The sequence below is a fragment of the Dipodomys merriami genome, unplaced genomic scaffold (assembly GCF_024711535.1).
Source record: "Dipodomys merriami isolate MVZ:Mamm:240054 unplaced genomic scaffold, mDipMer1.0.p SCAF_38, whole genome shotgun sequence".
Classification (NCBI taxonomy): Eukaryota; Metazoa; Chordata; class Mammalia; order Rodentia; family Heteromyidae; genus Dipodomys; species Dipodomys merriami.
Window position 1 is genome coordinate 12,544,477 of NW_027205381.1, and position 144,179 is coordinate 12,688,655.

Below are 144,179 nucleotides of genomic sequence, written 5' to 3' on the forward strand. Positions count from 1 at the left end.
AGATCTGAGGATCGTGGTTAAAAGCCAGCCAGGGCATGAAAGTCCATGAGACTCTTATCTCCAATAAACCACCAGAAAACCGGAAGTGGTGCTGTGGCTCAACTGGTAGAGCACTAGCCTTGAGCTGAAGAGCTGAGGGACAGCACCCAGGCCCAGAGTTCAGGCCCCACAACCGAATCCCCCCCCAAAAAAAAAGAATTGAAATGAAAAAAATCTAAAAAGTAAAAATTATAAAACACAAAAGATAAAAACTAAGATAGAAAAAATTGAAACATAGAATGTGTGTTCTCGAATTGGAATAACTAGGTTTATTTAAATCACATTGTTCATGGAACAGAATAGAAGATCCAGAAATAAATCCACAGGCCTACAGCCAGCTGATATTCGACAAAGGAGCCAAAGACATACAATGGAAGAAACACAGCCTCTTCAACCGCTGGTGCTGGGAAAACTGGGCAGCCACATGCAGAAAACTAAAAGTGGACCCCAGCCTATCACCATGCACCAACATCAACTCAAAATGGATTAAAGACCTTAACATTAAACCTGAATCTCTGAAACTACTGCAGGACAGAGTAGGAGAGACACTTGAACTAATAGGCACAGGAAGGAACTTCCTGAACAGAGTCCCAGGGTCACAACAAATTGGAGAGAGACTCGACAAATGGGACTACCTTAAAATAAAAAGCTTCTGCACAGATAAAGCTATCACAACCAAGCTAGAAAGACAACCAACTAATTGGGAAAAAATATTTACCAGCAATATATCAGACAAGGGGTTAACATCCTGTATATACAGGGAACTCAAGAAACTAATCCCTCCCAAACCTAACAAACCAATTACTAAATGGGCAAGGGAACTAAAGAGGGACTTCTCAAATGAAGAAATAAAAATGGCAAAGAAACACATGAGGAAATGTTCATCATCCCTGGTGGTGAAGGAAATGCAAATAAAGACAACCCTGAGATACCACCTTACCCCAGTCAGAATGTCCCACATCCACAAATCAGCCAACGACAAATGCTGGAGGGGATGTGGAGAACGAGGAACGCTATTACACTGCTGGTGGGAATGTATACTCATACAACCACTTTGGAAAGCAGTCTGGAGGGTCCTTAGAAAGCTAAATATTGACCTCCCTTACGACCCAGTCATACCACTTCTAGGCATCTACCCTGAACAACAGGAACCAATATACAAGGACACGTGTACCTCCATGTTTATTGCAGCACTGTTCACAATAGCTAGGATATGGAAACAACCTAGATGCCCCACCACAGATGAATGGATCCAAAAATTGTGGTATCTATACACAATGGAATATTATGCAGCCATTAGAAATGACAAAATAATGGCATTTGCAGGGAAATGGATGGAGCTAGAAGGAATCATGTTGAGCGAGGTAAGCCAAGAACGAAGAGACAAATAGTACATGGTCTCCCTGATAAGTGGATGATAAATCCAAAATGTTAGGTGATATGACAAAACTAACAGGACTTAAGAAACAAAGAACTCCCACTCATCTGGTTGAACCACTACTAAATATCCCCATGCTGCTGATCACGTGTATGGTATATAACATATGAACACCGTTATATATTACAGACTGTGATAGACAATTTGCTCCAGGAAAGTTAGAATGAACATGTGACTTTAAATGAGCATCATTATTCCACAATACTGTGAATTTCCGGAAATTAAGTAATCACTTAATCACAATCAAAAAAAAAAAAAAAAAGAACCTTGGGGAAGGGAGGGAGGGAGGGGATGGTAGGGAGAAAACAATGGAGGGGGTAACAATGTTCAAGAGGAAGTGTACTCATTACCCCACTCATGTAACTGTAACCCTCTGTATAGAATCTTTACAATAAAAAAAATTAGAAAAAAATAAAAATAAAAAAATAAATCACATTGTTCAAAGCAGTCTATAAACAGTGTAATTCCTATCAAATTGCCAATGATATTTTTTAACACAAATAGAAGAAATAATCCTAATTTGTTGACACCCAAAGACCATGAATATCGAAAGCACATATGAGAAAGAACAAAATAGGGAAGAAAATCAGGGGACAAGAAAAGAGAAAGAACAAGAATTAGTGAGAATGTAATGAAATTAGGGTGCTTATACACTGTTTTTTTAAAAGCAAACCTTTCCATAAAACCAATTCATATGTTTCTTTTCTTTGCTCTTTCTTCATTGCTCTGACTCCCAGCAGTCAAACTTTCCCAGCTATGCCATGAAAGTAGTTCTGTCAGGGATCATCATTTGGAATATTTATTGCCAAATCCCACTCTTTGACATTAGTTTTCTTATGAATCTTAAGCATCATTTGGAACTGAAGTCTTTCAGTTTCTGTCATATATGGCACCATTTCCCCATTATTAACCAGCTTCCCAACTATGCTAGTCCAGTCTTATATGCTATTCCTTCCACCCTCTCCTCTCTGACTTACTCATACATGAATTGCAGTTACAAAAATGGATGTCCTCATTTTCTTGATCCATTCATCTACTGAGGGGCATCTGGGCTGGTTCCATATCTTAGCTATGGTAAATAATGCTGCAATAAACATAGTTGTGCTGGTAGCTTTAGTGTGGTCTTGTTTGTGGTTATTTGGGTAAATGTCCAAAAGTGGGATTACTGGGTCATAGGGGAGCTCTATGTGGAGTCTTTTGAGGAACCTCCATACTACTTTCCAAAGTGGTTGAACAAGTTTACACTCCCACAAACAATGCAATAAGGTTCCCTTCTGTCCATATCCCCTCCAGCATCTGTTGTTATTAGAGTTCTTTTTTTTCTGTGCATCTGGTTGTCCCAGCTCGCCGGGTTGGTCAACTAGGGCTCGAAGAGGAACTGACCTGAATGAGAGACAAACTAGACTTGAGGAAGGAGACCAAGACAGAGTTCTGATCAAGGTCTGTTTACTGAACTTATACACTATATAAGTTTATTGAGCTTATATACTATAAATGAAAGAGAAAGTGGTTGCAACATATTGGTAACACAGTTTTTTACAAAAAACAGGATGCAGGTGGGTGGGGTAAGTAAAAGATCAGTAACTATCTTTACCATAAATCTAAGCCACAGGAAGGTCTGTTACAAAAATTCCTTAAGCTATAGGTTATAAACTGACAATTGGCTAGGATATCTGGCGTCATGGCTTCATTGGCTTCTGAATCACTGTATGCATCTTCACCATCAACCATCACACGGTAAGGAGTGCTTAGTTCGTCTATTTTCGTTAAACCACAGTCTTTGTCTGCTGGTGAGAAGTTGCCAGGATGTTCATCTCATCCCACCTGAGGTTTTTTTTTTTTTGTTTTTTTTTTTTTTACTTAGCAACTTGTCGGACGTTCGAGCCGGGCTGTTGGGCTGAGGCCACCACCGGGGGCCCGCCAAAGTCTCCTTCTTCAAGATTCCCTTGATGGGCAGGTGTGAGGCGGTGGACGCTGCCATGGCCGGGCGCCCTGGTAGTCGGCTCAGGGTTGCTGCTGCAGCGCGGGGGCAGGAGAATGGGGTCGGGCATAGCACACAGCGACTACCGGCTTCGCTCAAACGACCGTGACGCCACAGCCCACGCGCGGCGGGCAGCCCGGCCGCCAGCTCTTTACCCGCAGCCCACAGAGGAGGCCGGCCCATTGCCCCAGCGCGAGAGCCCGAGCTTGAGTTCTTGATTATAGCCATTCTAACTGGGGTGAGGTGGTATCTCAATGTTGTTTTGATTTGCATTTCTTTTATGGCTAGGGAGGTAGAGCATTTCTTCCTGTGTCTGTTGGCCATCCTTCTTTCCTCTTCAAAGAAGTTTCTCTTTAAGAATTCTAGGCCTCCATCAGAAAGAATGACATTGCCCCATTTGTTAGGAAATGGAAAGCCTTGGAAAAAATTATATTAAGTGAAGTAAGCTAGGCTCAAAGAAACATAGGTCCCATGGTTTCCCTTATTTGCAATAATTAGTATATGTCTGAGACAGAAAAGCTCAACAACTATGTACATATGACCAGATAAGATGATGCTAAGTGAGATGAACCCCAAGATTGGACACAAGAGGTTTTTCTTTGTTGTTGTTTTTAATGTACTATGTGATTTTTCTTTGTTTCTTTTGCATGTTCTTCCACCTATGGTATATCCCTGTTGTCACTATACTTTATTTTGGTAACTTGCATCTTGTATATACATTTATATAATTTAGGGAGGGGAAGGGGTATAACAAAATGCTGAAACAAAGACACAGGATGACCCATTGCAACAATGATACTCACAGGGACACTATGTTGGAAATGAACCTTACAACTTTGTGGAGGGGGGGCGGTGTGGAGGAAGGAAGGGACAGTGGGAGAAAAACAAAGGAGGGGGGTAACAATGTCCAACAAGAAATGTACTCATTACCTTACTGAGGTAACTGTAACCTCTCTGTACAGTACCTTTACAAGAAAATAATTTTTTTTTAATGGATGGCCTATAGCTGGATGCTGGTGATTCATGCCTGTAATCTTAGCTACTTCAGGAAGCTGAGATCTGAGGACCATGGTTCAAAGCCAGCCCAGGCAGGAAAGTCTGTGAGACTCTTATCTCCAATTAACCACCAAAAAACTAGAAGTGGCTCCGTAGCTCAAGTGGTAGAGCACTAGCCTTGATCTAAAGAGCTCAGGGACAGTGCCCAGGCCGAGATTTTAACACAACAAAAACGGATGGCCTCGCTTGTTATCTAATAGGTCATATATTAATATATATTATATAGGTAATACATACTGTAGGTATCATAGAGAGATGTTAGTAGCAGTGGAGATAATCTGGATTACTTTTACTTTAATTCAGGAGTCAGTAGTAAGTTTATCAATTATTCTCAAATATTCTTCAGTTATATTACATATTATTAATTTCCAAGCTCCTCTTTCAATTTTAAAATCTTTTCCCTGAGATGCAGAACTTGGTCCTTCATAGGCAAATTTAGCCTTTCCCAACTGTCCAAACCACCATAATACCGACACTCTATCAATTTCCAAACCATACTATTCCCTAAGCAATTGCTTTGTTCCAAAAAGTACTTTATTCAAAAAACTAGTGCTTTTGGGGTGGCGAAGAGGGCAGGAGGGATTTACATTACAAAATTACAAAATTAAGAAGGAAGAAATGGATAAAAGGAGAAAGTATGCCCTGCTCCACATACAAGAAATTGAAGTTATGACTACTGTTCCAGATATCTTTACAGTTAATAATTCTCAAATGTAAGAGACCCATGAATAATTTGTGTTTCTATTCTTAGTTCCTGTCACACATAGTGCATGAATAAGCTAAGGCAATTAATTGCTCTTCATTCTATATGGTTTATAGTTATTGAAGTGTTTTAATTAGGAAATAGCATGTTTTGATTTTTAAGATTTATCGGAATGCTGCTTAACAATGGGACACATTAGGTGTTTTCCTAGTTTGGACATCACAAAGAATACATCATATGTCTGTGATTCAGATAATCACTTCACATTACCTATCAGAGCAAACAAGAAATACAAGAGGCACCACATGTATGATGCTCCTGCAAACACAAAGCAGCAAACTGTTTTTCAGGAAACTTTCTTATAAGTAGAAGCAATGTTTAAAATAGCAATGAATAGAATAGCAAATAATAAAACTGATGTAGTGTCATTTATTCTTACTATCAGATGTCATGAACTGTAAATAATTGTATTGCTTTATACAATGGCAATATATTTTTTATATCAGCATCTCCACAAACATAGTCATATGCTTCACTATAATGATATTAATCACTAGGGCACAGGAATGCTTTAAGCTTCATTATAACCTCATGGGACTACTCCGTATATATTACCTAAAATACCATTCTGTGAGGCTGACTGTATTCTTTAAGTGGAGAGTTGAAAGCAAGGTGGCAAGTATAAACTACCACAAAATTCTAAGAATTGATGAACCTTGCTGATGAAATGGTACATCTAAGGAAGTGAAAAAGAAAACATAAATCTTCCACCATTTTTATACAGCTTCAATGATGTACATTATTGGGTAAGAATCTAAGATAATCCTTTGCTGCCATCTTGTGGGCAGAATAAGTATTTATATTTTGTATCAATGTTTAAATTTTGTAAAATTTACTAAGTATCTGATTATCTCTAAATTTTTACCCTACCTAAAGAAAATCTAACAGTTAATACCTAACATTGAAAAGTGTTGATGTTTCTTGCAAGATCTGTTCCTGGATGGCAGTCAGACTCCCTCCTCTTCTTGGCCATTTCTGATTTCATTAAATTTATTTAACAATTTACATAAGATTTTTTTTTTGTATGATACTATGGTTTGAACTGGAGTCTTGTGCTGCTAGGCAAGTGCTCCAACACTTTAAACACACCCTCAGTTCCTCAGAAACTTGACTGAACAATTGTTTCATTGATTATAAATATTTCTAAATGAATTTCCTTACTCAAATTTGTGTTGTAAAAATTTGCTTTAAATTCTACAGGCTAAAGAAATATTTCAATGATATTTGTGAATTTACCTGCTAAGTTCTTTTCATATTTAATATTCATAAACTCATTTATTCAACAAATATTGAGTACCTAGCTCATGTGGGCTATTTCTCTAAGCACTCAATATAACAAGTTCTATATATGTGTATATATATATATATATATGTAAAATAATCAAATTCAACATAGAAAATATCCCTGCCTTTGAGAAGTTATATTTTATTTTACTTTATTATTTGTGTATTTATATTTATTTGGCTTGAACTCAAGACATGTGTAGTAGGAAGATCCCTACTCAGGCAGTTGTCCAGAGTGACAGAGCCCACCACAACAAAGTTGTTAATAAAAAAGCAACATTATTGAGAAGGTTCCCACACTGATGGGCCAGGGCCACAGCACAGGCTCGGGAGCTGATACTGTAACCCCCAGAGTCCCCCATTCTTTGGTTTTTAAAGGCAAAATCCATGAGGTAGAGCCTGATCACGCGCAAGTGACCAATGGGATCGTAACACACACAAAGGATTGTGTGTGGCCACACACAGGTGGCCAATAGGAGTTTACCATAAGCACATGCAAATGACAGGGTGGCTTCCCAGTTGGAGCCAGATTACAACCTGTTTTATGGGTCAGTCTTTAACTCATCAATCAAGGTGAGTTAAGTTGTTAAGGGCAGGGGGACCTAGAGGCATTCTTTCCATTCCAGGAACTGGGCTGGTTGTAGCCAAGGCCTAGTTAACCTTGTTTAAAGGTTTTTTTTCCCTAAAATCCCTAAAACAAAGGCAAAGTCTGGAAAGAAGCTATACCATCTTAAGTCTCCTCTCAGGGCCTACTTCACATGAAAACTGTTCTTTAGTTTTTTTTTCTACTCAGGCAGGCATTCTAACATTTGAACCACACTTCCACTTTTTGCTTTTTGGAAGTTAACTGAAGATAAAACAGGTGGACCCATTGCAATAATGAGATGTACAAGTCGTTATGTGGAAAACAAACTTTACAACTTTAGTGGGGGGAGGGGGGTTGGGGGGCAGGGAGAGGATGGGAAGGGATAGGAAGGGGAAAAGGGGAAACAAAGGAGGAGTCTACAATGCTTGATAAGAAATGTACTTATTATCTAGCCCATGTAATTGTAACCCCTTGGTACATTATTTTCACAATAAAAATTTAAAAAAAGAAAAAAAAAAGTGTCTTACAAACTGTTAGGTTTTTAAAAGAGGTAGCCGAGTAAGAACAGCACCAGCACTCATGTGGTATTCAGGTAAGGGGTAGGTTTATTCAGTAGACCTGCTGGGACCAGGCAAGGTTGGCACTCCACGTGGCTGGGAAAGGCCTGGGAATGAGAGAGAGCTGGGAAAGAGAGGAAAGAGCTAGAGCAGAGAGAGAGCAGACAGAGCTAGAAAAGAACAGAGAGAGGTACGAACAGAGAGAGAGCCTGGGCCTGCGCTAGGGTATGGGTGGGGAAAGGTGTGGCCACATCAAATTCAGATGTGACCTCTTCCAGGTATCCCAGTTGCCTAGGTAATGCAGGTACTGGGTGGAGACTTTGCTGCAAGGAGGGTGGAGTCTGCTAGCCATCCAGGAGGGGACCTTACACAAACTGTTGTCTGGGCTGTCTTGATTAGTTAGGATTAGAGGCATTAGCAACCATTGTCCTGCCCAGAAGTTATATTTTAGTATGACTTATAAAGTAGACTTGTAGACTTGTATTACTGTACCTTAAAATCAGATAAAAATCCTGTCACAAATAAAAATAGAAAAGCCACATTTTGAGAAATCGAATTTTGGAGTCTTTATTGGAGTGCTAGCAGTCTGCAGTTTGCCAATTACAAAGACCTGCATCCCCACACAGAGCTTGCACCAAGCTTTTAAAGACAAAGGCCACAAGTTTGGGTGAGACCAAGCTGCAGCAAAGCGTTGTACATAAACACTAGTAGCAGGGCTCCCCTGGGGCTAAACAACATAGTCAATCTACGTATTCCCTAAAGCAGGGCCTCCTGGCTCAACCCATTGAGCCAGGCATCTGCAATTCAAAGTGAAGCAGGATAACTTATTGAAACTGAGGCCTGGTATAGGCAACTAAGAAATATGGTATCTAAACACTTAGAAATGCTATCTTTGCTTCAAAGAAAGGCAACTGCATGCATTCTTTCCTAAGAGATGCATTTCTCACCCAAGAATTCACAACTGTCTGACAGGATGCCCCAAAATGCAGATAGCAGGGTGTCTCCTTGTTTCAAGGATAAGGATCTGTTTAACAGCAGGATGCATTTTTACCTGGAGTACCAGGTGTAGTTAAAGTGAAAAGACAAAGCACCTAGCTTTGTATAATGTAAAGTGTGTCTCTTTGGGTAGCTCCTTGTCTGTGTCTTTGTCTGTGCCTGTGTTTTTGTGTCCCTATGAGAACACTCTGCTAGAGTGTGCCCCTACCCTTCTGTTTGTCTGCTTTTTTGTCTGTTTTCTTGCTTGCTTACTTAATAAAGCTCTGCCAAGTTTTCTTACCATTGTGACTTGTCCAGAAATTCTTATTCTGCAATTGAAGTCAAGAAGAATTCCTATATTTAAAGGGGAGCTTCACTAATCCTCACCTCTGTCTGGTGACAAAAGGATGGCTTTGCTCACCTCTAGGACTTGGAGCTGGGTGGACAGCCCCCATCTCTTGGGTAGGCTCTAGGATGGTTGTCACATTATTTAGACTCAGTTTCCTCACTTCGGTGTGTTCTGACATTCATTTTAAACCTGTTTCCCACTCTGACCAAAAGAATAAGCTCCAATTTTAAAATAAAGAAAAATACAAGAGAAACTATCTCTACATTGGGGTTTTCTTTCATAAGGAATCTGTTCAGAATACTTCAAAATTAGGATAGTCTATATTAAGTTGTACTTTATAACTTTCTCTACTGATGGAATCACAGGAAATTTTAGTAGCATAAATGTCATCAAGGATTTTCAAATTTTACTAGTCTATAAAAATCTGAAAGGTAAAATTATCTAGCATTCATTTGTATAATCTGAAGGGTTAAAGTTTAATGAAAATTGAAAGACATGTTAGACAAAAAGGAATGTATTTTGCACAAGGAAGTTATTATTTCTAATCAACAATAGCTCAATTCCGCAAACTTGTATTTGTTTATTTCTAGAATTTGGGGCTGAACTCAGACTCCCAAACTTGAATTAAGATAAACTTTCACAGTAGTACATGAGCCTAAGGCTAAGGGTTTCATTCTCTGTTTTCTCCCCTGTGCACCAATCAACTCCCTTTAAGATCAAGGGACCAGTGACTGACTATGCCCAGGCACAGCTGCCTAAACCAGTGGCACCAGCCTGCAAAAGCCAGTGTAAACCAGGACTTCAATCAGTATATGTAGAAATTTTGCAGGTAGGGGCTGGGAAGGTGGCTCAGTGGTAGAGCACTTGCCTTGCATGCTCGAGGCACTGGGTTTGATTCCTCAGCACCACATAAGCAAAAAAAGAAAAAAGCCGGAAGTGGTGCTCTGGCTCAAGTGGTAGAGTGCTAGCCTTGAGCTGAAGAGCTGAGGGACAGCACCCAGGCCCAGAGTTCAGGCCCCACGACCGGACCCAAAAAAAAAAAAAAAAAAGAAAAAGAAATTTTGCAGGTAACCAACAGAGGTGCGACAGTCCATACACACTGGGAGATGCCACAGCCTCACTCAGACTCCAGCCTTGCTTCATCACACATGATCAAAAGCCTGCTAACTTAGGGTAAACACAAGCCACTTTAGATATTTGGTTCTGTAAATGTTAACCCCCACAAGTTAGACCATAAGGGGTATATGAGCAAAAGACATAAGTTAATTTCTATACTATTTTGCAATTGGATGTAAATTCCTAAAGGTAACTCAGACTGCAGAAAAATGGCCACTCTTTTCATTCACAGTGCTACCCGCAGAGCAGCCTAGAGGTAAAGAGTGTAGCCCAGCATTTCAATGAGGTATTTAAATGCAAATTAAGTAACTTTACAGAATGGATTATGGCATCCTCTTTGTAAAAATTTGGGAAGTTGTAGGGACTGGCTGGCCTCCCAGACAAAAGTTTAAAAGATAAAATTGTCCTAAAGGTTTATTTTTTTAAAAAAAGATAAATTAGGGTTATTCCAGTTTGCCTTTAAGTTTTTTTGTAATAGTTTCCAGCAGACCCACAGTAAAAGACAGGACAAGTTTGTCAAATGTAACAATAAGTTCCAGGTAAAACCATGCTTATAAAACTACTTGCAATGACCATCTTTGTTGCTTTTAATTGGAGTAAAAGTGACCATTTGTAAAAATTCATTGGTCTGGGAAACTGCAGCTCAAAACCAGCCTGGGCAGACAAAAGTCCCTATGACATTGTCATCTCTAATTTGCCTGCAGTGTGCTCAAAGCCAAGTTGCTTTGGAGCTCAAAGTGGCCAAATACTAGCCCTGAGCTGGAGAGCTGAGGGACAGCACTCAAACCGTGAGTTCAAGTCCAGCGACTGACCAAGGAAAATGCTAAAGGTGCCTTTATCCCAAAAAGCACTCTGGGGACCCGGACAATGTTAAAACATCCAGAGGCAATTACAAACAATTGCTTGGATGACAAAAGTGGTATCGGATTCTGAGTTACTTGAGCCTGGCCCTCCAAAAACAATTGATCAAGCCAGGAGGTCATGGAAAGATAGTTTGTAAACATGCCAGTGCCCATATTGGTCTAACTGGGTAAAACTTGCCAGTCATCTGTGATAGTGGGCAGTAAAAGCTAAGGTGGTAAAATGTAAATCCCAAACTCGCTGTATCTGCTCAAAGTCCTAATTAGCAGTAACTTTTGAGCTGGTTGAATTAATCTGTTGAAAAGCTTGTAGAGCTGAGATTATGTCCCTATTGAGATTTGTCTAAAGGCCTACCCAGGTAGGCATTGTTGGGGCCACTAGAAATCAGGTTCCTCTGCCAGCCAGAAAATGCTTTTATAAACCAGGGTGTTAAACAGGCTATGCTGCTGTAGCCCAAGAAAAGATGTGCATATTTGTTAAAGGTTACGTGTGTCTATAAGCCACTTTAAACAGGCTTCCCAGGGGCAGTGGGTGGTACTTAGAGTGCCAATCAGCCTCAGGTTAAAAATAGCTACTGGGTTTTCTTAAAAAAAAATATGACAAGTAATTGTTAGTCAATTGTTAACAAGTTATAGGTAACCTCTATCACATTGTTCTCCTTGTTGCTTTAATTGGAAATAAAAGGACTTTTGTAACAAAGACTCCTTTTGCCACAGTTCAAAGCCATCCCAGGCACACACACAAAAATCCCTCTAGCCAGGCACCGGTGGCTCACGCCTGTAATCCTAGCTACTCAGGAGGCTGAGATCTGAGGATCGTGGTTCAAAGCCAGCCAGCCCAGGCAGGAAAGTCCGTGAAACTCTTATCTCCAATAAACCACTACAAAACCGGAAGTGGCACTGTAGCTCAAGTGGTAGAGTGCTCACCTTGTGCTGAAGAGCTGAGGGACAGCGCTCAGGCCCAGATTTCAAGCCCCACGACAGACAAAAAAAAAAAAAAACTCTAAAACTCCATCTCCTAGCTAATCAGCAAGGAGCTAACAAGGAGACATGGCTTGAGACTCTCACCTCCAAGAACCCAGCCCAAGGCTGAAAGTGGCATTGTGACTCTAAGTTGTACAGTGCTTGCTTGGAACAGAAGTGATCAGGGACAGTGCCCAAACCTTGAGTTCAAACCATAAATGCCAACTGGGACAAGCTATCCTAGCAATGGATGCTGAGACACTACCAGGACAAAGTCAGTCCTGACAATGGAGAACCATGGAGAGAAGTAAGAGGAGATGACATCCTAAATGGAATTGTTAGACTCGAACTTGAGACCCCCGAGCAACCCCCAGAGACCACGACCAATGCAAACAGCAAAAGAGTCGTTTATTTGCAAGCTGGAGCCTGGACTCACAATCATCACTGACACAGCGGGTCAGAGTTGTGAGCCGCGATCACATGTTCAGTAGGGTTCTTATAGGGTTTCCAGCAAATAGGAGGGGTTGAAGGTTTGCGGGCTTCTACATAATTGGTCAGCAATCAGTCAGCATTTCACGGGCAAATTTCAGGGTAAGCTCATTGGTTAGGGGCATAATCAATTCCAGTAAGGGTAGGGGCTTTCCAACTTAATAGTTACAGGATTGGTTAAATCCTGTATAGCAAGCAGATCATTGGTTGGGATACATAAGACTAAACATAGGAATACAGGCAACAATTGTTAGGTTTTTAAAAGGAGGTAGCCGAGTAAGAACTGCACCACGCACGTGGTATTCAGGTAAGGGGTTTATTCAGTAGACCTGCTGGGACCAGGCAAGGTTGGCACTCCAAGCGGCTGGCAAAGGAAAAAAAAAAGGGCGGTCTGGCGGCGGTTTAGGCCTTATATAGGGTAGGGGGTGGGGAAGGGTGTGTCCAGGTAAAGGGAAGTGGGATCAGGTGGGAGAAAGGTGTGGCCACATCAGGTTAGGATGTGACCTCAGCGGATGCGGATGTGACCTCTTCCAGGTATCCCAGTTGCCTAGGTAACGCAGGTACTGGGCGAGGTCTGTTCGTCGTCCAGGAATGGACCTTACAACAATATATTTTTTTGTTTTTGTTTTTGTTTTTGTCGGTCATGGGGCTTGAACTCTGGGTCTGAGTGCTGTCCCTCAGCTCTTCAGCTCAAGGTGAGCCCTCTACCACTTGAGCTACAGCGCCACTTCCGGTTTTCTGGTGGTTTATTGGAGATAGGAGTCTCACGGTCTTTCCTGCCCGGGCTGGCTTTGAACCACGATCCTCAGATCTCAGCCTCCTGAGTAACTAGGATTATAGGCACGAGCCACCGGCACCCAGCAACAATATATTTTTTTAACTGTTTATGATTCTACAGCTGTTTTTTCCAGGAACTTGACCAACCTGTCCATTTTCCAGTAACGGGTTGTGTTTCTCAACCCTTATTTAACTGGGGTTGCTAGGGGTATTGAAAGACCCCCTCCCTAACCAACCAGGCCCTGAGCCTCCTTTTTTTAGGGGAACAGAGTTTTGTATCTAACCACGCTATTTCTGGCTTCTGTAACATGCTTTGCTAAGAAAATTATATTACCCCCATATTCCCCCTTTTGATAACTAACCTCACCAGTTAATCAATAAGCCCACACCCTACTAACTAACCCCACCCCGCAGTCAGCCCCCTGGTGTGAGCAAACGATTAGGCGTCGACTCGGACAAAGGTCACTTCCTCATACCAAGGGCCGGAGACACACAACTCGGCACGTACACCGAGGGACCCCCTCGAACAGTGATTGGCCAAAACACATGATTTGTTTTAAAAGGATTGGCTGCCTGCGTGCAGACCAGGTTGTAACACTTTAAATTTACTGGCTGAAAAAGCGCGGGCACTCCTGTAACGGACAGAGGGGTCCCATAAAAGGACCATCCCCGGGACTGCTCGGGGTTCCCAGCCACTGACCCGAACTTTGCGGATCTCGAGGTCACGTGCACCTGGGAACCTGGGCATGCCCAAATAAAACCCTCTTGCCTTTTGCATCTGGTGTCGTCTGACTGGTGCTTGGGGCAGGGAGGTCCTGATATGGGGGACACCCGAAGTCGGGGGTCTTTCAGTATAATTGCAGTTTCGATTGTAGGTTTTCTGAGAACTTTTCCAAAAACTGGTTTTTCCAATAACTGTTTTGTCCCTTAAGTTTAACCTGAGGTCAGTTTTACAGATGATGGCTTGCTTTTAGAATGGAGTTCGCTTAGTCCTTCATTGTCACTTTATGCTCGCCCTTTCAAAATTAATCAGAGGGGCTGGGAAGGTGGCTCAGTGGTAGAACGCTTGCCTTGCATGCTTGAGGCCCTGGGTTTGATTCCTCAGCACCACATAAGCAAAAAAGAAAAAAGCCGGAAGTGGCACTGTGACTCAAGTGGTAGAGTGTTAGCCTTGAGTTGAAGAGCTAAGGGACAGCGCCCAGGCCCAGAGTTCAGGCCCCACGACCGGACCCAAAAACAAACAAACAAACAAACAAACAAAATTAATCAGAGCCAGAAGATCAAGAGAAATAGTTACTTGCCCACCTAATGTCCATACCTGTCTACCTTCTAACTGGACAGAAAGTTAACAATCTTGCTTTTGTATTTATAGTAGCTTCTGATTGGTACTCCCAACCAGTCCATTATGCTCTCCCCTACCCAGTTACCCAAAAGACCCTAGACAATTTATTTTTGCCTTCTTGTCCTGAGTCCAGTTATTCCACCTTCCCTGTAATGGGCCACAACTTGCTTTATACTCCAAATAGAACGTTTCTGGCCCATGGCCAATGTGTGTTCTCCTATGTTATTCATGTTAACTGACCTTGTCACCTTGTCAGCTTTTTGCTTGATCTTTCCTAAAGTCTCTTTCAACAGAATAACATCTCCTGCCCAGGATACCACTTGGAAACAAGTCAAGGCCATCCTGTTCCTGCAGGCAACCAGAGACAACACTTACACTGCCCTGCCTTGCCCAGTGCAGACCCAGACCCCTAAAGACCCCAGCTCCAGGGACTCCTTGATGCCCCCAAGCCAGCAGGAAGTAGTCAAAAGAGCCCATGACACCCATTGGCTCTGATACCTTTAAATATTTCTGCTATCTCCTTCTCAGGTTACTGTGATCCTAAAACAGGAAAAGTCTTACTCCCCCTCCTCCAGGATGATGTGAGTCAGGTACCCTGCTATGTCTACAATCTGAGACAGAAAAGGCAATTTCAGGTCTTTGATAGCCCCTTCTGGGAATCAATCCCTCCATGGCATATTCCTCTCTTGGGTTACTAACAACAATTTTTGCATTTTAGTAATTGTGTCTTACATTTTAGATAACTATTGCCATGGAAAAAGGAGGACCTTTGCCAACCAAACTGTCAAACAGATGCTACTTGCACGGTACCCGGCCAAGCAACAAAGCAGAGACCCCTGACTACTTCGTCCCTTGACAGCAGGAAGTAGCTCCAGAAGAAAAGACCTCTACACATTACTCCCTTCCCCCCAGCGTGGTACCCCTATTCTTATTAAACAACAGAGCAGGGAATGTTAGTATTCTGCTCACCTTTGGTCCTCAGCTCCACCCACACCTGGGCCCCCTCCCATTCCTGGAGTTCCCTCCACACACCTGGCCCCTCCCTCTCTCTGCCCAGACCCACCTGAACTCCCATCTACCTCACTTCTGGGAAGTGTTACCTGGATGGTGACGGGGGGGGGGGGGGGGGGGGTATGTGCTCCCTCTTGGGGGAAATATGGCTCCTCTAATAAACCTTATAATGATCTTTCTCCTGTGCCTGCCTGCCTCTGCGTGGTCCCCTGGGATGGATGTGTGGAATTCTCTTACATTGGTGGTGGCCCGTACAGGGAGAAAACAGATAATTAAACCCTTAGCTTTAGTTTACTAGCCATGGTCAGAGGTACAATATTTAACTCTTAGCATAGATGGACATAGGAATGACATAAATCACAGCCAACTTAATTACCAATTTCATTTACTTTGCAAAGGAGAACATCTTTTTTTAACTCCTTTCCAAAAGCCTTTTAAAACTGCCTGTGTTTTCTTTGGCTTAGTCAGATCACAAAGTTTTAAAGCAATTTAGATGAAATCACAGCTTTCATTGACAAAGATCCTTTAATAGGCAGAATACTTAGTAACCTTGAACGCATAACCAGTTACATATAGACAAATAGACACAGACATGTTTGTGTACAGATTATAGAGCGTGCTTAGATTTTAAAATCAGCCGTTTTTGAAATTTTAGCAGTATACTTTTCCTAATTATGATGGAACCATGTAGTTTAAAATGCAAAACTTTGTGAACAAGAAACTTAGTAGAGACAAGACATGAACAGACACGTGGCATAGCATAATGGCGCCACAGGTCAGGTGGGGGAGGGGTGTAGTCACAGAATCAAGTTTAAGTAGGCACAAACCAGCAGCTGAATTACCACAATGCCAAGATGGCACATCCACCACATGCTCAGTGCTAGAGAGTTTACAGAACTTAATACTTTTGGTAATATCCAAACTTATTGACCCTTTTTTGGGGGCGGGGGAGGGTGAGTTTAAACTTAAACATCCATTCGTTTATTTCCAAGAGTATAAACAAGCTATTGCTGGTTACATTCTTCCAGGGCTTAAACAAGGCATTTAGCATATGAAATACTTGTGAATACCTTTAGTAGGAAAAAGGGAGAGGTTTCCAGAAGCTAATTTCAGAACAGCAACCAGCAGAGTCTAAGGGGAGGGGGAGAGAGAGGGAGACTTTTACCTGCCCATGAGCTCACAGAAGTGGAGTTTTAAATTTGGGGCCAAATTTGACTGATGGGGGCTCAGCAGCCCTCTAAGGCCCAGGTGGCCTTAATGTAAAGAAATTTAGTGTCCTTCCTCGGGTAAGTGACCTGAAGCCACGCACCTCCAGTAGAGCATCCTCTACAGTGCAAGTTGGCTCCTAAAAGGGGTGATGGAGAACATCATCACCTTTGTCCACGGGGGTCCTTGGACCACGGTAGGCCCCTTGCAGCTAGGTCTTGACACTTGGCCAAGATTTTGCTCAGACAGTGGGGGTAGGGCTCAGTTAGCCCCCAAAGGCTCAGGTTGCCTTTCCACTGATATCGGAAACTGGGACCTCAGATAAACTGGTCAACCTCAGATAAACTGGTCACTTACCCTGGAGTGGAACTTAACGGTGTTGGATGGGCTGGTAGAGTGCTCAGTCAGGAGAAAGTTACATTGGTGGTCCTCTGGCAACCAGAGTATAGGATCTTGGGATAGGTCCCAGGGCAGCTGGTCAAACCCCCTGCCGAAGTGGAGGGGGGAGCAAATTCACTGGGGAGCCTATCCCCGTACGGGCCACCACCAATGTAAGAGAATTCCACACATCCATCCCAGGGGACCATGCAGAGGCAGGCAGGCACAGGAGAAAGATAATTATAAGGTTTATTAGAGGAGCCATATTTCCCCAAGAGGGAGTACATGGTCCCCATCACCATCCAGGTAGCAGGAGGGGCTGGGAGATGGGAAGTGAGGTAGATGGGAGTTCAGGTGGGTCTGGGCAGAGAGAGGGAGGGGCCAGGTGTGTGGAGGGAACTCCAGGAATGGCAGGGGGCCTAGGTGTGGGTGGAGCTGAGGACCAAAGGTGAGCATAACACTAACAATCTGGACAGCAAACTTCCTGGTTCTGCTTTCCGTGGAGAGAAGATGATGTGCGTTCTACTATCTCCACATTTCTCTGTTGATGAGCTTTTTACTCAGGCTGGCCTGGACCCATGATCCTTCCCATTTCAACCTCCCAAGTAGTTGAGATGAACTTTTAAATTGTGAATTTCATTTATTGATGCTTTAAGTTAAAGGAAAAAGATCTCAGTAAGAATAAGCCATTTCAACATATTTGAATTTGCTTTAATCTGGATTTTCTCCAAAAGCACAGCTGAAAACAAAACTTGTTCATAAATAAGTTGAAAAATTATCTAAAGAATGTTGAAAAACTGGGAGGAGAAATCAAAGAAGAAAACCACAACCTGGTGTACATTATTTAATAAGCACTGTGGTATGTACCCAGGGTTCAGTCTGTCTACATTTTACAGAAATCACATCATGCTTATTGCTCACTTGAGATGCTGAATCAGGCACTTCACTCAGCAGGCCTCATGCTATATTGGATAGGGCTGCATCATTTTTCTTTTCCTTTCTCTTCCTGGTTTGGTGGTAATCAGAAAGGCTGACAGGATCCTGTCAGACATTTTTTTACATACTGACACTGGAGAAGTCTGTGAAGCAGATGATGCATTGAACAGATTATGCACATGTTTCACTCTACATTGAGGGAAGAAAGCAGACTACCTTCCAAGACAATGGAAGGTAGTGTCAGCAGACGGAAGTGAGGTTTAGTGAAGCTTCCCTTTAAATATAGGAACTCTTCACTTAGGGTCCTTGACTTTGATCGCAGAATAAGAATTTCTAGACAAGTCACAATGGTAAGAAAATGTAGCAGAGCTTTATTGAGTAAGTAAACAAGCAGACAAGCAGACACAAAAAGCAGACAAACAGAAGGTCAGGGGCACACTCTAGCACTCTACTGTGGGTGCTTTCATAGGGACACACACACACACACACACACACACACACACACACACACACAGAGACAGACACAGAGAGAGACAGACACAGAGAGAGACAGACACAGAGAGAGACAGACACAGAGAGACAGATAAACCCACAAGAAGACACCCAGAGAGGCACGTAGCTCTTAGAGCTGTTGGGTATTTATAGAGTAAAGGCAGGGAGGGTCTGACTTTAAGTTATGCAAAGCTAGGTGCTTTGTCTTTGCTCTAACCACACCTAGTATTATTCTCTGAGTTTCCAGGTAAAAATGCATCCTGCCATAAAACAGGTCCTTATCCTTGAAACAAGGAGACATCCTGTCAGGCAGTTGTGAAACCTAGGGTGAGAAATGTATCCCTCAGGAAAGAGTGCATTCAGTTGTTTCTCTCTGAAGCAAAGATAGCCTTTCTAAGTTTCTAAATACCATGTTTCTGAATTGCCTTCACCAGGCTTCAGTTTCCTTGAGTTATCCTGCTTCATTTTCCCCTAAATGACTTTATTCCCTTAATCTTAAAGGAAGTACATGAAGGAATATCTCCTGTATTTGCTGTTAGCTGACCGTACTTCATTTTTTTAGTCTATCCAGCTTCATTTCCCCCAAAAAAGCTTGAATCTTTAAATCCCTGGCATCCATTTTCCCTAGGCTATCCTGTCTCATTTTCCCCTAAATAACTTCAGTCTCTGGGAATCCATTTTCAGTAACTGCTTCAAGCTGAGTTGAGGGAGTGGCCTTGCCTAGCCAGGGACCTGAAGTCATACCCTATCTTATTGAGGGGTGACATGGGAAGATCATTTATTGGATCAGATGCTGAAATCAGATATCATTAGGAGCATCCTCTGATTCTGAACTGGAAAGGAATCCAGACAAGAAATTAGGGAGGATAACAAGCCATAGAAACAATACAAGATACAGCAAATTGGTATTCTCCCGCATATTAATACCATCAAGATAAACAACAATTCTTTTCCACCAAGTGACTCCAGAGAACCATGAGGTGAGGAGTGCATTAAAGCTAAGAGCAGAGTCAGATAGAGTATTAATCTAAGTGTGTAGATCCTGAAGGGATGAGAAGACATTGTTTGAGTTGTTTGGAACATATATTTAAAGGATCCTTCATGTCCACCCCAGGGGACCACCCTGAGGCAAGCAGGCACACAAGAAAGATTATTATAAGGTTTAGTAGAGGAGCCATATTTTCCCAAAGTGGGTGAAAGATTAAAAATTAGAGTTACATTTTTACAAATGCTAACTGCTGGTTTTGCTTCTGTAAACTTGCTAGCACTGACCCTTCCCCTCCCTGGAAATATATAAAAAGCTTCGGAGTCTAGGAGTCTAGGTGTCAGCCCTGGGACAAGCTCTGTCGTCGTAAATAAAGAGCTAACAAATAAATTCCCCAAATGGCCAAATGGGACCCAAGATAAGGAACAAAGAGTATGTTCCTCGGTATTCCTGTGCAGAAATTCCCGGTTTAGGGGGCTCAAGATAAGGGCCATCTGGTGGGCTCTGCAGACTAGGCCAAATTGTTAATCACAAACCTGTAACACTGTAAATCTCCTAACCCTTATCTCCCAGAGTGCCTACCTCCGTCTGCACTAATTGTCTTATTACAAAGAGTGTTATAAACTTCCCCGTATAGTAAACTGAGCCAATCCCAGGGAACCTGGGGTCTTATGCTAATCCTGGGGCTTTTGTCTTTAAAAGTGCCTGTAACCGCTGCTGCTGCTCGGGGCTCCCTGTCTGCCCTGGACAGAGAGCCCGTTTGCGCAAACACCAAATAAACTCCTCTTGCTTATTGCAGCTGCTGGTTTGCAGTCTTGGTTCTTGGGGTGCCCTCCCATTGAAGAAAGCACCCCAGGGGGTCTGGGGTCTTTCAGTGGGAACACATGGCATCTGTCCCTATCCAGGTAGTAAGAGGGAATGGGGCAAGAAGTCAGATAGGTGGGTGCTCAGGTGGGTCTGGGCAGAGAAAAGGAGTACCAGCTGTAGGATGGGAATTCCGGGGCAGGGAGCAGCTCAGGTATGGGTAGAGCTGAGGACAAAAGGTGGGCATAGTAGCCGGGTGCTGGTGGCTCACGCCTGTAATCCTAGCTACTCAGGAGCCTGAGATCTGAAGATCACGGTTCAAAGCCAGCCCGGGCAGGAGAGACCATGAGACTCCTATCTCAAATAAACCACCAGAAAACCGGAAGTGGCGCTGTAGCTCAAGTGGTAGAGTGCTCACCTTGAGCTGAAGAGCTGAAGGACAGCGCCCAGGCTCAGAGTTCAAGCCCCACGACCGACAAAAAAAAAAAAAAAGGTGGGCATAGTGCTAACAAATATAACATTTAACCTTTATAATTGGGCAGGTTCCTCCTTGGGCTGCAGTAAAGATGTCTAAAGCCATCCTATTTTGGAGGACCACTTGCCTCATCACTTGTACCTCTGAATTTAGCAAAGAAATTTCTTTAATAGTATCATTAAATACTTGTTGGATATATTTGTTGAAGGATTTTATATGTCATATAATGTTCTCTAGGCCAATAGATGGAATGAAGACAGAGGCCAAGTGATCCAAACAGACCTAGGACACCTGTGTTGTAATACTGGCAAATTTGCAGGCTTTGTTAAAGTTGGAACCCATATCTCCTGCATCCAGGAAAAACCTATAGTACAGCATCCTCTCCATTCTGGGGGCAGCCAGGGCCAGAGTTTGGTCCCACAAGACAATCTGGTGCTTCTTGGAGCTGCCCAGCAGCTCAAGGGCCATTGGTAGCATACCAGTCAGTGGTCTTGAGTGTTATTAGCCAAAAATACCTCCCTTTAAGAATTCTGGGCCCATTGCAAAAATGAATTCATTTTCACTTTAGCTCTGGGAATAATAATCAAAAAGTGCATAACATAGGTTTTTATAGACATTTAAGGAAATGCCCACCAAAGCTTGAGCCTTTTTTCAAACCATTCAGGTGATCTGCTGAAGCCTTCTTTTTCTTGAAGAGACATCTCAGGCCTTCCAGAGGTTTACAGGTAGAGCCATCCTGTGGATCCTTGGGTCTAGATGAATCTGAAACCTAGAACATAGGGTTGAAGAGATAAAGGTTCTATCCACGCAGAAATGCCAAACAATTTTACAATTGATACAGTGTTAAGAACAACCATGTAGGGTCCCTTCCAACTAAGTAGAAGTTGATCTGAAGAAATTTGGGCATAAAAGGGATTAAACCCATTTCCATACTGCAGGCCAGAGAAGCCTGTTCAGTACTCCAGTCTGCAAAGGCATTTCCCTGGTTGATTAGGGAACCTGACCTTTGATGACCCTTACCATGCATAACAGCTACCTGTGAAAGTTCCCAGGCAGTTTTTAGTAGGGACAGGATCTCAGATCCATGATTTATAAACCAAGATGGCATATTTAGAATCTGTATAGACACATAATAGGCCCAAATGGCCAGGTGTCCTTTGAAGCTCCAGAAAAGTGTTTTCATTTACTAACATTCCAGTCTTATCTTCTTTTTTTGGGGGGGGGGTCCAGTGGTGGGGCCTGAACTCTGGGCCTGGGCACTGTCCCTCAGCTCTTCAGCTCAAGACCAGCACTCTACCACTGAGCCACCTCCCCAGCCCCAGCCTTATTTTCTTTTCCTAACCAGATGAACTTATGTAGCCAGTGTTAGATCAAAATTTATAATCAATTAGGGTCCTCAGCAAATGTGGGTTTGGGGATTTTAATTTTAAATTATTCTCCATTTGAACCCTTGCTACTTATTATCCACTATAATAGCTGTCTGATAGGCAAGGGTGTAAGTTTCTGCCCAATTACACAGTTGAGACATGAGCATTAGAAAGGATGCTTATAAACTATTTTCCAATGACCACCAACCTCTGATAACTTTTGAAAGGCCAAGCAGCAGTGACTCCAGGATCTGACATCATCTCTGCCACTTGAGCAGCTCTCTTACTGCCTTCTAGATACTGTGTTGCTTTGTCCCATGGCAGGATAAATGCCTCATTGACATCTTCCTTGGTCAGTCACTAGACTTGAACTCAGGGCCTAAGCCCTGTCCCTCAGCTCTCCAGCTCAAGGCTAGAGAGCCCTTCAGCACCTCCTTCCAGCACTCTGCACTCATGGTCTCACAGGGGCCTTTTTGTGCCCAGACTGGCTTTAGATCAATGAATCTTTGTAAAAGGCCATTACTACAATTAAAAGCAACAAGGTGGTCATTAGAAAAGTAGTCTCCCAAGCATGATTTTACCTGTAGCTTATTAAGGGCCAAAGTTACATCAGACATACTTGTAAAAATCTTTTGTCCTTTTCTAGGCCTGCTGGAAACTTTACAGAAGGTCTGTGAAGACAAAACTCTATAGCAGACATAATGAGAGATGTGAAATGGCAATGGATTAAAAATCATATATTTAAAAAAATGGATATAGCACTTTAAGACATTAATTGAAACCACTGTTACTAAAACAAACATTTTTGATTATGACTGAAATGGCTCTGTATCCAATGCAGCTCACTTCCTTGAGAAAGAGACATAAAGAACTAGACAGGAACTTTGGTTTAGTTACCACTTAGTTTTATCCATTAAAAGCTTGACAAAATTAAGCGGGGCACCAGTGGCTCACGCCTGTAATCCTAGCTATTGAGGAGGCTGAGATCTGAGGAACACAGCACGGGCAGGAAAGTCCATGAGACTCTTATCTCCAATAAACCAATAGAAAACCAGAAGTGGTGCTGTGGCTCAAGCTGTAGAAAGCTCACCTTGAGCTGAAGAGCACAAGGTTAGCACCCAATCCCAGAGTTCAAGCCCCATGACTGACAAAAAAAAAAAAAGTGACAAACTTAATAGTACACAATTACTTTCATAGATGGACATAAACAATGAGATGTTGGTTTTACATCAGTGTACCTCTTGACTTTATTTACCAATTTTACTAGTATTTTATAATAATCTTTATCTTATAAAAATTTAAGACATACACATGCCATCTGTTACCTACTAGAACCTTTTGTGTTTATCTTAATTTTTTTCTTTTTAATAAATATTTAAGACAATTTTTACTTTCTAAATCCTTTTTTTTAACTTATTTTTAATTGCATTTTGAATTAATTCTTAGAAAACATTTTTGTGAGCCAGTATTCCCACTTGGTTTTAAATTACGGACAACGGGAGCATTACATGTAGACTGATTAACACTGAACTAGGAGTAAAAACTTAACAGACTGGAGGAATCTCAGATCATTTTAGACGAAATGTATCTAATTGTAAAATAGTATTGAAATTTAAAGTTTTATTTTACCAGCTTATATTGAGACCAAATTAAATTACATAAAGATATTGACTTCTTTTTAAAGTGTTCCATTTTTTAACTGCATCCCATAATTTCTAATAATACTCTTTTTACTGTCAAGTTAGGTTTTCTCCATCTGTCTGTAAGAAGAAAGAAAGAGATAGAACTTTAAGGACCACACCTCAGACCCTGCTAGTCCTCGGGTCTGGATGAGCTCCATTTTTCAGCTTATCCTTACTCTGCAAAGATGGGGCCACATTGGCCCATACTATGGACCATGCCTTTAATGCTGGTCCCTGGGCTAGATGAACTGTGCCTTTTTGCCTGTTCATCCTCACTCCCTTATTGCCATGCCCTCGCAAGGGGCATCCCCTAGCTCCCAGGGCGGACAATCTCTTCTTCTCAGGTTTCCCGGAGGGCCCCAAAGTGAACCAAGCCTTGGCCAGTTCATCCTTACCCCTTCTAGGTAAGGGATGAACTGCACCTCTTTCCTTGATTCCTTCCCAAGATGAATCAGGCCCTTGTCAGTTTATTCATAGCCCTCCTCAGGCTCAGATGAGATGGCCCTCTTTCCTGATTCCTGAATGAGAGAGAAATTAGGGCAGTTTTAGACAGAGAAGATAGAACAGACAATATCTTTGAAGATGGTGAAAGAAAACCTTTATTACTTAAATTTATGCTACTTAGCCCCAAATTTAACCGTGGAGAGAAATAGATCCTAAGTCCTCCAAAGATTTACATTTTTGCTAACCCAGATAACTCTTATTACAGCATTAATGTTGAACCTTAATTAGATATAAATCCAGTCACAAGAAAATAGAGAAGCCACATTTTGAGACGCCAGATATGACTCCCTAGAGGTCTGTAGGCAGCCAGTTGTCACAAGGACCTGCAGTCCCAAAGGTCAAGAGCCACACATTTGGGTGGAGACCAACCCTCAGAAAAGCATTATACATAGGCACTGGGAGCAAAGCTCTATTGGGGCTAGACAACACAATGTATCCAAATATTCCCCAAAGCTGACCCTCCTGGCTCTACCCACTGAGCCAGGCATCTGCAATTTAAAAGATGGCTAGTGTCACCTCTAGGCTTTGGAGCTGGATGGTCAGCCCCCATCTCTGTGACACATTATTAGACTAAGTTTCCTCACTTCACTAACAGCTGTATGCATTAAAATACCAGATTAACAAACAATATTTCAAAGACACACATACATGTACACACAACACAACACACATTCACACATTTGTGCACAATTTTTTTTGTGTGTGTGTGTGTCACTTGTGGGGCTTGAACTCTGGGCCTGGACGCTGTCCCTCAGCTCTTCAGCTCAAGGCAAGTGCTCTACCACTTGAGCCATAGCGCCACTTCCGACTTTTTTCTTTTTTCTTATGTGGTGCTGAGAAATCGAACGCAGGGCCTCATGCATGCAAGGCAAGCACTCTACCACTGAGCCACCTTCCCAGCCCATGTGCACAATTTTTAAGGCGCACTTAAAGAAAAAATAAACAATCATCCGTTTTAATTCCAGAGGCAAAATGACATTATTTTGCCAAATATGTTGCAAGGAAAAGAAAAAAAATTTTTTCCCAACAAACAATCTCTGACAGATAACCAAGCATAGCCAGGAACAGACTATGTTCTATCAGATGCCTTTGCTGAAGGGAATGAAGGGTTAGAGTACTTGAGGCAGTGACCATTTGTTGCTTGTTTCAGACCAGAGCAACACTTGGTACTAAACCACCTAGTTGTGTGCCTTTATAAGACCTGCAAATCCTTAGCTTGGGGCTCTCCTCCTAGGCTCTGCTGTGTCGGAGTGTAGGACGAGGCCCGATCTGCAGCCCGTTTAAATAAAACCTTAAAACAGCTGTAAAGTCTGACTCTCAGTGGTCTTCTTGGTGGGGGTCCTGTGATCTAGGCATAATATATTAGTGGGGGCTCATCCAGGATTCCCCCAAAGACCCCCGAGACCTCAGACTCCAAAGGTAAAACAGCGCTGTCTTTGTTAATTTGTCTTGTCCTGTCATTTGTTTTACTTTCGTTTTCCTTTGTGAAGGCTGATTCCTAAAGGGTTGTCGAAGGGGACGCGCTTGCCCCTGGAGGAACTGGGAGACGTCTCAGATCCTCTTGTGGGGTGGGGGTCCTTGGAACCCTGCCATGTGGGACGGGGAGGAGGGGGGATCCTTGGAACACCGCCGTGTGGGGCAGAAGTTGGAACCTCGTCGTGTGAATTGTGGGGCGGGGGTCGGTTCAGTGTTGGGCGGAACTGACCAAGAGGGCCTCCTAACTGAGGCCCAACTCTCCCACTGTGGGTCTGCTCCTTCTGCTGTGGGGCATGGGTGTGGAACCCCACCGTAACAGGAGTCAGTGGATCAATTCGGGAGATCTCCACTTCGTAAGCTTTTTTTTTTTGTAACTGTCAGGCCTGCATGTGTTTTGTTTGTACTGTTTATTGTTTTTTGGACTGTGTGACTGACGGACTGGAAACCATGGGCAACACTCCATCTAGCCCCCTAGACCTACAAAAAGAAACGAAGAGGAAAAGAAATTGTACCCTCTGGTTTTTCAGGGAGATAACTTGGAAGAAGAAATGTTTTCTCCCCCATACTCCCCATCCCAGGTTCCTTCTGCAGAGCCTGAAAATGATCCAGAGGAGGAAGGAGCTATAGAACCAGCAGCCGAACCCTCAGCACCTGCCCTTAAAGTTTCTGAGGGGCCAGTCACTCGACGATGCCATGGGATCAGCCCCGCTTCTAGTGCAGCTGTTTTTCCCTTATGCACTGTTGAAAGATTAAAAATTAGAGTTATATTTTTACAAATGCTAACTGCTGGTTTGCTTCTGTAAACTTGCTTGCACTAGCTCTGACCATTCCCCTCTCTGGAAATAAAAAAAGTTTGGGAGCCTAGATGTCGGCCCTGGGACAAGCTCTGTAGTCGTAAATAAAGAACTAACAAGTAAATTCCCCAGGTGGCCAAATGGGACCCAAGATAAGAAACAAAGAGTATGTTCCTCTGCATTCCTGTGTAAAAAATTCTCGGTTTAGGGGGCTCAAGATAAGGACCATCTGGTGAGCCCAACAAATTAGGCCAAATGTTAATTAATCAGAAGTCTGTAACTCCGTAAACTCCCTAACCCTTATCTCCCAGAGTGACTATCTCCATTTGATCATCCGAGCCAATTGTTTTATTACAAAAAGTGTTATAAACTTCCCCGTATAGTAAACTGAGCCAATCCTGGGGAACCTGGGGTCTTATGCTAATCTTGTGGTTTTTGTCTTTAAAAGTGCCTGTAACCGCTGCTCGGGGCTTCCAGTCTTGGAAGGGGAGCCCGTTTGAGCAAACGCCAAATAAACTCCTCTTGCTTATTGCAGCTGCTGGTTTGCAGTCTTGGTTCTTGGGGTGCCCTCCCGTTGAAGAAAGTATCCCAGTGAGGCTGGGGTCTTTCACTGTAGGTCCTGTGGATGCGGATGGTCAACACAACTCCAATATTGGCCATTTTCTACCAGTGATCTATACAATTGGCGCATCCAAAATTCCCCCTTTTCTGAGAAACCCCAGGATTTAATTCGTTTGCTTGAAACTATTCTCTTTACTCATCAGCCCACTTGGGATGATTGTAGTCAGCTTTTATAGGTCCTTTTTACCACGGAAGAGAGAGACTGTATCCGAGAGGTGGCCCGGAAACATATCTCTGGCCCCACAGGAGCGCCCATCATGGATCCTGCCCTGATTGCTGCCCATTTTCTCGAGATCTGACCAACATGGGACTACAATAAGGTTGAAGATAGGGAGCGACTCCTCGTCTACCACCAGGCTCTGTTGGCAGGTCTCAAGGCAGTGGCTCACCAACCTACTAATATGGCCAAGGTTTATGACGTTAGACAGGGAGGAAGTGAAAGTCAGGCAGGTTATCTTGAGTGGCTCATGGAAGCTTTTAGTCAATATAGCCCAAATGATCTTGGGACCCAGGAGTTGGCTCAGATGATTATGTTTGCCTATATACATCAAGCTGCAACAGACATAAAGCAAATGTTGCAGGCTCTAGACAGACTTGGTGAAAAGTCTATTAGGGGTCTAGTAGCTGTGGCAGAAAAGGTTTACAATAAGAAAGAGATGGAGGAGCAAAGACAGGAAAGGAAAGACAGAGAACATGAAGTTGAGCGTGAAAAGAGAGACCAGGCCAAGGAAAAGAGGCCAGACTTGTTGGACTCGCCACTATTGCATGCTGAGCATACCTGGTTCACAGACGGCAGCAGTTTCATTTGAGATGGAAAAAGGTACATGGGTACAGCAGTCACCATGGACACTGAGATAGTGTGGGCAGAAGCACTCCCCCAGGGAACATCTGCACAAAGAGCAGAACTAGTGGCACTAACAAAAGCCCTACAAATGGGAAAAGGGAAGAGACTAAAACATTTACATGGACAGTCGGTATGCTTTTGCCACTGTGCATGTCCATGGAGCCATTTACCAAGATAGGGGGCTGCTGACAGCTGAGGGAAAGACTATTAAAAACAAACAAGAAATTTTAAGCCTCATCTGGGCCATATGGGATCCAGCAAATATTGCCATTATGCACTGGCCTGGCCATCAAAAGGGAACTGATTCTATAACCAAAGGAAATAACTTGGCCGATTAGGCAGCTAAGGAGGTGGCCCTCCAGCCCAGAGCGGAAGTACTCTAGTAGACCCAGGGCCACGAGCTTTGCTTCCTGAGCCTCAGTACTCCCAAGAAGACTTGGAGTGGATAAAGAAAATTCCCATGGCCTATAAACCCCCGGACAGAGAAGGAAACAAAGACTGGTGGAAAACTGGTGAGGGGAAACTTATCTTGCCACAAAGATTGGGCAAAGGGATTCTTAAGAGAATCCATCGGGTCTCTCACATGGGAACCCAAAGAATGCAGGACTTGCTCCAACACTGAGAAGTAAAAGTTAGGCAAGGAAAGCAACTCATTGAGGACATTGTTAAAAATTGTAAAGCCTGTCAGCTCACCAATGCTCCCAATCAACCGGTTACAAAACTCTGTGGAGATAGGCCAGGTGTGTACTGGGAAGTAGACTTCACAGAAATTAAAACTGGAAAATTTGGATATAAATATTTGCTAGTTTTTGTAGACACCTTTTCAGGATGGGTTGAAGCCTACCCAACAAAGCATGAGACCACGAACGTCGTGGCTAAGAAGATCCTGGAAGAAATCCTATCCAGGTATGGCTTCCCATCCACTATCGGGTCGGCCTTCATCTCAAAAGTAAGTCAAGGAATAGCCGCGGCACTGGGGATGCATTCGCACTGTGCTTATAGACCCCAGAGTTCAGGGCAGGTAGAAAGAATGAATTGGACTCTAAAAGAGACCTTAACGAAATTGGCCTTGGAGACTGGAGACTGGCACAGACTGGGTATCGCTCCTTCCTTTTGCCCTGTTTAGAGTAAGAAATTCACCCTATCAGCTTGGCTTTACTCCTTTTGAAATAATGTATGGACACCCTCTACCTATTATCCCTAGCCTTCAGACTGAATTGCTTGCTAATTTGGGTAATACTGAATTTCTGTGTAAGCTTGACTATTTACAGCTGATGCATAAGAGTATGTGGCCCCAGCTTAGAGCATTATGATTCTGCTTCTATTCCTAACCCCCTTTGTTTAAACCAGGGGACTGGGTGTTTGTTTGAAGGCACAACTTGAGATCTCTGGAACCACGGTAGAAGGGACCTTACATGATGCTACTGGCTACACCCATTGCCCTTAAGGTGGATGGCATTACTGCTTGGATCCACTGCTCCCACGCCAGACCAGCTGACCCCTTTGCCCTGGATGACCATGGGGAAACATGGGAAGTCTCTAAAGATCCTACCCAACCACTCCACATACGTCTCAAGAAAAGAAAAATGAACTGATTGTTATTGGTATTGTTGTTTAATAGTATGGCTCAAAGGTCAGAGAGGAACTATACCCGTTCAAGATCGAAAGCTGTTGGAGTTTAGTTTTGGGCCGGAGCCACAAGATTGTGTTTCAAGGCGGGGAATGAAGGGTTAAAGTACTTGAGGCAGTGACCATTTGTTGCTTGTTTCAGACCAGAGCAACACTTGGTACTAAACCACCTGGTTGTGTGCCTTTAGGAGACCTGTAAATCCTTAGCTCGGGGCTCTCCTCCTAGGCTCTATTGTGTCAGAGTGTAGGACGAGGCCCGAGCTGCAGCCCATTTAAATAAAACCTTAAAACAGCTGTAAAGTCTGATTCTTGGTGGTCTTCTTGGTGGGGGTCCTGTGACCTAGGCATAACATTTGCTAGCAAGACAGTTTACTTAATTTGAATCCTTTTTTCTCAAACACATTTAATACTGTTAGGAAACTAAGCTAGTAAAGAGTCTCCATTTCCCTGCTCAATCCAGTAGGAATTCAGACACATCTATTTGATGTGTCCACCTCCAAAAGAAATTTGCTATAATATAACACTTTGACAAGACAGCATCTGTTAAACCCAATTCTCTATTATCTACCATGTGGCCAAGATGGCACCAGTTAGACCAAAATAATAAAGAATCTAGCAGTCCCAATTTATATATCAATAGGTTTATTTAACTTATACAGAACTCCAAAATTTGCTACGAATCAATCTTTTTTTGTTTTTTTTTGTCAGCCATGGGGCTTGAACTCTGGGTCTGGATGCTGTCTCTCAGCTCTTGAGCTCAAGGCTAGCACTGTACCTACTGAGCCACAACACCACTTCTGGTTTTCTTGTGGTTTATTGGAGATAAAAGTCTCCGGACTGTTCCTCCCTGGGCTGACTTTGAACCGAGATCCTCAGATTTCAGCCTTCTGAGTAGCTAGGATTATAGACATGAGCCACCAGTGCCTGGCTTTAGGAATCAATCTTATATCTACCAAATTTCAAATTCCTTTCTACTTCCTTTTTCATACCATCAGTGGCCTTACTCTGCTTTTTACATTTTTTAAAAAATTTTATTGTGAAAATACTGTACAGAGGGGTTACCATGACATAGGCAAGATAATGAGTACATTTCTTATCAAGTATTATAGCCTCCTCCTTTGTTTCCCCTTCCATCCCTTCCCATCCTCTCCCCGCCCCCCCCCTTTTACACGTTTTTAAACCACAGTACTTTACACATCAGTCTTTACCTCTAACTTTTACCAAATAAAGTTCAAAAAAAAACTTTATGTAAAAGCAGTCATGTATCAACCCTTTTAGCATATAAAGAACTAAGCATTATAAACAAGGTTTTACATTGAAGCAAGTATCTAATCAAAGCCAAGACAAATTTAAACACTCTTATCCCTTAAATTAAATCAACACAAATAATCTCTATCACAGGTAAGGCAAATTCCAACATAGATGCAGTTTTCTTACTCCTTAAATGAAACCACAATGGAAAGTAATCTGTATTCAGAAGAAATTATCACTTTTTCCATCTCAACTCTATATAGAAAATAGAAAATCTTAAATTTTTTTACAATATTTTACCAAACCAATACTGAAACAAAATGAAGGCAAATCAAAGAATTTGAGTGGGTTAGTAAAACCGACAAAAAAAAAAAAAAAAAAGCTGGGCACAGGTGGCTCAAGCCTGTAATCCTAGCTACTCCGGAGGCTGAGATCTGAGGATCACGGTTCAAAGCCAGATCCGGCAGGAAGTCCGTGAGACTCACTCTTATCTCCAATAAGCCACTAGAAAACTGGAAGTGCTGCTATGGCTCAGTAGGTACAGTGCTAGCCTTGAGCTGAAGAGTGCAGGGACAGCACCCAAGCCCAGAGTTCAAGCCCCACGACTGTCAAAATAATTTAAAAATAAAAAATGACAAAAGATGCAGGGTACCTGTGCCTCCAGAGGCTGAGACCTAAAGATGGTAATTCGAAGCCTACTTAATTGGAGATAATCTTGGAGATTCTTTGCTTTTTGGTTTTTTTGGGGGGTCCGGTCATGGGGCTTGAACTCTGGGCCTGGGCGCTGTCCCTCAGCTCTTCAGCTCAAGGCTAGAACTCTACCACTTGAACCACAGCGCACTTCTGGCTTCTTTTTTATGCTTATGTGGTGCTGAGGAATCGAACCCAGGGCCTCAAGCATGCAAAGCAAGCACTTTACCACTGAGCTACCTTCCCAGCCCCCAGAATCTTGGAGATTCTTTATCTCCAATTAAGTATCAGATATGCTGGAAGTGGAGCTGTGGCTCAAGTGGTAGAGTGCCAGCCTTGATCAAAAAAAGCTCAGGAACTGAGCTCATGTCCTGAGTTCAAATATTAAGAACTGCACCAAAATAAATAAATACATAAAAGACAAAAGATAATCAATGTTTGTGTGGAGTTGGAGAAATCAGATGCATGTAAATTGGTGGACATGAGAATTTATGAGCCATTGTGGAAAACAGAATATAGATTCCTCAAAGGAATAAAAATGGAACTACCAATGTTCCAGCAATCCCACCTCTGGGCAAATCAATATATCAAGCTGTGCGCTAGTGGCTCACCCCCGTAATCCTAGCTGCTCAGGGTGCTGAGATCTCTGAGGATCAAGGTTCAAAGCCAGCCATGAGACTCCTATCTCCAATAAACCACCAGAAAACTGAAAGTGGCGCTGTGGCTCAAGTGGTAGAGCACTAGCCTTGAGCTCAAGAGCTGAGGGACAGTGCCCAGGCCCAGAGTTCAAGTCCCACAACCAAAATTTAAAATAAATAAATTATATATATATATATATATATATATACATATATATATATATATGTTAGTTCACTGTAGCATGTTCACAACAGTCAAAGTGTGATAACAAATCTAAGGTAAATGCATAAACAAGTTGGGAACACTATACACACATAAACCACACACAATGAAATACTATTTAGTCTTGGAAAAGAAGGAGATTTTATCATTTATGACAACATAAACTATCTTTGAGAATGTTTTGTAAGGGAAATAAAGAAAGCATAGTGAAGATTAATGCTGGGAGTGGTGAGTGGGAGTTCAGTGGTAGAGCATTTTCTTAGAGAAAGACTTACATGAAATCCCTTGCACTGTACAAAACAAACACACACCCAAAAACAAGTGTTGTGTTATCGAACACATGGGAAACATACAGAAAAACTTTTAAAAGCAGAATGTAGGGGGTGCACATTAGGGAATGGGGTGGAAGAAGTGGCAAAATATTAGTCAAACAGTAGAGTTTCAGATATTTCTATGCAATATTAATTTCTAAGGGCTAAGAACAAAGATCAAGTAGCACAAGAGCCTAGCAAATACAAGATTCTAAGTAATTAACACAAAAATATTAATTTCTGCACATCTCATGTACAAAATGACTATATTTAACAATGTCATACTGTATTTTTGAAACTTGTAAAATAATAGATTTTAATTTCTCTCTTTCTCACACACACACACACACACACACACACACACACACAATGTAAAATATGTGACATGATGGGTGTAAGGTCCGCTCGGGGATGGCGAGCAGACTCCATCCTCCTCACAGCAAAGTCTCCACCCAGTATGTGCATTACCTAGGCAACTGGGACACCTGGAAGAGGTCACATCTGCATCTGCTGAGGTCACATCTGAATTTGATGTGGCCACACCTTTCTTGGCCCATACCCTAGATAAGGCCTAGCCCAGGCCCAGAGGCTCTCTCGCTGCTCTTTTCTAGCTCTCTCTGCTCTCTCTGCTCTTTTCTAGCTCTTCTCACACCCTTTCCTCTCTTTCCCAGCTTTCTCTCATTCCCAGGCCTTTCCCAGCCACGTGGAGTGCCAACCTTGCCTGGTCCCAGCAGGTCTACTGAATAAACCTACCCCTTACCTGAATACCATGTGCGAGCTGCTGTTCTTACTTGGCTACCTCTTTTTAAAAACCTAACAATGGGTATTTCAATTATCTTCATTGTAGGAAGTATTTCCCAGTGTACATTTATATCAAAATATTTTGTGAGAGTGATAGTACATGCTTTTAAGCCTAGCACCCAGGAGGCAAAGCAAGGAGAATCTCAAATGTTGGAGACCCGAAACCTGCCTGAGAATGCTCTGGCCTCTTTCAAACACCTAATTGACAAGTAGACGTTCTCGGAAATTCCCAGGTGCACATTTAGATAACTTCCTATAACAAACTACATCTGGCTAGCCATAAAACTTATCTTATCTCCAGCCCTAAGCAAACGGTGCCTGGCCAACCATAAAAGAAATCACAGGAGATACCTTTAAGATGAGCACAATGGCCAAAAGGATAAGCACGACCCATCCCTGACCCCGGGACTCCTCACCCTTGCTTCTGCAAAGTTTTTTTCATTCTTTCCCTTCCCCTGTCCCTTCGGGTATATAAACCCTGCCTCACTTTAATAAAGCAGACCTTGACGCGACTCAGAATGGCTCTGTCTTTCTTTATGCGCTTGGTCTCGATCCTCTCTCGCCCCCCTTGGTTCTTTTAGGAGGTGCCCCCTCGGATCCCCCACAAAATTACCTGGCCTGCTGGATGGGTCACTCAAATTTAAGGCCATCCTGAGGTATACAGTGAGATCTTGTCTCAAAAAACAAAAGCATATTGTTCACTTGGAGATATATAATCTCAACTTGTCTTAATAGTGTCTTAATGCCTTACTAAAGGAGCTACAAGCTCTTACAAAGTAAATTTCAGGCTGACAGGACTTTTCAAGGGAGTTCTAGAAGCCATTTCAGAAAGAAATCAAGCCAGATTTTATAAATTTCTTTGAGATGAATGGGTACTTTTAATTTAATCCATTTCCATCACCGCCCAGCTAGGCAAACCAAAGGCAGTATAAGAAAAAAAAACAATTGGAATCAACATTCCCCATTTATATGAAAATGATAATCCTCTAATACACATAAATAAAACTCAACTTTATTTTTTAAAAAGGTAATATATGATGAAGAAGAGTTTATTCTAATAAAGTAGTATTTAGTATATGTTAGCTCAGAAGCCTCCTCCCTCATGGCTTAACATGCTCTTTCCCTAGGCAACACTAGGCCCATGTAGTAAAGGTAGCAAATGATCAGCCCCTACCCCCTTTCCTTGAGAGAGCACCCTGTTGGGATATCTATGACCATATAAGGCAAAGAGAGCTCCTAAATCCTGGAGGTTACAAAAGCTCATCTGAGGCCATAGCAGGCACTTCTCACTCCCTCTCACCTGGTGAGGGGGCCTTGCTGGTCCCCTTACTGGCAATAAACCTTTCCTTTATTCTTCCTACCTCGATGTCTACATGGTTTTCTAGCTGAGTGTAATTTACTCTAACAGTATATAAAAATTTTGGCACAAAATTGAAAATTCAATCAGTAGGTTTAGAGCCAGGTGTCAGTGGCATATGCTTTCAATCTCAGGAAGTTGAAATCCATAAAGCCAGCCCAGGCAGGTAAGTCCATGAGACTTTTATCTTCAACTTGCTCCCCCAAACTAAGAAATAGAGCGGTGACTGTAGTGGTAGAGAACTAGCCTTGAGCTCAGTGACAAGCTCAGCTACCAGAGACAGTTCAAACCCTAAGACTGGCATGCATATGCATGCATGCATGCACGCGCGCACGCACACACACACACACACACACACACACACACACACACACATTAATCACTAGGTTTCAACATGTAACTCATAAATAAACCACTTGTCTGGCATGTATACCATCCTGGAGTGGATTCCTAATATTGCAATCAAGAGAAAAAAATCTTTCATTAAAAAATCAATGTAATTAACTGGATTCACAAATTAGAAAGGGAAATACATATGATCATCTCAATCTAAACTCAAAAGGAGCTACATAATCCAAAATCTATCCATTGTAAAATCTCTACTTAATAACGACTGAAATGAATCTTCTCAATTTATCAAAGAGTACCTATTGAAAAACTATAGTAAAGATGACAGTGTTTATCAATAATGAAGCAAGTAGATCAGGACTTCCTTTCAACATTATGGTAGGGATTCTAGCCAGGCTCTAACAGTAAAAGAAATAAAAGCCATCCATATTGGGAAAGAAGATTCTCAGTTGTCTCTATTCTAAGATGGCATCCTTGCAAATAAAATAATACCAAGCCAGGTGCCAGTGGCTCACGCCTGTAATCCTAGTTATTCAAGAGGCTGAGATCTGAGCATCACGGTTCAAAGCTATCCCAGGCAGGAAAGTCCATGAGACTCTTATATCCAACAAACCACTAGAAAACCAGCAGTGGAGCTGTGGCTCAACCGGTAGAGCACTTGCCTTGAGTTGAAGAGCCCAGGGATAGAGCCCAGGCCTAGAGTTCAAGCCCCACAACCAACAAAATAAATAAATTAATAAAATAAAATAATATCAATATAACATATAAAAACTATAACGAGTGAAATTGAAGTAAGGAGGCCAGGTCTGCCCGGCACCATATTGGCCACATGGTGGATGGTAGGGTCTGGCATCTTGTCTTCATGCTGGGGGGGAAGGAACCCCTCCATCCTGCCTCCCAGGTAATGGGCGTGCCCGGACCCCTGGAGGCAGGGGCAGGCACTTGGCTGATAGGTTACTGAATCTGTCAGTCTAGTGCCTGGGACTGGGAATTTCCTGAGGATCTGCCCCCTGCGCCCACCTATTTTCCCGACCTATTTTTAAACCCAGATCAGCCTAGCCGCCAGGACTCCATGCCACGTGTGTCTCTGTGATCGTGTCCTGTGTCCTGTCTCCCGGCTCATCTCCAGTCATCATGGCATCCCAATTCAGCTCTCCATTGGAGCTGAATTGCTTATTGGTATTGTTTTTGTTCTTTCTTTCCTCTTTAGCATGTTTCATGGCTGTGTTATGTGTATTTGCATGATGCAGGCCTTGGTAATAGCTGGTGGCCTGCAGCCTGTTGACTGTATAATAAAGACTCCAATATTCTATATTTTAAAATGTGGCTTCTGGGATGATTTACCTTAAAACACAATGATGCTTACAAAAGATACATAAGGTTGTGAATGAAGGTTTACAAATTTTGTGTTTTTTTTTAAATTTCAATCTGTTTTATTGTAAAGGTGATGTACAGAGTGATTACAGTTACATAAATAAGGTGATGAGTACATTGATCAGTTGATCAGTGTTACCCCCTCCCTTGTTTTCTCCCCAATTCCACTCCCCCTGAAAGTAGTAAAGTTCAGTTCCAACATAGTGTCTTATGAGTATCACTATTACAAAAAGGTTTGAAAACTTCAGAGTTGCTAAGAGTAATTAAAGACCAACTAAATAAGTGGAGAACCATACCTCTGCCTGGGTAGGAGATCTCAATGTTGCTATAGTGTTAATTCACTCCAACATGATCCAAGATTGAACCCAACAACGATATCTTAGCAGACTATTTTGTACTCACTGAAAAGCAGATTTTATAATTCATGTAACATAGCAGATATCAAAGATGCATAACTCATTAAAGGACTAACATCTGGGGCTGGGAATGTTGCTCAGTGGTAGAGCACTTGCATTGCATGCCTGAGGCCCTGAGTTCGATTCCTCAGCACCACATAAGCAAAAAGAAAAAAGCTGGAAGTGGCACTGTGGCTCAAGTGGTAGAGCGCTAGCTTTGAGCTGAAGAGCTGAAGAGCTGACAGCCCCCAGGCCCAGAGGTCAGGCCCCATGACTGGGCCCCCCCCCCAAAAAAAGACTAACATCTGCTTTAAATTTTTATTATAATTTACATATTATCAGAATATCTAAAAATTAAATATAAAGAATATATAAGAGTATTGCTAAAAGTGAAGAAAACAAATTACCAGCTCACTTGTTGTAGGTAAATAAAATGGTATGGCATTCTAGAAGATGATGGCACTTTCCTACTTAATTAAACCAATGCTTAACATATGTCCCTGAAGTTGTACAGATTCTGTCTGAAGAAACTCCTTTTCATTAATAGTTTGATATGAATATATTCCTACCAAAGAACAGAACTTGTATTTGCAGGACACAGGCAGCATTTGTTTCAGATGCTATGAATATTATTTCATGGCTTCAAGTACCTCTCATGTTCAGAGTTGATAAGGAGTGATGCTGTGGCTTCATCTTCAAGTTGATTTCCTAAAGCCAAATATTTCTTGAACAGTATTTGTATGCATTTTGGTCCCTTGTGCAGCATATAATAATTTCAGTTGTTCCATATTTCCACCAAGTATATTATTGTAACATTTAATTTTTTTTCTGATCAGATAGTTAAAAGACAAATTAATAAGTTGATGTAATTTTAATTACCCTTGCAAATAAATGAGGTGAAAAAAATTTTTTTGGGGGGGGTCCAATCGTGGGGCCTGAACTCTGGGCCTGGGTGCTATCCCTCAGCTCTTGAGCTCAAGGCTAGTGCTCTACCACTTGAGCCACAGCACCACTTCCAGCTTTTTTTTCTGCATATGTGGCACTGAGGAATTGAATGCAGGGTCTCATGCATGCAAGGCAAGTGATCTACCACTGAGCCACCTTCCCAGTCCTGAGGTGAGAATATTTTTGCTAGGCTACTATTCATTTATAGGTGTATAATATGCTCCAATTTGTTTACTCTCTCCTTTTCCTTCCTGACTCAGAAAGCTTGTCCAGAACCACAGGCTTTACCTTTATTTCTGTTCTCTTGTTTGGCTTTTTATTTTCATGGACTTCATGCTTGTCTTTACTATTCATTTCTCAAAAATCCTTCTCTTGTGTCACTTCCTTATTTTTTCTCCATTTTTTTCACACCTTATAATTTTCTTAAGGCTTAGCTGTGTTTACAAGTACAGGTTTCACTGTTGGACTGTTGGCTTTCTTTTGGAAGGAAGGCAGTACTGGAGATAAACACTGGGTTTTCTGAAGGTCTGGAAAGTACTCTAGCCTTAAGCTCATTTAAAACAGTCCTCAGTGCATCACAATGTAGCTTTCATTTCCCTCCCCCTCTCCTCTTCCCTTTTCTTGTTCTTGAGCTGAGATTCAGAGCCTGGAAACTTTTGGAAATTTTGGTTTTGCTCCAGGCTAGCATTCTACCACTAGTACCACAAGATCCTCCTCCTCCTCCTCCTCCTCCTTCTTCTTTTTTTTTTCTTCTTCTTCTTTTTTTGGGTCCAGTCGTGGGGCCTGAACTCTGGGTCTGGGTGCTGTCCCTCAACTCTTCAGCTCAAGGCTAGCGCTCTACCACTTGAACCACAGTGCCACTTCCGGCTTTTTTTTCTGCTTATGTGGTGCTGAGGAATCGAACGCAGGGCCTCATGCATGCATGGCAAGCGCTCTACCACTGAGCCACCTTCCCAGCCCCTCTTCTTCTTTTTTGATCCACTTCTTTAACTGGAGATAAAAGTCTCCTGAACTTTACTGAGTTGGTTAGTTTCATACAACTCTCAGATCTCAGCCTTCTGAGTAGTTAGGTTAACCAACATGAGCCAACAGTGCCTGGCTTTTCAGTACTTAGTATGTAATTTCTAAGTGTTTATGTTTGTGATTTTTGTTGGGCCTATATGTGTGTGTGGAGTTACCTTTGGAAAGTCTCTCACCAAATTTTGAAATTTTATACCAGAGTTTCAGCTACTTTCCACTTATTTTGTAAGGATATTTTGCTTCATATTCACATTTTTCTTCTCACATTAGTTCTATGGTAAATTTCACCTTGATAATCTGGTCTAATTTTCATACAGAATTACTTTACTAGAATAAGAAAAGGGATATTGGTATAGTAAGTTTTGTTTTGTTGCCTGTACTGAGGCTTGAACTAAGAGCCTGGGCACTGTTCCTGAGCTTTTTCTCCATTCTGTTATTTGAGCCAGACTCATTTAGTAAGTTTTTATAATGCTACTATCCCTCTCATCCCCCTTTCCCCTTCCTCTCCCCTCCCTCCTCCCCCATCCTCCTCCTCCCCCTCCTCCTCTTCCTCCTTCTTGTCCTGGGCCCTGAACTTGACTTGGGTACTGTCCCTGAGCTTTTTTGCTCAAGGCTAAAACTCTACCACTTGAGTTACTGTGCCACTTCCTGCTTTTCCTGTAATTAATTGGAGATGAGTCTCTCAGACTTCCTTGCCTGGGCTGGCTGTGATCCTCTCAGCCTCTTAGCCTCCTGAGTATCTAAGATTCCAAGCATGAGCCACAGGTATTATTTTTCATTAGGTTTCATTGCTGTTGAACAATGAACAATTTGGTTCTGAGAATTCTCATTTTTACCTGTACCATCTTCTTGTATTTTGTCATTTAATTTTTACTCCACTCCAAACAATTCCTCCTCATGTGTGAGCCTGAATTTGGAAGATAGATGAACCTAGGTCAAGGAAGGTGGGGCATTTCAGTTGGGCCCAGAATGGGAAGTCTACAGCTAGGCTTAGGTGGATTGCCCTGCCTTCACTTCAAACAAGATCACACATACCTGAGATTTTGCCTGGTGTCTGTATGGGCCTGGGACTATAGGGTGGGTGTCAATCCTTCATATTCCATCTTTAGATAGGGCCAAGAGGGGAGAGGCAAGTATTTCAACTGGGAGTTTCAACTCTTAAAGGCCTTGTTACAAGTCATCTTTAGGGTTGAGCCACTCACATCAGTTCTAGTTCTTCATTAGCGGCCGTGTATGCATGAGACAGTCTGTGTGTCTTCTGTTCTTTGGTCTCAGCATTGTTACTTCACTGTGAACGGAGGCTTTATAACATGTTTCTAGTGAGTCTTGATGGTTTGACTTCCTGTCATTGTCCTCACTGTAAAGTCCACTCCTGGATGGCGAGCAGATCCCACCCTCCTTGCGGCAAAGTCTCCACCCAGTACCCACATTACTTAGGCAACTGGCACACCTGGAAGAGGTCACATCTGCATCCACTGAGATCACATCTGAATTTGATGTGAACACACCTTTCTCTGCCCATACCCTAGATAAGGCCTAGCCCAGGCCCAGATGCTCTCTTTTCTACCTCTTTTCTAGCTCTCTTTCCCAGCTCTCTCGCTTGCCCAGATGCTCTCTTTCCCAGCTCTCTCTCTTTCCCAGGTCTCTTTCCCAGACCTTTCCTATTCACGCGGAGGGCCAACATGGCCTGGGGCCAGCCAGAACAATGAATAAACCTACCCCTTACCTGAATACCACGTGGGTGGTGCTGTTCTTACTCACCTACCTCTTTTTAAAAACCTAACATAAATGGCGCTGTGACTGGGATAAAGGGTTTAAAGTCAGGATAGGTGGGATTGCTATTTTTTTCCTCTTTTTTCTTTTTTTGTTTGTTCTTCCCTTTTTGCTCTAAGGAATATCCACAGTTCTGACGGCCTTTTGTGAACTGTGTCTACTGCAGACACAGTGCATCGATATTATTGCTGGCCTTCACATCCATGTCCACACCACTTCTCTACTCTGGTGAAACTACTCTCTATAGTTCTCTGTTGCTCAGTCTCTGTCCAGACATGGCACTACACCAGAGAGCTCCTATGGCCTTTAGCTGAAAGGCCGGTCACCTCTGAAGCCAAGGACGCTTGGTTTTGGGGGCTTGGCCATTTCTCTCTAGAGGATTCTGGAGGAAGTCGGGATGCTGCTTCTGCCTGGTCAGCTGTCCTTCACTCACCAGACTGACTCTCCTCCACTTTTAATGGGATGCTGTGAGTCACACCTGAGCCATGAAACCCCTTTGAAATGCCTCCTGAACTCCCTGGAAAGCCAGAGCACCTCATTTTTATGCCATTCTTGGATGTAGACAGTTTTTGCTAGTGCAATGGTAAATGGTTATAAGTCTGTTTACTTTCAGGTTCTCTTTGCTCTCTCTCTGCCATTCATGTCCAACTTTCCCTATCTCTCCCTTTCTCTTTTCTACATTTTGGCTTGTGCCCTGGAGAGTGTGACGCAGGCTGGGTCCCGGGGACCGCCCTCTAGGTTCCCTCTCAAAGGCTAGCCAATGTAGGCTTGATCTATTTGTTCAGGGTTTCTTTGCATTCTTTCAGAAATTCGCCATCTTGAGTTCACCATCTTGGCCACATGGTGGGTTAAGGGTTTGGCCCCATCTGACCCTTAACCTTCCACCAAGCTTACTACTCCATCCAGCTATTCTAAGGTGCCTTGCTAACAAGTTGCTCTTTTCACAGGACCTGGTAACTGAGGCCCAACCATCTGATGTGCTTTGTTAGCAAAGATGTCTACACATTGTTATAAAAAATTTTAGGTTTTAAGTTTTGCCTTTTTTGTTTTGTGTTGTGTATTCTACTACTGACTACGTGGTTCTAATATTCGGGGCCTATCTGTGTTAAAATTCTCATCACATCTAACAAGTTTTGTCATTGTAGAATATTTGTTAGTCAATTCTTGATAAGGACCACGTAAGCTCTATTCTATTTGATCTCCTTGTTGCTTTAATTGGAAAAAATAAAGGGCTTTTGTGGCAAAGATTGCAGTTCAAAGCCAGCCCGGGCTGAAAAATCCCTTAAGACTTCATCTCCCAACTAACCTGCAAAGAGCCAGGCTGGAAGCATGCACTGCAAGTGATACTGTAACTCAACATGGTAGAGCACTAGCGTTGAGCAGAAGTGCTCAGGGACAGTGCCCAGGCCTTGAGTTCAAACCTTCTTGAATACCAACTGGGACAAGCTATCCCAGCAACGAGCACCTACACTCAGCCAGTCAGGGAAACAAGGGACCATGGAGAGAAGTAAGAGGAGATGATGTCACATCAGCAACTTTGTGCCTGCCCTTTCAAAATTAACCAGAGCCAGAGGTCAATAGAAGTAAGTAGCCTGCCCATCTAGTGTCCATACCTGTCTACCTATTAACTGGACAGGAATTTATATTCTTGCCTTTTTTACCTGACTTCTCCTCTACCTAGTCACCAGATGCCAGAAGTAGCTAGGGACATTTCTACCAACATTTTTCAGCCGCAAGTCCTTCCTCTTGCCATTTATTTGCTCTCTAGTATTTTTTTCCAGCCCCTCAATGCCTCATGAGACTTCTCCAGACTTCATCTAAGGACGCACGCCACCAAGGGAAAGCTGCTGCTAGCTGCCTTCTCTGGGAGGGGACCAAATTCCAGCTGTTTGCCCCTATTGTCGACACCCCTTTTCAGCAGGAAGTAGCCAGAGAGAATCCATGCCCTATTTCAGGATTATTAAAAGGTTGGAATGTAAGGTCAGCTCTTGGATGGCGAGCAGACTCCACCCTCCTTGCAGCAAAGACTCCACCCAGTATCTGCGTTACTTAGGCAACTGGCACACCTGGAAGAGGTCACATCTGCATCCACTGAGGTCACATCTGAATTTGATGTGGACACATCTTTCTCTGCCCATACCCTAGATAAGGCCTAGCCCAGGCCCAGATGCTCTCTTTCCCAGCTATCTCTTTCCCAGTTCTCTCTTTTCCAGCTCTAGCTCTTTCCCAGCTCTGTTTCTTTCCCAGCTCTCTTTCCCAGCTTTTTCTCTTTCCCAGCTCCCTCTCTTTCCCAGGCCTTTCCCAGGCCTTTCCCAGCCCATGGAGAGCCAACATGGCCTGGTGCCAGCCAGAATGATGAATAAACCTACTGTAAGGTCCGCTCCTGGATGGCGAGCAGACTCCACCCTCCTCGCAGCAAAGTCTCCACCCAGTACCTGCGTTACCTAGGCAACTGGGACACCTGGAAGAGGTCACATCTGCATCCGCTGATGTCACATCTGAATTTGATGTGGCCACACCTTTCCCCACCCATACCCTACATAAGGGCTAGCCCAGGCCCAGACCCTCCCTTTTTTCTCTCTCTGTTCATTTCTAGCTCTTGCTGCTCTTCTCTTGCTCTCTTGCTGCCCCCTTTTTTCTCTCTCCGTTCGTTTCTAGCTCTTGCTGCTCTTCTCTTGCTCTCTTGCTGCCCCCTTTTTTCTCTCTCTGTTCGTTTCTAGCTCTTGCTGCTCTTCTCTTGCTCTCTTGCTGCCCCCTTTTTTCTCTCTCTGTTCGTTTCTAGCTCTTGCTGCTCTTTTCTTGCTCTCTTGCTCTCTCTCTTTCCCAGCCACGTGGAGTGCCAACCTTGCCTGGTCCCAGCAGGTCTACCCCTTACCTGAATACCACGTGAGTGCTACTGTTCTTACCCCTCTCTCTGCTCTTTTCTGGCTCTTCTCTCTCTCTTTCCTCTCTTCCCAGCTCTCTCTCATTCCCAGGCCTTTCCCAGCCACGTGGAGTGCCACCCTTGCCTGGTCCCAGCAGGTCTACTGAATAAACCTACCCCTTACCTAAATACCACGTGCGTGCTGGTGCGGTTCTTACTCACCTACCTCTTTTTAAAAACCTAACATAAATGGTGCCGTGACTCGGATAAAGGCTTAAAGTCAGGATAGCTGGGATTTCTCTGTTTTTTTTTTCCCTCGTTTTTCTTTTTTCTTTTTTTTTTTTTTTTGTTCTTCCCTTTTTGCTCTGAGGAATACCCGCAGTTCTGACGGCCTTTTGCGAACCAGTCTGTCTGCGGCGGAATCAACGCATCGATACCATTGTTGCCTTCACATCCACGTCCACACTTCTCTACTCTGGTGAGTGAAACTACTCTACGGCTCTCTGTCACTCAGTCTCTGTCCAGACGTGGCGCCACGCCAGAGAGCTCCTACGGCCTTTAGCTGAAAGGCGGTCACCTCTGAAGCCGAGGACGCTTGGCTTTGGGGGCTTGGCCATTTCTCTCTAGAGGGCTCTGGGGGAAGTCGGGACGCCGCTTCTGCCTGGTCAGCTCTCCTTCACTCACCAGACTGACTCTTCTACTCATTTAATGGGGTGCTACGAATCACGCCTGAGCCGTGAAACCCCTTTGAAATGTCTCCCACGCTCCCTGGAAAGCCAGAGAGCCTCATTTTTATGCCATTCTCAGAAGCACAGTTTTTGCTACTGCAATGGTAAATGGTCAGAAGTTTAATTTCAGGCTTTTTGCTCTCTCTCTGCCATTCATGGGCAACTTTCTACCCTTTTTTTTCTACAACTTTTTGGCTTGTGCCTTGAAGAGTGTGACGCAGGCTGGGTCCCAGGGACCCCCCTCTAGGTTCCCTCTCAAAGGCTAGCCAATGTAGGCTTAATCTATTCAGGCTTTCTTTGCATTCTTTCAGAAATTCGCCATCTTGAATCCGCCATCTTGGCCACGTGGTGGGTTAAGGGTTTGGCCCCATCTGACCCTTAACCTTCCACTAAGTTTACTACTCCATCTATTCTAAGGTGCCTTGCTAACAAGTTGCTCTTTTCACAGGCCCTGGTAACTGAGGCCCAACCATCTGATATGCTTTGTTAGCAAAGATGTCTAAACGTTGTCGAAATTTTAGGTTTTAAGTTTTGCCTTTATTGTTTTGTGTTGTGTATTCTACTACTGACTACATGGTTCTAAAATACTGGGCATATCTATGCTAAAATTTTCATCACATCTAATGAGTTTTGTCATTTCAGAATATTTGTTGGCAATTCTTGATAAGAACCAGGTAAGCTCTACTTATTCTACTTGATCTCCTTGTTGCTTTAATTGGAAATAATAAAGGGCTTTTGTGGCAAAGATTTCAGTTCAAAGCCAGCTCGGGCTAAAAAATCCCTAAGACTCCGTCTCCCAGCTAAACTCTGCAAGTGGTACTATAACTCAAAGTGGTTCAGTGCTAGCCTTGAGCAGAAGTGCTCAGGGACAGTGCCCAGGCCTTGAGTTCAAACCTCCTTAAATACTAGTGGTACTATAACTCAAAGTGGTTCAGTGCTAGCCTTGAGCGGAAGCGCTCAGGGACAGTGCCCAGGCCTTGAGTTCAAATCTTGAATACCAACTGGGACAAGCCATCCCAGCAACGAGCACCTAGACTCAGCCAGTCTAGGGAACAAGGGAACGTTGAAAGGAGTAAGAGGAGATGATGTCACATCAGCTACTTTGTGCCTGCCCTTTCAAAATTAACCTGAGCCAGGAGGTCAGTAGATGTAAGAAGCCTGCCCATCCAATGTCTATACCTGTCTACCTATTAACTGAACAGGAATTTATATTCTTGCCTTTGTCACCTGACTTCTCTACCTAGTCGCCAGATGTCAGAAGTAACTAGGGACATTTCTACCAACATTTTCAGCCCCAAGTCCTTCCTCTTGCCATTTATTTGCTCTCTAGTATTTTTTTTCCAGCCCCTCAATGCTCATGAGACTTCTCCAGATTTCATCTAAGGACTCACACAACCAAGGGACAGCTGCTGTTCACTGCCTTCTCTGGGAGGAGACCAAATTCCAGCCTTTTACCCCTATTGTCGACGCCCCTTGTCAGCAGGAAGTAGCCAGAGAGAATCCTCGCCCTATTTCATGATTATTAAAAGGCTGGAATGTAAGGTCCACTCCTGGATGGCGAGCAGACTCCACCCTCCTCGCAGCAAAGTCTCCACCCAGTACCTGCGTTACCTAGGCAACTGGGACACCTGGAAGAGGTCACATCTGCATCCGCTGATGTCACATCTGAATTTGATGTGGCCACACCTTTCCCCACCCATACCCTACATAAGGGCTAGCCCAGGCCCAGACCCTCCCTTTTTAGCTCTTGCTGCTCTTCTCTTGCTCTCTTGCTGCCCCCTTTTTTCTCTCTCTGTTCGTTTCTAGCTCTTGCTGCTCTTCTCTTGCTCTCTTGCTGCCCCCTTTTTTCTCTCTCTGTTCGTTTCTAGCTCTTGCTGCTCTTTTCTTGCTCTCTTGCTCTCTCTCTTTCCCAGCCACGTGGAGTGCCAACCTTGCCTGGTCCCAGCAGGTCTACCCCTTACCTGAATACCACGTGAGTGCTACTGTTCTTACCCCTCTCTCTGCTCTTTTCTGGCTCTTCTCTCTCTCTTTCCTCTCTTCCCAGCTCTCTCTCATTCCCAGGCCTTTCCCAGCCACGTGGAGTGCCACCCTTGCCTGGTCCCAGCAGGTCTACTGAATAAACTTACCCCTTACCTAAATACCACGTGCGTGCTGGTGCAGTTCTTACTCGGCTACCTCTTTTTAAAAAACCTAACACCTACCACTTACCTGCATACCACGTGTGTGGTGCTGTTCTTACTCGCCTACTGTAAGGTCCGCTCCTGGATGGCAAGCAGACTCCACACTCCTCGCAGCAAAGTCTCCACCCAGTACCTGCGTTACCTAGGCAACTGGGACACCTGGAAGAGGTCACATCTGCATCCGCTGAGGTCACATCTGAATTTGATGTGGCCACACCTTTCCCCACCCATACCCTACATAAGGGCTAGCCCAGGCCCAGACTCTCCCTTTTTTTCTCTCTCTGTTCGTTTCTAGCTCTTGCTGCTCTTTTCTTGCTCTCTTGCTCTCTCTCTTTCCCAGCCACGTGGAGTGCCAACCTTGCCTGGTCCCAGCAGGTCTACCCCTTACCTGAATACCACGTGAGTGCTACTGTTCTTACCCCTCTCTCTGCTCTTTTCTCTCTCTTTCCTCTCTTCCCAGCTCTCTCTCATTCCCAGGCCTTTCCCAGCCACGTGGAGTGCCACCCTTGCCTGGCCCAAGCAGGTCTACTGAATAAACCTACCCCTTATCTGAATACCACATGCGTGCTGGTGCTGTTCTTACTCGGCTTACCTCTGGCACCATTTATGTTAGGTTTTTAAAAAGAGGTAAGCCGAGTAAGAACAGCACCAGCACGCACGTGGTATTCAGATAAGGGGTAGACCTGCTGGGACCAGGCAAGGTTGGCACTCCACGTGGCTGGGAAAGAGAGAGCAAGAGAGCAAGAAAAGAGCAGCAAGAGCTAGAAACGAACAGAGAGAGAAAAAAAAGGGAGGGTCTGGGCCTGGGCTAGCCCTTATGTAGGGTATGGGTGGGGAAAGGTGTGGCCATATCAAATTCAGATGTGACCTCTTCCAGATGTCCCAGTTGCCTAGGTAACGCAGGTACTGGGTGGAGACTTTGCTGCGAGGAGTGTGGAGTCTGCTTGCCATCCAGGAGCGCACCTTACACCTACCTTGCTTAGGGCTGGAGATAAGAGAAGTTTTATGGTTAGCCAAATGTAGTTTACTTAGGGCTAAAGGAATATTTATGGTTAGCCAAATATTATCTAAATATGCACCTTGGAATTTCCAAGAATGGCTACTTGTCAATTAGGTGTTTGAAAGAGGCCAGAGCATTCTCAGGCAGGTTTCGGTTCTCCAACAATTCCCCCTCCTTTTATAAAAATGGCCAGAGTTGACTTTTGGCCCGGCTGAGAGAGCCCCTGTCTTAGGCTATATGGGGTGCTTCCTGCTTCTGGCAATGTGCTATGTTGAGCCAGTCTCGACGACCTCTGTACGTTGTGCCTCCAGCGCAGGCCCCATACTAATCCCGTCATTGAGTACTCTCTAGCTAGCCCCGGGGGGGGGGGGGGGGGGGGGGGGGGAGGTCGGGACCGAGAGGCGCTGAACCTGAGCCCTTGCTCTGCCTCAACAGCCTGTTCTTGGGTTTCCGCTTGATGGTAGTTTACTGAAACGGTTTTGGTAAGGGTCGAATCGATCTGGTTTTTAATAAACTGAGTTAGCCGTTGAAAAGCCCAAGGGCCAAAGGAAATAAGCAAAAGTAATCCAACAAGGGGACCCAGGAGGGGAAGAACATAGGGTAAAAGTCCCCCCCAAGCAGCCCAAATAGGGCACTCAAAAACTCATGTCGCCATCTTTCAATCTCCTTCTGATGTTTTTTAACTCGATCTCTTACAATGCCAGACTTATTGGCATAAAAACAGCACTTTTCCTGTAAAGTTAAGCAAATGCCACCTCTGTCAGCAGTTAAAAGATCTAAACCGATTTTGTAAAGCCACCTCAGCTAATGAATCTAACTGATCCTGAAGATCTCTAACAGATTGATAAACTTTAGTAATATTATCAGCTAATTGTTGTGAAAGCTTGGAGTATGAGGAGACAGCAGTGGCTAATCCTGCAGTCCCAGTGCCTAAAGCACCAGCCACTCCAAGTCCTATCAGTAGGGGAATAAATTGTACCACCCTTTTATGTCGGGGAACAAAATAATCAAAGGCAGGAATGGGTACTGGCTCATCTCCGGAAATCAAGTCAATGTCTGGGAGCAAAATAGCTGGAATACAGAGCCCTGCCCAATTTTGTGGAAGTACAGTGTAGGCCATATTATTGCCACAAACAAAAACCTGGCTCTGTTGTGAGTATAGGGAGGCAAAACATTAATAACATTGTTGCACAGGGAAAAGGAGGATATCCCAACATCAATGTCATACTACCTGGGGGAGTTTATAACACTCTTTGCAATAAAACAATTAGCGCGGATGATCAAACTGAGGTAGTCACTCTGGGAGGTAAGGGTTAGGGAATCTACAGTGTTACAGGCTTGTGATTAACACTTGGCCTAGTCTGCTGGGCTCATCAAATGGCCCTTATCTTGAGCCCCCTAAATCGGGAGTTTTTACACAGGAATGCGGAGGAACATACTCCTTGTTTCTTATCTTGGGTCCCATTTGGCCATTTAGGGAATTTACTTGTTAGCCCTTTAATTACGACTACAGAGCTTGTCCCAGGGCCAACACCTAGACCCCGAAACCTTTTCTATATCTCCAGGGAGGGGAAGGGTCAGTGCTAGCGCAAGCAAGTTTACAGAAGCAAAACCAGCAGTTAGCAATTGTAAAATGTAACTCTAATTTTTAATCTTTTATTCCCCCATTTTTTGGGGGCTAATTTTAATCTTAAAATTTAGGGGTTTTTATCTCAGTCGTAGGGGTGTCTCTATTGTCTTGTGGGGTGTCAGTTGTTCTCAATGCTTGGTATTTGGATCTCAGAACTAATAGAAGGACTGCGCTGATCTTTTTCTTTTACAAAAGACACCAGTCTGTTGAGTATACAAGGTCTGATTGTAACAAAAATAACAGTACCAGAGCCCCTTACATTTTTTTTTCAAGGCTTTCTTTACTACCCTCTTTTTTATGATTTTTTGAGCATCTTTGTGGCTGTAGTTTAAAACTGCCCAATTTTCCTTTGGCTTGCAGAACCTTTATCTTAAAACAGCCTTAAGGCACCACTGTGATGCAGAAGCTTGCTAGATTTTAAGGCTAAGAATATTACCTCCACTGATAACACACTCAGGTTATTACCATACCAGAGCCAAACTAGGCTGTGACCATAGAGTGGATTTCCAGTCACTATGCACTGAAGTGCCTAAGGCAAGCAAGCCAGTGATATTCTTGTCCCCAGTATCCACTGTGGGAAGAGAGGGTTTCTGGATATCACCCAAAAGAATGTCCCACAAGATCTTAGATTTAGCAGCAGTCAACCAGGAAGCCGACTCAGGTGATGGAATCAGGCAGGAGTTTTTCCAGGTGGCTGTCAGGCCATCGTTGAACTTTACCCAATAGGGTATGCAGCAGCAGCAGCAGCAGCAGGGTCTCTCAGTGGCTCCAAGGGACTGTCACACCTCATGCTGTGCTGTAAATTCCTACACAAACTGGTTAAGGATACATTGCATAGGCTTGGCAGGCTTTGATCCTGCTGGTTTTTAAGATCTTTAAACAATAGCCCAGGACAATTTACCAAAATCACAACCTTTTTACTAACCAGATATTTTGTAAATAGACACAGAAGGCTCAGAAGGTTTAGTCTTGCAACCATCTCTGACAGATGAAGTCTCCACACCTTGCACACCAACAACTGTTAACACTATTCTTTATGTCTCTCTTTTTTTTTTTTTTAACTGACTCTGGACCCTTGATCTTAAAATGGGGGTAGAAGGGCGAAGGTCCATCTTCTGTAACTTCTTCAAGCTGACTTTAGGGGCGTTGACCTTACCTAGACAGGGACCTATAACTTTAGTCTATTTTACAAAGAGGCTATCAGGGTTAGATGTCATTAAGAATAATATTTTAACTTTTGACAACTGCACAGATCTTTTCTCTGGCTACAGCAGTGTAGCTTGTTTAGCACTCTGGTTTGCAAAAGCATCTTCCTAGATGGCTTAGGAATGTGATCTCTAATGATCCCAAATAATGCCTAAGTTACCTTTGCAGGCCTTTAGACAGATATCAATAGAAACACACTCTCAGGTTTACAAACTTTTTCCTGAGCAGATGAACTTTATGTAACTAGTGTCAGCTCAATTAGAGCTGCCAATTAGAGCTTTTGGCACATAAAGGGGTTGAGATTTAAACTATCTCCCACATTTTATAACATTAGCTTTTCACTATCACAGAGGACTGGCAAGTTCTTGTCCTTTACAAGGTAGTCATGAACATTAGGCATGCTTCCAAACTATCTTCCTATGACCTCCCGGCTTTGACCTGTTTTGAAGGGCCATGCACAAATGACTCTAGGATCTGATATTTCTGCCATCCAAGCAGTGGCTTACTGCCTCTGGATGCTCCTCCATTGCTTTCGTCCCAGGAGTGTCTTCTCCACATTGGGATAAATGCCTCATTGGCATTTCCCTTTAGCTGGTCGCTGGACTTGAACTTGGGGCCTGAGCACTGTCCCTCAGCCCTACAGCTCAAGGCTAGCACTCTGCCACTTTGAGTCCCAGACTCAGGGCTTGAATGCTGTCCCCTAACTCTTCAGTCCAGGGCTAGTACTCTGCCACTGTGAGTCTCGAGCTTGGGGCTTGAGTACTGTCCCCTGACTCTTTGGTCCAGAGCTAGTACTCTGCTGGCTGAATAGAGGTGACAGTCTCACAGGAACCTTTTTGTGCCCGGGCTGGCTTTGAACCAGATTGCAGATCAATGAGTCTTACAAAAGGCCATTTTACTCCAATTAAAAGCAACAAGGTGGTCAACATAGAAGTAGCTTTTAAGCATGCTCTTACCTGAAACTTATTAAGAGTCAAAGTTACATCTGACAACTTGTAAGAATCCTCTGTGCTTTGTTTGGGCTTGCTGGAAACTTAAAAAACCTATAAGAGCAAACTAGAATAGCAATTATTTTGGTAATCCTAATTTTTCCTTTGTGCACATTGAGGCCAATGTTAAGAACAATTTTATATTTAAACTTTATATCCAAAAATCCATTTCTATTTTTTTAAAACCTCTTATCAATTACCTTTAATATTTTATACTTTAGTTTTTATTTGCATTTTGAAAAGATCCCTTGAAATCTTGAGGCCAAGTGTCACTCATTGCCTCTTGGTTGCTTGTTTTAAAACAGACACACATTAAGATTTTTAAACTCAAATGACAATTTTTCCTTAATACAAGAATTACAGTCACCTTTACTATATCACGAAGCTAGACTTAACACCTTTATAACTTTTAAAAGCATCCTAATTGTGGAACATAATTGAAAGTAAGCCACATTATATAAATAACTTTTTAGCCCTCTTTTAAGGCCTTCCTAATTTTAATGTTAACACATCCAAGGGGAGGTTTTAGCAATACTAATCAGATCATCACATCACTCATTTTAACCATCATGTTTTCAGTGTCTATCTGCAGAGAAAAGAGAGAACAAAGATGGGCCACCCAGCCCCTTCTATGGAATGGCCACACACCCAATCTGACTCTTTAGGGTTAGATGAACTGCATTTGCATCAGCTTGCCCTCTTTTACCATGCGTGGACTCCTCCCAGGGCCTGTCCCACCATGCATGACAAGCTGAACTGCACTTCTGCTTGTTCACCCCTCACCCCTAAAGATAGGTCTTCTGTTGGCTTCTAAGTTTTTCCCCGTCTCTTCTCTTGGTTCTCGAATGAAATACACAGTTTTAGACAGACAGAACAAGTAACATCTTTGACAGTGTTAAACTAACCTTTACATTTAAATTTCTAATACTTATCCCCAAATTTTAGCCAAGGGAACTAGATCCCAAACAGCCAATGCATTTTTGTTAAGCCAGGCAACTTGATTACAGTATAAACTGTCTTATGCATTTTAAAATATTAGTTTTTAAATACCAGATTTTTTAATTTGCAAGTTAAAGAATTCTTACAAAGCCATTTAAAACAATGTGAAGATTCTTTAAAATTTTTGGTAATGTCCAAACCTCATAACCTTTTGAATTTTTAAATTTAAACTCACTCAATTGTTACAGCATGCTGACAATTTTTATCTTTGAACACGTTCACAGACACATTCAAAACACTCACACAGATCTTAAAGCACGCAAAAATCAAAATCAGTTGTACGTACACCTTTTAAAGTTTTTAAACAAAAATTTAAGACAGTATTTCTTTTAAACCAGGTACCTTTGTTGGGCTTCATTTTCCCAGAGCTTGCTTATCTAGCAAGGCAATTCACTAGTCTTTTGAATCTCTGTGCTGTTCTCATTCAGCAAGCTGAATCCAGAGTCTGCTGAGTGAGCCTGCCACACTCACCCAAATCTTCCCTACTTCAGAAAACATAAACCGAACACACACACTAAACAAGACAAACAAGTGGCCACAAAGACAAAATCAGGTCTCAGTGAATGGGGCGACATCTCACCACCATTTACTTACTAGGGGACTCAACACCCCTACTCACCTCCGGAGGATTTTTTTTTTTTCCTGCAAGCATTGACCCAGGGGCCTTCCAAGGCAGAGGAGAATTCCCAGTCATCTTGGGGCAAGGGAAAAAAAAATCCCTAGCGGCGGTCCCCTCAGACTGACAGGTTCTCCCCCATGCTCAGCCCCCCTGAACCAAGGCCCAAGGCTGAGATCTAACTGGGGCCACTCGCAGGTGGTCAGTGGCAATTTCATAATTGACAAACAAGCAAGTTCCTAAAACCTGACAATCTGGGCTCGAGCTGTAACTTTTTTCCAGGGATCTAAAGTCAGACTTAAGGGGGTTGTTAGTTGCCGCCCCTTCCCTTTAAGGACAACAAGACAGACAACAGAGACAATCAACACTAAACAGAAACAGAGGAAACCAGACAGGCGCTGCGCGGCAGTCGAAGGACTGCAAACAGAAAAAGCAACTTCAGATGGTAATGGCCATCTGAACATGTTTTTTGTTTATGATAGCCTGAGCCTCTGTCTTATCTATAAATTCAGCCTTCTAGGTTAAGAACTGGCTTCTAGTCAGGACTGACTGAACCACTTTAACCCACTCGTGAGGCAGCAGGCTGCCTCCTTGGCCCAGTCCTTCAAGTATAGAAAGGGTGAAGGGTGCATTAATACCATAATTTTTTACTGCTGAATGTAAGTCTTTTAGGTGTTTAATTTTTAATTTTTTATATATGGCCTGGCCCACAGTACCTCCCCCTCGTTCCTGCTCTAATTCCTCCCCCTCTCCCTCAGAGGCTGAGGTCCCTTGTTCAGCATCTTCATCCTCTGAGTTATCACCTTGGGTGGTGTCTACCTGATTTCCCTGAGTACCAGAACGGGTCATTACTGGAAAAGAGAGTGACACTGAAGTTGGTGTCTTGCTACTTTTACTTATCCTTGGCCTGGCCTGTGCTCTGGGTAAGGAACCCACACGAGGCAAAACAAAGCCAGCTTCTCCTGTAAGGTCAGTCTGTAATTCCGGTATTTGTTGGGTGAGATCTCTTAATTCCCTTTTTATGGAAAGGACATCTTTTAAAGAGGAGACCTGTCTTAACAGGGAGTCTTTAGTTTTTAAGAGTCCTTCTACCCCTGGAATCTGGGTAAGAGGAACTAAATTATTGGGGGGGGCGCTTGGAACATTGGGGGTACATGGCCCATATGGAGGTGGAGAGGGCCAGTGGAGTTGTCTGGGATATTCCCGGTCTGCTATAAAAGCTTGGGACTGATATTGAGGGCGGGACCCGTGTTTTTCTTCCTCATATCTGGCAGCCTCCGTCTCGAGGCTGGCCTGCTGTGAGGGGTCAAGCCAATCATCGTCAGGGACATTTTGATGAATTACAGGATAGAGTGCCTTATTTTTTGATGATTTATTTGGAGGAGGTGGCCTCAATAAAGGGGGGGCCAACTTAGTGGGGATAGGCTCATCAATAAGGGATGGGGAGGGCGAAGCCGCGCCAGTGGCAGCCTCATCCAGGCCTGGTGTCCCCTTTTCCAAATTAGTTTCATTTTTTAAAGGGGCGATTGGCGAACTGACCTTGGAGCAAGGTTCATGTTCTGCCGGGGGACAAGTAAAGAGGTCATCCGCAAGGGCTAAGAGATGGGAAAATCGTCCATCTCCCTCCACATCTTTTAAGATGTCCCTGATGACCCCATAAAAACTAAAAAAGGCTTCAGGAACCTCTTCTCCGTCTCTGAGGAGTTTGTTAATGTCCCTTCCTACCTTATTCCAGGTAAGAGGGTGAATTCCTGGACCATGTAACACTAACCATGGACATTTTTCTTCCACAAAACAAAAAAAATTTATGCAAGTCCTTTTTCTTAACTCTAATTCCTCTCTCCCTGATACTATTTTTCATTTCCTTAATGAAAAGACCTCCTTTAGACAGACTACTTCCCATGGTCAGTTGACAGCAATGCTTACCCCGAGACCTTTCCGGTGCACGAGCGATGCAGTCCGGCCGTCTCTACCTCGCGTCAGGAGCTCCTTGTTTGTCCGCTGTCCGGTAGGTCACCGCGTCTCGGGCCCCACGTTGGGCGCCACTTGCTTAGGGCTGGAGATAAGAGAAGTTTTATGTTTAGCCAAATGTAGTTTACTTAGGGCTAAAGGAATATTTATGGTTAGCCAAATATTATCTAAATATGCACCTTGGAATTTCCAAGAACGGCTACTTGTCAATTAGGTGTTTGAAAGAGGCCAGAGCATTCTCAGGCAGGTTTCGGGTCTCCAACACTACCTCTTTAAAAAAAACCTAACTCTCACCAAAGCTATGTTTTTAATGTCATTCATAGAATTTTGGTTTTTCTATCTGTCTTGTTTCCTTGTTTGGAAAGATGCAAAATCAGTTCTGCTACTGATGACACCATATTCCCCCAGTCTTTTAACTTTCAATTTTGAAGCATTCTCCTCCTGCTTTAACTATAGTAATGATATCACTGTATCATTTTCTGGAATCCATTGTTCTAATGAAAACTTGAAAAGGACTAAATACCATAATCCAATCACAAATTTAGCTGGAATAGGGATATTGGTAGTCCCTATACTACCAAATATTCAAAAATATATCTTGTGGTTTGGGCTTGTATTTGATTTTCTGAACCTTTTCATGATAGGATATTGAATCACAAACTTTGTAAGATACTGGGGAGTTCTTCATATTATCTTTCTGGTCAATTGAAATTGAATACCTAAGAAAGGCTTAGGTATTCCTTAGTACATTAAGGAAATTGCATATGTATCTTTGGCTTTTGCTATTATAATTTCATGCCAGCTCATGAAGCAGCCTTCACAAAACCCTGCTTATTTATTTAAATCTAGTAGATGGCTCTACTGCACACAAAGAAGAAAGATCACATGAACTGGCAGCTCAAGTAGGGAGAAAAGGGACAACTTATATAATTAAATACATTATTTTATAAACATTTATAGTTTATATGAATTTATATAATTGTATACTTATTCTTAGTTCTATAAATGTATAAACAGCTATTTCTATCAATTTTACAATTTATAGATATAAATTATAATGTTATTATTCACCTGTGCAGCATTTAATACAATATCAATATAAACTTATTACTTAAGATCTGGTGAAATGATTTGTAACCAAGATACATATTTTGAAAACAACTACATGTAAACAGAATAAAATGAAAAGAGTAGAGTCATATACAAAAGAAAAACATTGAGTGATTCAAAATATCTTGTTTTGATCATTTTATTCTGATCATTTGTGTACATAAAGCTTCAATGCCTATACATGTTTAACATACATTCCTTAATCCTCTGTTATCATCAATGTCTCTTAGAGAAGAAAAGTGACATTCGGGGCTAGTAAGGTGGCTCAGTGCTAGAGTGCTTGCCTTGCATGCATGAGGCCCTGGGTTTGATTTTCAGCAACACATAAACAGAAAAATCTGCAAGTTGTGCTCTGGCTCTAGTGGTAGAGCACAAGCCTTGAGCTGAAGAGCTGAGGGACAGCGCACAGGTCCAGAGTTCAAGACCCATAACCAAAAATAAAGAAGAAAAGAAAAGTGACATTTGTATGTGTTAGGTTTTTAAAAAGAGGTAGCCGAGTAAGAACTGCACCAGCACGCATGTGGTATTCAGATAAGGGGTAGGTTTATTCAGTAGACCTGCTTGGACCAGGCAAGGGTGGCACTCCACGTGGCTGGGAAAGGCCTGGGAATGAGAGAGAGCTGGGAAGAGAGGAAAGAGAGAGAAAAGAGCAGAGAGAGGGGTAAGAACAGTAGCACTCACGTGGTATTCAGGTAAGGGGTAGACCTGCTGGGACCAGGCAAGGTTGGCACTCCACGTGGCTGGGAAAGAGAGAGAGCAAGAGAGCAAGAAAAGAGCAGCAAGAGCTAGAAACGAACAGAGAGAGAAAAAAGGGAGAGTCTGGGCCTGGGCTAGCCCTTATGTAGGGTATGGGTGGGGAAAGGTGTGGCCATATCAAATTCAGATGTGACCTCTTCCAGATGTCCCAGTTGCCTAGGTAACGCAGGTACTGGGTGGAGACTTTGCTGCGAGGAGGGTGGAGTCTGCTCGCCATCCAGGAGTGGACCTTACATTCCAGCCTTTTAATAATCATGAAATAGGGCGAGGATTCTCTCTGGCTACTTCCTGCTGACAAGGGGCGTCGACAATAGGGGTAAAAGGCTGGAATTTGGTCTCCTCCCAGAGAAGGCAGTGAACAGCAGCTGTCCCTTGGTTGTGTGAGTCCTTAGATGAAATCTGGAGAAGTCTCATGAGCATTGAGGGGCTGGAAAAAAAATACTAGAGAGCAAATAAATGGCAAGAGGAAGGACTTGGGGCTGAAAATGTTGGTAGAAATGTCCCTAGTTACTTCTGACATCTGGCGACTAGGTAGAGAAGTCAGGTGACAAAGGCAAGAATATAAATTCCTGTTCAGTTAATAGGTAGACAGGTATAGACATTGGCTGGGTAGGCTTCTTACTTCTACTGACCTCCCGGCTCAGGTTAATTTTGAAAGGGCAGGCACAAAGTAGCTGATGTGACATCATCTCCTCTTACTCCTTTCCACGTTCCCTTGTTCCCCAGACTGGCTGAGTCTAGGTGCTCGTTGCTGGGATGGCTTGTCCCAGTTGGTATTCAAGATTTGAACTCAAGGCCTGGGCACTGTCCCTGAGCGCTTCCGCTCAAGGCTAGCACTGAACCACTTTGAGTTATAGTACCACTAGTATTCAAGGAGGTTTGAACTCAAGGCCTGGGCACTGTCCCTGAGCACTTCTGCTCAAGGCTAGCACTGAACCACTTTGAGTTATAGTACCACTTGCAGAGTTTAGCTGGGAGACGGAGTCTTAGGGATTTTTTAGCCCGAGCTGGCTTTGAACTGAAATCTTTGCCACAAAAGCCCTTTATTATTTCCAATTAAAGCAACAAGGAGATCAAGTAGAATAAGTAGAGCTTACCTGGTTCTTATCAAGAATTGCCAACAAATATTCTGAAATGACAAAACTCATTAGATGTGATGAAAATTTTAGCATAGATATGCCCAGTATTTTAGAACCACGTAGTCAGTAGTAGAATACACAACACAAAACAAAAAAGGCAAAACTTCGACAACGTTTAGACATCTTTGCTAACAAAGCATATCAGCTGGTTGGGCCTCCATTACCAGGGCCAGAATAGAGAAGTGTGGACGTGGATGTGAAGGCAGCAATGGTATCGATGCATTGATTCTGCCGCAGACAGACTGGTTCGCAAAAGGCCGTCAGAACTGCGGGTATTCCTCAGAGCAAAAAGGGAAGAACAAAAAAAAAAAAAAGAAAAACGAGGGAAAAAAAACAGAGAAATCCCAGCTATCCTGACTTTAAGCCTTTATCCGAGTCACGGCACCATTTATGTTAGGTTTTTAAAAAGAGGTAGGTGAGTAAGAACCGCACCACGCACGTGGTATTCGGGTAAGGGGTTTATTCAGTAGACCTGCTGGGACCAGGCCAGGTTGGCACTCCTCGTGGCTGGGAAAGGCCTGGGAATGAGAGAGAGAGCTGGGAAGAGAGGAAAGAGAGAGAAAAGAGCAGAGAGAGGGGTAAGAACAGTAGCACTCACGTGGTATTCAGGTAAGGGGTAGACCTGCTGGGACCAGGCAAGGTTGGCACTCCACGTGGCTGGGAAAGAGAGAGAGCAAGAGAGCAAGAAAAGAGCAGCAAGAGCTAGAAACGAACAGAGAGAGAAAAAAAGGGAGAGTCTGGGCCTGGGCTAGCCCTTATGTAGGGTATGGGTGGGGAAAGGTGTGGCCATATCAAATTCAGATGTGACCTCTTCCAGGTGTCCCAGTTGCCTAGGTAACACAGGTACTGGGTGGAGACTTTGCTGCGAGGAGGATGGAGTCTGCTCGCCATCCAGGAGTGGACCTTACAGTATCCTCTGAGATATAGCTAAGGAACCAAAGGAACCAAAGGCAGGATACAGTTAAGATATTTACACACTCAGATTCACTGCAATGCTGTTCACAAGTCATAGGATCAGCCCAGGTACCCTTCACAGGATGCCTAGACAAAGACAAGGTAGTGTACACATACATATCTCTCAGGTCAATCAATGTTACTGCAATAGAACTACATAATAATTCCCTTTAATGGCTTAGTGCAGTTCATTCACTCCATCATTTTAAAACTGGTTAGGACTCAGGTGGTGGCTCACGCCTGTAATCCTAGCTATTCAGGAGGCTGAGATCTGAGGATCACAGTTCAAAGCCAGCCAGGGCAGGAAAGTCCATGAGACTTTTACCTCCAATAAACCAGATAACCAGTAGTGGCACAGTGGCTCAAGTAGTAGAGTGCTCACCTTGAGCTCAGGGACAGAGCCCAGGCCAAGACCCACAACTAACAAAAAATAAATAAATAAAATTGACTCAATCACAGATGGTAGACTAATTCTGCCTAATATAATAACACTGGTAACTTGTGACTACACAGTGATTGAAATGTGGTGAGGCCAAGAAACTTTTGCAATTCTGTCTCTATCATATTTCGGATAAATAAATGAGGAATATCTCATGTTTAACTTCATCTAATTTCTTAATGTTGCTATTAAAAAATTTAAATTATGGGTGTTCTCATATTTCTACTGAACAAGGCCATCCTAAGACAGACACAGGAGACACAGCCCAGCCTTAAAGGTGATGTTCACTACAGCTAATGAAAACAACAAAAATCATATGCATACATGAACAAACACACTAATATATATGTGCTATCAAGTATCTGTATAAACAACATAAAGAACTGCATAGAGATGGTTTCATGTTCATGGACACTTCTGTTAATAACTGCTATACAATTTAACTATTAATGCTAGCTCTGTTTTATAGAAAAAGCCAGAAGTGGCGCTGTAGCTCAAGTGGCAGAGCACTTACCTGGGCGAAAGGAGCCCAGGGACGGTGCCCAGGCCGAGCTGAAGGCCCAGGATTGGCACAAAAGAAAACAAACACACAAAAGTGGCTCAAGCCTGGAACCATAGCTACTGTGGATCAGGGTCTAAAGCCAGCCCCGGGAGGAAAGTCTGTGACACACACACAACAGCCCCGGGAGGAAAGTCTGTGACACACACACACAGCCCCGGAAGGAAAGTCTGTGACACACACACACAGCCCCGGGAGTCTGACACATACACGCGCGCGCACACACGCGCACGCGCACATACACGGGAGGGGAAGGGAGGGCAAGGGAGGGCGTGGGTACTGGCAGCTGCAGGCCCGGCATAGCCCCGGCTGGCCGCGTCTGGGACAGACGCGGAGGGCGGGGCCGGGAGCCCGCGGGCGGGGAAGGCCGCACTCGGTCCCGCGTCCCCAGAGGGCCCGTTCCTGCCTTCGGGTCACCGCACTTCCGCCCCTTGTGTGTCACGTTGACAGACTTCCGCCGTCCCCCAACCGGGCGGCCCCGGCGGCTTCCCACCCCGCCTCTTCCGCAACGCTCTTACGCACGCGCGACCGGAACATTCGCGAAGGTTCCTGAAGCCGCACCGGCGGTTTCCGGAAGCCGGTACCGCCCTCTCCGTCAGTCGGAGTCCCGCGGCAGGGGAGTGGAGGTCGCGCCGTGAGCTGTCGCCGGTCCCAGACCTCGGGAGAAGACAATGGCCTTGCTTTGCTACAACCGGGGCTGCGGCCAGCGCTTCGACCCCGAGGCCAACGCGGAAGGTAAGAGCCGCGTCCGGGCCTGGCCGCGGGAGGCCCTGGGCGGCCCGGGCTCCGCCGGGCTCCAGCCGCGCGCCCGCCGCTGCCCACCAGCGCCGCGCCCCCGGGCTACCCGAGTCCGCGCTCCCCTCTTCGGCCCCGGGAGGCCGCCGCCCGGCCCGCCCTGCCGTTCTCCGGCGGAGGCGAGCCGGGGCCGGGGGCGGAGAGCGCTGTGGTGCGGCGGCAAAGGCCGTCGGAGGTGCCCGTCCCGCACGCGAGCCTCGGCCTGGAGGGGGCATGGTCAGTCCGGGACGGTGAGGAAGTCCCGGCGAACCTCTGCGCTTCTGATCCGCGCGCTCCGCAGCGGCCTCGGAGCCGCTCCCTGGACCCCGCTGGATCCCGAGCCTGGGGTCCCCAGGGCCTGCTGGCCCCGGGCGCGGGGTTCAGGGAAAGGTCGTGACCGCACGAGGTGTGCATGTGGCCGGTCACCGCGCCTTTGCTTTAAGGTTGAATGAGGCCAAGCGCCGAGTGGGGCAGAGTTCACCACGTTCTCAAATTCGGCTAGCGTGTATTGGGTGCATTTTGTGTGGTGGGCTCAGGAGGCCGCCCTGGTTAAAGAGCAGTCGTGCAGCTTCTCCAGGGGAAAGGCTCTGGAGATCCGCGGGGCCGAACGTGGAAACGGCAGAGCAAGGCGCGCAAAGTCTCTGAGGCACTGGAGATAATACCTTACCACGCAGGTGAAATCAGTGCTTTAACTTGAAACAAGATCCCTTAGCAGCATTGTAAGAAAAAGACGAGTATGGTCTACGCAGTGCTTTAACGCGTCTGCACAGTGGTGTAAACATTAAGGGGACACTGAGCTGTAACGTCTGCACAGTGGTGTAAACATTAAGGGGACACTGTGAGCTGTAACACGTCTGCACAGTGGTGTAAACATTAAGGGGACACTGATTTTTTTTTAGTGCATCATAAAATTGAGAGAATGAGTTTTTTTTTTAAGCCTATGTAAAAATACAGTCTTGTTGTAAGCACACATTCTGTGCTCATGTCCAATGTAGAGGAGGCTGCTGTTTTGTTGTTTGGGACCTTTTTTGTTTTTTTAAAGGATTATGTTCAGGTTCAGAGTTCAAGGGAGATTTTAAAAAATGAAGGCAGTGGAGAGCCACTGGAGTGACTCAACGGTTTCCTGGCCAACAGTACAGACACGCAGGGACTCTGGAGTAAGATTGCTGGAAATTTGTTCACTCGAGCAAGATTGGAATAGTTTTAGAGATTGGATAAATTAAATTGGTCAAGTAAATTGGTTGAATGAATGGAAGATGAAGGCAACGTGACTAGAAGAAAGTTACAGAGTAGATTAAATTTTTTTCCATTGATAAAAATAACTTTAAGTTGGGCGCTGGTGGCTCATGCCTGTAATCCTAGCTACTCAGGAGTCTGAGATCTGAGGATCGAGGTTCAAAGCCAGCCCGGGCAGGAAAGTCAGTGAAACTCATCTCCAATAAACCACCAGAAAACCGGAAGTGGCACCGAGGCTCTAGCCTTGAGCTGAAGAGCTGAGGGACAGCGCTCAGGCCCAGAGTTCAAGCCCCACGACCGATAAAAAGTCCCTTAATCTGTTCTTGGGACTTGTCTTAGGAAGGTATGGCAGAATTTCCATGCTATTTACTTATTTCATCACTTTATGATTTTTATTCCTCCTATGAATAGACTCTTCTAAAGTAGTATAGTTTAGTTTGTAATACAAACCCAGTGTGAAAGACTCATGGATTAACTACTGCTGTATTGTGGCTTCTTCCCTTTAAAGTATTAATTTGAGCAAAACTGGTAAGCTTTGCAAAGATGTTAAATGTTTAGAAAGCAGATTTGGGGGGCTATCTAGTTATATGGTCAATATCGATTCATTTCTGATACCATTCTGCAAGAACCATTATAGCAATTATTTCGTATGAAGATGGTTTTTATATATCTGTGCAGTTTATTCCTATGTCTGTGCGTTAAATCTGATATTGGGCAAAACTGTTTTCTCTAATTCTATTTTCTTATAAACATCATGTTCTTCTGCATATGTATATTTATGTCTACTTACCATTCTTCAGCTCTTAATTACACCACTGCTTTTAATTGTGATTCCTCTGCTTAATCCATGCATTTACTTACTATTCCAGAAAGTCACTCATTCCTATTCCATTATTTGGTATAGTACCTCTACAGCAGATAGTTATTAAGGAAGTACCAATAGCTATTAATACTGGGGAGAGAGATTTCTCTTGAGTTCTAGGAATTAGTTTGAAGGCAGCCCCAGGAATCAGAAGTTGTAGAGAACTGAAATTAGACTTGAATGGTTGAGTAAAGTAAGGTAGTTTTATAAAAGAAAGTTACATTTAATGGGTATTAGAGAATATTTTCTCCAGCTCATACTACTGGTCTGGGAGTATGTCTATTACCTAAAAATATTCCACACTGCTTATCTTTTTTTTTTTTTCCTTGCCAATCTTGAGGCTTGAACTCTGGGCCTAGGTGATGTCCCTCAGCTCTTTAGCTCAAGGCTAGTGGTTTTCTGGTGGTTTGTATGGAGATATGAGTCTCATGGACTTTACTCCCCAGGCTGGATTTGAACTTCAATCCTCAGATCTCAGCCTCATGAGTAGCTAGGATTATAGGCATGAGCTGCTGGCCCCTGGTTTGGGCATAACTTTTTAAAATGACACTAACTACAAGAGTTGAATTAAGTTAGATACTACCAAAAACTTTTTAAACATTTAGCTTATTTCTTCAAAATATCTTTTTAGCAAATCTGTTAGGTGACTTTTAATAGATCACTATGCAAAATGGGGGAAATTCCTTTCCTAGACTATCATTCATCTTTTTTCTTAATATACCTTTTTCTTCTACAATATGCCATCTGTTGCTTAAAAGTTTGACATTTTTTTATTTTATTATTTTTTTTGGGTCCAGTCGTGGGGCCTGAACTTTGGGCCTGGGGGCTGTCCCTCAGCTCTTCAGCTCAAGGCTAGTGTTCTACCACTTGAGCCACAGCGCCACTTCCAGCTTTTTTCTTTTTGCTTATGTGGTGCTGAGGAATTGAACCCAGGGCCTCATGCATGCAAGGCAAGTGCTCTACCACTAAGCCACCTTCCCAGCCCCAGTTTGACATTTTTATAAAGGAAGTATTGGGATGTGGTCAAAATGTATGGCTTATAGTTTCTGTACTCAATAATTTGCTACAAAGATCTGAGGAATAAGCATACAATGTGTTACTTTTCAACAGTTAGGTGTATCCAACTATCCTGTAAAACTCTGAATTAGTTTTGTTACTATTTTGACACACTGTGCAATGTAGCAAACATAAGCATTAGTGAATTTTAAGGAACAACATTTTCCACACTTAGAAAGGGATTGATTACTAACTCTTTTCTTTGTTACTAAGAGTTGTGTTTTTCTTTTCTGTTTCATGATTAGATGCTTGCACATACCACCCAGGTGTTCCAGTCTTTCATGATGCACTGAAGGTAGGAACTCCATTGCATTTTAGTTTATTCTTCCTCCTCCTCATCTTCCACATGTTTGTGTGTTTGTTTTAAATGTGGAAATCAAGTCCTTACTTTCCAAATTTGAGTTTTTGCTTTTTTGATGACCATTGAGATTGTATTCTAAGCATGTATTCCACTACACTAAGGGCAAAGAAGTCAGTAGATGGTGATATTTTCTAAAATAATTCTAAAATTATTTTATTTTCATTGCAAATCACTTTCCTAATTATTTCTTCACTTCAGAATTTTGAAAGGAAGTAGAAGCAGTGTTTATTGAATCCCAGTCTTCCATCTGTTACTGTTGACTACTGTGAATGGTAGTATTAGATGAAATGATTGTTTTAAACATTTCATGATGTGATTTTCAGGGCAGACATGTTAAGTTTTGAGTGTTTTTACTAAGAGAGATATTACTAGTTTTTCACCTACATTTGTATTTCCTTAATTTGGGCAGTTGTTGATGGTGATATTTGTAAAACTTGTATATGATAATATGATACATTTGCAAAGTTTCCCTTGTATATTTTTAAAGAAAATGCTGTGGTAGCCTGCTATGGGTTTAGTCTACTTTTGTTTTCAGAAATTGAAGGGTCTTACATGTTTTTGTATTACTACCCTTGTAATTTTCTAATGATACTTTCCAGAAAGTAACTGGCTACTGGACATTTAACTGATAGATATTGAGATCTAAACTAATTTGTACAGTAAATAAGTTTTGTTTTCGCGGTTCTGAGTGATGAAAACAGAACAGACCTGATTCTACTTTGATCTGAATGTTGAAGCTGGTTCTGTAGGAATGTTTCTATTACCTTGGGGGAAATTCTTCTTTCTTGGACTACCATATACTGTTTACTTTTTTTTTTTTGTACTTTTTCTTTTATTCTGTTTTCTTTCCATATCTCCTAACTCTAGGAGATCTGTCTTTAGATTCCTGTTTTCTCTCATTGAGTTAGTCTGTGTCCTCAAGTGTCAAGTGAATGCCAAGAATGGATGAATGATTAAGTAAATCCTATGTCCATGTATGTATCTTCTTGGTAACATAAAATCAGTTATAGGGGTCTGGGAAGGTGGCTCAGTGTTAGAGCGCTTGCCTTGTATGCATGAGGCCCTGGGTTCAATTCCTCAGCACTACATAAGCAAAAAGAAAAAAGCTGGAAGTGGCGATGTGGCTCAAGTGGTAGAGCACTAGCCTTGAGCTGAAGAGCTGAGGGAGAGTGCCCAGGCCCAGAGTTCAGGCCCCACGACCGGATCCCTCCCCCAAAAATCCGTTACAGTAGCTAAAAATGTTTTTGTTCTACTGTATTTGTTCTACTGTATTCTATATTTTTGTCAGCCTAACCTCACAGAAACTATAGAATTTTATATATCTCATTAAATTTCAGATAAAATGTTACATTATCAGTGTTTTATTTAACCAAGCAAGAAATTAATAAGAATGAATATTTTAACATTAGAAAGGGACTATTCAAAGAAAAGAATAGTTTACTCAAGAAAAGACAGCAAGAGAATAGTCAGATTTTACATTTTATCCTTTTTCTTTTTTCTTTTTTTGTTTTATATATATATATTTATTGTGAAAATACTGTACAGAGGTGTTACAATTACATGGGCAAGATAATGAGTACATTTCTTATCAAGTATTGTAGCCTCCTCCTTTGTTTCCCCTTCTCATCTCTTCCCATCCTCCCCCCACTCCCCCATTATCCTTTTTCTTCTAGTGCTGAATAGCTAGATAGGCACTGGCATGCACTGGTATTTGTGAACACCTAGTTTGTATTGATGGCTTTCCAGTGATATGTCCCAGTACCTGTCATAACTATGTCTGTATTTTTTTTTTTTTTTTGTTGGTCATTGGTCTTGAACTCTGGGCCTGGGCGCTGTCCCTCAGCTCTTCAGTGCAAGACCAGCAATCTACCACTTGAGCCACAGCACCACTTCCGGTTTTCTGTTAGTTAATGAGAGATGATAAGAGTCTCATGGACATTCCTGCCCAGGCTGGCTGTGAACTGCAATCCTCAGATCTCAGCCTCCTGAGTAGCTAGGATTACAGTTGTGAGCCACTGGCCCAGCTTTAGAATAAATTTTTTTTTTAATTTTAATTTTTTTTTTGCTGGTTGTGGGGCCTGAACTCTGGGCCTGGGTGCTGTCCCTCAACTCTTCAGCTAAAGGCCTAACTTTCTAAAACTTGAGCCACAGTGCCACTTCTGACTTTTTCTGCTCATGTGGTGCTGAGGAATTGAACCCAGGGCCTCCTGCATGCAAGGCAAGCACTCTACCACTGAGCTATTTTCCCAGTCCCCAGAATAAAATTTTTGATTATGGATGATGTTTAAGCCCTCTATATATTTAAGATTGTGGTAATTGGTTCATCTTAATTCAGAATACAATTAAATTTCAAAAGGAAAATTAAATGTTTTGTAATTCAGACTTTTCTTTTAAAAAAGAAAATAGATTAAACCTGAAAGTGTATATTATACCAAGCAGCAGGATTATACTTTTTTATAGAATAGACAGAGAAACAAGAGGTCAGGTAGATACATACAGATCAGTTCGTAATCTGTTTGGTACCTGAAGACTCCTGCATTTCTATTTCCCTGTTCCCTATTGGAATTAGAAATGATAACTTAAAGCCATTTTTCTTTTTTTTTTGTCGGTCGTGGGGCTTGAACTCTGGGCCTGGGCGCTGTCCCTCAGCTCTTCAGCTCAAGGCGAGCACTCTGCCACTTAAGCTACAGCGCCACTTCCGGTTTTCTGGTGGTTTATTGGAGATAGGAGTCTCACGGTCTTTCCTGCCCGGGCTGGCTTTGAACCTCGATCCTCAGATCTCAGCCTCCTGAGTAGCTAGGATTACAGGCGTGAGCCACCGGCGCCCGGCTTAAAGCCATTTTTGATAGACCATTTGATAGCCTCTGTTAAATAAGATTACACATATATTAGTACATTTTCTATACCTTCTGCCTCTAGCTGAAAGGATCATTTCACTTCAAAGTTGAATGCCTGGAAGGCTGCTATGGTAATCTCTAGTGCTCTGAAAATAAGAGTGTTTACTGTTTGAGCTACATTAGGTAATATTATCTTTTATTATCTTTCCTCTACTTTTCCTTTTTTTTTTTTTTTTTTTTTTGGTGGTTCTAGGGTGTAAGGGGCCTCATGCTTGTAAGGCTGGCATTCTGCTAAGTCAAACACCTTCACTTATTCCCCAGATCCTTTAAATATGTGATTATGATTTCTTGTTGTTGATGGTTTAGGGTATTCTGCCCCTAAGTTGCATCATTAGCTCAAATATACAATACTTTTAAAATAATATCTAACCTAGTTTTTTGGGGGAATCAAATGTTACTCATGGTTTTCTATTTTAAGGTGTTTTTGACAATAATTCATAAGATACTAATTATTAAAAATCAAACACTAAAAATCATTTTACTTGATTATGATAACCATGTACAGAATTGTCAAACTGAAATTTTGTATATGGAAATTACTTTAGGATTCGATGAGATACTTACCAAGATGTATATAGGTCATGGTTTCTAAGGAGATAAATTTTTCAGTGCTTCTTTCTTACCTTTTATAGGGTTGGTCTTGCTGTAAGAGAAGAACAACTGATTTTTCTGATTTCTTAAGCATTGTAGTAAGTACTGTTTTGCGTCTTGATAATTTTCCTTAAAAATGCCTATTATAGGAAGTATCGGATTTGAATTAAATTGTAGTATATATTAATGGATCCTCATTACTAGATAATACCTTACCCTTAAAATGGAGTTTACGTACTTTCTACAGCCTCTAAAATAAATAATTTGTCTGTTTGGGAGACTAAGGTTGTAAGATACTAATTACTCATTTGTCATTTTAGGTTCTTGATTTTAGTAGTCTTGAAAAAACATCAAGAAGGAACTGGTAGGCAATTACTTATCAAATCTTAGATATCATTGAGATGCACTATTATTGTATATACCACTAAGAAAGAAAACTGTCATGCCAAGCCCTGGTGGCTCACGCCTGTAATCTTAGCTACTCAGGAGGCTGAGATCTGAGGATCGTGGTTCAAAGGCAGCTCCGGCAGGAAAAGTCTGTGAGACTCTTATCTCAAATAAACCACTCAGAAAACCAGAAGTGGTGCTGTGGCTCAGGTGGTAGAGCGTTAGCCTTGAGTTGAAGAGCTGAGGGACAGCGCGCAGGCTCAGAGTTCAAGCCCCACAACTGACACACACACACACACACACACACACACACACACACACACACACACACACCCCTGTCATTACCTACACCTTAGACATTAACACACACACACACACACACACACACACACACACACACACACACACACACACACACACACACACACACACACACACACACACACACACACACACACACACACACACACACACACACACACACACACACACACACACACACACACACACACCCCTGTCATTACCTACACCTTAGACATTATCTTGCCCAGGGTTATAAAGTCAAGGACTTCTTAATTTGTGAATGATATAAATAAGTGTGAAGGCTTTTTTTTAAGTATGAGAGGTAAAAACTATTTTACAAATAATAGCAAATTTGGAGTTTTGTTTTTCATTTCTTAAAATGAGTCCATGCAATAAAAATATTTCATGGCCTGTGAAGTAGATGCTTCATAATTAGTATCTTTTACTAACAGGGCTGTACTAAAGGTAGACATAATAGTGAGAAACCACCTGAACCAGTCAAGCCTGAAGTAAAGACTACTGAGAAGAAAGAACTATCTGAATTGAAACCCAGGTTTCAGGAACACATCATTCAAGCCCCCAAGCCAGTAGAAGCAATAAAAAGACCCAGGTATGCTTTATGTCATTGCTTATTTCATCAAACTTGAGTAGTAGCAGTTGTTCATAATGTTTCCTTTTCTTATTTGTCTAGTAGCATTTGTAACTACTATATAGACCACCCTTTGGTTTTTCTCTTACATAACCTTTTCATTTATACCTTCTCAATTTGATGAACTCTGTACATTTTGCTTATGCCACCATGACTACTGATGTATGTTCCATTTGAGTTGAGTCACATGTCTTTCTTTTGCTAGGCCTATCTATTTTGTGGCATGGTAAAGTTGGTTTTTCATGGAGTTAGTTTGAATTGAAAAAGAGGCCTAATCACTGTACTGTTACCATGCTGGACAACTACTGTTCTATTGATGTTAGCTTTTAATCTGTGTGGTTAGGTGAAGTGTCTGAGTCTTAAAATAGCTTTTACTTATTATAAAGTAGAATTAGATTGTTCAGAATCACCTTTTGATCAAATAGGATGTTTGAAAATCCTACATACAACAATGTTCAAGAAGAAATATACTCATTACTTTTAACTAACTTCTGTGTTCATAATCCTTACTATAAAATAAAATTAAAAGAAAAAGAAATTGCTACATGCGTAGTAGGTTTGTTACACAAGGTAAACTGCACTTGAGTACTAAATGTTTTAAAACTAAACTGCAGCATTTAAACAAATGGCTTATGCTCTCTGTCCTTTTTGAATTTGGTTAAATAGCTCAGAAACAATTCACAACCCCAGTAAAATTTTAATTCATCTATCAAATAATATAGAACAAGGATAAGAACCCTAAGATACCTGATGCCTGTTTCCCATTTACATTTGGAAGTACAGATAAACTACTCAGAAAGATTTTATTCTATGTGTCTTGCTGGTCAATTCAAAAAAATTATGTATATGTATATACATATATATATACACACACACACATACATATACATGCACACACATACACACAGATGTATGATAAAGATGAGAGGGCTGCATGGCTCTATTCTTCATTTCTATGTTTCTGCGGGATCTACTATAACAATAATATGAGTAGATGCGATTTTTAAATGAAGGGTTACTAATAGTTTTACATAAGAGGCAGTGAGGGAAATGAAACATTTTGTCTTCTTTTTGCTCTTTTGAGACTGTGCATTATGTAGTCCAGGCTGCTCTGGATCTTGATGTGTAGCATGGCCTGGCCTCAAACTTGATGAAGCCTCCTACCTCTCAGCCTTCCAAGTGGCTAAGGAGATGGTATATGTTATTGCTGCATTTATTAATGCTTTTAATACTGGTTTGATGAGTAGCTGTAAACAGTATATATAAAACAGTCATGATGAGCAGGTTTTATCATTGTAGAAATTGCCTTGCCAGTATATCTGATTTTATAGGCCAACATAAAATAAATTATCTGTAAAAGATGCATAGGTAAATTGGTCTCTACTGCTAAGAATAAGCATAAATTCAGCCTGGATGCTGTCCCTGAGCTTCTTTTCTTTTGCTGCAGTACTTGAGCCACAGCTCTACTTGTGGCTTTTTTAGTAGTTTAGTAGAGATAAGGGTCTCACAGACTTCCCTGCCCAGACTGGCTTTAAACCACAATCCTTAGATCTCAGCTAAAGATTGCCTATTATGGTCTCAGCATTTTGCTTGGGCATGGAATAGATGTTATTTTTCGGGTCATTTCCTCTACCATTACTCCATCCTATTAGCCCTGTTCATAAATAATTGAATATACTATGGCATAACTACTTGAGGGCAAATATTTTAATGTAAAAACTTTATTAAAAGTTTAAGTGTAGGTAGATTATTGCAGTTATTTGTAAAATGCTTTTCATGAGGAACATTTGATACACAACTTCTCATAAAGCACATTTTACAGCTTAAGTATGAATAAACATTTTGATATGTTAAATAAAAATGGTAATAAGATTTGAAATTCTCCAGCCCAGATGAACCAATGACAAACTTGGAATTAAAAATTTCTGCCTCCCTAAAACAAGCACTCGATAAACTTAAACTGTCATCGGGAAGTGAAGAAGAAAAGAAAGGTAAGCTTTATTATTATTTTTTTCTGTACAATGTAAGCAGTCATCGTAGGCACAGAAGTAGTTTGCAAAATATGTTTGAAAATATACCACCATGTAATAATGAGTTGACTTTTCTTTTCTTCTTCTTCTTCTTTTTTTTTTTTCCGGTCATGGGGCTTGAAATCTGGGCCTGAGCGCTGTCCCTGCGCTCTTCAGCTCAAGATGAACACTCTACCACTTGAGCTATGGCTTTTCTGGTGGTTTATTGGAGATAAGAGTTTCACGGACTTTCCTGCCCGGCCTGTCTTTGAACCGCAATCCTCAGATCTCAGCCTCCTGAGTAGCTAGGATTACTGGCGTGAGCCACCAGCACCCGACTGAGTTGACTTTTCTTAAGTGTAAATAATTCCACAAAATGAATATGTGATTCTTTCTGTTAAATTTTTATTGAATATGAGAATAACATTTAAATTTCTTTGATAATTGAAAATGCTTATTAATATTAAGTATCTTTAATTTTTTTTCTGACCTATGCCTAATGAGGAGGCAAAAATTATTTCATGATTTCTCTTTTAGCAAAATAAAGATATTACATTATATAATTAGCTCTTATGTAATTTTGGTGATCTTAATAAAACCTAAAGTTTTTTTTTAATATGACATATTGAAAATATGACATATTACTATTTAAGAATGGTACTTCAGGGCTGGGAAGGTGGCTCAGTGGTAGAGTGCTTGCCATACATGAATGAGGCCCTGGGTTCAATTCCTCAGCACCACATAGGCAGAAAAAGCCGGAAGTAGAGCTGTGGCTCAAGTGGTAGAGTGCTAGCCTTGAGCTGAATTGCTAAGGGACAGTGCCCAGGCCCAGAGTTCAGGCCCCATGACTAGCAAAAAAAAAAAAGAATGGTACTACAGTGAAATTCTATTTTAATATTTTAATTTGTTTACCTTTTTTACGAATGACAGTGGTAAAATAATTATTTTTCATTTTAGAAGAAGATGGTGATGAAATTAAAGTTGGGACCTCATGTAAAAATGGAGGGTGTTCCAAGGTATGTATTCTAAATCTGTGATGTTATGAAATAAAACTTTTGTTTTTTTGGTGCCAGTGCTGGGGCTTGAAATCAGAGCCCAGGCACTCTCCCTAGCATTTTTGCTCAAGGCTGTGCTCTCCTACTTGAACCATACTACCACCTCCGTTTTTTGCTTGCTAATAAGAGATAAGTCTTAAGGACTATTCCTTCCTGAGCTGTCTTCAAACCTTGATCCTCAGACTGTAACCTCCTGAATAGCTAGGATTACACAGATAAAATTGCACTGAAACTATTTTAAAGCAAAGAAGTATTCACTACCATTTTAGCAAACAATTGTGTGTTATATCTTGGGCATTATATTGACAGCTGAGATTACAAACTTGGATTAGGGACTGAACAAAAACAGTCTAATACAATTATAGAATATAATTTGTGCATGAGCATTTAGCATGTACTACACATTGTTTTAGATACTAGAACATTGTTCTTGTGGGAAGTTACAAATAGGCAAATAGATGTTAGAAATTGTTAGACATGGCTATAAAGCAGACTAAGGAACTTGTGTGGTTAAGATTGTCAGTGAAGTTCTTTTCATGTGGTGACACTAAATCAGGATTCTGAATAATGTAGAAAATGAGTTGTTAAATCTTGGGAAGAGAGCTATGGATAGAGGGGAACAACATGATTAGAGGCTTTAGAGATGGGATGTTCAAAGAATACTGGGTCAGAAAAACTTGAACAAGAGCAAACTACTGGGTAAAGAAATAGACCAGCTTATGGAGATATTGTAACGGTGAAGAGTGATTTAGACTCTTCTAAATGTTAATAGTAAGCCATTACCTGTTTTAGGTAGAAGTGTTTGAGGTTTCTTACTTGTTTTGATTCAGGGTTTCACTGTGTAGCTTAGACTGGCCTTTAATTTACTTTATAGGTCTCATGTTCTCTTAATTCTTGATCTTTCTGCTACACCCAATTTAACATGTTGATCAGACTTTCTCTTGTTGACATACCCTCTATTTCTCCTCTCCTTTTTTTCCCCTCAGTGGCACTGTTGACTTATTTTGGTATCATCTATTCACTTTGTGATTGCCTCCATGGAAAGATTTGAAATAGTAGGTTTTGCTTTATTCTTAGTTTTAGCTTTGAATGGTAGTCCAGTACCTAGCACATAGCAAATCCATGTAGAATGAGTATTTGGAAAGTATTGGCAATACTTGCTTTATGGATTATATTTCTTCATTATGGTGATGCCATAAACTGAAAAAGTAAAAGTTGGGTGGGATTTTAGGTTTTCTGTTAAGTTTCAGATCACTTATTATGAAATTAAAATGTAAGTATATTCACATGTACATGAGGCAGAGGTAGTGAATAAAATGCAATGATTGAACTGGAGGCATAGCTCAATTAGTAGAGCATCAGGCATGAGCAAAGAAACCCCAGCAACAGCTTGAGGCCTGGAATTCAAGATCCCAGTAATATAAAAGCCAGCAGCAGGGGTGGAGGTAGGGGTAGGGGTATGGGTGGCTGGGAAGGTAGCTCAGTGGTAGAGTGCTTGCCTTGCATGTATGAGGCCCTAGGTTCGATTCCTCAGCACCACATGAGCAGAAAAAGCCAGGTGGTACTGTGGCTCAAGTGGTAGGGCACTAGCCTTGAGCTGAAGAGCTGAGAGACAGCACCCAGGCCCAGAGTTCAGGCCCCATGACTGACAAAAACAAAACAAAACAACAAAACAGCAGCAGCAGTAACAAAATGGGAATGCTAATTTGAAATGAGAAAGTTAGTGTAAATGAGAGAGTAATGGAGACACTATCGAGTTTTGGACAGTTATAGCAGTTCTGAACATGGAAAGAAAAATAAAAGAGGACATAACTAGTGGAAATGAGATGAGTAGTAAGTAGTATTAAAAATAGTTAAGAATGATAACTAAATCTGTTGCATCGAATTAAAGGACATAGTAACAGCTATACTCTTTAATACTGGGAAGTTAAGCCTTACTTAAGGTGTATAGTATGGTTATAATTTATACTTTCCTAGTAGTAATGTTGTGTACCTGTTTTAATGTTTACTATCCAGCTTTACTAGAGAAATGTGTACAATCTCTTACCTTTATTTTTAGTCTTTTGTCTTAGATACTGTGCCTTTTCATTATCCTTTGATAAACAGAAGTCATTTATAATTTTCACAGAACATGGTTTGTCCGTCTCTTATGAGTAGTACTGTTCTATGTGTAATTTCACAAATACTTCAGGGCTATGAATATTTTCCCTTAGAGTAACATTTTTCTGTTAAGAGGCAGATTTAGATATTCAAAACATGTGGAATTGATTTTTGTAGGAAGTGCATGGTACATACCAAGATTGTTGCTGTAATTTGAAACTAATAAGATGGTAAGGGAAAGAAATGAAGGGGTGGAGAATGACTTGGTAGACAACAGTACAGTCTGATCACCTGAAATCTACTTTATGAGGAAGAGAAACTAAACTAAACTAATAAATATTTACAGGTCAAACTCATTGGAAGTAGTTAATTTTCTACATAGTAGACTATATGTTAGGAAGAGATAAGAAACTGAAATGGACCTTCAGAATTTTGCTTCAGAGATTTGGAAGATTAGATGTGGTCTCATCAACTCCAAAAAGATAAGAGGAATAGAGTTGGGGCAGTAGGGAGACATACCAAATCTTATTTGTTGTAATATGAATACAAAAATTGAAAGACAATGTGCTACCAGCTGCACCCATGTTTTGTTAACATTTTTATTAATTTATCTGTAGAGTCTTCACCTACAGCAGCTGTAGGACCCATATCTTCCAGAAAAACTATGGGTATGCATATAGTTCTGTCACTTGTTTGAACAGTTGTAGGGATTAAAAAAATCATCATTCTAAAATTTCCAGATATGTTGGACTTAATACTTAAATTAACTGATATTAAATACCCAAATGTGGCTGGATAGTATCATACGCCAAAGGCTGAAAGAATCTTAATATACTTTGTTGTATACTTTTCTACTAGTTTCTCTCATAGGGACCTAAAATTTAATCATGTCTTACAATAGGTAATTTTTTTCATTCCTTAATGGAATGAAAGCTCCTTGGAAGGAACTTAACTGCTGTTAAATATGATTCTTGTTATTTCTTGAATGTTTGACAAAGTTCATAGTACTATATGTCTGAGATGTAATTGAGTGATAACCAGTTAATTCCTTTTGCTTTATATTTTTTTCTTTTAGACATATCAGGGTCCGCAAAGTCTAGAAGAAGTCTGTATATATCATTCTGGAGTACCTATATTCCATGAGGGGTAATTTATGCATGACAGATTTACTTTATGGTAAAAGTTAGAAATGATGAACCTTTATTTTTAGTTATTTACAATGAAATGTTACATAGAATTTTACCTACATTCCACTTTAATCACTACAATAACCTAACAATTGGATTCATCTTAACACATGAAAACACAAAGTTTCAGTTAGCCCAATCCAGTATTTTTCAATCGTTCTGTTTTTTTTTGAGGCAGGATCTCACTAAGTTGTGTAGATACAATTCTCATGATTTAGCTCCCTGTGATTGCAGGTATATACAGCAGTATATGTGTAGTTTAAATTCACTTTTTCTTGGAAAATATATCCTGCTGTATTGTCAGACGTTTAGTGCTGTTACGGGACTGTTTATTCAAGGAATCCCATTCTTTTCCTCAGTCCTTGGTTGAGAGCTTATCTTTTACATTAAATTATAGCTCATTGACACAGTATTATGTTAAAGTTTTTTGTTTTCATATGCTTCAGGTCTTTTTTATTTTTGGTTGGTTGTGGGGCTTGAACTTGGGCTGGGTGCTGTCCCTGAGCCTCTGTGCTCAAGGCTAGCATTCTACCACTTGAGTCAGAGCCACTTCATGATTCAGGTTTTAAACTTGTAGTTCTGTTGTGACTCTTAACTTGCTGTGTTTGTATTTTTCTGCACAAATTAATAATGGTTTTTACTTATTTGGAGACATTGCTTTTCAATTTGTTTATCTGTTTTTCAATGTGTTATTAAAATGTGAAGATTGCTTTTGATCCAGAGTGTGGGTTGTCAGTGGAAAGCAGACTTAAATTTTTTCAGTTTTTAATTGATTTTACTCAGAATTACTGAGTAAATGTAATTTTGGATTACACAATCAGTATAAAACACCCTCAATTTTAAATTAGTCTTCCTGATAATATATATCTGGAACACTTTAATAATGTAATACTTGTAAGGACTATATTTCGAGTCATATGAGTGACTTGGTTTTTGTCACTATAGTAGTTCTGGACTTCATTGATTGTGAAATCTTTCTTCTGTTAAAGGATGAAATATTGGAGCTGTTGTAGGAGGAAAACATCTGATTTTAACACATTTTTGGCTCAAGAAGGTTGTACAACAGGAAAACATATGTGGACAAAAAAGGATGCTGTAAGTAATTTCATGGTAACATACTGTATTCATCTAAATCATTTTTAAAAGTTCTTTTTTTTGTTGTTGTTGTTTTTTTGCCAGTCCTGAGGCTTCAACTCAGGACCTGGACACTGTCCCTGAGCTTCTTTTGCTCAGGGCAAGTACTCTACCACTTGAGCCACAATGCCACTTCCTGCTTTTTCTGTATATGTGGTATTGAGGAATGGAACCCAGGGCTTCATAAACTACATTCCCAGCCCCTTTAAGAGAGCTTTTATTTTTTATTTTTATTCTTTTTTGTCGGTCATGGGGCTTGAACTCTGGGCCTGGGTGCTGTCCCTGTGCTCTTCAGCTCAAGGTGAGCACTCTACCACATGAGCCACCTCTCCACTTACGGCCTTTTCTGCTTATGTGGTTATGAGTAATTGAATCCTGGGCCTCATGCATGCAAAGCAAGCACACTACCACTGAGCCACCTTCCCAGCCCCAAGAGTTTTTAAATTAAAAAAAAAAAAATCATTCCATCAGAGTATATCATTAACATTCCTACAAATTAAAATGAAGCTGAAGAGAGCTTTCACAATAGTGTTTAATCAGAAAATAGCTATTATGTTGGTGCAAATCTGTAGGGTTTTGGGACATACTTAGACTGCTGAAAATTAATTCACCTTTGTCTTTTAAATTAAAATTAACTTTTTAGGCTGTTGCCATTTTTTGTTTTCTAATACTTTTCTGTTAATTTGGTACTATTATTAGATGGGCCACTAAAAACCTTGAAACACACTTTAGCCTCAAGTACTCCACCTAGTGGCCAAGGAAGAGGATTGCAAACTTGTTTGAGAATGCCCGTAAAAGCATATGTTCTTCCCTGTATAGATGTTTTGTTTTGTTTTTTTTTTTTTAATTGTGAAAATACTGTACAGAGGGGTTACAATTCCATGGGCAAGATAATGAGTACATTCCTTAACAAGCATTGTAGCCTCCTCCTTTGTTTCCCCTTCCCATCCCTTCCCATCCTCCCCTCTTCCCCTCCACGACCAAAGTTGTAAACTTGTTTTCAGCATAACAACTTATACATCTCATTGTTGCACCACAGATCTAAACAACTGCATAGATCAACTAGGTTTTTATTGTTTTATTTTGAAATTCTTCCAGTTAAATAGGTGCTATTCCCCTTTGTGAGGGAAACATATAGATAGCTGATTTTTGAATAGTTACTTGGGCAGCTTTTTTTATTTTTACTTTTTTCCTGGTCCTGGGGCCTGGGCCTCTGGGCCTGGGCGCTGTCCCTCAGCTCTTCAGCTCAAGGTTAGTGCTCTACCATTTGAGCCACAGTGCCACTTCCGGCTTTTTCTGTTTATGTGGTGCTGAGGAATCGAACCCAGGACCTTGTACATGTAAGGCAAGCACTCTACCAGTGAACCACCTTCCAAGCCCCTTTGGACAACTTTTTTAAAAGACATGGGGTTGTGCATATAATCCCCTCAAAGCTCTTAAAATTACAGGAAGGAAAACAATTTATTGCCGAATGATCTTTGTTCTGTGTGTTGGCTGCTATCATCTGTTTAAATTATGTGCTCAATCTTTTGTCCTGTATTGGCAGTAATGCAATGCAGTAAACTTTTAAGTTCATATAACTTACTTAAAAAAAATTGTAAATTTTCAAGTCACCTATAGAAGTTTTGAAAAAATAGGGGCTGGGAAGGTGGCTCAGTGGTAGAGCGCTTGCCTTGCATGCCTGAGGCCCTGGGTTCGATTCCTCAGCACCACATAAGCAAAAAGAAAAAAGCTGGAAGTGGCACTGTGGCTCAAGTGATAGAGTGCTAGCCTTGAGCTGAAGAGCTGAGGGACAGCGCCAAGGCCCAGAGTTCAGGCTCCACGACCAGACCCAAAAAAAAAAAAAGAAGTTTTGAAAAAATAAAATGTTTCTAGTATGATAAAAGATTTTAGAGTAATACTCTTGAGGAAATGATGATGTATGTTTTGTTCACATTGTTTTATAATATACTGTGATACTTCCTGAATTGTTTGATGTTGATCAAAAGAACACTTCTGTAAATTCCCACATTTTTCTGCATGATAATATAAAAGGACAAAGCGACTCAATAAAAGTAAGATAGTTAAAAACTCTTAAGGGTTTTTTTTTCCTCTCCAGTTCTCACATGTAAATATCAGTTACCTATACATGAGGTTAATATGTTATATGGTTTTTCCCATTGAGCAAATGCCATTCTGACTGTATCCTGAGGGTCTTTTTGGTTGTTGTTTTTTAAAATGATTATTGAAAATCAAAACTGGATAAATTTTCTTTTTTAAATAATTTCAATAATTTTAAAAATTTGAACTTAAACATAGGTTATTTGGGGTGAAATAAAGAGTTGCACTATTTACAAACACTATTATATAATACTAGGTAGTAGAAAGCCTTGTTTGTAAACCATGCTTTATATATATATATATATATATATATATATATATATATATATATTTTATATATATATATATATTTTTTTTTGCATATTAGTGTGAAGCCTAGAGAGTATAGAGATGAGGAGGGTGATTAGAAGTAGATATAGATAACGTATCAGAATGTTGGTTGCCTACACAACATAAAACTGGATAAATTTTCTTAAGACCTTAAAGTTTTGTGTCTAGAAACATCGTGGTCTTAAAAGAGAAAAACTTAACTGGATGGTATAGTCATGTTCAGATATCATAAAACTAATAAGATACTTTGTATTTTGTTAAAACAATTAAAGAAATTTCTTTTATTACAGGGGAAAAAAGTTGTTCCATGTAGGCATGACTGGCATCAGACTGGAGGTGAAGTCACAATTTCAGTCTATGCTAAAAATTCTCTTCCAGAACTTAGTCGAGTAGAAGCAAATAGTACATTGGTAAGTACACAACTAATAGTAATAATTGTTAAACATGCTTTTTGTATTAATGTCTTATAAAATATCCTTATTTTTCATGGAAAACATAATTTTAAATTACTCTTAGAATTTCAGATGAAAATTCCCATGTTACAATTTTCTTTCAACACAGTTTGCTAGGTAATTCAGTAGCTTAAAGAGTTAGCAAGTAATAAGATATTTAGTTCTCAGTGTGAAACTTCAGGTCAGTTTTGCTTTTCTGTTATTTATTTATTTATTTATTTATTTTGTCGGTCGTGGGGCTTGAACACTGGGCCTGGGTGCTGTCCCTGTGCTCTTCAGCTGAAGGCTAGCGCTCTACCGTTTGAGCCACAGTGCCACTTCCTGTTAATGTTTTTTTAATGAAGAAAAACTTATAATATTGACAGTTTCACAAAAATGTGATTTTATTTTCATAACCAGTGTTGGTTTTCATAAACCCTCTACCTGTTTATTGGTTAAGCAGTTAACTTTCTTTTGAGTTGTGGCTCAATACGTAGATTGTGTACAGTCTGTGTACTGAGGTTCCATCCTCAGCACCAAAATAAAACTCATGCTCACTTTTTCTGTGTCTTTTAGTTAAATGTACACATTGTGTTTGAAGGAGAGAAGGAATTTCATCAAAACGTGAAATTATGGGGTGTAAGTATTACGAATCCATCAGTATTTTTCTGAAAATTTAAAATACTGTTTTTAAAAAGGCATAGTATACCACTTACCAAGAAATTCAAGTATGTAAGTTATATTATCAAGAAGTTTAACCTGGAATAAAAATGGGTTTAAAGCATAGGTTTGGAATTTTTAGGGAAGTAAGAACGTTTTCCACTGAGTCTATGAAAGCATTTAACCTTTTTCTCACTCCTTGATACATTTTAGGTGATTGATGTGAAGCGAAGTTATGTAACTATGACTGCAACTAAGATTGAGATCACCATGAGAAAAGCTGAGCCCATGCAATGGGCAAGTCTTGAACTACCTACCACCAAAAAGCAGGAAAAACAAAAAGAGATCGCCGATTGAATGGGAAGAAACAAAAGCTGTGGCAGTTTCATAATACTGAGTAGTATGTGATGAAGGGATGGCTTCTTTTTGTTGTTTTTAAATCTGGCATTTCAGGGTCAACGTGTGAGGTTCTCAAAGCCAAAGTCATTTTCTCTTTCTGTGCCTCCCATCTTCCTTTTAAGTTCTATAATGTTGATTATTTATTTCTCCTCACTGGTTTTGACCCCCATCCTTGAAGAATAACATCATTGCTCAATAACATCATTGCAGTATTTCTTAGTATTTCTGTTATGTTAAATAGTGAAATAAAAGGCACCTTTGTCTTTTCCATGTCTCTGTTATCCCATAATTAGGAATTGAGATGAACTGTTTAAATTTCTATCAGATTTTTCATGGATCATTGTTCCTATAATGCTTGAAAACCTTAAAGAAAAGCAGCTGCTCTGTGTTGTTTCCCTAGGGTAGTTAATTCTTTTTAGGACTGATGATAGTAAATAGGAAGCTAAAGGAGAATATATGCTACCAAATGAGCATTTGTTTACAATCAATTTAGTTTAAAAACTATTACTTGCCCAACTATGATTTGCAAGGATAGAAATGTAGATAAAATTATAGAAGTAACAATTTGTTTAAAATTCACCATTTATAAAACTAAGCAATAATGTTTTAAAGAAAAAGCGTGTTTTTTGTTTTTGTTGTTTTTGGTGCTGGTGATTGATCTTGGTTAGCACCTTGCTCTTTCTAGTCAAGTGCTCTTCCACTGAGCTAAATCCCCAACCCCTATTTAGATATCTTTGTATGGTGTTGTGACTAAATTGTACCTTATCTATAGTCGCCTGTTAATTAGTTGCAGATATAAAGAAATTTTATATATTTGGTTTCCCTGCTAGGAAAATTGCAATCATAAAAGTCATAATCTTAAGGGTTTGTGGAAATATGTTAAGGTATAGCAAAACTAAATATATAACCCTTGGTTTATACCAACGGTCTATTTCATATTAACTAAATTAAAGAGCATAATTCTTTTGGAGTTTTTCTTAAGGCTTTTATGAAGACCTTGACAATTTTTTAATACAGTGCTCATTTATATGTTGTACTTTATTTGTATTAAATATAGATGGAGCAGAATTTTAATTATTTGATCCAGTTAGATTCATTTGTACATAGGTTACTTTTTGAGCTGGTGCTGAACTCAAGAAGGAAATTTAAATTTGGAAATGTTATAAAGGTCAGAAGTTTGGCAGCTTGATAAATTTGGGGACTATGGGACTAACAGGAAAAGTAAAAAAGGGAAGGGGCTATTTTTCAAATCACTAGGAGGTTTTCTTGGTATCAATGAAAGTCTAAAGAAAAATTAAAGTGGAAGTAATGTTTTAGTTGTTTGTATCTGTTCTACTAGTAGGAGATAACTTTACTAGTATTCTATTGCTTGTATTCTTTACTAGTATTCTATTCTCTAAATATAATTTAGAGATCCAGTTCTGTCACAAGTTTTAAAACAAAAGGTCTGGTAACTGGGCTTTCATGATAATAATATGAAAAGAAATTTTTAGCAGTAAAGATTGTATCCAACTTTAGTTCTTATAGAGATGTATTTAAAGTTTTTACAATTGCCTTTTACATTTAGAAACATGTGTTTGTTTAGAGGCATGAAGTTTTTATTTTATTTGGAATAATAGTTATAACTTATAAATGCCTACTTTTTGAGAATTTTTTCTCTGGACAATAGCCTACTCTGTTATGATTAAACTATTAAACAAGTAAAATATTCTAATTTTAGACTTAGTTTACAAGGCACTGTTTGTTCGTTTTTCTGCTACAGCTGTGTTGTGTAGACAGTAGTGACCATTTGTTTCTTATTCCTGAGAATCTCTGAATGTGCTGCCCATATAATCCAAGCAAAATTTACCTAAACTCTAAAATTGCATTTCATTATATAGAATATGATTTAGCCCCTCAACATGTTCATAATTGTTAATAAAACTGCTTTAATTTTAATGAACATCTTTCTTGGTATACAAAGTAATTAGTAAAGCTGTGTAATCTCAAAACAAAAAAATAAAATTGCTATTTTTTTTTTTTTACCACATTTGGTATAGTATTAAGGAAATAATGTCAAAATTGAATTTTCTTCCATAGTCTCTTATTTCAAGATAATTTTAGTTTTTAAAGAATTGTTAAAAAAGTTCAAAAATTCATGTATACTAATTTTGCACCTATATTAAAATCTCAACCACAGAATATTTACAAAAGTAAGAAATTAACTTTTTTGTTAAAAATGGATTGTTGAGTTTTTCTTGTTTTTTGTTTTTTTTTGCTTTGAGACAGTGTCATAACGTAGGCTGGCCTCAAACTTTTAGTCTCCTACTTCCCCCTCCCAAATTCTGGAATTACAGACAGACAAGACTATCAAGCCTAAATCGAACATTTAATTTTAAGCATCTATTTTTAGTGGCAGTCTCAAAAGGTATTTCTTGAAACCTATCCTACTTTTATTGTAATAATTGAAGCCAATTGTATCAACAGTTGAAAATAAGAATTTAGCTGAGCATTAGTGGCTACTCAGGAGACTGAGATCTGAGTTTTGCAACTCAGAACAAGCCTGGGCATGAAAGTCTGTGAGACACTTATCTCCAATTAAGTGCTAAAAACGCTAGAAGTGGAACTGTGTTTAAAGTGGTAGAGTGCTAGTCCCTGAGCAAAAAGCTCAGGGGACAGTGCTGCCCAAGCCCTGTATACCAAGCCCTGGGATACCAGCACAAAAGAAAAAAAGCAACAAATTTTAATAGTTTAATAGTCGCTATCCCAACAAAGAACTGACTATACAGTTAATATTTTTGCTACAAATTTGCTCTTTTTAACTGTAGAAACCCTTAGTTTTAGGCAAGTGACACTAAAATACCTGGTTTGCAAAAGTGTTTTTTTGCATAATTGTTGCTTGGTACTAGGATTTATGAGTTCTTTAAGAATAGAGAGTTCCTTTAAGAATAGTTTTCTTCAAGAGGAAAAATGTTGATGACACCAGCAGCTTAAGAATATCATAGTGGCACTATTTATAACAAAAACTTTGTAGGGTGTGCTGTGAGAACATGCTTTAATTTTTTGATTGGGACTGTATCTAACCAAAGCAGGACCATCTCCATATTGGTCTATTCTACTCTGTTTCAGGGTCAATTTTTGTTGTTAAAAGAGGTTTTAAGGACTGGGAATGTGGCTTAGTGGTAGAGTGCTTGCCTAGCATGCATGAAGCCGTGGGTTCGATTCCTCAGTACCATATACGTAGAAAAAGCCTGTGGCTCAAGTGGTAGTGTGCTATCCTGAAGCAAAATAATCTCAGGGACTGTGCCCAGGCCCTGAGTTTAAGCCCAGGTAACAAAAATGAAGTTAAAAAGTGTGTGTGTGTGAACTTTTTGCCTAGGCTGAACTCTAATCATGATCTTCCTGCCTCCTGAATAGCTGAGATTACAGGCATGATCCACATTGCTCAGTTATAGTGTTCACTTCTTAAGTAAATAACTCTTTGCAAAAGAAAAAAAAAGTTTTCTTAAAACCATGTTTTTATTGACTGCTCATTAATGTTTTTTGTTAGCTAGTTTGGTAGGCCACCCTTAAGGACAAGTAAAATGAAAGTTGCCAGCTTTAAATATTTGATGTTCTTGGAAGATTGTGTATTAAATACCTTAATTTGTCATTGTTTATCCACTAAACAGATAAATTGCTCAAATAGATTTAAATATTTTTGTTATTTAAAGTAAGCTTAGAAAAAGGAAACCTTTCCAAGCTTAATTCCCTTAATATCTTAATGAAAGCATTACATAAGGATATAATTGTTTTATTTTTGTATGCTTAGTTTGTTATTGTTTATATTCCTTTGCCAACTGCATGTAACCTTGACTGTTTTGGTCAGCTGTTCCTCTTTTTCTAGCACAGTACTTGATGTATTGGTTGGCTGTTGGAAATGTTAGACATGCAGCAATATGGGCTAGGTTCAAGCCTAGAGAATTTAAATAACCGAGCATAATGCTTGTGACCCCAGTGAGGCAGGTTCTCTTACATAACAAATGAAACTATGGCACTTGCCCAGAGTCAAAAGAGGTTGAGTTAGAGAGTAAATACTCTGATTCAGGCAACTTGACTTACTCTGTACGCTTAACCACTATTCTATACTGCTTTTGCTTGTCAACTTAAAGAATAGACTTCACAACCCATTGGCATGTAACATAGTAAACTAACAACTGATAATCAGGAACAATTTTTTTGTTAGCTGTATTTCATTAGAGAATAAATCTATTAAATTCCTGTCATTGTGTCTGGGTGGTTTTAAATAGCCTGCTAAAAACCCATATGATTTGACCAATTTTAGGGTATGCAATTTCTCTAAAGACCCTCCAGAGAACTCTAATAATCTTCAATGCAGAAAAAAAATCATGAAAATTTCCATGTCCATTTTGATAGTGATGTATATTTTGTAGAAAACAAATAATAACTGATAAAACCTCTACTAAAATAGCATCTCACTTGTCTGTTTTCTCTGTTAATGTGAGACCTACTTTAAATAAGTACATATTTTCAGATACTTGGAACCTTAAGTTCCTAGTGTTGAAATAACGATGAACAAGATTGTAAACCCAGGAATAAGCCATGGATCATTTGAATTTTTTCTAAGCGAGGACAGTGCCTTTCCAGCATATGGTTTCTATACCAGCTGGGTCATTGGCAATGGAAATCTGTTAGAATTGATATTTGTGGATCCCAAACTACTAAATAAGGACAGGGAAATGGGTTCTAACTATTTGTAATTTTGAAATGCTTTGGATATTCAGTACATTTTTAATTTTTTTTTTTTTTTGGATCCGGTTGTGGGGCCTGTACTCTGGACCTGGGCGCTGTCCCTCAGCTCTTCAGCTCAAGGCTAGCGCTCTACCACTTGAGCCACTTCTGGCTTTTTTCTTTTTGCTTATGTGGTGCTGAGGAATCGAACCCAGGGCCTCAAGCATGCAAGGCAAGCGCTCTACCACTGAGCCACCTTCCCAGCCCTATTTTTAATTTTTAAGAGTTTATTGCAGTATAGTAAGTATACAGTATATATCGTATTTGAGTGATAAGCTTTACCATCTTTTTTACTTCATTTATGTTCTGTGATTTCTGTACTCTTTAACAGTAATTTTGAAATTTATTGTGGCTTGCTTTGCCTAATAACTAATGCTACTTTGAGAAAGGAGAACCAGGAGTGATTCCTTTTTTTTTTTTTTTTTTTAATTCCTCTGTACCAGAGTGAATTTTCTTTCTCTTTCCCTATCTTACCCTCTTTCCTCTTACTCTTCTTAGTGTCCAATGATCACTATTCCATTCCATTCTTTGACAAGATTGGCAGAACCTTGTAAAGAACAGGCAAATATGAACATATGTCTGGCATCTATGAACATATGTCTGGCATCTTTCACTTAACATGTTATATAGTAAACTTGAAAAGCTATTTAACACCATGGTCTGAATAGATTTTCATTGCTTTTCATTGGTTCCATTTCTTTTAGCAGTAATTGTAATTGCATTTGAACTCAGGGCTTTGTGCTTGCTCTTAGATCAAGTTCTTTTCAGTAAACTTATATTTAGGATAGTTTGGAATTGATCGAAATGTTACCTCACGAAGATTCTATACGTACCACAATCACTTTCCACTAACTTTCTGAACTTTTCATAATTTTAGGTGACTTGCAGTATTCTGAGAGAAATAGTATATTTGTTTCTGTTTTCTTATATTCCTTTTCATTGTGAGTTTCTTGGTCTCAGAGCCCTTAGATGTACTTTGAGGAATAGTGGCTGGGTGTTTAGGAGAAAGTCCCTCAGTTGGAATTTGCCTAGTATGGTGCCATTCTCATCCAGTCATATCATTGGTTCATACTGTTAAGCTTTTGAAGGAAGTATTTGTCAGATTTTTTTATTGTGTGTTTTTTTTGTTTTTTTTTTTTTGTCGGTCGTGGGGCTTGAACTCTGGGCCTGAGCGCTGTCCCTCAGCTCTCCAGCTCAAGGCGAGCGCTCTACCACTTGAGCTACAGTGCCACTTCCGGTTTTCTGGTGGTTTATTGGAGATAGGAGTCTCATGGTCTTTCCTGCCCGGGCTGGCTTTGAACCGCGATCCTCAGATCTCAGCCTCCTGAGTAGCTAGGATTACAGGCGTGAGCCACCAGCGCCCAGTTTGTGTTTTTGTTGTTGTTGTTGTTGTTTTTAAGTAAAATTTTTCCTTCCTATGTCCCATTTCTGTTCTTTGGAAGGAAGTCCCAAAATATAGCAGTCTTAATGCCTCTCAATTTACGAAGTCATTTCCATCAAGAAGATGGACAATATATAAAATTACTTGGACAATTTCAGCAAAGACATTGCATAAATTGCTGAAGGTTATTATGTCCTTTCACTTGGTTCTTATTTTCCTATGACATAGATGTTTCATTGTCAAAGTTTTCTTTTGTTAGTGTGGGAAGTTTCTTTTTTTTTTTTTTTTTTTTGTCGGTCATGGGGCTTGAACTCTGGGCTTGGGCACTGTCCCTCAGCTCTTCAGCTCAAGGCGAGCGCTCTACCACTTGAGCTACAGCGCCACTTCCGGTTTTCTAGTGATTTATTGGAGATAGGAGTCTCAGGGTCTTTCCTGCCCGGGCTGGCTTTGAACCGCGATTCTCAGATCTCAGCCTCCTGAGTAGCTAGGATTACAGGCGTGAGCCACCGGCGCCCGGCTTGGGAAGTTTCTTTTGTGTTTGCTTTTTGATATTTTGGGTTGTTTGTTTTGTTTGTGGAGCCCGGGGTTGAATTCTGGGCCAGGGTGCTGTCTCTAAGCTGCTTTTGCTTAAGGATAGCAATCTACCACTTAAGCCACAGCTCCACTTTCAGCTTTTTTTCTGAGTAGATTATTAGAGAGAAGAGTCCCAGACTTTCTTGCCAGGGCTGCCTTCAAACTGGTATCCTCAGATATCAGCCCTCTGAGTAGTTAGGATTCTAGTTATGAGCCACCACTGCCTAGCTAGCATTTATTTTTTTAACAGTTAACTTACTTTCTGGTATTTGAGATGTTTTGAATCTTATAATCCACCATTTATCTGAGGATCAAGATTTTTGTACTGAAAAGTGGTATTAAGAGACCAGGATCTGAGTTTTAGGTAAGCTTGAACTGTACTCCTAGGTATTCAGTTGACATCAAGGAAGTGTGTTTGTGTGTGTAAACATTTCTCAATAAATTCATTATTATATAGGACATAGCCAACTCCCTCGCTTCTGCAACTGACTGCTGCAGTGCAAAGCCAGGCTTCCAGGATTTTCTGTCCCATCTGCACAGTGGTTACCCAGGTAAGAATTCTTAACCTAGGCCCCCACACAGATCAACTTTACCAGTAACAGCATAGTGCTTGTGTATACATGTGCTTTAGTTTAAAACTTCTCTTTCCACTTTTAGTTTTTATTTATTTATTTTTGCCAGTCATGGGGCCTGAAATCTGGGCTTGGGTGCTGTCCCTCAGCTCTTCAGCTCAAGGCTAGCACTCTACCACTGGAGCCACAGCTTTTTCTGCTTATGTGGTGCTGAGGAATCGAACCGAGGGCCTCATGCATGCAAGGCAAGCACTCTACCACTGAGCCACCTTCCCAGCCCCTCCACTTTTATATATTGGTAATAGTTTGCATTTTAGAAAGGCTACTTTGATAAAAAGGGATATATGAAAGTGGCATAAAATTAGGTTATGGACATTTAATACAATAGATTTGTGAGATTTTCTCCATGAAATTAGTGCAACAAGGTTACTAAGATTTGAAACTTGGTTTACTGGATCTCAGGATTTGGAAATCAGACAGGCATGATGTAAATGTCATTTTAACCTTAAAAAAAGCAGAGTTCAGAACATTCTGAACTTTGTTGAGGGCATCCTATTTTTCTATCAGAAAGCAGATATAACTTGTGTATGGTGCAGGAGTTCACAAATTTGGAACTAAGTGGATCCAATAAAGGAACAGTTATACATACTGAGAATATGCCACCCAAGCATATGGTTCCCCCTCCCCCACCCAGGAACAGTCTTAATCAGGGTAGGAAGAGGTTGGATGGACAAAAAGTACACAATTTAAACACAGACCCTAGATTCTTTATTGATGAGAATAACTTACTTTGCATAATACATTCTTAGGTAGAGGAAAACAGAGTTATCTGTTAGAATTCAAAGTTCAGTACTTATGTATGATTAAAATTACAATTTCTTGTAAAAGCTTAAGGCTTGTTAATGAAAAGCCAACTCCAACAACAGTTTTAACCAGAATATCTACTTTAGAAGCCAACGGGCCGGGCGCTAGTGGCTCACGCCTGTAATCCTAGCTACTCAAGAGGCTGAGATCTGAAGATCGCGGTTCAAAGCCAGCCCGGGCAGGAGAGACCGTGAGACTCCTATCTCCAATAAACCATCAGAAAACCGGAAGTGGCGCTGTAGTTCAAGGGGTAGAGCACTCGCCTTAAGCTGAAGAGCTGAGGCACAGCGCCCAGGCCCAGAGTTCAAGCCCCACAACCGACCAAAAAAAAAAAAAAAAAAAAAAAAGCCAACAGGCCAAATTGCATTCTTTTTTTTTTTCCCCCCCGTTGTGGGGCTTGAACTCTGGGCCTGGGCGCTGTCCCTCAGCTCTTCAGCTCAAGGCAAGTGCTCTACCACTTAAGCCACAGCGCCACTTCTGGTTTTCTGGTAGTTTATTGGAGGTAAGAGTCTCATGGACTTTTCCTGTCCAGGCTGCCTTTGAACCACGATCCTCAGATCTCAGTCTCCTGAGTAGCTAGGATTACAGGCCTGAGCCACCGGTGCCCGGCCAGTTTCCATTCTTTAAAGGATTCTTCCAGTTCCCATTTGTCTCCAAGTAAAACTATATTAGCGTACCGGCAGGAAAAGAGTGGTAGCGGAAAGGAATGTTTTAAACAGAGCCAATGATAAAATCAGAACTAGACGTTACTAGACTACTTGTCTCAACTTCGTATTTCAGAAATTCTACTTGGGATTTTGGTTTAGGAATTAGGAAATATTTGTTACAAGAATTAACTTGAAATGTAAACATGACAGCTACAGTTTTTTTTTTCAAGTAGTAAATAGCTTTTCATTTACTTTTCAAATGGTTCCCATTATACTATGTTATTAACACCAGTAGTGAGAAGCAACAGAGATGTGTATCAAGCACAGAAAATGCCCACCTTCCATTTTAGAATTAGGGATTTGCCTCTAAAGTCCTTAAATTCTTAATCATGATGCTAAGAACAATGAAGTTAACATGCAAACCCCAAGATGGAATTGCTACCTGCTTATTAATGTTTATTCCTGACTGAAATCCAATAACCAAATTACTATTTAAAAAAACCCACCAACACTGTATTTGATGTCGGTATAACTTGTGGAGGGGAAGGGGAAAAACAAATAGTTTAAATAGGGATACAGGTGTACCCATTGCAACAATGAGATGTACGTGGAAAACGAACTTTACAACTTTGGTGCGGGGTGGGGGTGGGGAGAGGGGAGGATTGGGTGGGGGGGGTGGGGGAGGATAGGAAGGATGGGAAGGGGAAACAAAGGAGGAGGCTACAATGCTTGATAAGAAATGTACTCATCCTGCCCATGTAATTGTAACCCCTCTGTACAGTATTTTCACAATAAAAACAAAACACCAAAACCCATACGTTCAGTTTTTTAAGTAATCAGATGCAATGGTTACTTTAAGAACCTTTACAGGAACTGGGCACTTAGGCTGTGGCTACATGTACACACAAATCTAAAAGGATAGTTGGATGAGAATTAGAATTGTATTCCTTCGGGACAGAACTGAAGGGGGGGGGGAAGAAAAGCCTGTGGGGGGTAAGAAAAGCCTGTGGCCACAGCTTACTCAAAAGCTTTTATATTAAACTGATGGCCGTGTGCTCTCTCAACCTTTTCCTACAGGTAAATATTTTTAAGTATAGATGAGAAGGACATCCATGCACAGAGCTGGAACTGTACTTCGGCAAGAAATCATAAAATTATAAAAAAAATGAGGCAGACATAGTCATGTAAAACTAGATTGTCACTTATGGAAAATTAGAGGTGTCCCCTCAGAAGATAAACTTTTCTTTCTCCCCCAGTTCTGAAGCCTTTAAAAATAAATGTTTTTAAAAAGTTCCTGAGCTTAGTAGTTTTTTGTTGTTGTTGTTTTGTTTTTGTGTGTCAGTTGTGGAGCCTGAATTCTGGGCCTGGGTGCTGTCCCTCAGCTCTTCAGCGCTCTACCACTTGAGCCATAGCACTACTTCTGGCTTTTTCTGCTTATGTGATGCCAAGGAATCTAATCCAGGGCCTCATAAATGCAAGGAAAACACTTTACCACTCAGCTACCTTCCTAGCCACTGAGCTTAGTATTTTAATGAAAAATCATATTATGCTTGCTGGGAAATCTTTTTTGTTTTTAATTGTGAAAATACTGTACAGAGGGGTTACAATTACACGGGCAAGGTAATGAGTACATTTCTTATCAAGCATTGTTGCCTCCTTTGTTTCGCCTTCCCATCCCTTCCCATCCACCCCCCCCCCCACCAAAGTTGTAAAGTTCGTTTTTCCACATAACGACTTGTACATCTCATTGTTGCAATGGGTCCACCTGTATCCCTATTTAAACGATTTGTTTTTTCCCTTCCCCTCCACAAATTATACCAACATCAAATACAGGTAAAGCAGGGGTTATACCGTGGGGGAGGGACAACAAAGAAACAAAGCAACAAGGAAATCATCTTAGAAATACGTTAGAAACAATTTAATTAAAGAAAAAAAAAACATTTGAATCCTTATCTTAGGGTTCATTTCCCTAACATCAGTTTATCTGACCTTTTCTGCTTGACTCAGACATATACTAGTTATTGCAAAGAAGGGAAACCATGGGACCTATGTTTCTTGGGGCCTGGCTTACTTCACTTAATATAATTTTTTCTGGGGCAGGGAAGGTGGCTCAGTGGTAGAGCGCTTGCCTTGCATGCATGAGGACGACCTGGGTTTGATTCCTCAGCACCACATAAGAAAAAAGAAAAAAGCCAGAAGTGGCTCTGTGGCTCAAGTGATAGAGCGCTAGCCTTGAGCTGAAGAGCTGAGGGACAGTGCCCAGGCCCAGAGTTCAGGCCCCAGGACCTGACCCCCACCCCCCAAAAAATACAATTTTTTCCAAGTCTTTCCATTTCTTAACAAATGGGGCAATGTTTTGCTGGGAAATCTTGAGATTAGTTGAGGTTTGCATTGGAATTTTTGCTTTCAATGGAACTTCTAAGTACTAGGTGTGAAATTTATAAATTTGAGCCGTTTTTTATATTATTATTATTAGTAGTATTAGTATTGTCAGTTGTGTGGCTTGAACTGGGCACTGTCCCTGAGCTCTTTTCGCTCAAGGCTAGCTCTGCCACTATGATCCACAGCGCCTCTTCTGGTTTTCTGGAGGTTAACTGGAGATAACCTTTCCTGCCTGAGCTGGCTTCAAACTGCAATCCTTAGATCTCAGCCTCCTGGGTAGCTAGGATTACAAGTGTGAGCCATTGGCACCCAGGTAGAGCCATGTTTTTATTAGGATACAATTTAATAAGCCTCTTCAATATTGTAGCCACCCATTGCTTATTTTGTTTACTATCAAAAAAAAAAGGTCACTTAGATGCTTAAGATAATTGGCCATGTTTACATGGCCTCTGCTTCCAAGAAAGGTCCAAAAAAAGAAAAAAAGGAACCATTAAATAAAAAGTTGCTAAAGACAGGTCTGTAAAGAATAGTGTAATAGGGCTGGGAAGGTGGCTCAGTGGTAGAGCGCTTGCCTTGCATGTCTGAGGCTCTGGGTTCGATTCCTCAGCACCACATAATAAAAAAGCCGGAAGTGGCGCTGTGGCTCAAGTGGTAGAGCGCTAGCCTTGAGCTGAAGAGCTGAGGGACAGCGCCCAGACCCAGAGTTCAGGCCCCATGACTGGACCAAAAAAAAAAAAAAAAAAAGAATAGTGTAATATATTTTGGTGAATATATTGTGTAATATATTTATGGATGAGTTTTTAAAGCATTGTGACACCAGTCTCTTAAGGGATTGGAAAGGAATTAGCCAGATTAAAAACAATGGAGGCATCCATGAAAAAAGACTATGGTGTGAAACAGCCTGAGATGGCCTAGGCCAGGTTGAAAAACTGCTTTGCCCTTACTCTTTCTACCTAGCTCTTAAGTAAACATGTTATAGGATTAGGCTTCTGTTCTCTAGATTTGAATTATTTCATGGTAGAACATAGAGCTACCAAGGTAACCTGATTATCCCCAGTAACTTGCTTGAGTCTGTACCAGATTTGAACTTGAGCCCTTCACTTGAGTTACTGAATTCCCTCAGGAAAGAAATTTGTACTGTCAACTGTCTAGGAGGTACTATGAGAAGTACTATTGTCTAGATGTACTACGACTTCTAAAAAGATGTTCTTAAGGTGGACATTGGTTCAATCTTTTTATCCTAGCTATTCAGAAAGATGAGATGAGAAAAATTGCAACTGAAGGTCAGGGTGAATAAAAGTTTATAAACCCCATCTCATCAAATAAAAACCTGGCTGCAGTCATCCTAGCTATGTGAGAAGCATAAAATAGGATCTACTGCTCAAAAGATAAAATGGCTGAAGGTGTGGCCCAAGTAATAGAGCAAGTGTGAGGCATGAGTTCAAATTCCAATACCACCTCTAACAGCAAATGTATCAAAAGGTGTTTTAAAAGCTTCAATGCCTCTAGTCCTTCTTCAATAGCTCTTAAATGTCTTTAAAAATGTTTTGCATTTGATCTACTTTTTCCTATTGGTTGTAATAAAAGCAATTGACTGCTAGTTATTAGAAGCACAAGCTCTAGTATGGAGATCCTGTTGAAAGTTTTAAGTCAGGTGTCAGTGGCTCTCACCTGTAATCTTAGCTACTCAAGAAAGTTGTATATTCATGCAAGGAAAATATGGCTCATCTGAATTTAGAATAATATTGAAGATTGGAAGAAATGGAAGAAATGTACTTTATCACTTTTTAAACAGTAAGTCGTGGACAATCACCATGTAAATAAGTGAAAGTGTATATATAGATGTGTTTTATTAAAGTATTGTAACCTGGCTGTGAAGTTTACTCCCTGGGTTTGAGAACATGTTTTCACAAAACAGTGATTTTATATGTTTTTTAAAAATGCTTCATAAATTACATACCTTGGGCCTGAGAAGGTGGCTCAGTGGTAGAGCACTTGCCTTGGATGCACGAGACCCTGGGTTTGATTCCTCAGCACCACATAAGCAGAAAAAAATAGCCGGAAGTGGTGCTATGGCTCAAGTGGTAGTGTGCTAGCCTTGAGCTGAAGAGCTGAGGGACAGCGCCCAGGCCCAGAGTTCAGGCCCCACGACTGGACCCCCCTCCCAAAAAAAATAAATAAATTACATACCTTATTTTTTAAAAAGCAGAATATTAGTTTATTCTTTTTAGCAGAAGAAACAAAAACAGAACAAATAAAACATAAATTTATCTTGATGGCTTAGTTATTGCCATACATGACACTTAGGGGGAGCCAATGAGATGCCATGTAGTCATATTGGGGTATATAAGACATATGTGACCGTCTTGTATTGCCTTACTTTATTAAGATGTATGGTTGGATAGTTTCTCCTTGCAACGAAATGAACTGTTATTTTAGTCAGGGTTCCAGCCCATAAATGCTCTTCCAGAGTTTTTACTCAACTCTGATAACGTGTTTGACCAACCAAGCTTCTAATGCATGCTTTCATGTGTATGTGCATGTTGTGGATTGAACCCAGCGAGCTTGTATATCAGGCAAGTGTTCTTATCATCCCTGATTCTCTTAATGAAGCTTTAATCATTTCTGAAAATTGTAGACATTAATATGCCTGCTTTATAGAAGTTGTGTGGAGACTTTGGTAGTTACTTCCTCATATATCCAGCTTTCATGTTTCTTTAGTAGAGATGAAATGATCAAAAATGGAGGTATTACTGACTTCTTTCTGATGTTTGCATCCCATAATGATTTTACAGATAACCTATTTCAGTTTCCTGAACAAATCTTAATTTTTTGTGTATGTGTGTGTGTGTGGGTATAATTCAACTAACTAGACCACAATTTTCATACACTAAAATGAACCCATTTTATGCGTATAGTTCAATGAAGTATGGCTAATGTATATACCTGATGTATGGTTAAGATATACATTTAGCTCAAGACGAAATTTCCATTTATCCCTACATGTTTCCATGTGGGTCTTTGAAGTTTTACCCACCTTCCTCCAAATTGCCTAATTTCTGGTTTCAAGCTGATTTCTAAGCATAGTTTTGCATTAAGTACTTTGTGCCTAGCATTTTTTACCCAAAAATGTCTGGAAATAATATCACATGTATTAACAGTTCCATTTTTTTTGGGGGGGGGGGTCCGGTCGTGGGGCCTGAACTCTGGGCCTGGGCACTGTCCCTCAGCTCTTCAGCTCAAGGCTAGTGCTCTATCACTTGAGCCACAGTGCCACTTCTGGCTTTTTTCTTTTTTCTTATGTGGTGCTGAGGAATCGAACCCAGGGCCTCATGCATTTAAGGCAAGCGCCCTACCACTGAACCGCCTTCCCAGCCCAGTTCTTTCATTTTTTTAAAAATTGCTGAGTAGCATACCACTGTCCATTCATCCACTGATGGACATTTCATTTGTCTCCATTCTCTGGACATGTACGCATGAGTAAAAAAAAAATTTTTTTTTTGGTCGGTCGTGGGGCTTGAACTCTGGGCTTGGGTGCTGTCCCTCAGCTCTTCAGCTCCAGGCAAGCGCTCTACCACTTGAGCTACAGCGCCACTTCCAGCTTTCTGGTGATTTTATTGGAGATAGGAGTCTCATGGTCCCTCCTGCCCGGGCTCGCTTTGAACCGCGATCCTCAGATCTCAGCCTCCTGAATGAATAGCTAGGATTACAGGCATGGGCCACCAGTGCCCGGCCAAGAGTAAAAAATCTTATAGGTGAATAATGCACAAATTTAGAAACATGATGAAAAAAATCAAGGTTGTGAAATACTTTGATTCCATGAGTGGTTAGAAAAGAAGACCGATTTCATCCTCAGACTTTGTGCAACACCTTTAATTGGTAAGCCGCTTGATGAGGATGTTTCTAAAACACCTCGCTCAGTGTCCCTGCTGCTGCTTGAATTGTAAAAGCAGCAATAGAAATATGCTTCTTTACTTCTGTCCAGGCCAGATGGAGGTCTGCTCTATTTTCAATATCAAACATAGCATCATAAATTCCAGGAAATGATTCACCATCATATTTGTTGTGGCTACTTGGAGCAAAGATGATGTGCCTACAAGGAAAACAAAACACTTAATAAAAAATTCTGAGAAACCGTAGTTAATATCAATACATAGAAGCTTTGGGAAAATTGTCAGTATGCAACATGTTTCATATTGATTTCATCAAGGAACTCCTAGAATCATGAAGGGAAAGAATATTTCCATGTTTCAGAATAAACCGAAACAATACTGAACTCCTTTTTAGTCTTAATATTTGGTTACTACTTCAGTGTAGTTAAACACTGTTGTCTTTTGGGAAGTGAGTTTTAGAGTAGCCTAATTTGAAAATGCCCTCTGACCCTGGTCAGAAGACCCAGGCCCTGGTAATAGGGCCTTATGGAAATACATTTTGTAATAGTAAATGCGGCAGGGTTAAAAAATCTCAAAGACAAAAATTGTAAAAGTAGCTGGGCACTGGCAGCACGTACCTGTTATCCTAGCTATTCAGGAGGCTAAGATCTGAGGATTGCAATTCAAAGCCAGCCTAGGCAGTAAAGTTTGTGAGACTCTTATCTCCAATTAAGCACCAAAAAAGCCAGAAATGTAGCTGTGTTGTGGTTTAAGTGGTAGAGTGCTAGCCTTGAACACATAAGCTAAGGGACAGCAGCACCCAGGCCCTGAGTTCAAGCCCCATGACTAGCACACACACATACACAAAGAAAACTAACATAAGGTATACAAATGGTATCCAGTCGATGAGGAACTAGAACTAAGCTTACATTAAAAATCTCCAAGATAGAATCTTAAAAAAGTTGTAAAATAATACATAGTTCCTTCCATTCATGTAAAGGAGTGTTCATATGCTTATATAAAATATGTATATACACTTATAAACAAATACAGCATATGCACATTTACATGAACATGCAAATCCTTTGGATACAGACATTTTTATATCCATGTCTATGCACATGCTAGACACTGATTTTTTTTTTCCCCTCAAGAATAGAGAAATTGATAGTGTTTATTGGCTTATGTTACAAACCAGGTTGTTGGAGTCCTAACCATATGGAAATTGAGTACGTGAGCTCCTCCAGTTAGGTATTCCTGACTGGGCAACCTGGATGACAGTGGGCAGTAATAGTCAGCCCTGGCCTTTGACAAGGACAATGGATGGGATTTGGTACTTGGGGGTTCAGGTCTGAAGTCCCTGGCAGGGTAACCACGCAGGAATCAGTGCCCTATAGCAAATACCTTTTGGGACCGAATAGGTCTCTGCCTACCAAACCCAACCAGCTATTGTTAGTTTTACTTTCTCTGTTTTCTGCCCATGCTCTGCTCCCAGTTGGTGTCCTGGCTTGCTGGTCTGATCATTTTTGGCCGAAGTCACTCACTGGCCTCATTGTTGACTTTTCAGGGCAGCAGCTTCTCTCCCTTTGGCACGGCCAGTTCAGCAAATACGGGCAAACTACTTGAGAGAAAGTCTATTGGATCTGATGTTACAACTCAGAAAGGCAAAAAGATGCTATTCCCTCCCCCCCCCCCCCCCCTTCACAAAGCCAGTTGATCAGCCTGATAAGATAGAAAGGGCAGGGCAAAGTGGCCACACCAATCAGAACAGTTCCTTCATTCTCTTGGACCACTGAGTCATCTCTCCAACCCCAGCCCAGCTGGTATGGAAGTTAGGACAATTGGTCTTTTGTTAGGCTAAAAGCAGCTTTCAGAAGGATGCTTAAAACAAAGGTGTGAGTGGTTCCCTACTATCTACTACATCTGGTTTGATGTAGTGTGCTAGGGAATGCCTGAAGCAGAATTGTCTCTTTTTATTCTATATGCTTCTATAGTATGTACTTTTTAGATCTATAAGATATAGATGTTGAGTTAAAAACAAATTTAAAAGTATATAGACCAGGAGTGGGGGCGCAGCCACGGTGCAGCAGCTAACGCAGGGTCCAAGCCCACCATCGCCCAGTCCCAGCCTCCTCATTGCTCGGCTGCCCACGACTTCCTCTACCCGCCCAGCACAGCCTGCCCTTGCCTAGGACTCCTTGGGAACCTCAGGTGAATACTTCCTCTACTGGGAAAAAGAAGAATGTGAGTAGAAATATGCCCCCCAAGTTCAAGCGCCACCTCAATGATGATGACGTTACTGGCTCTGTGAAAAGTGAAAGGAGAAATTTTTTGGAAGTTGATTCAGATGAAGAAGAGGACTTTTTTCTAAGGGGACCATGTGGACCAAGATTTGGACCTAGAAATGATAAAATTAAGTATGTACATAATCAGGTGGATTAAGTTATTGATGTCATGCAAGAAAATATTACAAAGGCAATGGAAAGATGGGAGAGACTAGATGAGCTACAGGACAAATCAGAAAGCTTATCGGACAATGCAACTGCTTTTAGCAACAGATCGAAGCAACTTGTAAGGTAGATGTGGTAGCAAGGCTGCAAGATAAAAGCCATCATGACTTTGGTTGCTGTTATCCTTTTGCTAGTGATTATCATTCTTATAGTTGCGAAATACTGTACTTGATTTGATGACAGATCCTCATTAAACAAGATCGGGGCAATAATAATAATGCATAATTTAAATGAAATCTATGTATATAACTTTCCAAACTTCTTCAAGAAACTTTAAATTGGAGCATTGAGAATGTCCAATTATCTTATTTCCTTCTAATAAAATGTCCTTTGAATAATTATGTTTAAGGCAAAAATAGGTATTTTGCTGTATTCCAAGGATCTAATTCGAAGCTAGATACTTGCCAGTTCATTGTTGGTGTATTTAGCTAAACATTGGTGACAGTATTTCATACTAGTATGTTAGTGATATAAGGACTTGAATTATTACATTAAACTGGGACCAGACTGGGGTCAGGAAGCCTATGTTGAGTACCAAATTATTGTGCTAAAAGCAATGCATAACTATTCTATCAGCACTTTCAAGAATATCATTCTCTTCCTATTGGAATTGCTTTGCCAGCACTTTCCACATGTGTATAATTTTAACAAAAGCTAAATATTGTAAATGTTTGTCTTCAGCTATAACTAAAAACATTCCAGTAAACTTATTTTTGATTGTATAAGGGAATATGTTAGTAATTATTTTGATATTTGGATTACAGAAATGGTAACTTTAAACAGTATGAAAATAGTATAGTAACCTAAAACTTGATATAGTAAAATTATTGGAAAATATAAAAAAAAGTATATAGACTAATAAGAAGTCTAAAATGTTGGTATTTCAACTTTTATGTAAATACTTAACTGATGGGTCCTATTCCATTTATCCATCAATGAATAAACATTTATAATCTACGTATAACATCAAAATAACTGGGATTAAGCTGGGTACTGGTGGCTCATGCCTGTAATCCTAGCTACTCAGGAAGTTGAGATCTGAGGATCCTACCCAGGCAGGAAAGTCTTTGAGACACTTATTTCAATAAATTACCTAAAAAGCTGGAAGTGGAGCTTTGGCCCAAGTGGTAAAGCACTAGACTTGAGGCAAAGAAGCTCAGGGATAGCACCTAGGCCCTCAGTTCAAGCCACAGGATTGGCAAAAAGAAAAAGAAAGCTGGCATTTACTGAGTATATTCCTCATTGACCTAAATCTTAATCATTTCTTAAATCTAAAAATTTATGAGGTGAAAGCAATTATAATCTCTCCTTATAACTGAGCAATCTGAGGCTTAGAGAAATAATTTGCCCAGATTATACTTATTAAGTGGCAAAGATGGCCCTAACAATGTCTGCTTGAAATTATTTAAGTATGAATAGTAATCAGCATTTAAAGAATATTAACTTATAGAAATATTTTTGTATGCCGGGTGCTGGTGGCTCACGCCTGTAATCCTAGCTACTCAGGAGGCTGAGATCTGAGGATCGCGGTTCAAAGCCAGCCCGGGCAGGAGAGACTGTGAGACTCCTATCTCCAATAAACCACCAGAAAACCAGAAGTGGGGCTGTAGCTCAAGTGGTAGAGCGCTTGCCTTGAGCTGAAGAGCTGAGGGACAAGCTCCACAACTGACAAAAAAAAAAAAAAAAAAAAAAATTTGTATGTGTGACTAAATCACACATCTATACACATCTATAAATGTGCTTCAACACAGCTGAATGCTCTGACTCTGAATACTGGAACCTTTCTAATTTCCACCTAGAAACCAGAGTTAAAAGGGATCTTGAGAAAGACAAGACTGTCCAGAGGCATAGTCAACCAGACATTGAAAAAAAATGTGTGGAAACACAGATAACCAGGGTATTTTTTCAGAGGAACATGACAACTGTCTACAAATCCAAAACATAAGAAAATACAATTAAACTTACTTGATTATAGAGAACAGGACACGGTAAGAAGGAGAATATTATAGAATAATACATCTGAGATCTTTATGGAGAGAATTTCCTAATAATTAGGAATCATTCAATAATAAGCTTCCTATACTTCTAAAATTGAAATACAGAATTAGTAAGTACTATAAACCCTGTAAAAAAGTTTGATGCCAATGGATGGAGTTAAATGAGCTCTAAGATCTTTAAAATTCTAAGGCTTGAATATTTTATTCCAGAGATCTTCTTAAACTGCCATTTAACATTTGCATACAGAACAAAGCAATAAATTATGTAAAACTAATTTTTCTTACATTCTATGTTACACTACTGAATGAATAGTCATATCTATAATCTCTTCAGTATACACATTCACCTACTCATGGCTTAAGTTTAAAAATGACTTTTGGTATGCTTCTGTTTTTTGTTTTTAATGTATGTATTTTAGTGTCTTTTAGGGAATTGCAGTTTTCTTACCTGTAGAACCTCCTCCCTGGTAAGCCAAGGGGATCTATGAATGCTCTTTCCAGGAGCATCAACTGGTCATTCACAATTCTCACTGCAATGGGACTTTGACAACATGAAATTAGAACCATAATTAGAACAGTACTTTCTTACAACCATTCTTAAAACAATGCAATTTGGCAAAAGGAAATGAACCCACAGGAGAAAAGAAGAGAAACCAGAAAGGGTAATGCAGAATGTGTGGTGTGTGAATTGATCAAAGTAGTATGTGTGAAAATGTCATGAAACTAATGACTCTGTATACCTTAATAAAACAGAACAAGAAAGTGGAGCCTTTATCATCGAATGATGTTTAAAGTAATATCAAGTAAAAATAAGGCTTGGGAAAAATAAAATGAATAAGCTTTTTAACATAATTCCTATTAGAACCATAATGCTTTACATGTTAAGCAACATATACCAGCATTTAAAATAAACAGCATCCTAACAGGATTTCATTGTTTCATTTTTGCAAAACTAGAAATTTGTCCAAAGATCGGATACTCCACTTTTCTGTAGCAAAGCCAGGTCTTCAAAGGTGGAGGCAGCAATGCTTGATAGGAAATGTACTCATTACCTTGCTCATGTAACTTAACCCCTCTGTAGAGTCTTTTTACAATTAAAAAAAGTACAAAAAAAGAAAAGCCAGGTCTTTTGGAAAGTAGATAGAACTATTTTGTCAAGTCATTTCTGTAAGTCATACAGATTATGGTGAACCAAAGGAGTAGAATGGAAGCTGAGTAATCAAGAGTGAGTGAAGAGGTGAGAGGGAAGGGATGGTAGGGGAAAAGCAAAGGAGGAGGCAACAGTACTGGATAAGAAATGTGCTCATTACCTTGCTCATATAACTGTAACCCCTCTGTACAGTATTTTCACAACAAAAAATTTAATAAAAAAAGAGTGAGTGACAGTACCAGGAATCTGTAAGAAGGAATGGCAGCTGCATACATGTGTCCACTGGGAATATTTACAGTATCTTTGAGAGCTACATAAATTCCCTTTCCCACAATCGACAAGGGAAGGGAGGCTCCTCAAAATAAGTAATATGCTTTCTGCTTTCTTTGGGGGGCCGGTCGTGGGGCCTGAACTCTGGGCCTGGGCGCTGTCCCTCAGCTCTTCAGCTCAAAGCTAGCACTCTACCACTTGAGCCACAGCGCCACTTCCGGCTTTTTTTTCTTTTGCTTATGTGGTGCTGAAGAATCGAACCCAGGGCCTCAGGCATGCAAGGCAAGCACTCTACCACTGAGCTACCTTCCCAGCCCATATGCTTTCTGCTTTCTGATCAAATAAAAATAAATATATTTTAGACTTTGCTTTGGAGCAATTTGTGCTTATTACATAATGGTTGGCTTTGAATATATCTTTTTTTATTGTGAAAATACTGTACAGAGGGGTTACAATTCCTTGGGCAAGATAATGAGTACATTTCTTACTAAGCATTGTAGTCTCCTCCTTTGTTTCCCCTTCCCATCCCTTCCCATCCTCTCCCCAACTCCCCACCCAATCCTCCCCCCAGCCCCCTGAATATATCTTTTAAATTAATTTCAACCTGAAAGTGGCAAGATGTTAAATGAAATTCAAACACCTATCACCAAAGGAAGTATCTGTAAACTGACCCATAGAGAACTAGACAAGGACTTAACTATATTGTATATGCACTTAAACCCATGAAGCTATGAATTGCCAGTTGTGGACTGAATTCTCATTATGTAAACTCAAGACATGCTTCTGGCCCTTGTCCTGGAAGCTCCAGTTTCAGCCTACCATGATTAGCAGTGCTCCCACACTGGAAGTCCAGCATGAATCATCTTCAGGTCTTGTTAAAAAAGAAGAATTTTAATTTGATATGCTGTGAGTGTGGTCTGATTTCTTTCTTTCTAACAAGCTTCAAGGTGATTGATGGCAGTGATAATGGAGCTGGTTTGTTGGCCATGATTTGAATAGCACTGATGTAGAGCTGAATGCTTGTATGAATGAAAACAGTTCAATCTTTTCTGCAAATAGCTGAAATAGGCATTTAAAACTTACTTATCAAAGTCAACTTGCTGAAGTCTTCTATGGAAATCTGAAGCAGCCTCTGAGAAGTTTCTCACAGCAGAAAATAAAGGATCTTTTTAAAAGGAAAATAAATTAGTAAGCACAAGTAATTATAATTTCAGAAATTCATATTCCAGTTCATTCCAGGCTGATGTACTAGAACCATTTTCTATCAAGCCTTCTTGGAGAGTCATGAAACTTACTAGAAATTATTTTAAATATGGTATGAAAATTAAAAATGGTTTAATTGGTTCCTAAGGAATTACCCTTCAAAAGCCTATTACATAAATCATTCTTTGACCTACACTTTATCAAAACCTATTATTCATTTGATATACAGTCATTGGGACAATTACCATAGTGAAACACCAGGCACATCTGAAATGAGAGATAACTCCTGTAATTATGACAGACTTAAAACAGTATCACTCCTTACTTTCAAATAGTACATTTAAGTTCTTTCGTAAAAGGCAACCTGTGATAAACTTATATACCCAGACTCTTGAAAAGGGGATCAGGTTTAGTATGGCCAAACTTGTTTAGCTCACCAAATTCCTAAGGAAAGTGACAACAGTTTTTTTTTAAAATAACACATTGTCGTCTAAGTAAGACTTAACATGTCATTTATTTAGGATTTCATCAATTCTATGATGTAGGCAAAATAGGAAATACAGTATTTATTTACTGATAAAGCATTTACCCTCACACCACAAGTTCTGTTAGGTCACACATCTAGAAGGTGGTACCATCTATATATGGACACTGATCTTACATTTTCTTTCATTAAACTCTACTTGGTTTTCAATTATGTTCAAATTAAATAATCTAGTAGGAGGGAAGATGGGAGCTAAGAGAACAGTTCTGAAGAATAAATTTTAAGTTCTAAATACAGAAGTCAAGATGAGAACTGAAATGTGCCCCTAGGGTGTAGTAACAGTGACAACATTTTCAGTAGTGTACAGTAGGTATCATGGTGAATTAGCCAATAGAAGGCAAAGAACTAGAGACAAATGTAGATTATGTATTCCTCCACTCACCATGCCTTATACTTCATGAAAACACTTTCTAGGAATTGTTGCCTGGCACTAGATGAAGAATTTTTATTTGTAGGAAATAAGGCAAATCAAGAGGAGACATACTGTTGTTGAGACAGAAAAAACATGAGAACCTTTCACCTGATATAGCCACCAGTGGAAGTGAAGAAAATGGCATAAACAGATAACATGAGGTCCCCAAGAAAGTAAATGGTTGGAGAACTTAACCTGGTACAAAGAGGGCCTTTCCATTGAGCTTATTAGTATCTGTCTCTTGTTTGGACCCTAACTTACATCAAATAAAGAAAATTCACCAGAGGGTGGTCAGGAGTCTCAAGGGGGTTACTAGATGCTACACAGTTATAGGACCATGTGTCTCCATTCTGTAGGCTCTTTTGGTTAATATATGTTTCTCAGGAATAAATGGCACTTAGTACATAGCACTAGCAAAAGGCAATACTTACTAAGCTAACATTGAGCTCAATATTTGCTGAGTACCAGGTACCACTGCTACTACGTAGTATGTAACATTTTTCACAACATTTTCTGAAAAATGTGATATTCTTTTTTTAGTTCACCTATGAGAAAAGTGCTGCTTAGAGAAGTTAACTTTACAAAGGTCACAGAGATGAGAGGGTAGAGCGAGTATCTGAGTCATGGAACTGCTTCTAGACCCAATGCTGAACACTACTATACAACATTATATTTTGTCCACACTGGATAGTACAAGTACCTGAATTAGAGTGTGGACTAGAGTGGCCAGTTACAAAAGGAAAGCCTGCTTATACCTATGTAAAAATCCTTCATATAAGCTAATGGATAATAATATAGGCAATAGAACTGAGGGCTTTCTCTATTTTTCAATCTTTTCATAATATTGTTGGGTTTTCCACATTTTATTCCTGTAGGAGAAAAAAGATACTTTTTTGAGACAGTGTCTCACATGTAACTGTAATATAGACTTGCTTCAAACTTGAACTACATCTTCTGCTGTGACTCAGTGTGAACCAATGCACTCAAGCTAAAACATATTTCAATAATACAGAACAGAACTAATTCAGGGTTTGCAGCACTATCTCAATCACAATGGATTCATCTTAGTCATATTAGATTAAATCAGATTCCTAAATAGGTGTTGATGCAAAGCTTTTGTCTGGAAGTTAGAGAGAGTAAGAGACACAAGGGTAGTTCTAGAATGAAACAATATACACTGATCATGATAGCAGATAATAGCTTCAAGTTCTAACTTAAAGACTACATACAAAGTATCTTACCAAATGATACTCCATTTGCTGTCAGTTGTTCTCCATGTTTCTTGGATAAATTGAAGATACTTTCTGCGTAAGTTTTCAAAGAGTTTGCATAGTCTTGAATATTGAAAGGAATGATTGTCGAGTCAGCAAGTTCATAAACCAGTGCTCCACGTAATTGAGCCACAGAAAGCTGTTTTTTAAATGTAGGATCATAAAAATTCTCCACTAGTTCAAAAGTCTCATAAATCGTGTGGTACATTGGGTAGTTGCTATATTTATCTGTTTTCTAAAATGGGGAGTGGCACAAGAATAAATAAGCATTAAATGTTCAAGTTACAACATAAATGTAACCACAGAAATGACTATAGGAAAAATACATACAGTATCCCGAGTTTCATCATCATAAAGCAAAAATAAAACAAAATTGAAATAAAGCACTACACTCAAATTGTTCATTGATTTAATTTTTTTTTTTTTGGTCAGTCGTGGGACTTAAATTCTGGGCCTGGAAGTGTCTCTGCACTCTTCAGCTTAAGGCAAGCACTCTACCACTTGAACCACAGCACCACTTCTGGTTTTCTAGTGATTAATTGGAGATAAGAGTCTCACGGACTTTTCTGCCTGGGCTGGCTTTGAACCGTGATCCTCAGATCTTAGTCTCCTCTGTTGCTAGGATTACAGGCATGAGCCACCGGCGCCAGCTGATTTAAAATTTTATATTTGTTCATTTCACAACTTATGTAAGCTTCATTACAAATACATGCATTCCTGATAACTAAAATTAAGGAATATATACTCAAACTGAATTTGTGAAGTTCAAGATTATCTTTGGATTGAGGATGAAAGGTTTTTGGCAGCTAACTATATACATAGCAAAAAGTTGATATATTTAAAGCCTTCCCTCTCTTCTTAAGGAGTCTTCAACCAAGTGCATTTAACCACGATTACACAACTAAGAGCTTACTACTTACTAAGAGCTTATTACATTATTACATCATTACATACAGATATCCTGTAAGAATTTCCTGAGTTCTTGGGTCTTCCTAACTTAACTTTAGCTTTTACCATCTACTACCTGATTGCCATGTACTACCTTGTGAGCTCGCTATCACTTTGCTTTTGGTATTACTTTTTCAAACATTTTTATTGGAAAAAATTCTGTACAGAGGGGTTACAGTTACATGAGTAAAGTAATGAGTACATTTCCTATCGAGCATTGTTACCCCCTCCTTTGTTTTTTAAATTCTTGTATCAATCTTTCTCCCATCTAACTATGTGCCTTAGTCTTAGGCACATTGAGAGGAACTTAGGATATAGAAAATTAAAAAAAAATTAATGACAATATAGAAGTGGAAAACATGGTGAAAATATGGGAGAGCTATGAGAAATGACATTTTTTTGGGGGGGGTCCGGTAGTGGGGCCTGAACTCTGGGCCTGGGCGCTGTCCCTCAGCTCTTCAGCTCAAGGCTAGCGCTCTACCATTTGAGCCACAATACCACTTCTGGCTTTTTTTTCTTTTTGCTTATGTGGTGCTGAGGAATCGAACCCAGGGCCTCAGGCATGCAAGGCAAGCGCTCTACCACTGAGCCACCTTCCCAGCCCCAGAAATGACTTTTTCTATATTTAACTTTTGGAGAGAAATGGTTCAAGCAAAGAGGATCAAGGCTATGTAGCATTGTAAACAGATACACCACTGAAACTCACTATTAGCTATGATAGTTATTTCAGTGGCACAAAATGTATTATAATTAATTTTGCACTTATGATTTTATACTATGCTTTCACTTACATTGCTTTATACTATATATTTAGTTTGTATAACATTTTGATAATTTTTCAATTTTCAATAAAATTTTATATACTTTATGGTGTTAATAAGATAAACTTTAAGCATATATTTTATGCATTCGTAGCAGAGAAGAACTTATTATGATATCTGTAGAATATGCACTTTGTAAGATTTTTTTCAAATTATTGCAAATCATAAAAACAATCTGCATATAAGTGGAACTGTTCAGTTCAAACCCATGTTGTTGAAGGGCCAATGGTATTTTTAAAATTTTTTGCCGGTCCTGGGGCTTGGGCACTGTCCCTGAGCCTCTTTGTGCTCAAGGCTAACACTCTACCACTTGAGCCACAGCATCACTTCCACCGTTTTCCAAGTAATATATTAAAGATAAGAGTCTCACAAACTATGACTATTCAAATGAACAAGATCTTTGTGTATTGAACTTTTGAGTTGAAAATTAATTAAAACTGTGAAAGAAAAACCAGTGTCTATTACTGTAATCTTCAATTTGACTTCTGATATAATTGATAACTTAGATAAGCCAACATGCTGTTTCTTGGCTGTGACCCAGTGGCTGTGTATCATCAAGATTCTCAAGTAACAATGGCAATGGAGTATCCAGTGCAGAACAGAAGCATTAAAATGATGAGAAAATTGATTTCTCTACTCAAGGGACATTGGCTGGTATTATGCAGCAATGTGGCCATGGTAGCAGAGAATCTTAGGTTAGCAGACTCCCAAACAGAACATGTCCTCTAGCTGCACTTTTCCTCCTGAAAAGCATATCAGAACCTAGAAGACCAGCTAGGAAGTGAGATTTCCAATAGGGGATGAGAATTGCTTAGCACTGGGCTGGGAAGATGGCTCAGTGAACATTTGTCTTGCATGCATGAGGCCCTGGTTCAATTCCTCAGCTTCACATAAGCAGAAAAAGCCAGAAGTGGCACTTTGGCTTAAGTGGTAAAGCGCTAGCCTTGAGCTGAAGAGCTAAAGAGCTGAGGGACAGCACCCAGTCTCAGAGTTCAGGTCCATGACAAAAAAAAAAAAAAAAAAAGAATTGCTTAGCACTGATAATCAGTTAGAGATCTGGCATTTCTATGTTAATAGCATTAGGATTGAAATATATCCAAAATAACTCTATTCTTTAGTCTGTCTATTAAGGAGCGAGAGACAGTCTATCTCTATTTCTGCAACTCCTCTCAGGTCATTGTCTTACTAGTGCCAGATGTAACAATTTAGTGACAGAGTTCCTCATTCATAGAATACTAATGATTAGTCGAGTCTGGATCTGGGATGTCCTTAGAGGCTCACATGTTGATGGAACCTTTATGAACCAGGCCTTGTGAGAAGTCTCCTGTTACTGAGGCATGACGTTAAAGGGGTTGGACAATCCAGCCCTTTCTTGTCTCCTTTTTGCTTCCTATCTGCTTTTTTAGCACATGGTAAGCCTATTTATCATAGGCTTAAAAGCAATAAGTACAGCCGGGCGCCAGTGGCTCACGCCTATAATCCTAGCTACTCAGGAGGCTGAGATCCGAGAATCGCGGTTCAAAGCCAGCCTGGGCAGGAAAGACCGTGAGACTCCTATCTCCAATAAACCACTAGAAAACCGGAAGTGGCGCTGTAGATCAAGTGGTAGAGCGCTCGCCTTGAGCTTAAGAGCTGAGGGACAGCGCCCAAGCCCAGAGTTCAAGCCCCATGACCGACAAAAAAAAAAAAAAAAGCAATAAGTACAATTGACTCTGATCTGAAACCTCTGAAACTGTAAGTCAAAACAGCTTTCTCTCTTTATGATTTGTTTACCTTAGGTTTTTCAATACAGTAAAAAAATTTGACTTAAACATATATTACATATTCAAAAGGATAAAATTTGCCTTACCCTATTTTTAGTATAACGTGCTCTGCCTGAAGCAATTCCAAGTCTTTGAAAATAAGCTTCAAAATCACTTCCAGATCCAAGCTTATTGATTCTAAATGTAGAGTATAGATAAATAAATATAGGCTCATGTACAAGAAAATAAACAATACAAATTTAAATTGACAGGAAATTGACTAGAGCAGCGAATTGCACAGAACATAAAAGAATCATAAAAAGCTGGCCAATTTTCAAGATACTTCCCTATCATTCGCTGGAAGATTGTTGCAACAAATCACAGATCTGCACTGAGTACAACTAGAGTTGAATATTTTTACAAAACATACATCATAATAAGGAAGCTGTCTTCAGAAGTTTCACCATCTGTGGTACTTGCTTAGAGGGGAAACCAATGAAGCCACAGTCTATATAAAAGAGAGAACTAGAGATATGCATGGGAGGGGAAACAGTGAAGCCATAGTCTATAGAAGAACTAGAGCCATGTAATAGGCTGAGACCTAGAGGTTCCAGGTTATAAGCTAACCCAGGAAAAACAAACAAACAAAACAAAAAAAATCTCAAACCATAAAACAGTCTATGAATTTCCAATTATTCAGCAAGGAGTCCAGGCTGGAGGTATGGATCAAGCAGAAGAGCATCATACATGACTCAGAAAACTGAGGGAGAGTACTAGGCCCTGAGTTCAAGTTCTGGCATGAACACACACACACACACACACACACACACACACACACACACACACACACACACACACACACACACACCCCAGTGTAATAAGAAAGCTGCCACAGAAAATGTATATTTAATATCATGAAAAGACACATTTCCAGTGGTAGAGTGCTTGCCTAGCATGTATGAAGCTCTGGGTTTGATTCTGGAGTACCAGAGAAAGAGCCAGAAGTAGCACTGTGGATCAAGTGAAGAGTACTAGCCTTAAGCAAATGGAGCTCAGGGACAGTGCCCAAGCTCTGAATTCAAGCCCTAGGACCAGCAAAAACAAAAACAAAAATGATGATAAGGACTCAAAAGGTTTTTCTTTCTTGCTATTGTTTCTAACATATTTATAAGATGATTTCTTTGTTGCTTTGTATGTCCCTCCCCCATGGTATAACTCCTGTTTTCACTGTATTTGATGTTGGTATAATTTGTGGAGAGGAAGGGAAAAAAAACCAAATCATTTAAATAGGGATACAGGCAGACCCATTGCAATGATGAGATGTACAAGACATTATGTCCAGAAATGAACTTTACAACTTTGGCACGGGGTGGGGGAAGATGGGAAGGGATAGAAAGGGGAAACAAAGGAGAAGAAAACAATGCTTGATAAGAAATGTACTCATGACCTTGCTCATGTAATTGTAACTCCTCTGTACGGTATTTTCACAATAAAAAAAACCTTATTAATTAAAAAAATCATGAAAATAAGTGTGCCTTGTTTCATTTCAGCAGTCAGATGTGAGAATGTTGAAAGAGGTAGGTGGCATTGATCAAGATATATTGTATTCATAAATTGTTTTGTTAAATGATAAACCTTTGTAAAACTTCTTAAAGAAAATTAAAAAAAAATCACTTAAGCCAGGCACTGGTGGCTCATGTCTATAATCCTAGTCATGCTGGAGGCTGAGATCTGAAGATCTCAGTGTGAAGCCTAGCCCAGGCAAAAAAGGCCATGAGACTCATATCTCCAATTAACCACCTAAAAACAGGAAGTGGAGTTGTGGTTCCACTTTTTTCACTTGAGCAAAAAAGCTCAGGGAAAGTGCCCAGACCCTGAATACAAACCCTATATCAACAAATAAATAAAATAACAAAAATAAAAAATAGTCTGTGATATTTTTGCCTTTAAAAATCAAATCATTGTCTATTCATATATACACATTTACATACAAATATACACATATAATAGAAGACATGGAAAAAATCTGTTGTGACAATAAAGGTCAGTAAGCAGAATATACAATTACATATACATTGAGAATATAATTATAAGCTGGGTGTTAGGGGGGTGGTCACACCTGTAAACCTAGCTTCTTTTGAGGCTGAGATTTGAGGACTGTGGTTTGAAGCCAACCCAGGCAGGAAAGTCCTGGAGACTCTTATCTCCAATTAACCACCAAAAACCTGGGGTGGTACTATGGCTCAAGTGAAACAGAAAAGCTAAGGGACAGCACCCAGACACTGAGTCCAAGACCTAGAACCAGCACAATAAAAAAAGAAAATTAAAACTGGGCGCTGGTGACTCACACCTGTAATCCTAGCTACCCAGGAGGCTGAGATCTGAGGATCCTGGTTCATAGCTAGACCAGGCACAAAAGTTTGTGAGACTCTTATCTCCAATAAAACCATTTAGAAAACTGGAAGTGGTATAGTGGCTCAAGTGGTAGAGCACTATCCTTGAGCCGAAGAGCTGAGGGACAATGCCTAGGCCCAGAGTTCAAGCCCCATGATGTTAGGTCCTCTCCTGGATGGCGAGCAGACTCCACCCTCCTCCCAGCAAAGTTTCCACCCAGTACTTGCATTACCTCGGCAACTGGGACACCTGGAAGAGGTCACATCTGCATCTGCTGAGGTCACATCTGAATTTGATGTGGCCACACCTTTCTCCGCCCATACCCTAGATAAGGCCTAGCCCAGATTTTCTCTCTCTCTCTCTCTCTCTCTCTCTCTCTCTCTCTGCTCTTGTCTAGCTCTTCTCAAGCTCTTTTCTCTCTCTTTCCTCTCTCTCTTTCCTAGGCCTTTCCCAGCCACATGGAGTGCCAACCTTGCCTGGTCCCAGCAGGTCTACTGAATAAACCTACCCCTTACCTGAATACCATGTTCGTGGTGCAGTTCTTACTCGGCCTACCTCTTTTTAAAAACCTAACATAAATGGTGCCGTGACTCGGATTCGAACCAAGGTGCTGTTGTTCTTAGTAGGCTTCCTCTTTTTAAAAACCTAACACATGACTGGCATACAAAAAAAGAAAATTAAAAAGGAAAAGAACTTAAATGTAAATTCCCAAGCTATTAGACTGTTAAATGTGTTTTTGAGATTGTATTTTTATTTTATGTTTTGGTGGTAACTGACAATTGCAGTCAGAACCACTAGCCCTCTGAATGTTTTTTACATGTCTTTTTGACTATTTTTGTTAGATTATGAAACTTTTTTGTTCTGATCCTGGGACTTGAACTCAGGGCCTGGACACTATACTTGAGCTATTTTACTTAAGGCTGGTACTTGAGCTACAGCTGGTACCTGAGCTACAGCTACACTTTCAGCTTATTTGATACTTAATTGGAGATAGCTTCAGCCTGCCATCTTCAGGTTACAGATCCTACTCAGATCCTGAGTAGTTAGGATTACAAGTGTGAGTCCCCAGTACCAAGCAATTATAAAGTTTTTATAATAGAAAGTACTTGAAATTTCACAATATTCATTTGGGATATGGGTGATGACATAAAGCTGGTATTAGAAACAGTTCTATGAAGTGCGAGGCTGTGGCTCAGTGAGAGAGCCCACCTAGAGAGGACAACAAAAATTTTTAAAAACTAAAAAAAAAAATTTAAAAAGCTGCTCTGGTCTACAAGAGAAGAGCTAAAAATAAAGATCTACAAGATCTAAATACATTACTTGTAAGCACACATTTTGGTTGTCAATTCTCCTTAAATTTAGAAATAATCCATCATTTAGTTTTCCTTTATCACTGTTGTTTGTGCCTATATTGTTTTTTAATGCATCTGTTATTTATCTGCAGGAACTTTTGGGTAAGAATGCTAAATAATGGCTAATGAAGTTACAAAAATCATTTTGACTAAAATGTGCAAATATAGATCTTCCTGTGTTCATTTGAAGGTTAAAGTTTGGCTGTGTTAATGGATTAGTAAAACAATGGCTGCACAGAACATTCCTTTTTTTTTTTTTTTTTCGTCAGTTGTGGGGTTTCAACTTGACCTGGGCACTGTCCCTGAGCTCTTTAGCTCAAGGCGAGTGCTCTACCACTTGAGCCACAGTGCCACTTCTGGTTTTCTGATGGTTAATTGGAGATAAGAGTTTCACAGACTTTCCTGCTCGGCTGGCTTTGAACCACTATCCTCAGATGTCAGCCTCCTGAATGGCTAGGATTACAGGTGTGAGCCACCAGCGCTTGGCTAAGAATAGAACATTCTTTTATTAACTTTATCCACATTATTAATGGCAATGCATTAATTGGAGAATGGTATGTTTGAAGAAACAGGCAGAGGACAATTCATAACTGAATATGTGTTACCTAGGAAGATCTTTATTCTCAGGTGACGGGTCTTTTTCCAGCCAGCTTTCATATAGTGATTTACTCTCAAAACCATCATCAGGGCTAGAGATCTAAGAAGATAAATCACATACTGGAGATTAGAGAAAGAGGCAAAAGAAAATCATGCCAGTATAAAACCACATCCTACTGGGCATCAACTTTTGCTAACTATCTAAATAAATATGTATATATCATTATCATTTGTAGAAAAATATCTTCTTGCAAATACCAAGGAAAAAGTCATGTCCAAATTCTTGTTCTTTTATGGTGGTGCCTGTGGGTAATTTTGCCAAGTACCTAGGATATAATTTCCTGCTTATTTTGATAAACTTTTCTAGAGATTTTTCAAATTTTTCACAGACATCATCCTTTTCATGTTGCCACCTGAGTTTTACTTTTGTTGAGTCAGCAGTGCACTGATATCAGTTGAAAAATAAATGCTACTAATTGCTACTCATAGTACTTTCATCAGAAAACAGGCAGACAGGTCTCTTTCTATACCTCTTTTGTCAATTTATATACCAATTGGTAAAGAAGAGGTGTACAGTCAATTCGGATTGTGTAATTGCCTGAAAAATAGATAAAACACAAAAATATTATTACTTAGAAATGAAATACCATTTACATTTAATTCTAAAACTTCTTTTTGGAACAAGGGCTAGGCTTATAGCCCACCCTGACCAGAAAGCTCACTATATCGTTCAGACTGGTCTCAAACTCTTGATCCTCCTGCTTCCACTCCCACCATGCTAGAATCATGTTACCACACTCTAATATCTTATAATTTTAATCAAGATATAACAGTATTTAAGTAAATTAAAGATACAATTCCCATGATGGGAACTCAAGAGTGAAAGAAATTACAGAATGTGTTCTGAAATGAAGATGGAATAGGTGGCTTTAACAGTTAAGGCAGCTGTGAAACCACCATCCCGGGCAAGCATCTTTCAGGAAGACAATGGTGAAGGAATGTGGTGAGAGCACAGAATTAATTATTCATTTTTCCATTGAATGCAAAGATGTGTACCAAAACATTAGACAAGAGTACAAAGTTCTGACATTCATCTAGAAGCAATAAAAATGCAATGGAAGTCTGGAGGCAAATACCATGAAGCAAAAGCCATATGCCAATGGCTCATCCCTTTTCAATCCAACTATTGAATTCCAGTTCAAAGCCAGCTCAAGTAGGAAAGTCTGTGAGATGACATGTCTAATTACCCAGCAAAAAGCTGAGCTAGAGTTAGTGTTCAAGAGTTACAAAACCACCCTGAGCAATCCAACCAAATGAGAGACATTTGGCCCTGAGTTAAAAACATGATACTGACACAAAAACAAAAACAAATAAGTTAGTAGCTTGTGCTTACTTCAAACTCACCCAATACACATAGAAAATACTATTTCATCAAGGATATGTTTCTGCATGGGATAGTATGTGCAATTTTTTAGACAGATTCCTTTTTTTGTGTGTCAGTTGTGGGGCCTGAACTCTGGGCCTGGGCACTGTCCCCCAGCTCTTCAGCTCAAGGCTAGCACTCTACTATTTAAACCACAGTGCCACGTCTGGCTTTTTCTGCTTATGGTGAACCCAGGCCCTCCTGCATGCAAGGCAAGTACTCTACCACTGAGCCACCTTCCCAGACCAGATTGCTTTTTTAACAGGAAAAATGTGGTTAATGCTATAATTTTAAGGGGTAATTCAAGCTAAACAAAATGTAAATATACTAAAGAAATTAGAAATAGTAGCTTAGTTGTAAATGGTTGTGATTGATACAAATTATATTTCCCTATCATAAACTTGTAAATGAAATCATTAGTGAGGAATCTCATAAGATAAAATAAGCATATGAGATAGCTGACAAATGAGAATTTATAACATTCAAATGCAATATACTCTTTAATTACCATAACATAGTTGAAATAAATTTTTTGCACATTTTATTTCAGTTTCAAATAAAATTTACCTTCTATAGACGAATCTGAATTGATATATGCAATGGTTCTCTCCTGGAGTATTTTCACATTCTCCTGTAGTTGAAGCAAAGTTGTGACCTAATTTACAACATTTACTTTGGTGAAAATATAAACAAAATAAGCAAAATAGTATAGTGGAAGAATGGTTTCCACATGCTTTACAAACCAATCCAAATTCTGACCATACCTCTTGAGAAATGAGGGTAAATAAATGATTGACAAAACTAGTAAGAGTCAAATTAGAAGAATATTATGAGGTAGTAGCTTCTGTTTGTAGTATCATCAAAGAGACACAAAAAAAGCATTTTTTCAAATGTGTCTTCATGATTCCCTGAATCAGAATACGCCAGGGAGAGGTTTCAACATTTGGTGCCTGGTTCCAGATCTAATGAGAACTGCTCAAAGGCAGGCCTGAAATCTGTGTTTTCTAACAGACAGCCCCAATGATCAATTCTTACAGACACCAAATTCTAAAGTCCACTATGAGCAGACACCTAGAAAAAAGTTCTTATATTCATAGTGAAAAATAGAAAAGTGTCCAAATTTATGAAAACAAATGGGTACTGAACAAATTTTTACAAAGGCGAGCAGAGGGAAAGAAGGAGGGACATTTTAGCACAAAACCAAAACTATCAAACCCATACAAATACACACATCCAAGAAAGCATCATGTAGAGACAGGCATGTGCTGATAGCCCTTCACAACCCTCACTCTCTCTGTGTTTCCCTCGTTGTGTCTCATTACCTGTGAGAACTTGTTATAATAGAAACATCACAAAGCTTGTGTGTTTATGGTACAATAAAATCCATCATCTTGTTGTACTAGCTTGAACCACAAACTTGATTACAGTTGTCCCTCGCTACATCGTGTTCATTCATTGTGGCTTCACTGTATCGCGGGGTACTAAAAGAAATAGTAAATAGCGCTCCCTCACTATTCCAGAGACCCGTGGGAATCTGTGGAACAGCCATCAGTGAGCCATGAGATAGAGAGGGGCGACTGCCTACCGCCGCTACTCGGCGGGTTTTCACCTTTCACAGGGTCTCTGGGAGGTAACTCCAGCGATGGTCAGTGTACAGCAGAGAAAGAGCTTCCTTAACAATTGTAGTATAAAGATGATCCCCTATGTGTATACATAGAAGTTAAAGATGCTGTTGAATATGATACAGAATCCAGTAGAAAACTGAAGAGTGTTGAAATTTTCTTTTAATCCATATGTGCATATAATTAATACAAAATCAATTACAAAATTAATACAAAGCACATTTATTGTTTTAAATCTTTGTTCTTTTTTTTTTTTCTTTTGTCAGTCATGGGGCTTGAACTCTGGGCCTGGATGCTTCCCTCAGCTCTTCATCTCAAGGCTAGCACTCTACAACTTGAGCCACAGCACCACTTTCAGTTTTCTGGTGATTTTACTGGCAATGAAGAGTCTCCCGGACTTTCCTGCCTGGGGCTGGCTTTGAATCTCAGCCTCCTGAGTAGCTAGGATTACAGGCTTGAGCCACCAGCACCCCGCTAAATCTTTGTTCTTTATTTGGGCTTCTAAAATAGACACACATATTTATACATGCATGTATCATAGAAATATTTCTCATAATTAATGACCTTAATGAAGGATACTTGATTGATTTAAATTAACCACTTTGTTTCAAATTCCTACTGTAAAAAATAAAAATTGCTATGTAAATATAATCAACAAAGGAAAAGTGACATTAGACAAATAATTGCATATGACTTTACTCTGATGTTTATATGATTCACATACCCCTTACTATTTTTATATGTCAAAGGGAGGACATTATTTTGAAGTACTTACAATGTCAAGCTGTATGTACTATGCTTTATAACACTTCTATGGAATCTGGACGCCTAATAATGGATAAATGGTGGAGCAAAAGCAAGTACCAATGTACACAAACATGTGTGAGCTTAACTTAAATACATATAAAGTTACAAATTACTTAATAAAGAGGTTTGGGGAGGAGGATGAAAGAAAAGGGCCAAGGAGACACAATGAAAGAATTAAGAGCAAGTGAAAGTGAACATCATTATCTGAAGGACAATTTTTAAAAAAATCTTGTAAAATTATAACATAGGTTATTAGCTGGCATTGGTGGTTCACGCATGTGATCCTAGCTACTCAGGAGGCTGAAATCTGAATATTTTGGTTCAAACACAGCTAGGATAGGAAAGGCCATGAGACTCTTATCTTGAATTAACCACCAGAAAACCAGAAGTAGTACTGTGCTTCAGAATGGTAGAGTGTTAGTTTTGAATGAAAAAGGTCAGGGACAGTGCTCAGGCTTTGAGTTCTAGCCCCATGATTGAGAAAAATAAAATAAAATAAATAACAACAACACAGTAGGTTACTTTATTAAGTAATGCAATCTACAAATTTATCATTTGTGAAAGGTAAAAACAGCTTTTGAGCTGGGTGCGTAAAGCTCATGCCTGTAATCCTAGTTACTCAGGAGGCTGAGATCTGAGGATCACGGTTTGAAGCCAGCTTGAACAGGAAAGTCTGTGAGCCTCTTGTTGCCAATTAACCAGCAAAAATGCCAGAAGTAGAGCTGTGGCTCAAGAAGTAGAGCACTAGCCTTAAGCAAAAAATAAAAATTCTCAGAGATAGAGCTCAGGCCCTGAGTTAAAGCCCCAGTACTGGCATACACTCACACAAACACACATACAAACAATAGCCTGCTATTGATTATCTTCTGAGTTTACAGATTTAATTTTCACAAAATATAGAAAAGAATTGTTGACAATGAATATATGTGTAGCCTGACCATTTGGTTTTGTGAAAGTAGCATAAAAGGAAAAAAAAACTCTATTTCTTAAAGTTCCTTGAGTCATTTGCCAAATTAAAAGCATGTTAAGCAATAGAATCTGTAATCATCCTTATATCTGCACATCTATGAAGATATATCCAAACATATAATGTAATATAAAATTATATATGTATACATATTATATATCTATATGTTATATATGCATATTTTATATGCATAATTTCTGGAGCAATAAGGAATATATGTATTATAAGTATTGCTAGATAGATCTATGTAGGTATGTAGGTAGGTAGATAGATAAATATCTCTCGTTGACAAAATATAATTAACAAGATAAATAATAAGGCCCTTTCCTGTCTTAATTACCTCAGCCCATTCTGTGGAACCGAGTAACCCAAATTCTTCAGCATCCCAGCTGGCAAAAATGATAGTTCTCCTAGGTCTCCAGCCTGTAATAATTGTTAATATACATGATTAGGGACACCCATCGAAAAATAGAGGAGTATTAAATAAGTCATATTCTGTCAGTACCTACCAAATAAATATTACTTACCTGCCTGTAGCAGTTTTCCAAAGCTCTGAGCAATTTCCTGCAGTACTGCAGTTCCAGTGGTGGGGTCAATCCCTCCAAATACCCAGGAGTCCCGGTGACCTCCCAGAATAACATACCTATCTGGATAAGGACATGAATATTTGTAATTTATATATTTAACTTAAATATTCCCAGCATGCAATTCTGCCTATAGTATAACACTGTAATGTCAAATCTTTTACAGCTGTAGATTTCCCTTCTTCCCCACAAATTTATTTTATGTCAATCATTAAAGTGTAATTTGTTTCCTGAAATTAATATTTTTTCATCCTTACTCTTTGTCAAAAGAAAATGTATTTGAAAAAAATCAATTAACTGACCAGGTTCCAAAGATCCTCTAATTGTTCCAATCACATTGTAAATCCTTGTAATTTTATTGGTATTGTGAACATGCATTCGAACTTTCCTAGAATTTCAGAAGAAATGAATGATTTTATACATGGCATTATATTTACAATTTTCTTCCCATGTTTTGTTAGGAAAATACTCAGACCTACAGAAAGTTGTACCTTCAGAGTGTTGATTCACACATGTCTGCATATAAAATCATCTGTTTATACTGTTGAACCACTTACAAGGAAGATGAGGGCATCATGACAATTTGCTTCTTATACCTAAGCCTTTACCTTAAAGTGAAAACTTTAAAACTATTTTTTAATATTCTGCTATTGCTGATATTTATGTATAATTCTAAATATCGTATTAAAGGTCTTAGGTATTGATTTTTAAACTTTAAATATAGCCTACCTAATTACAAGGAAGACAGTCTTTTCATTCAGTAAAAGACCTCATATATGACAGTGGTCCTTTGAAATGATAAAGGAGCTGAAAAGTTCCTATTGCCTATAATCAAGATGCCATCCTGTCATCTCACAATTATTCATGCATTTTTGGTGATACTAGTGAGTAAACCTGTTGCAGTCATTCATTTGAAAGTGTCACACACAGACACATACACACACAATCAAAAGCAAATTGAGGTTTAGATCTGAGGATCATGGTTCAATGGCAGTCTAAGCAGAAAGTCCATGAGATTCATCTCCAATTAACTAGCAAAAAGCTGCAAGTGAAGGTATAGCTCAAGTGGTAGAACCCAGCCTTGAACAAAAAGCCAAGGGAGAGCACAAGGCCCTGTGCTCAAGAGCACATACTGTTCTCCATCAAAATTAAGTGTAGCAATGATGTTATGTAGAATACAATATATTGTACTTTGCATTGTTGGTTTAGATAAAAAATTATACTGCTATTTACTTTTAAAGTCCATTCTAAGACATTATACCATGTTATGACAATGGTAGTCCCATACATCTTGTTTTTATGAGAGCTGTTGATTGTGTTAATAGGAAGTGAACAGCACTGTGTCATTTGTGTAAGTACTTTCTAGCATTCAAACAAGGATGAAATCACCTAATGACACATTGCTCATCTTTGTATGAAGTAAACGCATGGCTGACTGTGTTAGCAATTCTTGCTGCTCAGTAACATTAAGAAACAAAACAATAACAACAAAAACCCAGCCTATGTGCTTCATGTAAGAATAATGATAAACTCTACAGTTAAGTGATAATTAGGGAAACTCTGCTCAAATACATATGTCCATAATGGACATTTTCCAGGCTGGAATTGTTGATTCTGATCTGGACATTGATTAAATTAATCATTTATGAATGGAATTAAGCAAGTTAGAAAACACAAAGGAAAATAAAATCAAGCTTATCTAAACAGAAAAATAACTTGTCACAAGGTCACATGTATTTTATGACTCCAGGATAACAGGGGGAAATATGTAGCCACTTTTTCATAAGAGAATAAAACAAGCCTTTGTTTACTTGGGGAGAGAAGGATCTAGTTATTTTCATTTATGTTTGTTTTGAATGGAATAACCAACAGGTTTGCAGAGCCTATATAATGTTAAGTGTAATTCCCTTCCTCCTAAAGCACATTCTGTTTCTCAGTACATAAACAACCTTGTGATAGTGAACTGAAAACACCTTTAAGAGGAGAGTAATCAGTGCATGAGTTCTTTCCATTTTAGGGCAAGAAGAAAGGAAGGGTGGGAGAATTAAATCATGCTGTTCAATGTTTATAGGTGAAGATGGAACTAGGGAAATTGAGGGGTTCAGTGGGGTTGAGAGAGATAGGGAGAATAATGAAAAGGGGTGACACTGATTAAAATGATCATACTCACAAAGAGGCATGTTGAATTAAAACTCCTGTGCAAATTGTTATTTTAACATAATTTTTAAAAGTACACTATTTACTCCTGTTACTGAGAGAAAAAATAACAGAGAGCTTGGCATGCAGCTTAATGGTGGAACATGTGTGTTTATTAACAGAAGCAAGGCTGTAGGATTAATCTCAGTACAAAAATAGTAACAGTAATAGTAGTAGCAGTAGTAGTTAGTAGTAGTGCAGAAATGCTGTTAAACTCTTAAATGGAAAACCTCAACTTTGCTGACACTGTATGCCTAACTTTATTTTTTCTCTTCTTTTTTTATTTTTTATTTGCCAGTCCTGGGACTTGAACCCAGGGTCTGGGAACTGTCCCTGAGCTTCTTTTGCTCAAGGCTAGTACTCTACCACTTTGAGCTACAGTGCCACTTCCAGCTTTTTTCTGAGTATGTTGTACAGAGGAACTGAACCTAGGGCTTCATGCATGGTAGGCAAGGATTCTACTAAGCCATAGTCCCAGACCTTATTTTTTCTTTATTAATGTGTTTACTTAAGTTTCTACTCTGCTTAGTACAGATTAAGTTATTCTTTGTTGGTAGCAATAATATACTTAGACATGCAGCTTTATATCTTGTCATTTGTAGTCTCTAAATGGAACAATATATTATCAACATCCATGTGAGGTAAGATATAAGACAATTTTTTTGATTATTGTTGACTGATTTGTACTCACATGGAAGAAGAACCGGTTTTTGATTATCTAGACCTGGGATTTCTTATGTTTCTGTGTGTCCTCTATAATTGACATTATAGAACAAAGTCCATGCTTTTTCTGTGCTTGTATGATTCTACTCATAATTCAAAACAGTCTTTATGTTTACTTTTGGTGGCACTGAGGCTTGAACTCAGAGCCTTGTGCTAACTTGGATGGCTTGCTCAGTTGGCACTCTACCACTTGAGCTACAACACCAGCCCAGCTTTACGCTGATTATTTTGAAGAGAGACTTTTCAATTTATATGCCTCTTCAGACTGGCCTCTAACCATGAGCTTTTAGATTTAGCCTCTTGATTAGCTAATATTAGAGGAATAAGTCACCAGTTCCTAGAAGCTTTTGTTTATCATAATGAGTTCCTACTTTAAAAGGGTATAAATAAATTAGATAATGGAGTTCTCAACTCTAAGAATCAATGGTTCAATAAGTTATGGAAAATAATTGGCTAAAATTATTTTAATAAAAAGCTGTTTTTATTCTGACCTATCAATGTTAACATCCCACCTGCCACATCAGCATTTCAGACTTCTCAAAATTCTGTCTAATCGATGCTATTCCCCTGTTAGCTACAAGCTGATCCATGAGTTGTCTTCACCGATGGAAAACTTTTACTCTTTCTATACAACTGTGTTCACTCCTGTACTGCTGTAATAAGTTAAAAACAATAATAAGTATAATGATAGGTCTAATGAGTATTTATAGCTAAGTGTTTTACTTGTTTTAACTAATTAATGCTTAAAGGACACCTTCAATAACTATTAGTTCCTTTTTCTCTTTCTCTTCACCCCTCTGTCCTTTAATTTAACTTGATGCTTCACTCATAATGAATTTTGAAAGTTAGTAGTAAAACAACAGGATATTACAAATCACAAAATTACCTGGAAGTGTCACTGCCTGTAAAGCCAGGCCCAATTTTGTAAACAACATTAAGAGCTCCCTTCCAGCTCTCATCTGGTGAGGCAGGTCCACCCAAGTGGCTTTCAAGAGAAAATAAAAGAAAAATACTGAGCTTGAGTTTCTAAGAAGAAATCATGAAGTTGAAGGTAATATAACACCTTGCTCTGTGTGGGCTAAGTCTTTATTGAACAAGTTGTCAAACCTGCCCTTGTGATGCCCATATTCTAGCAAGAGTCATAAATGAGATGAATACATCATACAATGTGCAGCTGATATGAACTAAAAAGAAAAATGAAAACAATGAGGCAAATGGAAAGTCACAGTTTCCTTGCCTCAGACCTTAGTTATGTGGAGAAAATATCTACAATATAGAACTGACTGCGTTAAGAAGAAATTAATTTGTAAAGATAGTACCGATTACATAGGGATGTCCATCAAGAAATTATTATATTGTTCTGGTGCAGATATTATTATTATTATTGTTGTTATTATTATTGGGTCAGTCATGGGGCTTGAACTCTGGGCTTGGGCGCTGTCCCTGTGCTCTTCAACTCAAGGCGAGTGTTCTACTGCTTGATCCACAGCCCACTTCCGGTTTTCTAGTACTTTATTGGAGATAAGAGTCTCATGGACTTTCCTGCCCGGCTGGCTATGAACTGCGATCCTCAGATCTCAGCCTCCTGAGTAGCTAGGGTTACAGGCGTGAGCTACCAGAGCCTGGCTTGATGCAGATATTATTAAAAATGGAAGATGGGAGATAGATTAAGGCATATCAACAATAGCAGCCAAGATGAATTAATTTCCCACAATCTAGATACTATGATTACATAATAACTCATCAGGAAGAAATACTGACACCTCCATATTATAGATAAAATAAGCCAGAGGCTGATTCAGTAATGGTTTAAAATCACCAATTTGGTAAATGGTAGGTAAGATCATATTTTTACATTACAAACTAAGTACAGATATCTAATGGGTAGTCAAGGAATTCCAAAAACTTGAAAAACTCAAATGAATATTTAATTTTTTATCTTTTCAGTTTTGCATTTGAAAAATTCATTTGCAGCAAAGATAGCAGTGTTTTATTGGTGTTTCTTAGTCACTAAACTAACTTCTCTTATAGAACAAAAACTATGTTCTATTGTATTTACTTCATGACTTATTTTGATATGAGAACTTCTTTTTCTTTTGGTTGGTTATGGGGCTTGAACTCTGGGCCTGAGCACTGTCCCTCAGCATTTCAGCTCAAGGTGAGTGCTCTACCATTTAAGCTACAGCACCACTTCCAATATGAGAACTTATTTTTACTGTAAGTGTCTAATACTGGTTTTAGATATCTTAAGGCAAGATATCTTACTATCATACCAACTAAAAAGGTGTACCGTAGCAATATTTCTGCATCAGCATATCCAATAGGATGTACGGGTATTTTGGGGATTCCCACTCCATCTTCAACATTAAGTCTGAAAGTGTAGTCTGTAAAAATCAAATGCATAAATTAAAACAATTTAAGAATATGAAGAAGGGATTTAAGAACTTAAGAATCTGAAGGAATTTCTTGAATTACTATTACATATTTGCTGTGCATTTGAGTGCATCAACACTTTTTTATTTTACTTTTATTGTCAAGGTGATATACAGAGGGGTTACAGTTACATAACTAAGGCAGTGATTACATTTCTTGTCTAATTTGTTACTCCCTCTCATTTTTCTCCTTCTTTCCCTCCTCCCAAACCCCATCAAAATTTTAAGTTCACCAAAAGTCAAAGATTGTTTTACCCAATATGATTCTTCAGTTCAATAATATTTTTTTTGTCATCTTTCAACAATATCAGTTACGGAGATTATAGAGTCTCAAATTTGTTTTTATATGCACATAATTCTCCTATATTTTATTTTCTCAAGATATAAGTATGATTCACTGAAAAGGTATTCTAATATTCAGAAGGCACTAAGATACCTTGGAATAAGTATACTTTGTCAAAACTTTGAAAAGGCAATTTTGCCTACTCCAAACATACAAAGAACATACAATACTATTCATCCACACCAGTCCTGGGAATTTATACTATAGAAATTTTCATGTAAGACTTTCATATATACGTATATGGAGACACAAATGTTCACAATGGAATTATTTTAGTGCTGAACAATTTTTTGTATATATTTTTATTGTAAAAATACTGTATAGAGGGGTTACAGTTACATGAGTAAGATAATGAGTACATTTCCTATCGAGCATTGTTACTTCCTCCTTTTTTTTTTTTTTTTTTTTTTTTTGGGTCCGGTCGTGGGGCCTGAACTCTGGGCCTGGGCGCTGTCTCTTGGCTCAAGGCTAGCACTCTACCACTTGAGCCACAGAGCCACTTCCGGCTTTTTCTTTTTTCTTATGTGGTGCTGAGGAATCGAACCCAAGGCCTCATGCATGCAAGGCAAGCACTCTACCACTGAGCCATCTTCCCAGCCAATCCTCCTTTGTTTTTTCGCTATCATCTCTTGCCTCCCTAACTTCACAACTTCTCCCTCCTTGCCTCGAAAGTGTAAAGTTTGTTTTCAACATAGTATATTGTATATCTCAATGTCACAATGGGTTAACCTGTATCCTTATTTCAGCATTTTGTTATTTTCCTTCCCTTTCCCACATTAGAAAATGTATATACAAGATGCAGAGCATCAGAATCAGGGGTCATACCATGGGGGAGGAAAACATACAGAAGAAACAAAAAAAAATCACATGGTACATTAACATACTTAGAGTGATTAGCAAATTTAAGGCAAGCTCCTATCAGCAAACCAAATGGTTGGAAAAATGCATCTCAATTTTTAAAATTAGAAACAAATGGAAAAAATCAAATGGAATTTGGGAAACCTTGATAATTTCAATAAAACAGTATAATGCAATACTCCTTTCAAAGGAAGGTTGAAAACTATTGTCTGTCTTCAAATTTTACTGGGACTTTGTCTTCAGCCAGACTAAAGAAAAAGCAGCAGGTTTTACATTCATGTCTGAAACAATTTTTAAGATGATGAAAGTGTTCTATAATTAAGATTTTTTTCCTATTAAGTATCTTCATAATTGTTAAAACAAAAAGTAAGACAATACAGAAGAAAACTACTACATGTAAAACTAAAATAACACTATCCACTAATTTGATTCAATGAACATTTATAATATTAACAATAGAGTATATATTATTTTCAAATATATATGGAATATGTGTTAGACTATATTCTAAGCCATATAATGTATTCAACAAATGTAAAAAAAAATCATACAAAGTATATTCTCTGATCACTGTGGAAATAAATTAGAAGTCAATATGAGGAAAATACCTAGAAATATTCAATGTTTGAAAACCCAAATTACACATTTGTAAATAAACACAGGGCCAAAGTATAAAAGAGAAATGATAGAGTATTTGAAATTGAATAGAAATAAAAACACAACATACCAAGTACTGCAAGATGCAACTCAAGCACTATTCAGAAGGCAAATTACCAAACAAAACATTTATCTTAGAAAAAAAGAAAGACTACCAATATCAAAACTGATTTTACCTAAGATAACAAGAAAGGGACAATAAATAAGGGCTAAAATCTGCACAGGAAAAGAGCAAAAGCAAAAATCTAAGGAATATAAAAGAAACAAAAATAACTGACTAAAATTGGAATCCCAAAGCTAGATCTTTAAGACGATCAATAAAACTGAAAAACCTTTAAAAAGATTGGCAAAGAACAAACAAGGAAGAAACTGAATATAGGTAATAGGAGCAAAAGAAAGGGAAAGAGGATGGGAAAGAGAAGAAGAAAATATTATCAACAACTTTATCTGGACAAATTTGACAGCTTAAATGAAATAGACAAAAATTATTTAAAGACACAAACTACCAAAGTTCATTAAAAAATACTTGAACACTTTTATTAAAGGATTGAATTTGTAGTTTTAAAACACCTACAAAGACAATCTCAAACTCATCTGAATTGTGAGGATTTCTACTACCATTTATAGACAAAATAGAATTGCTCTTGATTCAATCAAAAGGTCAGCATTACTCTGGTTCCAAAATGACACAAAAATATAATAAAATTTCACACAGTAACCCCCCAAAAAGCTATTTCTTAAAATCTGAGTCATCTCTTTACCTGATCTATGTAACTGTAGCCCATCTATACCTCATCTTTGTAACAATTGAAAAAAGAAAAAAAATCACCGAGTAATATATAAAATAGCAATATATCCTGACTAAGCAGTCTATTCCAGGATGGCAGGGTTGGTTTAAAGTTCAAACAAAAGTCACTAATAATACATAATCACCTTCATATATACAGAAAAAGCATTTGGAAACACTAGCATATACTCCCAGCAGCAATTCAAATCACATTAGGACAGAATTAAATTAACCCTGTGTGACAAAAACAGTCTGGAAAATAATTATAGCTAAAATTATTTAACAGTAAATGATTGTATACTTTCCCCGTTGGAACAGGAATAAGACAAGGATACCCACTCTAGCCAGTTCTGTTCAATTATTGTACTAGAAGTCCTAGCAAGTACAATAAGGTAAGAAAAAGAAATTGTAATAAAAGAATATTGTCCTTCTTTGAATATAGGTTTGTTTCCCATATGTTAAAGCTTCAAATATTACATTTAAAATAATATTAAAACTCATTACCTTCAAAAGTTGAAACATATAATTTAAATAAAGAAGGATAAAATGCCTAAGTTATTTGTATAATCTAGTAAGTCTACATTCTGGTTGTTGAGGGCATTATTTCTTTGAGGATGAAGACTGGTATTTCTAACCCCTTAATAAATGTCAAATAAAGTTTCATGCATACTTCTCATGAAAATTTAAAACTAAAACAATATGAGTGCCAGGTGCTAGTGGCTCATGCCTGTAACCCTAGCTACTCAAGAAGCTGAGATCTCAGGATCAAAGTTTGAAGCCACCCCCGGCAGGAAAGTTCATGAGACTTATCTCTTATTATTTACTTCCCTCACCCCTCAGAAGAGAAGTCATGGCTCGAGTGGTAGAGTGCTAGCTTTGAGCAAAAAACATCAGGGACAACACTCAAGTCCTAAGTTCAAGCTCCAGGACTGGCACAGAAAGTAAAAAAAAAAATGTAATAAAACACAATGGAATTACTTTGACTTTCTTAATAGTAGTAATTGAAACAATATGTGTACACCACTGCAGTTTTAATGTTACTCTATTGATGCATGTTTTCATCCACCTAAAAGAATATTTCAGAAGTGGTAGACCAACAGATTTGAGCACTACCTTTGGCTGGATAGCCTGGAGTGAGTGGGTCACCGGCACCATTCAAATTCAACACATTTCCTCTCTGTACTGCAGTTCCAGGAAGGTTCCATCCTTTGGGATATGGCTGTACCTCAGGGGCAGAGTAGTCAGCTGGATCTGAGTACAAGATGATTCCTATGGCCCCTGCCAACATGGCATTTTTAACCTGCAGGAATGAAATCCATGTTGTAGAAATGACAAATGACTGACTTTCTCATACAAAATTAATTAGATGAGGTAAGAAAATGTAGACATTGGTTTTGAACTTGCCATCAAATATTCATTTTTCTCTCTTTCCTTTGAAAAATAATCTCCTTCTTGGAAGACCTAACAAATGTCAGCTTATCTTAGAAAATCCTAAACAATTTTTCAAAGCTATCATTCCCAAACCTACAAAATTGCTCTCTTCCTCTTGTTTGTATATGTCTGGTATATATTTCCAATATAGGACAGATTATCATGAGTTAAAGTACCTCATAAGCATCTGTCTCTACTATTAAACCACTAGTATTATTGAGAACATTTATCAGCTTATTCTACTATCAAAATTTTGCATACTTACAAATATTTGTTTACTTAAGTTGATTTTCAATTTTGTGCAGAATGGATACAATGTATTTTAAAATTCTTTGTAAATATTTCTCTAATAATTCAAGCTAGCCAAGAATAAGAATATCTATTTTTGCAATAAATTCTTTATTAGCACAAATACTGTAGTAAAAGATATGTACATATTAGTGTGATTCACTGAAAAGGTAGTCTAATAATCAGAAGGCATTAACCTATCTCAGAAGTATATTCTCACAACTTTGAAAAGGCAGTTTTGCCTACCACAAATATCTACAGAACATACATTACAATTCATCCACATCAGTCCTAGGAGTTTATACTACAGAACTTTTCATAAGAGTCTTCGATCAATAGGTAGATATATATAGTATATAGACAGAAGTATTCACAATGGAACAAATTTAGGGCTAACAAATTTAAGTAACACATTCGTCAATGGGAGGTATAAATAATTTTTGATCATTTCTATAATAGATGTCACCATTTAAATAAGTATTTCATATGTAGTTATACAGAAATCGCCATGGTAGCTGCAGCTCTAAATGTGTCTAACATAAACTCATTTCTACTAAGGACTTCTATGAGGCTGAGGCTGGTGCTATTATCAGCATTCCCACTACACACACACACACACACACACACACACACACACACACACACACACACACACACACACACACACACACACACACACACATATATGAAAAGTTTAGCATAGAAAGGTTAAGTAACTTGCTTACAGTGAAGAATCTAGAGAACAAAGGCTCAGGCCTGGCCAGAACCAGAATCTCATGTACTTTATTCTCATGTACATTATACAATTCTTAGTGTGTTGAGGTGGACGTATGCTCATAAGCTGTAGCTAACTGAAAACATGAAGTTACATGCACAGTGTATCATAGCCTCTTAGTAAAAAAAAATGTGCATATTTCTTGTCAGTGTGTGTTGTGCATGTATATACAAATAGGTTTTTATGTTGATAAATGAGGTTGAGGAAGAGCTACTAAGGTTAAATTTCTAAGCAATAAAGTTGAATAATTCAGAAAAGATTTCCTTTAATTTAATTATATAAATTTCCTTCATTTAAACGTTAAAAGGAAAACATTAGTTTTGCAATAAAAATAAATTACAGCCAAGTACCAGTGCTCACACCTGCAATCCTAGCTAGTCAGGAGCATGAGATCCAGAGGATCACAGTTCAAAGCAAGCTGGGGCATAAAAGTTCATGAGACTCCATCTCCACATAGCTAACAAAAAGCAGACCAGAGGTGTAGCTCAAGTGGTAGAGCACCATCCATTAGTAAGCAAGTCCATCATGGGTGAGACCCTGAGTTTAAATCCTCATACCACCAAGAAAATTTAAAATAATTTTATTTTCTAGATACATGAGGTATGAAACACAAAGTTCTGTGCACTCATGACAAATACCCCCCCAAAAAAATTCAAGCAGTTTTGGAAACTGTGAAGCAAGTAGATCAGTTACATTTACATTTATACATCTATCTTCACCCTTTCCCTTTAGACATGCAATGCCATACTTTATTTCCTCTGAAGATTTTCCCATATCTTGCAATAACAATCTTCCCAGTGCAGTTGATACTCATTTCTCTTTCTAGTTTGAAAAAATCTTCAGTGCGAGCATAATTCACATACACAAGCTCTCCCTATAGAGTAAGGGAAAAGATATAGAATATAGCTAAGATAAAGAGAATAACAAATATGTTCATTGGGTTGAGAGGGATGGGAGAGAATAATGAAAAAGGTGCTATCAGTCATGATGCATTGTACTTATAAACTGATTTGTTGAATGGTAAACCCTTTGTACAACTACTAAAACATAATAAAATACAATTTAAAAATGTTTGTTTCACAAAACTGCACCAGCCATCCTTTTTCCTTATTTGGGATTCATTAACAGAGATATGGAATGTTGTAGAAGGCTTTTCAAAACCTTTCAAAATCAATGAATGTACTTCAACAGGGAATATATAATACATTCTTATAGTATGTTTAGAGAAATTATCAACATATACTGAAGCATAGGAACATTAGCAAATATCATTTTAAAAGTTTCATTAAGCTGGGAGCTGGTGGCTCATGCCTGTAGCTATTCAGGAGGCTGAGATCTGAGGATCACAATTTGAAGCCAGCCCAGGTAAGAAAGTCCATGAGACTCTTATCTGCAATTAGCTACCCAAAAAAGTAGGAAGTTGAGTGGTGGCTCAAATGGTAGAGTGCTAGCCCAGGCCCAAAGTGCCACAGGACTGATGTATGTGTGCATGTACATGTGCTCATGCACACACACACACATACACATGCCATTACAAATAAATCAACTATGTTTCATTTCCCACCATGATGTTAGTTGAAGAATTTTTGTGATATAACCTACTAAAACACATCTCTAAATTTATTTTTTAAAAAAACCTCAGATTACAAATAATGAAAAGAAGCTTAAAGGACATCTATAGTCCTTACTGAGTCAAAGGATGATTGTTTTGCTTTTTTTTTTTAACTTTCAGAATGTCATGTGCATCATTAGGAACTCTGTTTTCAGTGTATTTATCTACTTTTTTTGTAGTGTTCTATTTAAAAGAAATAGTTTCTACTTTGCAAAGGTGTTCACAGTATGGACATCAAACAATGGATGAGTACATTTAAGCTCCAATTAAAACTCTTTGGTTTAATTCCTCTACATAGTGTTTTACGCAACAAGGAAGATTTACAGATAATTAAACAGTGTTTTTTTAAAATTTTACCTCTGGCATGCCTTGGGGTGAGAAAGCGCTATAGGGTGGCACAATATTTGTAATGTTCTCATATCCATCTGGGGGTGGTTCAAGGTATGATGTTTTGAAAATCTAGCAAGAATTGAAGTCAAGTTAGAGAAAAACATTCCAACTTGTTATTAAGGTGTAACTCATCTTGCCCCAAGATTAAACATAACACTGAGATGAAATATACTGGAACTAGGAACTAAAATTGACTAGGTAAATCCCAGTGAAACAAATGAAATAATAATCATGATTATTATCTTAAAAAATAACATGGATTATTGTAAGTATACCACTTTAGGTAACTAAAGTCCATTATAAAATGTAAAAATGGGGCTGGGAAGGTGGCTCAGTGGTAGAGCGCTTGCCTTGCATGCTCGAGGCCCTAGGTTCGATTCCTCAGCACCACATAAGTCAAAAGAAAAAAGCCGGAAGTGGCGCTGTGGCTCAAGTGGTAGAGCCCTAGCCTTGAGCGGAAGAACTGAGGGACAGCCCCCAGGCCCAGAGTTCAGGCCCCACGACCGGACCCAAAATAAATAAATAAATAAATAAAATGTAAAAATGGAACTGGGCATGAGAGCACATGCCTGTAATCCCAGTACTTGTAAAGCAGATGATCACAAGAGAAGAATTACAAATTTCAAGTTAGTCTGACCTGGAAAGTGAGACAAAACAAGAAATGAGAAAACAGGGAATTAAGGGAGGCATTCTTAGGCTGAGGATGTAGGTCAGTGCTATAGAGCATACCTAGTATATATACAGCCCTTGGTTCGATCTTCAGCACTACAAATAAACAAACATGGAGGCCTTGTGGTTTCCTTGACTATGGCTTCTAAACTTTCTTTTTCAGTATTTTCCCATTTTTTTTATTCCTGGCTTATACTTGGCTTTAGATATCTCCTCCCTGTGAGACTTCATTGACTATCAAAATTTTGCAAATATCTAATAGGCTTTTGATGTCTAACATTTCACACTCATATATTTAAGAGCCTGATAAGTACTTAGTTTTGATGTTCAAACTCAACATACTAAAGCTGCTTTTTAAAATCTCTTATCACCCTTAGATCAGCATCTGATTCTGCACACTTGTCTGTATAACCACCTCAGAGTGTCTCTTGAAACATTTTTCTTTTTTTTGGGTCCAGTCGTGGGGCCTGAACTCTGGGCCTGGGCGCTGTCCCTCAGCTCTTCAGCTCAAGGCTAGTGCTCTACCATTTGAGCCACAGAGCCACTTCTGGATTTTTTCTTTTTGCTTATGTGGTACTGAGGAATTGAACCCAGGGCCTCATGCATGCAAAGCAAGTGCTCTACCACTGAGTCACCTTTCCAGCCCTCTTGAAACATTTTTACTTCACTCTGATCTCTTTCTTCTTATAGTCCATCTTGCTAATATACTTCCTGCTTCCCAAATTCATCCTTCATTCTTCTCCCTGATAACATTTTAATTTAGGACTTCAACTATCACTTGAACTTTTGTCTTCAGAAAAAAACTTAAATTTCTTTCCTAGTCTAGGTATAATCTACAGACTTTCCATGCATAACACTGAAGTGCTTTTCTAGACACATGGTTCCCGGGCTTAGGACTTTTCATCAGGTCCTTACACCTGAAATTATGGTCTAAGCTACTCATCTCCAGGACATAGCAACTGGTTTATTCCTCAACAGAGCCCAGTTTGTATTCTATATTATTGAAATACAAAAATTCTTAATTTTCCCCAATAAGACTAAATGATTATGTCTTCATACCTTTGCCAGTATTTTCTTGTTTATATTTCTCTTACCTTGTTTTGTTTTTTCACATTGTTATTCCCTTAAGCTCTTTATTTTTGTTTGTGTGTATTTTTTATTGTAAAAATACTGTATAGAGGGGTTACAGTTACATGAGTAAGGCAATGAGTACATTTCCTATCAAGCATTGTTACCTCCTCTTTTGTTTTTCCCTTACCATCGATCGGTTCCTTCCCTATCACCCCAACACCTCGCTCCCCTTTCCGAAGTTGTAAAGTTTGTTTTTAACACAGTGTCTTGTACATCTCACTGTTACAATGGTTCAACCTATATCCCTATTTCAGCATTTTGTTATTTCCCTTTCCTTCCCAAATCAGAAAAATGTATATACAAGATGCAGGGCACCAGAATCAAATACAGTGAAAACAGTAAAAAACCATGGGGGAGGGACATACAAAAGAAACAAAAAAATCACATGGTACATTATAAATACATTAAAAACAACAGCATCCCTTAAGCTCTCTTTGGAAGATTTCCCTACTGGGCTCTCCAAAAGGGCTTAATTACCCATTTTTCTGTTGATACAGAGCCTCAGTTATTTTCCTCATAGCATTTACTCTACTTATTTAAGATGATGTATCCAATTGTCCTCATCACCTTGCTTGGGCAAAGGATCTGTGTCCTAATCTTCATGCTGGCCCAAAGACCTACCACCAGGCCTAACATATAGTAAGCACTAAATAACTTACAACTAACTTCATTAAAGATATAAGTTCTATTACACTAGTAACAATTTTCTCTTTTTACTTTTTGCTTCATTTTAATCCAAAAGTGGGGGATTATAAAATATAGAAAGGCACCAACAATTGTACATCACCTCAGTTCCACGTTTATCCACAATTGATATATAATTAGCATTTGTTTCATTGGGATAAGAAAGAAGAACATCATAATGAACCAAATTGGCTGAATCCAGTCCAAATCTCTTCCATTGCATCTGGATTTCCTTGGCAAGAAGTAAATTTTGTTTTGTTCCTGCCAGATGTGGAAGTTTTGTAAAAGAACTGAAAAACAGAAAAAAAAAAAACAAGTATGAATGAAAGAATACATTCAATTATTATCTAAGAATTACTCTAGATAAACTGTCCTTAGCCATGATCAAATGCTATGAAAATTGTATATAAAAAGCTATAAAAATCCAATTAGACATATTGATTACCAATTAGACATATTGATTACTATTTTTCCTTCCTTCCTTCCTTCCTTCCTTCCTTCCTTCCTTCCTTCCTTCCTTCCTTCCTTCCTTCCTTTCGTCTCCTTCTCTCCTTTCCTTCCTCTCCTCCTTTTCCCTCTTGTCCCACTGCTTTCTTTCTGCAGTGCTAAACACTGAATTCAGTGCCCAGCATAACACATATAACCTAAATTATTAGTTGTGCTGATTTTAAATTAAGTATGTACAGCTAAAGTTTTCATATTATGCTCTTTCAAAAAAGAACACATTTCATGGTAAACATAATTTTCAAAGGACCCTGGAAAAAGTCTCACCAGTGATATACCTTCTTAGTGCTTATCAGTAAATGGAGGATATTTAGGGAAGGGAGATGTTAATGTTTGCCAGAAAACAGTAACGTGCTTCTATGTTTGGCTTAAATACGTTTATTTTCTTGCTTCCAGTATTGGGGCTCAGTGCCTCAAGCTCTCAGCTAGCTTGCTTGCTTGCGCACAGCTGATGATCTACAACTTGAACCACACCTCAAGTCTAGCATTTTGCTGGTTAATTGGAGATAAGGTCTTGCTAATTCTTCTGTTAAGCCTGGTTTCAAACTTCAACTCTCCAGGACTCATCCTCTTGCATAGCTAGGGTTATAGGCATGACTCACCAGCACCTGGCATTTGGCTTAATTATTTTAATCACTGACTTTATTGTGTATGTAGTTGTTCTTTTATCTTGTTCAAATTAAAGTCTGTGCATTTTTATTTTTACATTATACATAGCTTAGCTCTTATCTATTACTCAGACAATATAGATTTGTTGAACAGAAGTTGGCTAATGCTTTCTTGTTTGGTGTAACTGAGTTATAGCATTTAAGTGACTTCATAGATATTTCTTAGAGATATTGATTTTCCTTTGGGTACACAATACATTGAAATGATTTCCTACCTGTGACAGTAGAACATTAACAAATACTTTTGTAAATTGGTTTTCAAATTATCCAGAAGACTGGTTTTGGTTAAACCTACATGACAGTAAAGGTGAACTGACATTTATTAAAATCGTATTGTATACTGAGCACACTGATGCCACTTTCATATGTGTTGCCTCATTCAATCTCATAAGCCTTTCTTTGTCCATATTCTGCAAACTCAAAAACTGAGAAAGGAGTAGAAAAACTTAGTCTTGAAGTAAAGTGATGTTTCTTGACAATTCGTCTGGTCTTATTTTCCAGTTACTCAAAATGCTTATGAAGCTCTATACATTCTACCTTATAAGTTCATACTCAGCCAGGCATGATGCTGCCCATAAATTCTAAGTATTTGAGAGGCAGAAGAAGGAGGAACTGATGTTTGTGGTCAGGTGTATAAAGGTAATAGTGAGACCCTGTTTCAAAAATAAAACACCAACAAAAGTAAAGACTGAGGGTGTAGCCCAACTAGTAAAGGGCTTGTATAACATGGACAAGTCTCTGGTTTCAGTCCCCAGAACTGCAACACATGAATGAATAAGAAAACAGATAAAAGATAGATGTATGGATGATGGACAATAGATGGATGGATAAATAGATAGATGAAAGATAAATAGATTTCATATTCCAACAGCCCTCTTATGTCTGGTCCATCTTTCCACTTTTTCAGCTTCATTTTCTACTGCTCTCCTGATAAATTGCTCTGCTCTATTTTATTGTTTTATTTTTATTCTCCTCTTGGAAGAATTATGCCATTCCCCCAAGAACTTGAAGCCTTTGCACAAAGCCTTCTTTCACACAGAAACATCGCCTCATCAACTTGAGTTTCCTTCACTCTTCCCCACCTGTAAACTATGAATAAACCAAAGACACTCTTCAGCTATCACCTTCTCTGTGTAGTTTTCTTTCTCAGTAACATTTAGTGAAAGCAGCAGGTTTCAGAGATTTGCTATCTTCCATATTTGTTTGTTTGCCAGTCCTGGGGCTTGAACTCAGGGTTTTGGGCACTGTCTTTGGGCTTCTTTTGCTCAAGGCTAGCATGCTACCACTTGAGCCACAGTGCCACATCCAGCTTTTTCTGTGTATGTGATACCGAGGAATCGAACCCAAGGCTTCATGTATGCTAGGCAAGCACTCTTTCACTATCCACCTTCTCAGCCCTCTTCCATATATGTTTAAAAATATTCAAATGGATTTGACAGAGTTATTTTATATCCACAGAAGAAAATAGACTGAAGCTGGGATATTTAATTTCTACTTAATATAACTAATTATTGATGTTTTTCTTAAATGGACAGCCAATCTTCTTATAATTAAGGAAAATACATTTCTTTAAATGAAGATGGGGATTTAACAATGAACTTTTGTTCTCTTGCTTCTTGTTTTTCAAAGAACTCACTACAATAAAAATAGGAGTGGCAGGAAAAAGAAAGAGCAGCAGAGGTCACCTGCCTTCACATCTGAGTTTCTTTTTGTGATCCAAGATATGCATCACCTATTAACTTGGTTAATGTTCAGGAGAAAAAAGTACAAACAAGAAGATTTATTCTTCTTGCATATATCTCTATTAACTGTGGAAAGCATTCAGAATTTGTCTCCCATTTCACTGGGAATAAAAGGTTGTACATTCCTTCCTAAACCAATCATTACCAGGATTCTTTTGTACCTTGGTTGAAAGGGTAGTTTGTTTAGTATGTTTGCTTAGTTTATTAAGTTTGTTTATTGTTTGTTTACACTGCTATAAAAACTTTCAAATCGTACATTTTACAGAAATGATGCCTATCTTATATAAATTACACACCAATAAAGCTGGAGGAGTGTTGTTTTTCCCTTATTTGTTTCTTTTTTATTGGCACTGCACTTGTTCTGCTTTGCTTGCTTAGCTGCCATCATTTCACTTGAGTTGTGCCTCCAGCCTGACTCTGTTGGTTATGTAAGTAGTGTACTTTACTAAAATGTTTATTATATTTTAGAGTGTATACATTGTACAGCAGTTGAGTTATGAAAGTGACACCTTTCTCAGAGCATCTGCAGACAGAAATAAATGTGAAAGTGACTACTTTCAAATGCAATCATGCATGGAATACCATATACTCTATGTGAAAAATGACCTATGTAACTTGTGGGCAGAGATGGGAAGGGAAGAGCAAACTAGGGTAAAGTTAAGGAAGGGTTGACTGTCCAAACAAAAAAGAAATGTAGTCATTATCTTTCTTATGAAATGGGAACCCCTCTGTACAACACCTCAATAATAATAAAATTAAAAATTAAAAAGTTCAGAAATGATGCCAGGCAGACACTGGTGACTCTTCTCTGTGTGTATTCCTAGCTTTTTAAGGATCCAAGGATCCGAGGATTGTGATTTCAAGCATCATAGGGAAGCAGCAATACGTAAGCAAGTGAGACCTCAAGATTGTGAGTTTAAGCCCCACACTGCCAAACTCCTTCCAACCCTCAAGTGAGAACAGAAGATTGTGCCAACTCCCTCCCCCTGCCCCCCAAAGAGTTTAAAAATATTTCCCTTGAATATGATTCTTTTTTAATCTTGGCAGCAGGAGACTTTGTACTGACTATTTTTGCTTTCATTCCACCCCAAATAAGCAACAAAATTATATTTGCAAGAGAAGAGAATATTTAACTAGGGGCAAAAATCTGGAACATTAATCTCCTTTCCACTAACTAAGTCTGCAACTTTCCAGCACTTTCTAACACAATGCAGTATATTAAAAAAAGAGGAAGAAAGAAAAAGAAAACAAAACATATTCCTGAGTAAATCCAAACTGTTAAGTGCATGGCTGATGAACAAAGAAGAGCACTGAGTTGCAGCACAAGATTACATGAAGTGGAAACATCTCACAATAAACCAAACAGATGAAGTTTTAGGGAGGAATTTCCAAAGTCTGTAACAGGCTACCATTTCAAAGTAGTCTGAAGAAACATTTAAAATGACCACAAATTAATGACTAGCATAATTTCACACAAAGAAGACTGACCAAATGGATAGAAACAGTTTTTATATATTTGACTGTACTGTATTTTAAACACTATTTTTTAAAAAAATAATCCAGCCAGAAGCCAATGGCTCATTCCTGAGGCTGGAATCTGAGAATTGAGGTTCAAGCCAGCCCAAGCAGGAAAGACTGTGAGCATCTTATCTCCAAATAACCACCAGAAAACTGGATGGTTCTATGTGTCAAAGTGCTAGAGCACTAGCCTTGAGCAAAAGGAGCTCAGGGACAGTGCCCAGGCCCTGAGTTCAAGACCCCAAAACCAACATATACAAAAATTCAAACTTACCTAAGGAATGCTTTAATGTTTTCGGCTTTCATTTCTGACAACAGTTTCCATTTTGTACTTTGATGATAGCGTGCTGAAGCAGTTGTTTTTTTGACAGGCTTAGTAAACCAGCCTAAGGGAAAAATAGACATACACACACACACACACACACACACACACACACACACACACACACACACACACACAATTGCTTTAGACACTGATAAATAAATGTAGACTGGAAAGAAAAAGAAAAGAAAAAGGCTGTAGTAAACAAATTCAGTCCAATGTAGAAATCTTTTAAATTCCAGTGTGTGACAACAGACTACTTGAGAGATGCACTTTCATTTGTTATATATTATGTATCTGCAGAAAAGCTTTTGTTCTCCTTCCCTGAGGTTTAAGGCAACCTTTTTTTTTAAATTTTTTCTTTTTCTTTTTCTTTTTTTTTTTTCTTTTGTGGGTCATAGGGCCTGAACTCTGGGCCTGGGCACTGTCCCTCAGCAATTCAGCTCAAGGATAGTGCTCTACCACTTGAGCAACAGAGCCACTTTCAGCTTTTTCTGCTTATGTGGTTCTGAGGAATCCAATCCAGGGCCTCATGCATAGGAGGCAAGCCTCTACCACTGAGCCACCTTCCCAGCCCCTGCTTTTGCTTTTGTTTTGACAGAGCTTCACCATAGGCCCCAGGCTGATGTGGAACTCAAGATTTTCCTGACTATTGTCGTGAGTCCTAGGCTGACAGGCATGCACTATCATACTCAGCTCAAAAACACTTATTTAGATTACAGTACTGTCTATATTTGTTGATAATTGGTTTCTTCTTTTGTTTTATTGTAAGGGAGAGTGTTGCTGATTGGACAAAGCTAGCTTGGGTCACTATGTGACAATGTGACCAGGCTATGAACTCATGAACTGCTCTCCTCAACCCTGATCAACAATTAACATTACATGGAAAAATTACCTGTTTCACCCTTCGTGGCAAGCCCTATATTGTGTGTTCCATCAGTCTCTAATAGTTGACTAAACTCAAAATAATATTTAGTAAGTTTGAATTTTGCTCACAGTGCATTCCATTTGTTTCTACTTGGGCTGAAATTCACAGTGGAAATTAAGCTGTTCTTGGAACCAGAATACCCTGCCCTCCCTTCAGCTTCAGGCTTTGTTTCCTAGCCGGGAAGACAGAGGCTGTTGGATCCCGGGAAGGCTTTCTGCTCACTTACCCACTGTAAAGCCCGCCAGAAAAAATGCCAGCGCTGCAGTCAAGCACATCCAAAGGTACAGCCGGCCCCTGGACTTCGCCATGGCTTCCTGGGCTCTGAGGTTGGAGTGCAGAATGAGGTTGCAAGCCTCTGGGCTGCAGAGGAGCAGAGAAAGTGGGTGATGATCTTATAGATGGCTACGGATTTGCACCGCCCAGGACCTTTGCAACGTCCGGCCCTCGCCCCTTCCCCCTCCTCGAGGTCCAGGGCCTGAAGAAAACAAGTGAGGGGAGAGAAAGAAAGCTCTTCAGAGCCAGGAACTGCTTACTTCCTTTTGGCGAGCGACTTCTTTTCTGTGAATCTTGCGGCTTTGGAGCAAAGTTGGCTGCAGAGCTGCTGCAAATGTTCCCAGCTGTTTCTAAACAATTCTATCATCTACTGCTACTTCCTTGTTACACCATTATTGAAATTTGGCTGCAGGATTAAATTATTTTCCTTCTCTGTGGGTTAGTTTGCTGTCAGAGTTGTGCCAATTTCTAAATGATCAGATTTTGGGGGGGTAAAGGGCGTATAGTTCCCTGGCTACTCCACTGTCATCTCAAGGAAACAGCAAAACAGATAGGGTAGAGTCCCTTGGTTACCCTGAAGAGAACAGACTGGAACCTACTCTGGGTTATTTACTATGGGATGTGTGACTTTAAAGGCCGCACAAACCTTTGACTCACTCCATTTTATGAAGCAATAGCTTTGACTTAAGTTACTCCATTTTGGGTATGAATGTCCAAAGAGAATAATTCTACATTTTATTTATGCAAGTAAATAACTACCAACTGGACAGGCTAATAAATAATTTAATGATACAAATAAAATACCATAATCTATAAAATTACTAAATGAAATTTAGAACATCTACTGCATTGTTGGTGGGAGTGTAAACTTTTTCAACCACTTCGAAAAGGAGTATGGAGGTTCTTCAAAAGACTCCACATAGAACTCTGCTATGACCCAGTAATCTCACTTTTGGGCATTTACCCAAACGATCACAAACAAGGTCGTACTAAGGCTACCAGTTTATTGCAGCATTATTTACCATAGCTAAGGTATGGAACCAACCCAGATGCCCCTCAGTAGATGAATGGATCAAAAAAAATGTGGTATATACACACAATGGAATTCTATGCCTCCACCAGAAAGAATGACATTGCCCCATTTGTTAGGAAATGGAAAGACTTGGAAGAAATTATATTAAGTGAAGTAAGCCAGGCCCAAAGAAACACCGGTCCCATGGTTTCCCTTATTTGCAATAACTAGCATATATCTGAGACAAGCAGCAGAAAGGGTCAGATAAGATGATGTTAGGTGAAATGAAGGTAAGGTAAGGCAAGGATCCAATGGTTTTTCTTTCTTGCAATTGTTTCTAGCATATTTGTAAGATGATTTCTTTGTTGCTTTGTATGTCCCTCCCCCACAGTATAACCCCTGCTTTCACTGTATTTGATGTTGGTATAATTTGTGGAGGGGAAGGGCAAAACCAAACCGTTTTAATAGGGATACAGGTGGACCTATTGCAACAATGAGATGTACAAGATGTTATGTTGAAAAATGAAGTTTACAACTCTGGTGCAGGGGGAGGAGGAAGATGGGGGGGATGGAAAGGGATGGGAAGGGGAAACAAAGGAGGAGGCAACAATGTTTGATAAGAAATGTACTCATTATCTTGCCCATGTAATTGTAACCCCTCTGTATGGTATTTTCACAATTAAAAAAAAAGAAATTTAGAACACATGGACCCATATCAAGCCTGCAATAGGAACTCCAGGCCCATGAGCTAATCAAACACATGAGACCCAGTGATTTGTGTGACTTCATCACCTGCATCATCTGAAAAGATAGGCTATGTTCTTAGCCCTGGGAAATAGCAATGCAAGTTGATTATCTGGAGACAAACTACCAACTATGATTTTGGGATTTCTGCTCAGCTTCACCCTTTACTTGAAGTGACCTACTCAATTGCCTGGAAATCACCTCCATGAATGAACCTAATTCTTTGAAAAAAAATTTTTAATTGTGAGAATACCATACAGAGGGGTTACAATTACATGGGCAAAGTAATGAGTACATTTCTTATCAAGCATTGTTGCCTCCTCCTTTGTTTCCCCTTCCCATCTCCTCCCTTTGCTGCCTCCCCCGAAAAGTTGTGAAGTTCATTTTTGACATAACATCTTGTACATCTCATTGTTGCAATGAGTCCACCTGTATCCCTATTTAAGCAATTTGTTTTTGCCCTTCCCCTCCACAAATTATACCAACATCAAATACAGTGGAAACAGGGGTTATATCATGGGGGAGGGACGTACAAAGCAACAAAGAAATATCTTATAAATATGTCAGAAACAATTCTGTGCTATGCACAGTGAACCATGACTCATTGCATCTCAGAGCAACTCTACATTTTGACAAAGTCATCAGTTTGGTGGCTCAGTTCCCTACTAGTGTCTTATCTGACCAACTTCAATACTTATTGCATCTTTATCTGCTCTTGTCTGAGGGCAAGATGTACAAAATAGTGTTCTGTTCCTTGTAATCAGAAGTCCTATGTCTACACATTTTATAAAAAGTGAAAACATGGGCTATACTGTGGGGGAAGAACATACAAGAGAAACAAAAAATCACATAGTACATTTTATATACATTAAAAACAATAGCAAGGGGCTGGGAAGGTGGCTCAGTGGTAGAGCGCTTGCCTTGCATGCATGAGGCCCTGGCTTCGATTCCTCAGCATCACATAAGCAAAAAGAAAAAAAGCTAGAAGTGGCACTGTGGCTCAAGTGGTAGAGCACTAGCCTTGAGCTGAAGAGCTGAGGGACAGCTCAGGCCCAGTGTTCAGGCCCCACGACCGGACCCAAAAAAAATAAATAAATAAAAATTAAAACAATAGCAAGAAAGAAAAAAACAAGTTGTGTCCCTATCTTGAGGTTCATTTCACTTAACATTATCTTATATGGTTATATGTACATAGCTTTTTTACCTTTTCTGCACTGTATTTGATGTAGGTGCCCTGCATCTTGTATATACATTTTTCTAATTTGGGGAGGGGAAGGGAAATAATAAAATGCTGAAACAAGGATACTAGTTGATGTATTGTAACAATGAGATGTACAAGACACTATGTTGAAAATGAACTTTACTATTTGAGGTGGGGGGAGGGAGGAAGATTCTAGTAGAGGTGGGAGGGAAGGGATGGTAGGGGAAAAACAAAGGAGGTAACAATGCTCCCTAGGAAATGTACTCATTACCTCACTCATGTAACTGTAACCCCTCTGTACACTATTTTTACAATAAAAAACTTCCAGGAATAAGGGGAAACAATAAAAAAAAGAAAAAAGGGAAATTTTAGCAATTAACAATTGACTTCTCCCATACAAACCAATTTTGTTGCCAAAGCAGAATTCCTGAATCCTTTGAATGCTTTATTCATACTTCTGTAATCTAATTATTATTGTGTACTTTGTGATCTGAGTGATATTAGCTTTTGAAATTGGAATATGGAGTGTTGCCAAAAATGTTACAAAGTAACTCACAGAAAAGGAAAAGAATTTAATCCTTGGAGCCAAATTTCAGTAATTCTTGAAAGGAGTGACAACTAACAATTTACTTTGCCCATACAAACCAAACCTAAGAAGTGTTTGCCAAATTAATGCCAATGGAATTTTGGATTTATTGCTATTCAATAAATGTTAGCATTATGGAAAGTCAAAAGCCTTTCTGACATAGTTTATTTTGACATCCCCATAACCTGAACTAGTGATCAAATTATTACAGTTCTGTTTCCACTCTTTTACTTGATTTTTCTACATACCTCACTCAAATAGATCAAATTAACTACTAGAAAGACTACTATTACAATACTACAAGCACTAGTAAGACTATATTACTAATAGTGTCCGTGTCTCGTTTTGTTTTGTTTTTGTGCCATTATTGGGGCTCAAACTCAGGGCTTTGAGTTCTGGCATAATTTTTTTCCCCTCAGGTTGGTGCGCTACCAGTTGAGCCATATCCCTCTCTATTTCCTGATGATAGGTTCTTAAGGAAAGTAATCTCCTTATCCTCTATTCTTACAGTGCGTTTCTTTTTTTTTTTTTTTTTTTTTTTTTTTTTTTTTTTGGGTCCGGTCATGGGGCCTGAACTCTGGGCCTGGGCGCTGTCCCTCAGCTCTTCAGCTCAAGGCTAGCGCTCTACCACTTGAGCCACAGCGCCACTTCCAGCTTTTTTCTTTTTGCTTATGTGGTGCTGAGGAATCGAACCCAGGGCCTCAGGCATGCAAGGCAAGCGCTCTACCACTGAGCCACCTTCCCAGCCCCAGTGCGTTTCTTTTTAAAGGTGGTTAGGCTTACAAAATAGTGTTCCCTGTAAATAGAATTCCTACATTCTCCCATGTTAGAAGAAAACGTTAGCAGTTAACAATTGACTTCTCCCATATAAACTCAAAGATTTGCAGCTGAAGCAGAATTACTGAGTGAACTTTGAATCAGAGTTACCACCTTTTAGGTTTTGACCAGCCTTTCCTGCAGTCTAGGGTCCTGATGGCCTGAGGTAGGGCACCCTTGCTTCTAATGTTACTAATGTATTTCTCTGAATGTAATTATCGATGGATACACTTAATAGTTTTCCTCCTAGAAAATGCATAGAATCTCTGAAAGTTAACTTTGAAACAAATATAATTATTGGAGACCAACTCCTGTTTGCTCTGGCTTTTGGAGATTTGAGAATTCTTTTTTTCCCCAGGCTTGCCTGGACTACAATCTTCTTCTCCACTTCAAAAATAGGATTGCAGCCGGGTGCTGGTGGTTTACGCCTGTCATCCTAGCTACTCAAGAGGCTGAGATCTGAGGATCAAGGTTCAAAGCCAGAGATTCTTATTGGAGATTCTTATCTCCAATAAACCACTAGAAAACCGGAAGCCTTGAGCTGAAGAGCTGAGGGACAGCGCCCAGGCCCAGAGTTCAAGCCCCACGGCCGACAAAAAAAAAAAAAAAGATTGCAAAGGTAAGGAACCTGCATCATCCTGAAACTAAT

At 39.8% G+C, this 144,179-nt stretch overlaps 2 protein-coding genes, 1 long non-coding RNA gene and 1 pseudogene across 6 annotated transcripts; 2 read left to right on the plus strand and 2 right to left on the minus strand.

Moving 5' to 3' along the window:
- Positions 1 to 20,886: 20,886 nt before the first annotated feature.
- LOC138804961 (uncharacterized) lies at positions 20,887 to 60,223 on the minus strand. The gene is made up of 5 exons (XR_011365389.1): positions 56,879 to 60,223; positions 55,043 to 55,172; positions 24,307 to 24,429; positions 22,849 to 22,916; positions 20,887 to 21,631 (listed from the first exon to the last, which is right to left on the minus strand). It is a non-coding gene; the product is annotated as an uncharacterized lncRNA (long non-coding RNA).
- Positions 60,224 to 60,623: 400 nt separating this feature from the next.
- On the plus strand, positions 60,624 to 80,832 carry Chordc1 (cysteine and histidine rich domain containing 1). The gene is made up of 11 exons (XM_069989546.1): positions 60,624 to 60,779; positions 64,218 to 64,267; positions 67,863 to 67,919; positions 68,964 to 69,121; positions 71,048 to 71,151; positions 72,127 to 72,185; positions 75,400 to 75,470; positions 76,501 to 76,606; positions 79,366 to 79,485; positions 80,083 to 80,145; positions 80,380 to 80,832. Exons 1-11 carry the CDS (start codon positions 60,716 to 60,718, stop codon positions 80,521 to 80,523), a joined length of 996 nt encoding a protein of 331 aa, XP_069845647.1. The 5' UTR covers positions 60,624 to 60,715; the 3' UTR covers positions 80,524 to 80,832.
- Positions 80,833 to 95,612: 14,780 nt separating this feature from the next.
- Positions 95,613 to 139,298, minus strand: Naalad2 (N-acetylated alpha-linked acidic dipeptidase 2). Of its 4 annotated transcripts, none has more exons than XM_069989552.1 (19): positions 139,125 to 139,298; positions 137,923 to 138,034; positions 133,320 to 133,506; positions 130,700 to 130,801; positions 129,479 to 129,604; positions 127,350 to 127,536; positions 123,450 to 123,543; positions 122,046 to 122,144; positions 118,543 to 118,628; positions 118,184 to 118,303; positions 117,997 to 118,079; positions 114,828 to 114,915; positions 113,368 to 113,435; positions 112,846 to 112,937; positions 108,602 to 108,692; positions 104,954 to 105,218; positions 102,637 to 102,718; positions 100,582 to 100,674; positions 95,613 to 95,847 (listed from the first exon to the last, which is right to left on the minus strand). In XM_069989552.1, the coding sequence occupies exons 1-19, from the start codon at positions 139,204 to 139,206 to the stop codon at positions 95,658 to 95,660; spliced, it is 2,247 nt and encodes a 748-aa protein (XP_069845653.1). In that variant the 5' UTR covers positions 139,207 to 139,298; the 3' UTR covers positions 95,613 to 95,657. The 4 variants fall into 4 exon arrangements, with proteins under 4 accessions (XP_069845653.1, XP_069845649.1, XP_069845651.1 ...); XM_069989548.1 differs by having other exon boundaries at positions 114,828 to 114,891; positions 139,125 to 139,258; XM_069989550.1 differs by lacking the exon at positions 122,046 to 122,144 and having other exon boundaries at positions 114,828 to 114,891; positions 139,125 to 139,258.
- On the plus strand, positions 97,850 to 98,335 carry LOC138804999 (vesicle-associated membrane protein 4 pseudogene; annotated as a pseudogene).
- Positions 139,299 to 144,179: the final 4,881 nt, after the last annotated feature.

Bases quoted from the DNA above. Each gene is read 5' to 3' on its own strand.
- Chordc1 (XM_069989546.1), top strand. From the start codon at position 60,716: ATGGCCTTGCTTTGCTACAACCGGGGCTGCGGCCAGCGCTTCGACCCC. The intron at 60,780-64,217 runs GTAAGAGCCGCG...TTTCATGATTAG, and splicing joins CCCCGAGGCCAACGCGGAAG to ATGCTTGCACATACCACCCA. The intron at 76,607-79,365 runs GTAAGTAATTTC...CTTTTATTACAG, and splicing joins TGTGGACAAAAAAGGATGCT to GGGAAAAAAGTTGTTCCATG.
- Naalad2 (XM_069989552.1), bottom strand. From the start codon at position 139,206: ATGGCGAAGTCCAGGGGCCGGCTGTACCTTTGGATGTGCTTGACTGCA. The intron at 130,802-133,319 runs GTGATGTACAAT...AATTCTTGCTAG, and splicing joins TGGATAAACGTGGAACTGAG to ATTTTCAAAACATCATACCT. The intron at 127,537-129,478 runs GTATGGCATTGC...TCATTCCTGCAG, and splicing joins AAATCTTCAGAGGAAATAAA to GTTAAAAATGCCATGTTGGC.